The sequence below is a fragment of the Eulemur rufifrons genome, chromosome 19 (assembly GCF_041146395.1).
Source record: "Eulemur rufifrons isolate Redbay chromosome 19, OSU_ERuf_1, whole genome shotgun sequence".
NCBI classification, from domain to species: domain Eukaryota; kingdom Metazoa; phylum Chordata; class Mammalia; order Primates; family Lemuridae; genus Eulemur; species Eulemur rufifrons.
Window position 1 is genome coordinate 108,631,632 of NC_091001.1, and position 141,807 is coordinate 108,773,438.

Below are 141,807 nucleotides of genomic sequence, written 5' to 3' on the forward strand. Positions count from 1 at the left end.
GGGTTCCCATGTGGCCTGAAAGTGGCCTGACATCTTACAAGGTGATCAAGAGCTCCCCAGCTAACAAGGTGGAAGCTGCATTGCCTTTTTAGTTATTTATTTATTTATTTCGAGACAGAGTCTCGCTCTGTTGTTCCAGCTAGAGTACAGTGGCATCCCCATAGCTCACAGCAACCTCCGGCTCCTGGGCTCAGGTGATCTTCCTCCCAGGTAGCTGGGATTACAGAAGCACGCCACTATGCCCAGCTAATTTTTTATTTATTTTTTGTAGAGATGGGGTCTCTATGTCGCCCAAGCTGGTCTCGAACTCCTGGGCTCAAGCGATCTTGCCTCGGCCTCCCAAAGGTCTGAATAAATGTCCTTACCAGAACTCTCCTTGGGAAGTGGCCTACAAGGGGACAGAAGGAAGACTTTGACAGGCCTCTGGGGAGGGAGCTGAGCCTGCCCTGGCCTGCCACAGCTCTGCTGTTTCTCAGTGGAGGGATGGGGCTGGCCTCTGAAAGTGACACGCACAGGCCTGAGCCACTGCACCCAGCCTGCATTGCCTTTTATGATGTGGTCTCCAGTGACCTTTGCCACATTCTACAAACAAGTCACGAGCCTGCCCAGACTAGAGGAGAGACTTCACTTGACGGAGCCAGCCAGACACACTGTCGCAGCCACCTTTGCACAGCCCGGTTTGCCGCGTCTCTCTTCTCTCTCGCCCAGCTGGACCCGACTCCTTCAGTCTTCACTTCCCCCCAGGATCTTCCTGGCACCTCTCCAGACCCTGGCCTGTCACAGCCCTGTCAGGCAGCCCCAACCCAGGGAGCATTTTGGAGTGTGGACCCAGGGGAGGCCGCAGATAAGAGGAGACCTTTGATATGCATCCTGTCTGCTCAGTTTGGAAGACATTTACAAACAACTGTGCAGTGGCTACCTCCTGAGCTGCCAGAGAAAACATTTATTCAGACCTTGAAATTTCAGGCCTTTACATTTTCAAAGTGAACCCTTATCAAACTGATCCACTGAATGGTTTTGAACACTTCATCTCATCCCAGCAGTCGCCTCCCCAATGAAGGCGCTGCCTACGCTGCTCTGGCACCAGACAAGCAGCCTGGGTGGAGACCACCTGCCACATGGACACCTGCTCTGCCTAGGAGCGCAGGAGGGATGTGTGGGAAGCGTGTCCTGCCAGAGTGAGTGGCCCAGTGGGGAACAGCCATCGAGGGGACACAGGGGACTGTTTGCTGAGGAAGGGAGGGATCTAGTGATGGGAGTGAGCAGCTTCCAAGAGTTTCTCGGGCTGGAGACAGAGAAGAGGGTTTTTAGCGATGCACTGAAGAGCCCGCCTCCCAGGTTTGAGAAGGAAGCAAGAGAAGATGGGAATTTCTGTTTGGATGGACTTGTAACGTGACACCTCTCGGGACGGAGCTCTGTGGATCTCGGCCTGCTAAGCATCACGTGTGCTTCTACAGTGAGCCCCGCACGGACCGATCTCTGCTCCTCACAACCATCCGAGGAGTGCCGCGGGAAGCTCAGGGTCAGCCCCGTGTCACGTGTCCTGTGCCATGCCTCTCCTTTCTTCTGCCAGTTTTCCTGTGGTTTTGTGCAGTGTGTTGGCTTGCTAGGGCTGCGGTAACAAGGTCCCAAGGGGTGGATGGAAATCAGTTTGAGTCAACTGTGGAGGTCCCCTGGGAGAAGGCAAGGCCATACGACGTGATCGTCCCGCTGAGCCAGGAAAGGAAGTGTGCCGGGAAATGATTCCTTGGATAAAAATGGACACAGAGGAGGAGATGCCCTTTCCCTCTTCCCACGAGACTCTGTTATACCTGCAGATGACACCTGGTGCTGGGGCAGCCTTCTTGGAGCCATGAGGGAGCCGGGCCAGCACCAGGCATGGAAGTACAGAGAGATGGAAAGAGTCTGAGCCTTTGATGTTGTTCTTGAGGCTCTGGGGACATGAAACTGGAGCCTCCCTTCCCTGAGACTTCTTGTTACACGAGATGATTAATTCTCCTTGTTGCTTAAGCCAATATGAAATGTCACCCGGTGCTTACCAGAACTCTCGTTAGGAAGTGGCCTACAAGGGGACAGAAGGAAGACTTTGACAGGCCTCTGGGGAGGGAGCTGAGCCTGCCCTGGCCTGCCACAGCTCTGCTGTTTCTCAGTGGAGGGATGGGGCTGGCCTCTAAAAGTGCCACTCACCAGCTCTCTTGCCAGCAGGCTTTCTGCTGGGAGGCCTTGGTGGGACCTTGGAGGATGGGGGGAGAGCTGTCTCCTGTCCCTCCTCTGTCTCTCTCCCTCTCCCGCACAGTAGCCTCCCTGGCGCTGGCCGCTTCCCCTCGGTGCTTCCAGCTCCCTCCAGCCAGGGGCTCTCTGCTGTCCCGGTTCCTGCTGGACAGCCTCCAGGTGGCTGCCATGCTGCTGGGGACCCTCTCTCCCTTTTATCCCCAGTCCTATGGGTGGTAGTGGCTTCCCGCGGCTGTTAGACGTTCTGTTACCTCTGTAACTCTTAATAGTTCCCGTGCTAAATTCCTTCTACTGAACTGCCTGCTTTGGCCCTGAGGGGTGCAGGGCATGAAATGCCGAAGGGAAGCAGTTTGTACCCGCATGTGGCAGCCAACCTGCCTTCTGGCATTGCTGGCTCTGTCACCAGCAAGGATGTGGTTGGGCAGATGGGTCGAAGCCAGACTAAATCACCTGCACAACAAAGGAGGGGTCCTGGGGAGTATTTGCTCCCAGAGTGACCCCCTTCTGCTCCACCCCCACAGCCCTCAGTCCTCTCCCACAAGAAAACTGTGCTTGGGGACAGGTGCCTCTCTCTGTGCACACAGGTCTTACTCTTGCCCTGGGTACCCCCCAACCCCTCCCTGACTCATCCTACCTTGGACAAGCCTTTCTGAGCCCAGGTCCCTTTTCTCTGTGCCATTTCTAACTCCTCTGCTCTTGGGTCCCCATAGTGGTAGCTGATGTCACCACTGTCCTGGTGACCAGAACGTGTCAGAGCACAAGCCTGAGGGTGGGCCTCCCCTCTGGACCATGAGCTCCTTGAGGACAGGGACCTCCTTGGGCTCATCTTCTTGGCCCTGGCATATGGAAGGAAGAGGAAATGCTCACAGCTGTTTGAACGGTGAGCACCATCCTCAGACCACCCCGCCCCAGCAGCTGTTCTGTGCTGAGGGCCCCACGTGGCTCCATCCCCAGCAGACCCCTGGATGGTCCTGACTGTCACTTGGCAGGGACGGGGCACTTACACTCGCCCGGGCAGAGCACACACCTTCCAGGAGGCCTAAGTTGTGCAAGGTCCCTTCACACGCTGTTCCCTGCCACAGGAGGAAGAAATCTTGCAGGCTCTGGGGCTTCCCAGAGGTGGGGCCCTGCTAGGGTGGGGCTCTGGCAGAAATGGGACAGTGGCAAAACCCAGCAGAGGTGCTGTGACTTGTCAGGTCAGAGGGAGTCACCAGGAGCTTAGAAGAAAATAAAACAAAAGAGGCAGTTTTCCTGAAGTGTGGGGTAAAGGTGAGGCATCTTTGGGTTCTTATCAGTCTCCTGCTGGTCCCCAAGAACTCAGCCCATGGCTGCAGGGTCTCGAGGGTCTTACCTCGCCCCACACAACACTTGCATGTAGGAGGCACTCAGCAGACACGTATGGAAGGAATAAAATGGATGCATGACTTAAGGAAGACTATTGAGAATATTTTGTCCCTTTAATTTTAGACGGCACGTGGGGAGAAATACCCATGACCTTGTTACTGAAAGTTCGGCACTTGTCCCCCAGGCTGCATCAGAAGAACAAGGACAAGTGGTTTGAGGAGAAGGAAAGAGGAGTTTATTAATTTGCTGGAGAATGAGGAGGTTGGCAGACTCTCGTCTCAAAGTACCAATGTCCTGTTTCTAAACAGAAGTACAGAGCTTTTTTTTTTTTTTTTGAGACAGTCTTGCTCTGTCACCCTGGCTAGAGTGCAGTGGTGTCATCATAGCTCACAGCAACCTCAAGCTCCTGGGCTCAAGCCATCCTCCTGCCTCAGCCTCCCAAGTAGCTGGGACTACAGGTGCACACCACCACACCTGGCTAAGTTTTTCTATTTTTCAGTAGAGATGGGGTCTTACTCTTGCTAAGGCGATGCTCCTACCTCGGCCTGCCAGAGTGCTAGGATTACAGGCATGAGCCACTGCACCCGGCCAGAAGTATAGAGCTTTGGCTTCTGATTCATCCCATCATCAGCCAAGACAATCTCATGACCTCTGCCCAGACAACCAGACAATTCCCTTGAGCCATCTCCTGTGGCACAAAGAACAAAGAACACTCTCCTGCCCCTCCTGACCGCTGGCTGAGGCAGGAGTACATGTAGGTTTTAGTTCTCAAAAAACATGATGGGGTTTCAAAGAGACAGAAATCATTTTTACCTGTTTTCAGGCCATTTTCTCTGTTACAAGCTAATCACTCACAAAGCAACTACCAATGACAGATTTTTCAGGACAACCCCAGTTTCAACATGACAACACTGAGTGTACAAGGAACTGGGCAAGAAGATAAGAAAATCATGGTCCTGACTTGAAAAGGAGAGCGGTGGCGGTGAGGGCAAGGCAGGAAAACAAAGGTGCCCACAACGAGTGACTGATGCATGCTATGCTGGCAGGGGCAGGGCATGCAGGACATCAGTGGCCCAAGGGCCTGGAGTGGCAGGAGACAAGGATCGGAGGGTGGGCAGGGCAGGCCTCAGAGGGTCCTCGGTGCCAGGCTAAGGTGTTTGGTCTTTACTCTGTGGACCAAGGGCCTCCAGTGAAGGGTTTTAAAGAAACGAGGACTTGGCACAAACTTAGTAGGCCGCGGACTTCAGCCCAGGGAAAGAGACAGGGCCGTGGGAAGCAAGCATCACTGAACGTCACTTTCTCACTCAACCTCCGGACAGAGGCCACCTCTTCTCTGCAATGTACTCTGTGGCCACTCACCTGCCCCAGGGCCCTGCTGGGCTCCTGGACGCCCTGGCCCAGTTCCTGCCATTCGGCTCCTGTCCTGGCAACTTCCCAGTGAGCCACACCAGGGCTGGGGCAAGGCGGGGCTGTGATGCAACAACACTTTATAAAACAAACATCTGGGACTTCCACATGGGTGTCTTCTGCTTCCAACAGATACTTTTGGAGGAGTTCCACTTCTCTGATGACGCCACCATTGCTCAGAGTAAGGAGGGCCTCCCTGGAAGGTGCTTCCTCCGCCTCAGGCACATCATTTGGATTATCGGCAAAGGTGGCGCACTTCCAGCCTTGGAGGGTGGATTGGAATTTTGGAAACACCTGAAACAATTCGAGGGCAAGGCTAGAGTACTGGTGAGTGATTGAGCCGTGGAACACTATTTTTGGTGTGACTACAGTGTCCTGTGGCTGGTCCTCATTGCCCAGGTGTCCTGAGTTATGCACCTTGCTAACCTCCCACAGTCCTTGTGTGGCCAAATGTCATGAGCTTCAGTCTATAGTCAACTCTCCCTATTATTCTGGAAGAAAGTTGGTGAAGCAGAATGTGACCTTCAGAGAACCCAAACCCATTTTCCAGAAAGCTTTCAAAGCCAAATGTTCCAATATTGAGTAAATGGACATATAAATGCTTGCTGACTGCTGTCTTTTATGTTATTTAATTCTTTCCCATGAGAGTGACTCCTTAAATTTGTAATCACTATATACCTTTATAAGCTCTTTCATATAAATAAATTAACAATTAAGTAAAAGAAAGCCTCCTTCATCAGATGTGTCTTCATTTTTGGCTCAGAAAACTTGGTCAGTGGATTTATACAGAACTCTGTTTGTAAAAGAAGTCAGAGATTCTTTTATTTATTTATTTATTTTTTTTTTAGAGATAGGATCTCACTCTGTCACTCAGGCTGGAGTACAGTGGCCTAATCACCCTCCCACCTCCCACATAGCTAGGACTACAGGCACACAGCACCACACCCGGCTAATTTTCTTGGGGATCGGGGGGTAGAGACTGGGGCCTCCCTATGTTGCCCCGGCCGGTCTTGAACTCCTGGCCTTAAGCAATCCTCCCACCTAGGCCTCCCAAAGTGCTGAGCCATAACGCTCAGACTTGCTTTTCTCCTAAAGAAAAAAAAAAAAAGTAGTAAGGCAGAGGATGAAGGCCACTGAAAATACATTGAAAAACAAAAAAGTCATGCATTTTGAATAAGGCCAGGTTTAGTCACCACCAATTTAGCTTCTTGAATCCAGGTTAGTAGCTGGGCTTTATGACTCAGGGCCTCTGACTCCAGCCCCGCTGCCAAGGGGCCTCTCAGAGAGAGTCTGCCTGCAGCCCCTTCCGTCTCCCAGCAGGGTGGAGGGGCAAGGCCTCACCTCCCCAGGGGGAAGTGCAGCATGTGGGCAGGAGCCTGTGGGTTTGGGCTGGGTTGGCGGAGAGGCACAGTGTGCAGGTGACAGTCATGTGAGTGTCTTGTGGGTGCAACAGTTGGACAGACCACCTGGCTCCCTGAACCAAGAACTTACCTCTACATTCCAGTTAATGCTTCTAAAGATACCGGAGAGTCACAGCTGGGCCCCCTCCTTCCCTCCACGCCAGGCTGCTACACGGATGCCACAGGGGAGACACCACGGCTCCTTGGCCTGGGGGGCTGCAAGAGGGCTGCAGCGTTTGGAATGACTGATTGACGCACAGGCGGGGAGAGCTGGGCATCGCTGGCCCTGCAGGAGCTTTCCCCAGTGTGGGGAAAACGGTGTCATTGGGACAAAGTGTTTCTTCACAGAGAAAGGGACAAATACCTCATCACCACGGAATCAAAGATGTCCCATTTAGCTCTTAAGGCTATAATGTCCCTGATGGGTTCTAATGGTTAATGTCATCGCTTGGGGAAGAACTGAGCTTATTAAGGGTGGAACTAACTCCCCACTCACTCCCTCTAGTCCATGGTACTTGGCACCCGGTGGTTGCTCAAGGATTGTGTAAAAATAATGTTGATCAGGGAGCCCAAGAGAGGAGGGTGCAGCAGCCCTCATATCCTTTCACACATGAAGACACTTCTGCTTACGGCTCATGTTTGCACTGTCCTCCTTTCTGAGGAAGCCGAGTCTGCTCCAGGCAGAGCTGTATCATGCGCTCGTTAAACGAGTATTCACCGCTATACCCCAGACCTGGAGTGGGGTACCAAGGAAGTTCACCAAAACCTCACAGGACTTTGTGGCCATAAAGATCCTTGGGTTACTTGAGGCCCAGAGAAGAGCGGTGAGCTGTCCAAGATCACACAAGTTAAAGGAAGAGCTGGGCTAGAGCACCGAGCTCCTCCAGGATCCCCCTTCCCCGCAAAATCCCAAGAGCAGGACCCCACCGGCAGACCCCCGGCCGGCCAGCGTGGTGCGCGTGCGCGGACGAGCTCCGGGGCGGGGCGGGGCGAGGCTGGGGCGGGGCCGGGCGGGGCGGCCCGGCACGCGCGGGGCCGGCACTCGGCGGCGCTGACGTTTTACCGCCCGCGCCCCGCCCCCTCCTCCCCGGCCCGGGTTGGCCGCCGCCGAGCCCCCGCCCCTCCCCCCGGAGGCCTCCCGGACGGAACCGATCGCGGCTGGTTTGAGCTGGAGCGTCTCCTTGACGACACGGCGGCGCTATAAGTAGGGAGCGGCGCGCCGTGGGGCTTTGTCAGTCCCTGCAGCCGCCGCCGCCGGCCGCCCCTCTGCCAGCTGCTCCGGCGCCACCTCGGGCCGGCGTCTCCGGCGGGCGGGAGCCAGGCGCTGACGGGCGCGGCGGGGGCGGCCGAGCGCTCCAGCGGCTCCGGCTCTGCGCGGGCGGCGGCGTCCCGGCTTCTCCATGGGGCTGGCCCGCGGCGCCCGGACGCTCTGAGGTAAGGGCCCGGCCGAGGGAGGGCGGGCGGCGGGCGGGCGCGGGGCACGTGTCCGGCACGCCTGGGCGGCCTGCGGGCGGGCGACCGGCACCGACCCGCGCTGGGGCTGCCTGCCGGGGACACGTGGTCGCGGGGTGGACCGCGACCTGGGGGCGCCGCTCTCTCCGGGCCCGGAGTCCCGCTCTGGACTGGGGGTGCGGGCCCGCGTCCTGTCCCCGGCTCCCGGGCTGGAGGGTCCTGCGGAGACCCTCCTGGTCCCCGCGTCCGGCCTCTCCCCGACCACGTCAGCGGGGCTGAGCCAGGCGCCGGGCCGGAAGCCGTTGGGAAGGCCGCTGCGGTCCTTCAACCGCTATTTGCTTTCAAACCGGGCGGCAGGCCCGGAGCAGGTGCAGCAGAGCCTGGCGGCCGCTCGCGCTCGCTTTCGTGAGCACGAGCCGTCCCCTCTGCATTGTTGCCCTGCAATTTCCTCTTTCTTTTTCTTGTTTTTTAAGTTTTTAATTTTTGCTGTGTGTACGGGGCAAATGACAACGTTATAGGAGCCGGCGGGAGTTGCTAGAGCTGAGATAGCCTTACAGCAACTATGGTAATAAATACTCCCTTGGCCATGACTTGGAATGGTTTATTTAAGGACTCTTTGAATGACTTAGTGATTTCAGAAAAGCCAGGCTCAGGCGCACGTGGGAGCCAGCCCTAAGGTTTTCAAAACGGACTGATTGCATTGTATGAGGATCCTAAATAATGGATGAAAGTGTAGGGAGCTGAACCTCTCAGGAATGTCTGGGGAGGACAAAGAATGTGTTGGCTTACTTTATTCAAACCTAAAATTGAGCAGAATTGAAATTGACTTATGAAATTTTTTCGACGTTTTGTGTTTGAATTAGTCCATGTCTGCTAACGTTACCATCTTGTGTTAATTGATGCACCATTTTAAATAACTTAGCTGTACGGAAATACCAAAAGATGTTAAGTGAAATTTATTCAAATAAGCTCTTCAAATAAAACTTTAAAAGATACAGAAAATCAGAATACTAAATAGTGCTCTATTTCAAAGAAATTAAAACTTTCCAAGTTTAAGCTTGAACATTGCCTTAAAAATATTTAACAAGACCCTAAATTTACTCAGTCTGTTACTGATTGAGCCTATTTATCATCAGTCAATTATAAATGTTATTAAAACAAAAATGATTTTGCTGGTGCCTTTTACCTTCTCCTAGGGGTGATTTAGGCAACTCATGAGGTTGACAATGCCGAAAAGTTACGTTAGATGGAATCTTACAGAAAGTTCTACCATGCATGGGTTTGGATTTATGGCAGGCCTGTCCCCCTGGGCCTCTCATGGTGTCCCATGCCAGAGCAGACTGTGACCCCGAACCATTGCCTGGCCTGTGCCCGTAGGCTGCTGGCACTGAAGCGGGTTGCACAGAGGAAAAGAAGATCTTGCTTATTTCTGTTATTAATGGTTAGCCAAAAATTACTTCCGTATGGTTATTCATAGCTAAGCAAATATTAGAGTGCCTGTAAGGACGGTTGGCATTACCAGAATTGCTCATTCCATGGGCACCAATGGTTTAAGAATATTGAGTTCTGATCAGATAACAGCAACTATATAATACCGTGTATAAAGTGGATTTGAAGATTACAGTTTAACAAAATTGTGCTCAGCTAATATATCATGCAAATAAGCTCATAAAATTCTTAAGAAACTTACAAGCACTCAGCAAGTTGAGTGCCTTATAAACATGGCCATGGTACCTGTTGGTCACATAGAATGATTTCTAGACCAAAGATCATTCTATGTAAGACTTAGTGGAAGTAGGAAATAGCAAGCAAGATGGTTGTGTGGCTGTATATAATGGGTATAGTGCCATTTTAAGTTTCCAAAGAGTTGAAACAACTCTGAAATAAAGCAGACTGACCATTATAAAGCTTTTTCCAGATCAGTTAATTAAGTGCAGACAAGCTTCTGAGACCTGTATTCAACATTTTTTTTTTGGCATAAATATTTGAAATGCTTACATATATAGAATTTTAGTGTGCTGCTTAAAAAAAAAGACTAGTATTGAATCTGGTATCCTCAGATACTGCAGAAGTTTATGGAGTCATGTGACTTACACCTGGGAATAATTGGGATCACCACAACAGTGAGTGAGTGACATTGGGTGCGTCATTAGCCTGCTTCCTGTGTATGTCCGTCTTCAGTGCCCCATCTTTCAACTTGATGTGTTCCTTGTTCATCAGAACGTTTCCATTGTTGCTCCGAGGGCACACGATTCCTGGAGAATTGCCTTTGTGAGAAGCTGAAAATATTTCTTTAAATTCCATCTCTTAGTTTTCCAAGTAAGTATTCGGTTTACACTTGGGTTGTAGGTTAATCTTAAGATTCGTATTGTTAAAGCTTCTGAGTGACTTTCTCCGCCCTATTTGCAGTTTGTTGCATTTTAAAGGAACATCGAGAAACCATGAACAACTTTAGTAACGAAGAGTTTGACTGCCACTTCCTTGATGAAGGTTTTACTGCCAAGGACATTCTGGACCAAAAAATTAATGAAGTTTCTTCTTCTGTAAGTATGCAAGGCCCGTGTTGTCAGTGCACTGAGAATGTCGGGAGAATGGGAAACTTTGGCAGGGTCTTGAGGAAGTATAATGTCTTATTAGGGAACTTAGAAAGTTAATTGGCTGTGGCTTGTCCAGTGATAATGGTGATGTTTGTTCGTGTCAGTGACTAAACTCAAGGGTAGGGCTCATTGAGAATGCTGGGAAAGAGAAGGGAGGCTGGTGTTGGTGTGGTGTGTTGAGAGGCTGCCAATGGTTCACCTGTGACTGCTCTCATTTCAGGATGATAAGGATGCCTTCTATGTCGCAGACCTTGGAGACATTCTGAAGAAACACCGAAGGTGGCTAAAAGCTCTTCCTCGTGTCACCCCCTTTTATGCAGTCAAATGTAACGACAGCAGAGCCATTGTAAAGACCCTCGCTGCCATCGGGACAGGATTTGACTGTGCTAGCAAGGTAAGCACAAGCAGCAGGATTCGAAAACAGTTATATAAGATGGTCCTGGTGTTCCCATGAACAATGAAAGTTGTGTTTCTTGGGCCATAAATGCTAATGAAAGGGGAGGTGCATGACACCTTCCCATGCTTTTCTGTTTATTCCACTTATTAGCTATACATGTATAGCATAATACCGTTCTCCTTTTTTAGACCGAAATACAATTGGTGCAGAGTCTCGGGGTGCCTCCAGAGAGGATTATCTATGCAAATCCTTGTAAACAAGTGTCTCAAATTAAGTATGCTGCCAATAATGGAGTCCAGATGATGACTTTTGATAGTGAAGTTGAGTTGATGAAAGTTGCCAGAGCACATCCAAAGGCAAAGTAAGTTAATTTCCTCCATTTGAGGGCAAGGTTGGGGTATGGGATGCATAGATTCTTGTCAATAAACTTAAATTTCCAATTAGTAGGAAATAGTTTTAAATCCATTATTGATAAAACCTAATTATTAGACTCAAACCATAGAGTATCAGAGTCAATATTTAGAGCAGGATTCTTTTTATTTTAACCGTGGCTTTAGGTGATCTTCTATCATGAGACATTAGGTAACTTTTCTTGCTTCTAGGTTGGTTTTGCGGATTGCCACTGATGATTCCAAAGCAGTCTGTCGACTCAGTGTTAAATTTGGTGCCACGCTGAAAACTAGCAGGCTTCTTTTGGAACGGGCAAAAGAGCTAAATATCGATGTCATCGGTGTCAGGTGAGATCTTGGTGGCAAGCTAGAGGCTAAGACATTAAGCAGTGCAAGTTTCACGGGCTTTCTGCCACTGTTAATCATTTTAAGAAATAATAAGAAATGGCATCTCATCTTTTTTACTCCAGCTTCCACGTAGGAAGTGGCTGTACTGATCCTGAGACCTTCGTGCAGGCAATCTCTGATGCCCGCTGTGTCTTTGACATGGGAGTGAGTATACGTGACCTCATTGGTGAAGGGGGCAGGACTGGCAATGACTGGTCTGAATTTTAGAGTTGACCTTTTGTAGAGGACTGTCGCCTGTTACAGGGGCTTCAACCCATCTGCTGCGTACATTTTTGTTACTTGTTATAAATCTGAATGTTTGACTTCTTAATTTTCTTGACTCTAGGCTGAGGTTGGTTTCAGCATGTATCTGCTTGATATTGGTGGTGGCTTTCCTGGATCTGAGGATGTGAAGCTTAAATTTGAAGAGGTAATTTATAACAAAACTGTAATACACAGTGGCTATTTCAGCAAGTTTCTTTTTGGAATATTTCAAAACTTAGTGTAGTCTTGGTGTGATATTTTGAGTGACTTCTGTGCCTATCTAAAATTTAAATCAAACGTATTTACTACCATTTGGTTTTCTAAACTATGAATCAGCTTTCCCAGAAGTCTTGTATGATTGATTACATTAAGATATATCGCTGTGGAATTACTAAGACTATGCTGACTTCAGTGCATCATTACCTCAAATATGGTTTGTTAGACTTGTACTTCCTTCCCTTAAACATCTTAAATGTTTAGTCATTTAGGAAGTTACGCAATTATGAGTTTATAAAATAGATCTACATTCTTATTTGTTAAATGATGAGGTAAGCAGAGTAGAAGGATTTTTATCCTGTTGGTATGTGTTTGCTAAATAAAAATATTTTGGCATATTGATACCTCACTAGGTAGTAATTTGTTTTGTGCTATTTTTTGATAAAATCATATGTATAACCTCTTAAAAGGATAGTGTGTCCAGAGAGGACTCAAAATGAACAGCCGGAGATGTGCAAACTGGTTTTCAGGGAAATGTTTACTTTTTTGCTTCTGTTGCTTAGTGGTAACTCTGTCTGCGGATGCTGGCTCTCATCATGTCATTTACAAAGCCCTGTGATCTTTTTCCTCCATGTGAATTCCCCATGATGAATGGCTGCTCTTTTCTGTCTCTCTTAGATCACCAGTGTAATCAACCCAGCATTGGACAAGTATTTTCCGTCAGACTCTGGAGTGAGAATCATAGCTGAGCCAGGCAGATATTATGTTGCGTCAGCTTTCACGCTCGCAGTTAATATTATTGCCAAAAAAATCGTATTAAAGGAACAGATAGGCTCTGATGGTAGGTATAAAGGATGAATTATTGCATATGTAACTGAAAGTTGACACAAAAGGTGGTAATTAAGATTAATCTGCCTTTCTAGATGAAGATGAGTCCAATGAACAAACCTTTATGTATTACGTGAATGATGGAGTATATGGATCATTTAATTGCATCCTTTATGATCATGCGCACGTAAAGCCCCTTCTGCAAAAGGTAACTTCTGAACGTACTGTATAAAATAGTTGAGGTGATTGGTCCCAACAAATACAATGAAGTAGTACTTTCTCTCTCGCTTTTTGTGTAGAGACCTAAACCAGATGAGAAGTATTATTCATCCAGCATATGGGGACCAACATGTGATGGCCTTGACCGGATTGTTGAGCGCTGTGACCTGCCCGAGATGCATGTGGGTGACTGGATGCTCTTTGAAAACATGGGTGCTTACACTGTAGCTGCTGCTTCTACGTTCAATGGATTCCAGAGGCCCACTATCTACTATGTGATGTCAGGACCGACATGGTGAGTGGCACACGCATGTTCATAGTTCTGGCGAGAACAGGCACCTTCTCAGACCTGCGCTTGCTCTTGTCTAGTTGAATAAGAAATTGTTTTGCCTAGGATTGAATACAGACAAGCGGGAGGAAAATCCCTCCAGTAATGCTGACCTATATAATTTTTTTTTTAGATTTTTCTAAGAAAAGTTTTAGAAAATACTGATTAGGCTATTTCTATATAACTAGAATATTTGAGTCAGTGCACATGACTTGGGGTTTTCTTAGTACCAATAAAGTAATTCTGAAGAAATGTTTGTTTTAGAAATAGACTGAATTGCTTCCTGATGGGAAGTAAATACTCTCATGCCCATTTGTGGGTGACTCAGGGTTTTTAAATGTATATCCTACTTTCTGTCTCAGGCAACTCATGCAGCAAATCCAGAACCCCGACTTCCCACCCGAAGTAGAAGAGCAGGACGTCGGCACTCTGCCTGTGTCTTGTGCTTGGGAAAGTGGAATGAAACGACACCCAGCAACTTGTGCTTCAGCTAGTATTAATGTGTAGATATCATTCTTGTAGCTGTTAACTGCGAGTTTAGCTTGAATTAAGGGATTTGGGGGGACCATTTAACTTAATTACTGCTAGTTTTGACATGTAAGAGTAGGGTTGCACATATGCAGCAATATGGAAGACTAGGAGATGGGGTCACACTTATCTGTGTTCCTATGGAAACTATTTGAATATTTGTTTTATATGGATTTTTATTCACTTTTCAGACATGCTACAAAAGAGTGCCCCTCAGCTGCTGAGCAAGCATTTGTAGCTTGTACAATGGCTGAATGGGCCAAAAGCTTAGTGTTATGACCTGTTTTAAAAATAAAGTATCTTAAAATAATTGGGCATTGGGAAATTTTTATAGTGTGTGCATTCCAGACACTTCACAAGTCCTATATATAGTTTGCTGTGGGGTCTCACAGGGAATAGTGGATCTAGCCCACGCCTGCATAGCGGGGAAAGGAGCATGGAGGAGACCAAGGCTGCATCCTGTGGTGCGGAAGGTACACACCTGCCCAGCCCACCCCGAATGGCCATAGAGTTGGCTCTGAACTCGCCCTTTGCTGCAGGTGCCATCGTGCCTAACTGGCTTGCCCTGTCATGGCCAGTGCCCACTGTGTGTGAAAAGCAAAAACCGAAACCCGCCCAGTTGTGTGTGTGTACACACATACTTGCACATGCCCAGGACGTTTCTGCAAGAACTTACAAGGAACTGGTCCACAGTGGTTGCCTCTGGGCAGGAGAATCAGAGGCCTGCGGAGGAGAGTTGACACGTGTATGTATTACTGCTGTTAATGGGCTTCCCAGGTGGAGAAAGACAGGCCCAGACAAGTCACACACTGGCTGGCCACCTACTCCATTAGAGGGCTTTTATAGCTATCACCCCATACCTGCTGGGTCTGGGGCTTTCTTTGTGCCATCTCTGGGCCTAGCTGAGAATCGCCCCCTGAAGGTGACAGTCAACTCTTCCCAATCTGGGCTCTGCCGACCAGGGGTCCTGAGAAGCCTCGGGGTGCCTGGGCATGGGAGGGTAGCAAGGGGCTCTGCCTGCTCCTGCTTCACCCAGTTTCATACGTCGGGTTTCACGGTAGGATGTCACTGAAGAAAAGGCTTTGCTGAGTTTTCCCAGCCTCTTTTTTAGAGATGGGATGAAGCCCAGAGAGGCCAAGGTAAGTGAGCGAGTTAAAAGAAGGGCCCCGCTCTGCCCCGGGCTCTGCTCCTGGCCCCTCGTTGACAACGGTGACTAAAAGGAACCATCCTTCCTCCGCCCACCAAAGAGGCCGTGGCTTCTGTCTGTTCTGTCTCCCAGTCTCGTTCTCGCCCAGGTGGCAGCCCAGAGCACCTTTGGCTCCTGACACCGCAGGGGCTGGCACCTCGAGCTGCTTCCCTCTGTGGGCTTGAGCCTGGAGCTGGACAGACCCAGCTGAACCCGTGCCCACCCCTCACCAGCCACAGGGCCCCTCCACCTCGTCCTCCTCCAAAGCGGGAGGCCAGTGCCCACTGAGCAGGGTTGTTACAAAGGGTCAGTGAAGCCTGCAAGCACCAGAGTAATTCTTGCTGTCATTGTTGGGAGTAGGTGGGTTTTATCCGTCGTCGCTGCTGCCCCTAGGATGGGGAGGCCTGTGACCAGATGAGCTGCCTCTGGCCAGGGCTCACTGAGGTGGAGCCTAGTAGGGTGACCTTCCCAGGCCACCCGTCTTTGCAGGCAAGGGACGGAAGCAGGGGAGCTGGGGCTTCCCGGCCCAGGGCCCAGCTGAGGAGTGGCTTTGCCTGGGAGGAGGCCTAGGGGCCTGGGGCCAGGCTGGGCCAGGAGCAGAGTCTTTGGGTACAGGGTTCCACTGGGAGGGCCATGGGCCCAGCCCTGTGGGTGGCCTGAGAGAGGGGCCTGTCTCCTCCAGCTTCTAACCTGCTCCCAGGGCTGTGTAGGCTCAACTCCTGGGCTCGACAAATAGGGTTGCAAGATTTAGCAAATAAAAATAAAAGCTGTCGCATGGGACATAAGTAAACTGCAAACTTTGTTGGTGATCTGAAATTCAAATTTAACTGGGTGCCCTGTATTATGTCTGGCAACCGTATGGGCAACAACTCTTCCGAGTCCTGGGCACCAGGAGCCTGGCCTCAGCTCCTGTGTGCTGTCTGGCCCGCCACAAGTCAGGGGCTCCTCTGGGCCCCAGTGTCCTCTGTCAAATGCCACAGGTGGAAAGCTTACATCTAAAGCAGGTCGCTGCGGTTCCAGGGATCCACACACCCAAGTCCAGGATGGCTTTTCTTCTGTGGCCACCAGGGGGCAGCAGCACCCCACGTGGATGGCTCTGGAGGGGCAGGGGAGCCAACACAAAGTCAAGGAGCCGGACTCTGACGGGAGGCCCCTGGAGGGCCACAGGACTGTGGCACCAGAGTGTGGCCCAACCCAGAACTGCCAACTCAGCTACACCCCGGACCAGGCCGCTCCCCCCCAGCCCTGAAACTCTTCCAGAGGCCCCCGCCCCGGGGAAGCCCCCTGGCCTCCTTTGCAGAACCAGTCCAGGGAACAGCTGGTGGGGCCCCTGCCGCCTCTGTTCTTGCCATCCTCCCACCCGTCCCTGCAGTGGATAACACCCTCAGCCATCGCCTCCAAGGTGTCCCCAGTCCTGACCTGTGCTCCCCCAGCACCTGGTGACCCTGCCTGGCCCCCCTCACCACCCTGAGCGCAATTTGTGGCCTGCACTGCCCTGGCCCCCAGGGGCCGGCTGCGTGGCATTGAGAACAGATCGGCCCCTTGTGTCCCACCCCCGGTGGAGCAGTCCTGAAGACGGGGACCTGGTACTTGTTGCTGAACCAGAGGCAGAGCCCACCCAAGGCCACTGACGCTGCCCTCCCCATCTCAGCAGGTCTCGGCTCTTCCCACCAGGCCAGGTGCCTGACCTGAGCAGTGACAGAGGCTGCTCGGTGACCCCATTCCCTGTCTGCCCGGGAGCAGGCGCCCGCCTGGGACTGTGGGCACGGAGCGAGTGCTGCCAGGGGGTGAGTGCGAGCTGGGGGCTCATTGCCCGGGCCGGAGAGGTGGCCCCCTCCCTGGAACAGCCGGGGTTGGCCTGGGTCTGCCCTTGCATGACCCACACGTGGCCCCCATGCAGGTCCGAGCCCCAGGGAGGCCCACCCTTCCTGGTGCAGTCCCAGAAGCTGCTGGAAGGAGCCCAAGTTGAGGCTGGGGAGAGCCCCACTCTGCCCTCCAGGGGCCACCACCCCCTGCCCACTTGGCCTCAGCCTGCATCCCTTTCCCAGCCCTCCCCAGGACCCTGCCCCAGACAGACTGAGCCCCCATGGGCCCCTGGGCCCCTTGGGCAGTGCCCTGCTCGGCCAGGCCCCCAGCTGACCCTTGGGAGGCGTTTGCTGGATAAACACCTGCCCCAGGTCCCGGGTCCCCTCCGTCTCTCCAATGTCCACTCAGCTTTACCCCATCTCCTTGGTGAAGTCTCCCTAGGCCACAGTAGGGAAGGCCCAGCCCACCTCCTCACAGATCCCCAGTGCGCCCGGCTCTGCCCATAGCACCCAGACCCCTGACGTCCCTCCATCATGCCCCACTCTGGGCCTGGATCCATTGCTGCCAGCACTGAGCCGGAGCCAAAACCAGCGGGCACCAGGCCACTGGCTGTGAGGCGGAGTTGAGACCGGGACTGGGAGGATGGGGGGCTGGGGGGCTGGGACAGGCACAGGCCACTTGTCCCTCAGGCTGAGCCCGCCCCGTGGCCCACACAGCTCCATTTCCCCGGTCCTCTGAGGGCTCTCTGGCGTCCTGGACTACCCAGCTTCCCTGGTGAGCTTCTCAGGGCGCAGGGCAGCGGCTTGGGGGAAGGTCAGGCCAGGGACAGACTTGAGGCTGAACTCTCCTATTTTCCCAAATACCTTCCTGGGTCCACGATCTTCCTCTCAGAAGCCTGAAGTTCCCGGCGGGTTCTGTCTCCTCTCTGGGGGGCAGTGATCCTGGCTGGACCCCGTTTTGGTGGTCCCTGCTCAGGCCTGCCCCTGATCTCAGGAGACAGGCGGGGGAGGGGTCCATCCTGTGTCCAGGGCCTGGCCCTGGGAAAGGGCCCACTCAGGAGGCCCCCTGGGCAGTGTGGGGGGGAGACCCCTTTTCCACTATGGGAGTGACCTGGTGGGAGGCAAGGCCTGGGTGCCACCAATGCAGCGCCTCTGAGTCCATCCAGGGACCCATTGCCCTGTGTTTTCTCAGTCAGCATGGGACACCATGTAGGGGGTGCAGGGGGGGGGGCGTGTCACAATAGCTAGAAGGGTCCATGGAGCCACCAGAGCTATTTTCCTGAGATTCTGTTGAGTCCACACACTGTAAGCCCTGTTCAGGCACACTCATTTCCTCCCTGCTCTCTACATATGCAACGCCCAAGGACCTTCAACAACTACGGTGCCTGTGCAGCATGGCAGAAGGCCTGGGATCCCGTGGGGTAAGGAGAAGCCAGGGCAGACAGAAACTTGAAGGGCTGGCAGGCCCAGGGCCAGAATTGCAAATTCCCAGGAAGGGACAGGAGGAGGCATTTTCTAATGACCAGTCCTGGAAGAGCCTGATCCAAGATAGAGGAAGAGGCTGCCAGAGGATTCCTGCTGGGTAAGTGGCTTGGATGACAGTTCTGGGTTTTTCCTTTGATGAGCTGAGCATCTTGGCATGTGGACACCATCTTTGAGGGCCAGTTCCCCTCCCTCCCAGGCAGCAGTGGCTCATAGAACCATACTGGCTTCTGTGAGCTCCTGCTGGGGCAGGGTCCACTAGGGCCCCCAGATCTATATCTTTCACATTTGATTAGAAGCAGCTGTGATAGTTAACTTTATGCATCAACTTGACTGGGCCACAGGGTGCCCAGATGTTTGGTCAAACATTACTCTGGGTCTGTCTGTGAAGGTGTTTCTAGATAGATTAATATTTGAATTGACAGACTGAGTAAAGCAGTTGATCCTCTCCAGTGTGGGTGGGTCTCATCCAGTCTGTTGAAGGCTTGAATAAAACAAAAGGCTGAGCAAGAGAGAATTTGCTCCTGACAGCCCTTAGCTGGGACACCGGTCCCCTGTTACCTTCAGACTCAGACGGGAGCTACACTGTCAGCTCCCCTGGGTCTCCAGCTTGCTCACTGCAGATTTTAGGACATCTCAGCCTCCGTAAACATATATGCCAATTCCTTATGGTAAATCTGTCTATTTCTCTGTCTGCCCATTCGTCTATCTCTATATCCATCCATCCATCTCTATATTTGTATCTGTCTATCCATCTCTGTATCTGTCCATCCATCCATCATCCATCTCTGTATCTATCTCTATCCACCCCCATCCATCTCTATATCTCTACAGCTATCCATCCATCCATCTGTCCATCCCTCTATGTATGTATCTATTTATCTATCATCTTTCTCTATATCCATCCGTCCATCTCTATATTTATCCATCCATCCATCTGTCCATCCCTCTATGTATGTATCTATTTATCTATCATCTTTCTCTATATCCATCCGTCCATCTCTATATTTATTTCTATCTACCCACCCATCCATCTATCCTATATCTATTTATCCATCCATCTATCCATTCATCCATCTATACATCTATTTATCTATCCATCCACCATCCTTTTTTTTTTTTTTTTTTTTGATTGAGACAGAGTCTTGCTCTGTCACCCGGGCTAGAGTGCTGTGGTGTCAGCCTAGCTCACAGTGACCCCAAACTGCTGGGTTCAAGTGATCCTCCTGCCTCAGCCTCCCGAGTAGCTGGGACTACAGGCATGCGCCACCACATCTGGCTGATTTTTATATTTTTAGCAGAGACAGGGTCTCGCTCTTGCTCAGGCTGATCTCAAAACTCATGAGCCCAAGTAATCCTCTGCCTCAGCCTCCCAGAGTGCTAGGATTACAGGCATGAGCCACCACGCTCAGTCTCATGATCCATCTTTATCCATCTATCTCTATATCTATTGATCCATCCATCCATCTCTATATCCATCCACTTGTCCATCTATCCTTCTATGTACCTATGTATCTATCTACCCATCCATCTCTGTGTCCCTCCACCCCTCCTTCCTCTGGTTCTGTCCCTCTGGAGAATCCTAACGCTTTGGTCATTCCCATCTCTCTCCGCTGGACTCTGTTCCCGTCATACCTGCAGCTTCTCTTGATTTAACCTTTGCCAGTCCCAGTTACACTTTTTATAATATTCAAGCTCCTCACCGGTGGTTCCTCCAGGCCAGGCAGCGTTGCCACAGGCACAGTCTTGCCCCTTTGTTGAGGTTGAATCTACCTCCAGGCACCTGGCCTCACCCTCTGGCCCCCACCTGGCCCCCCCTCAAGGCTCGGCAGCTCTGGGAACGTGGGGGGTGCACTATGACACGGCCTCTGGCAGCCCCGCCGGTCGGAAGACACTTGGCAGGTGGACTCATCATTTCTACTGAGAGGCACGGATGGAGCCTTAAAAGATACAAAAATGACTAAAATCAACAAAACAGCTGCTGTCACTGAAGGCCGGCTGGGAGCCAGGCTCTGAGCCACGTGTCTGCACACGTGACCCTGAGCCGGCCAGCGGCCTGTGCCCCTGCAGTGAAGGCACCGAGGCACAGGGGAGCCCACGCCAGGGGGCCGGGTGGCAGATGCGGTCGGTGTCCGTCCTCGTGACAGCCTCAATTCTGCTCACCCTTCCCCAGCCCTGTGCCCTCTGGGGGAGGGGGTGTCTTCTCAGCCAAGGCGCCCGCGGTCAGCTCATGGTCATCTGGTGAACACGGGCCACAGATTTGGCTAATGAGCTAGGAGGCTGGTGGGAGAACCCTGGAACGTTTCCTCCCTCTGCGCGGCCGGACAGAGGACAGGGCCGCGTCTCTTCCTGCCTCTGAATGCTCCCTCGTCTGCTGTGCTGCCCAGAACCATGACACGGTTGTGGGGACCCCAAGGAGACAAGGCTGAGGACAAAAGCTTACTGTGTGAGGCTGGGGGCGGGTGGCAGGGAGGGTGGAAGGAGCCCGGGGTCCTCGGCGGTGCCGCCTTTGGCCATCTCGGCACACAAGACAAACATCCCATTGTGGCTGGGCTTTCAGCTGAGTTTCCCGCCGCTGGGACCACACGTGTGGACGCTGCAGAGAAGGCAGGACGGAACCAGGTCTGCTCAGCTCACGGCCCATGCCGCCGCCTCGGGTCCACGCCTGTCCTCTCTTGGAATGTGGCTTTCCTACCACCTTGCTGATTAAGCCATGGAGGGGGCAGGGAGGAAGGGAGGCGGAAGCGTGACAGTCAGATCTGCCAAGAATAGTCATCTTTTATTTCCATGAGTATTTCTTGGCATTTGGCAGATATTGAAGAACAGGCTGCGCAAGATTTATAGACACAGTGACGGCTGGAGGAACACAGGAGGGGCCGGGTTTACCAACAACAGCTGGACGCGGCCGAGTCCACCCTGCCTGGGGAGTGCGGACGCCACGCCAGCGGAACGGGGCCTCTCACGGGCAAACACGAAACTCAGAGAATGCCATTTATTTTATCATTTTAATACCGGAAATGCCAGACCAATCGACAGGGAGGAAAGACCGCACGCACACGCCTGCATTCACTGCACGGACGCTAGCATCGCCACGGCTCTGGGCGCGCATGCATTTCCTTTTGACACGGGCAGATGGAGAGTGCGGAACGACCACGAAACAACCGGGCTCGAGGGGTCACGGGCCACGAGGGGGACCACGCTTCAAAGGCAACCGGAGGCATTAAATACGGGACCTACACGTTACATTTCACGTCACCATACGTATAATTTATATATTCAAAGAAAGGAGACCACAGTATATGTACGTGCAAGCGGCTTTGGTCAGAGAAGATGAACAAAGGAGGTGCAGCCATGCACGGGAGGCGCCCGCCTGTCCACTCTCCCTCCGCCTCGTCCCCACAGAGTCACCTGGGATCACAAAATAAATTAGCTGGCTTCGGCGCCACCTTGGGAAGTCCTGCCTAGTATCCTCCTCGGTGTTGTTCTCTGGGCTCCCTGCGGGCCGGGAGGTGCCCCGGAGCCAGGAACGCACGAACCCTGCGTGTAATCGTCACCCTGGAAGGGACCAGGCCGGGCGCGGGGGGAGGAACGTCACACTGGTCAGGCGAGGAAGGCGGCGCCGCCGGCCGGGCCGGGCAGGTGCGACGTGCCGCCGGGCCCGGCCCGGGAGAGCAGGAGTGATTGCGGAGGCACCACTGTTGCAAGCAAAGCTGAGACGGCGAGACAAGCCTGTGTTTCTCTGCAACCGTCCGGAGGCCTGTTCCCTCAGAACTGGCTCGCGCTGCTGGGGTCGCACTGCAGCAACCGGACGATGGAGGGGTCGCTCTTGGCACCTTTGATGAATTCTTCCAGGGACAGTTTGCCTGTGGGGGGGAGCAGGAGAAACCGAGGTTAGTCAGTGCTCACCGTTCTCTGCACTTCCAAAGAGGGTGACAACTCTCAAGGCAGGGACGCCCCCTTAGGTCACTGTCTTGAGCCTTCTCGAAGCTGCAGTCCAAGCTCCACCCACTTCACAGGTGATTGGAATCTTTTCAGAAATCACCGCACGCTTTGCTCACTAAGAAGCGTGTGCCTTGTGCAGAAGGAACATGGCATTGGCCTCTGACCCACACGTAATTCAGGGCAGAGAAGCCACGCTGGGCGGGTGGCCCGAGCCTGGGCCCTGAGATCACGGCCGGGGGCACCCTGCCCGTCAGCTCGGCCCGCTGCTGGGCACAGTGGCGAGCTCTGTGCTACCTTCCCGGCGTGGCGGGGCAGGACTGGACAACGCGGACTGGCCACGGAAGGGATCGGCTGGGCCCCGCGCCCACGCTCCCGCCTTCGCCACAGACCTGCGTGTAAAGTCAGGAGGTAGGAAGTGGTTTCTAAAACTAGTGTCACAGAAATGTGAGTTCCACAGGAACCAGTGCTGGTGACACACACACCCTCTCCCAGGACATAGGCTCGGGTGACTTCACACGGGGCGGAGTGGCTTCCGGAGATTTGCGGGCCGAGCGGGGGTGGGCAGGTGTTCGGATCACCTGCTCCCTCTCCCATAATCACTGTTAATGCACCCAGGCTGTGGGCACCACAGCGCCTGTTCCGCTACTCCACATGCAGGACGCACACTGGAGTTTTGCCCATTCAGACGTGGCCCTGAGGGCGGGGAGAGGCGCCTCTGGAAGCCACATCCTAGTGACACTTCCGGGCCCTGCTTGCCCCAGCAGGTGGAGAAGGACCGAGGTTTAGGGTGCACTCTGCGCCCTGGCAGCCTGGGCCTCGGGGTGGCTACACCAGGCCCCTGTGCTGGGGGCCCTGCGGCCGTCGGAGGGACCGTGAGTGCACCCGCAGGCCGCAGGCCGCCGCCCAGACACGTGCAGCCAGGCCCGGCACGGAGGAGGGCGCAGGAGGGGCTTTGCCAACATGGAGGGCCGCTGACGTTACCGTGTCTCCGGATCTTCCTCTTGAAGGCGAGAAAACAGGAACACCCGTCTCAAAGGCTACCAGGAGGATGCATTTGAGGGGCTCAGCCCAGCGCCCGGGGGAGGGCTCATTTGGTCAGTGGCTCTGGCGAGGAATTCGGCCCCTCCCGCCCACTGCCAGTCAGGAACACCTGTCCTCGTGGGCTCTGGTGGGGGCTCCGGCAGCCTGGCCTCTTCCAGGGCATGAACTTGATGCCCCTAAGGCCTGGGCAACCCGCTGGCCTCACGGGAGACCAAACAACGCCAGGCAGACGGGCGGGCTGGGCGGGTGAGGGCAGCCAGCACCTCCGCAGAGAAGGTCCGGGGCCTCCGCTGCACAAGAGCGGCTGCCGGCCTCGCTGCCGGCCTTACAGCTGGCGAGGAATTTTGCAGGCCATGCCGACCCTCCACCTCGGGCCACTCGGGGCAGAGGCAGCAGGGGCACCCCCTGGGCCATGCGTGGGGCGTCAGAGTCTAAGACCCCTCACAGCCTCAACGCACCCCAGGCCCTCCAAGCCCAGGTCGACCTCCAGATGGGGCAGCTCCGAGCTGCCTGGGAGGGCTCTGACAGCTCCGCCCCCTGCTCGTGGCAGAGAGCAGGTGGCAAGGGGTTCGGGTGGGGGGTCCCTGAGCACAGGGTGTCCCACACGTGTGGCCTGGACAAGTTACCAGGAGAGGGTGGCTTTAGGATACTGGTGGCCTGGAGAAACCTGTCAGCCCAGTCCAGAGGCCAGGGGGAGCCACGTGTCTTCGGGGTGGCTGGGGAAGTGGGGACACGCTGTGGACACCATCACTCCTGAGCCGCCCCCTGCCCCTACTCTGACCCCGCCTGCGGCCCCACCTTCTCTGGTATCTCTCTTCCTGCTCTGCCCCAAGCTCTCTGGTATAGACGGCCCTGTGTGCTCACAGTAGGAGGCGCCCCGTCCCAGAGGGCACCCTGGCAAGGCGCCACCAAGTTCACAAGCAATCTGGGAAGGTGCCCTCCGAGGGGTGGGCCGGGTGACAGGGTCCTCTCACTTACCTGCGCAGGTTGCTCTAGACTTTACAAAGCACTTGCCTGTATATTAGCTGATTTTAAATCTCCAGCACAACCCAGGGAGTATTTTCTTTTCTTAATGTCGCATTTTTTTATTGTTCAGAAGCAAAGTCAGCCTGGTTCTGCGGCAGCCCTGACAAAGCCAGCCGGGAGAGCAGAGCCGTCGGGCTCCTCAGCCGCCTGCCCCTGCTGGGATCCTGCCACAGCCCCTCAGCTAATGCAGAGGGGAAACTCAGGGCTCAGCCTCCCCATCACTGTGCCACCCTCCTGCACCCTCCGGAGACCCGCACCTCCCCTGTAGCGTGGCCCTGGAGTCCTGCACAGCTGTTGTGGGCGGAGGAGGCAGCCGTGTGCGTCCAGGGTTCCCCTTGGGCCCCCGGGGCACAGGGAAGCCCCATATCTCAGCATGGTGGCAAGAGCGGCATGGCCAGCACCCCAGCACCCCAGCACCTGGGACCCTCGGACCCCATCCCCTCCAGGCCCAGGTGTCCTCAGCACATCTGCCTCCCCTCCCCCAAACACACTCCTGGGAATATCGGGACCCCCTGTTACCAGTGAGAAGGTTATGGCTCAGCAGGGCCAGGACGCAGCCATGGTGTCCCTGGCTCTGCACCCTGCCCTGCCCTCAGCACAGCCACCCCGGGCGGGCAGGGGAGGGGTGGGGGCTACAGGAGCCCCAGAAGCAGCAGGAGGTGGAGCTGTCCCACATACACCTTTGCCACCATGAGCGTTGTGCAGACACGCAGCCCCCGCCCCCACCCTGCCCCTACCGTCGTTGTTGGTGTCCATCTGCCTGAAGATCTTGTCCGTTCGCTTCTCCGGAGTGGACTCGTCCTCGGGCATTTTCATCACCGAGGACACCATTTTGTAAATGGCCTGCAAAGGACAGCACAGGGCGCGCTCAGAAACCTCCACGCTCCTGGGGTGACGGGCAAGGGTGGGAGCTTCCCAGCAGCTCACAGCAAGGCCCAAGGGCTCAGGATGCTCACGGTGGCCCTGGGACCCTTCCCAGCGGGAAGAACGTCCCCTGCCCCTGGAAGCCACACTGACAACCCTCACAGTTGGAATGCTGAGTGAGGGAAGCTGGCCACGTCCACGTGAAGTTTGGGAGCAAGCAGAACAGCTCCACGGTGATGGCAGTGACAGTGAGGGGACCTCTGCCTGGAAGGGCAGGGGGGTGGGGGGGAAGGTGCAGGGAGGCATCGAGGGGTCGTCAGGAGGGCTGGGAATGCTCTGAGTGAGGGTGGTGGTCCCACGGGCAGATACGTGTAAAATTCGCCACGCTGCCCACTGCCCACTTAGCTGTGTGGCTGTTACAACTTAGGTAACAAAAAATACTGGGCCCCTGAAAGTCATCGAGAGCCACACCACCAGCCTCTTCTCTGTCGGGCACTGCCGGCATGACTGCTGGCCTCTCTGTGTGTCTCTGCCCAAGTGGCCCAGCCCCGGGCAGGTGTCCCTGTGCTGGTGATGGGCGTATGTGTATGTGTGCGTTCGGGGGACAGTGATGAGACCGGTGATCGGCAGCTAATCAGAGCAACATGCCAGGGGCAGGGCAGTGCCACTGTGGGATTTTCTGAGTACTTCGTGTGCAAGTGGCTTGATGGATATATATGCTCATTCCTATAACAACAGGCCAAGAATGGCTCTTATATCTTAAAAGCAAAGCAATTGAGAAATAAGAATAATCCTAAGGCTTCTCATATGTATTGTACCCTCATCATCTCCATTTTTGGGGCAGGGCTGGCCAGGCCCGGCCCCAGCTCCCATCAGCCTCACACCGTGCGTGGCACGTGTTTCAGGACATCTTCCTGGGACTGGCCCATGCAGCTTGCCCAGGGACAGAGCCAAATGCAAAGCTGAGACCTCCCCAAGGTCTCCTGGTAGGCTTGGGAGTACTTGCCACACTAATCCATTTTGGGGAGGGTGTAGCAACCAGATATCCCATGAGAAGCACCAGCCAGCCAGCCAGGGAGCCACCAGACAGCACTGGGGAGACGCTTTCGGGCCCTGGGGACTTGGTCTGGGGGTCTAGAAGCCAGATCCCATCTGGATGAGAGCGGCTCCTCACTGCACCATGAGGTTCTACCAGTGCTTCCAAGTTTTGGCCAATCTGCCCATCCAGTGACAGGCACACCCATTCCCAAAGGGGAAGGGTTAACACGTGGGCTAGGATAAGAGATTCCCACAAAACAGAATTTTTACTTCCACCCTGCTTGCAGCAAAGAGCCAGAAGTGACGACTGAACCACAGGTCCCCAAGCCTGTGCTCATTTACTCTCACGGTGTAACAACCATCGATCTGGGAAATGGGTTGGTCACCCAACAGGCCAGCGCTGCTAGTGTAGGAGTTCACAGATTTAATACCCACTGCTGGGGGTTATCCCTGAAGTTCCCTACAAATGGGACTACCTCTCCTGAGAAGTTCTAGAATCCCCCCAGGCTCAGGGGGGAGCAGGGGGAGAGGCCAGGGAGGGGCGGCTCTGTGCACTCCACTCTGTGTGGCACACCTACGCCCTGGCCAAGTGATGAAACGTGGCTTCTTTCTGGAAGGCAGCCTCATCTGCTCGAGCTGCTGCCAGGCACGAAGGCGAGGAGAGGAGGCCTCCTAAAGTGGTGTCTTTCCTGTGCGCGGTGATCACTAACGCTCCAGTCTTACTTTACAGCCACACGTTCCTAGGGACGCGATGAGCTGTACGCTGCCTCCTCAAACACAGGGCTTTCCCAAGGTCTTGGCAGGTGCCTCCCGCAAGTGCCAAGGTTCCCAGCAATTATGCAATTCTCAGGAATTCACCTCTCTGAGCCTCATGTTGTGTGAAATGCAGGGAATGACCCGTATCATAGGGCTGAAGGATGAAAACCCATCAGAGTGCCCAGCTGGCCTGAGGTACAGCAAGCGATCAATAAACGTCACCTTTATCACTACTCTTTGCAAGAATCTGCTCAGTCAAGGGACACCTGCTCCTTTCCAAAAGCGCACCAGGTAGCAGCCTGGCCGGGAAGCCCTGAATGTCGCGTAGGGAACGTTCGGGCTGGGGGCGGGGGCGCGGCCGGCGGTACCTGCACGATCTCCAGCATCTCGCTGCGGCTGATGTAGCCGTTGCCGTCCAGGTCGTACATGCTGAAGGCCCACTTGAGCTTCTGCTCCAGCTTGCCCCGCGAGGTCACGCTCAGCGCGATGATGAACTCCCGGAAGTCGATGGTGCCGTCGCCGTTGGTGTCGAAGGTGCGGAAGACGTGCTCGGCGAACTTGGAGGCGTCGCCGTAGGGGAAGAAGTTGGCGTAGATCTTCTTGAACTCGTCCACGGTCAGGTGGCCGGTGGGGCAGTCCTTGAGGAAGCCCTTGTACCACTCCTGCAGCTCGTGGTCGGTGAACTCCGTGTTCTCCCGCAGGTCCTGCAGCACCTCGGGCCGCAGCTTGCTGTTCTGCTTGCCCATGGCGGCCGGTGGCGGCGACTACACCTGCAAGGCAGAGGGGTCAGCTGGGGACAGCGGGGGTCCCAGGGTCCTAAAGCCACTTAAGCCAAGGAGCAGGGCTGAGCAATGGCCCCTGTGTGTCCTGTGCCCAGGGCCGGAGAGACCACATCAACCCACCATGTGCAGGCGCCGGGCTCCAGCACATCTGAGAGCCCAGCCCTGAACACCCAGCCACGGGAGGCACCTCTCAGCTGCAGCTGGCATGTCCCCAAACGAGGACAAACATGGCCCCTGTTCCTCGGAGGGGCTGAGGGATCACAGTAGGCCTAGGACAAGGTACAGACAGGGGATCCCCCCTGCCGCCACCATCCAGCCCTCTGATCCACCTGGGACTTGGGGTAACCCTGACCTGCCAGCGTGTTCTGGAAGGCTTGAGAATCCCTGGTTTTAACATGTAGCTAATTTGCTTTGGAAACTCAATTAATAAGAGAAAATGCCCATAGAGATTTCTACATTAAAAAAACAAAGGGAAATATAAAAAATTGAAAATATTGCTACCACCATAATGTCTGACAGAAGAGGAAAAACAAGCACGATGCTGCCAGGATTTTTATCCTGTGGGCAGAGCCCTGGGCCAGGTGTGCACAGGTCCTCTCTCGACTCCGCTAGTCCTGCGATGGCTCCCCTCACTCAGATGAGCTCCAGGTCCTCCTGGTGTTGCCTTGGGGGACGGTGACAGCTCCATGTCCACAGGGCTGCCCTCAGGCGGGCAGGGCTGTGTCCCCCAGGACTGCACGGTGCCCAGGGCGCACCTCACTGGGACAGTTCTCTGTCCTCAGGCCCAGAAGTGTGGGTTGAATCGTGTGCCCCCAAAAGATGATGAAGTCCTGACTCCCAGGATCTGGGAGTGTGGCCTTATCTGGAAATTGGGTCTTTGCAGATCCAGTTAAGAGGAGGTCATTAGGGTGGCCCTAATCCAATATGACTGTGTCCTTATGAAAAGGGGGACTTGGGGCACAGGTGCAGACACACAGAGGGAAGACGGTGAGGAAACAGAGAAAACACAGCCACCTACAAGGCAGGGAACACCCAGAGCTGTGAGCGGCGACCCTCCCTCCCAGCCCTCAGAAGGAGCCAACCCCGCTGACCCCTTGATATCAAACTTGTTTTCCGCCACCTAGTTTGCAGGTCTTTGTCAACGCAGCCTGAGGAAAACAAAATACACTGCACAGAGACACACAGCTCTATTTAGAGCCAGGCACCCCCAGCCCCACAGCTGAAGCCCCTCATTCTAGGACTATGTGCTCCTCTCACCCTGCTTGTTGCCTTTTCCTCCTGGGCATGCAGCCAGACTACATTTCGCAGCCTCCCTTGCCACCAGGTGAGGCCACGTGACTGCCCTCTGGCCAGTGGGATGTGGACCAGTGATGTCCACCACTTCCGACCTGGCCCTCAACAAGCCCCAGGGCAGCTCCACCTCCACACTCTTTCCTGCCGGCCAGCTGGACACAGTGTCCAGGGGAGGACTCGGGGGCCCCAGGGGGTGCAGTCCAGGCTTCCTCATCTGAACCCCAGCCCAGCACACGACTGGCGTGCCCATTTCCTCAGCACACCTGGGGATGCTGCACAGCTGGTATCATTCTTTTTTTTTTTTTGAGACAGAGTCTCACTCTGTTGCCCAGGCTAGAGTGAGTGCCGTGGCGTCAGCCTAGCTCACAGCAACCTCAAACTCCTGGGCTCAAGCGATCCTCCTGTCTCAGCCTCCCGAGTAGCTGGGACTACAGGCATGCACCACCATGCCCGGCTAATTTTTTCTATATATATTTTTAGCTGTCCATATAATTTCTTTCTATTTTTAGAGGTGGGGTCTCGCTCTTGCTCAGGCTGGTCTCGAACTCCTGAGCTCAAACGATCCGCCCACCTCGGCCTCCCAGAGAGCTAGGATTACAGGCGTGAGCCACCGCGCCCGGCCTACAGCTGGTATCATTCTAGATGCCCAGGAGGAAAGTCACTCACTGCATGCCATGATGCCTCAGGGTGTTGGGACTTAATTCTTTCCCGGAACCCCAGTGGAGAGAGGCTGTGCAATGAGAGACCTGCTAAAAGGAGGACGCTTAAGTCCTTGAGTGACGGCATGGAGTAGAGTCCAAAGTCACATCCCACTGTAACACGATCAGGAGACACATCTTTATCGTGTCAGGTACTGAGATCAGGGCTGTTACAGCAGTCGGCCAACCCCGACCCAAACAGAGCCCTGTCCTTCCACCTGGCACAGCGGATGACCGTCCCTCCTTCCACCACCAAAGAAGAGGGGAAGACTTTTTTGTTCAGGGGAGTAACAGGCCCAGAGGAAGTTGGGTGAAGAAGCAACAGAAATAGGGCAAGTTCAGGGAAAGAGCTTTCTCCCAACCCACCTCCTCCGCCCCAAGCAAGCATGGAGCTGGCCAGGACCAACCCCCGCACAGGGGCCTGGGGGGTCGTTCCCCAGAGAAACTGAAACGCGGGCATGCCCTTGGGGCTGGGTGCCAGGCTAGGTGTGGGGTGGGTGCTCATCTATGCCAGTCCGCTGGGCCCTCCGAGTGCCAACCCCAGGCCAGGGCTGGAATGCAGGTCCCTGCTCTTTGGCTCCCCAGGCTGCTTACGGCACTGCACATCTCGGATGAGGCGTACAAAGGGACACAAAGTGGGCTCCAGGGAGGGGTCATTCATGCCAGGGGGAGCAGGCGTTTGCCTAGGAAGGCACTTGGATTCATGACTGAATGACAGAGGATTTTAAAGGCCACTGGAGGCTTGGTCCCCACAGGCCACATCTGAGGAAGACACAGCAGAGATTCCAGGACCTGAGAAGGGCCACACCTGGCTCAGCCGGAAGGAAGCAAAGTCATCTCCACTTTAGGGACACAGGACCGAGGCTGTGGAGGGGCAGGCTGTGGCCCCAGGGGGCTCCGCGTGGAGAGCCGGCCTCCTTCCCATTGTGCTGTTACTCCCCTGGGCCGGGATCCAGGAGCAACGGCGGAGGCCACCCAAGGTGCTCTCAGCTGGTGTCCATCGCCTCCCTGGCCGTTAAACTGACCGCCAGGACAGTTTCACAAGACGGCCTCCCCGCTGTAACTTTTATGAACCTACTAATGGAGCCCATGAATACCAAATAAAGCCGGCAGCCACACGCACGCTCCCAGTCAGTCACCAGGACAGCCTGCCTGTGCCTAACACAGGCCCAGATGAAATATTTAATACGAGGCCCTCGGTTCAGCTCTCTCCTGGAAGCCGTCGACCCGATGCAAGCCGCCCTGCAAGGAACGGGGGATGGGTGCAGCGCTGCACGTTAATTAAGCAAACGACCCAATCTTATTGACGCTTGGCTGTCTGGCAAGACAGCTGACAGGAAACAAGCCTTTCTGCAGAGACAGAAAGCCACCACTCACACTTCCCAGCAGAAATGGCCACCTGGCTCCGGTAATTAGGCAAACCCAGTCTTCATTATCAGACAGTCTTACTTTCATCTCCAAGGAGGGTGGTGGGGTGAGGAATTTGGGGTCCCAGCGGAGGGCGATCTATTGTAGGGCAGAGCCATCTCCTACTCAGCTGTAAAAGCTTCATATTCAAGCAGGCTCGGTCAGACTAGTAACAGCCTCTGAGAGCACCAGAGACGACATTTTAATTCACAGCAACAAACACATGGGGGAGGGATTTAATATAGCGCTTGTAACCATCTCTCTGGTTCTCAGTTACTCTGTTACTGTTCTTAATGTGCTAAATTGTAAAAAAAAAAAAAAAAAAAAAAAGAGAGAGAGAGAGAGAAAGGAAGAAGAAAGAAAAAAAGAAATGTAAGCATGTAGCTGGGGATCCCTATGAAAATATTTAACCCAAAGTCAGCATTGCTTGTAAATTGAAGCCTTTTTAAAGGCACGGTTCTAGCAGCTGCTCAGGGAGGCTCCCGGGGACCGAGTGCTCGGATGTCCCATTAATCCAGCTCAGTGCCGGCTGATGGCGCCTGGCATCTCACCCCATCGTTCCCAAATGCTTCCATCAGTCAGATCTCCAAAGCTTGCTGGGCCAACCAGACTCGGACATGCTCAGAGGGAAGGTGAGGGGAACGGTGGGGGACACCAGCTCCTTATAAGACCAAGGCGTTTGTTGTGAATTTCTACCTCAAGGGACCAGCCAGGGCTTGGCCCATTCGAGATGAGAGCTGGTTCTGTCTGGGGTGGGACAGGAAGGTGGGAGGCAGAAGCGGCAGGTGGAGAACAGATGGGTTCGTGCTCTTTCTTATCCAGCACCAGACCCAGTTATTTCTCCCAGTGACCCACAGACATACACTCCTCCTAGGGCTAAGCCCCTGTTCTGGGGCTGATTGTATTTTTCAAAACAACTCGGACCCGTGTCTTTCTTTCCACCACATAAGCAGGTGAGAGTCAAGTTTCCTGCAGCCTTGGCTTCCAGCGTAGTTCTCCAAGGAGGGGCCGGTCCTGTCCCGGGGAGCCTAGGGGCAGATACCCGAGGCTGTCCAGGCTGTAGTGTGGCTGGGCGGACGCTAGAGGGCGCAGCTGGGAGGCTCCCAGGGCCTGGGCTGAGACCCCGCCCCCGCCACACCTCCACCTCGCTTTGTTGCCACCCTCACAGGTGCCTCAGTTTCTCCACCTATAAGCTAGGGCTCTTGCCAGCCACATGTGGCTATTGAGCACTTAAAATGTGGCCAGTCCGAACTCACATATGTGCCTTTAGTGTAAAATACACACTGGATTTTGACGACTTAATATGGAAAAAATACTGTAAAAATCTCATTAATACTTTTTCTATCTTGATTACATGTGAAATGGTAACATTTGGGGATATAATGGGTTGAATCAAACAAGTTTTAATCTCACCTGTTTCTTTTCACTTTTTCAATGTGACTACAGGAAAAATTAAAATGACACATGCATGTGGCTCCCATCATATTTCTAGTGGCAGACGCTGGGTAGAGGTAGTGTCACATGGATGATACCAGGGACCCTGGATCTGCAGCTACCAAACTGGGACACCTTTGAAGCTCATTAGCACCTTGTGGTAGACTTTGTTTATTTCACTCCTTCCTGCCCTTGAATGAAAGATAATGGTGTTTGCATTTCACAACTACCTCTGAGTTTCTATGTCAGCAGGCAGGGCCTGAGAACTCGCTAGAGGCCAGCTCCAGGGGGACTCCGGGTCTGACCCCAGCGCAGTGAGGACCCCAGGTCTGACCCCAGCTGCAGTGAAGACCCCAGGTCTGACCCCAGCGCAGTGAGGACCCCAGGTCTGACCCCAGTGCAGTGAGGACCCCAGGTCTGACCCCAGTGCAGTGAGGACCCCAGGTCTGACCCCGGTGCAGTGAGGACCCCAGGTCTGACCCCGGTGCAGTGAAGACCCCAGGTCTGACCCCGCTGCAGTGAGGACCCCAGGTCTGACCCCGCTGCAGTGAGGACCCCAGGTCTGACTCCAGTAAGGCGGGGCCGAAGGGAAGAGGCTGCAGAAGGAGGCGTGTTCCTCCACCTCGGGAGCTGGAACAGCAACCCCGCTGCGGCAGGTCTGGGGAAAGAGGAGGCTGGTGACAGCGCTGGGGCAGACGGTGCCCACATCCACATTCAACCTACTGACCTCGAGCCTGTTTCTGGAGGTCTTCCTGAAACCTCTTGCGTCACAGTGCTTTATCCAAGGGATGGGCTCCAGGCCAGTGACCTGCTGTTGAGAAATCCAACCAGAGCCTGCCTGACTTCTGTACCCATCCCCACAGCTTAAAATCCCCACGGCTCCCCAAAGCCTTTAAAAAAACACAAGAGAGAAAGGGCGGCAGGCAGAGCCAGCAAGGCACAGAGTCCCCTCTGTGTCCTGACCAGCCCACGTTCCTCTCTCCCAAGGTGGAAATCCCCAAGAGAATGTTCTTTCTCTCACAGAAACTGCTACTAGAACAGGAAGGGGAAAGTGTGGGTGGCTCTCCCTGCACACCTCCAGCCTCTGCAAATGAGTTTATCCACGTGGCGTGCTCACCTCAGCCCCAGCGAACTCCTACTCATCCACCAAAGCCCAACGCACATATCACTCCCTGGGGATGCATTTCCAGCCCCCTGCAATTGCTGTTCCCTCTGCATTCCAATGGCGTTTTTCACTTATTTCTATTACGACCTCAAATTTTATTACATCATTTGCTAGTCTTTTTCCTTCATTAGACTGTGAGCTTCTCAAGGAAAGAGAATACCTCATTCATCAGTCCAAGAACCTAAGTATGTTCTAGCCTCAGGGCCTTTGCACTGGCAGTTCCCGATACCTCCCTGCTCTCCTTCCCCTCCATCTCCTTGGTATCTGTGCGACTCACTCCCACCGTGCTCATGTCTTTGCTCAACGGTCTTCCTGGCGAAGCTGCCCCTGAGGACCCACCTCAGTGACATCCACCCTCAGCACTTGTCCCTTACCTGCCTTTCCATAGCGTTTCCTACTACGGGGCACTATATTTATGCATTTATTGACGGACTGCCTCCTTTTGTTCACTGCTGTAACCCTACATGCCCAAAACAGGGCCTACAACACAATTCGTGTTCAATAAATATGTTTGAATTACTGGCTGTGTATTTAAGGGCCTAGCGCAGCACCTGAGCGAATGAACAAATGGATAAACAAAGGAGGATTTTCTTCTCGGATCCTTCTTGCTGTGACATTTGGAGACTCTTCCTGTATTAGGGAAGCAGGAAGGAAGGTGAGGGTGAGGATGGTAAAGTGCTCTCTGGCTCAGATTCGAAGGCACACGGAGACTTAGTGTTCTGGAAATCTCCATTGACCGGCGCGGGAGCAGCTGCAGCAGAGTAGAGGTTTTGGGGTGTGTCAGACTCGGGGGTCCACTCACCAAACTGCTACCAGTCTCCCTCTCCCTGGTAAACCTCAGCCATATGGTCCCCAGCCCGTGGGCTGGGGGACAGGACGGGGCCTTCTGGCCACTCTCCAGTGAGCTCATTCACTTGGCTGGTGCCGAGGCCTCATTTTAGAGCCAACTTCACTAGAACTTGAGCCTTTTCGGGAGGAGTCCCTTAAGCTGCTTCCCCAGCAGGGACAGGAAAAGAAAACGCCCAAGAGAACGATCCCTTCCCTTATAAAACCTGCTAACGCAACAGGAAAAGGAAACTCAAAAGCAGGACCCAAATCGAGACCATGGGACTTCTCTGAAGGCAAACACTGTGTGTACCCATTCTTCTGTGAGTTCCACACTTCTGCAGAGGTGGGGGGTGCCGGATGCCAGGCAAGGGGCTGCCACGCAGCACCTGTGCCAGGTGGGAGGCAGGTGTGCCATCCTGGCCACAGGCCTGGGGCTGCTCTGCCCCTGCCCAGAGCCTTGCTTTGAACACGGGGGGGGGGGGGGGGGGGGGTGGTTCTGGCGGATCCGGCAACACCAGGCTGGGGGGAGTGAAGGCTCTAGATTCGCTCCCTCACTCACACCTCGATGGTTTCCAAGTGCCTGCTCCATGCTGGGCATGGTGACACCTGTATGAACGAGACACAGAGGCTCTTTCTGGTGCCCCGTGAAGTGTCCCCGGCCCCATGTGCCCCCATGAGTCAGGGGTGATGCGCCTCAAGAGACTCAACACAGGCCCCAACGCAGGCCCCGGAGCTCCAGCACAGAGCGGTCGCTCAGCTGGGGTGAGACTGAGCCGGGACTTAAAGGTCCCGGGAGCTCTCCGCGTGGGGCGGACAAAGGGCACGGCGGGTGCCAGGCACAAAGAACGCTGTGTCCTGTAGTGCTCAAAACCCATGCAGCCAGGAGGGGACAGTGTCCCCACACCCACAGAGGCTGGATCGTCAGCACGGAGTGTGACTGTGGCAGGAGTGCGTGGTGGCAAGGAGCTGACCCCGGGAGAGAGAAGAGGCGGTGGGGGCTTGTGATGCCCGCGCCCTCCGCACGGAAGGGCCACGCTCCGTAGAAACACTCCGGATGACTTAACTAGCCGAGGGCTCAGGACCCCGCTACTGTTCAACCATACAATAAAAATTCAAAAGTTGAAGCAAATCAACATCTGAATCACTCAACTGCTTACCCTCAGGACCGGGATGGAGACCACAAGCTAACTGTTCTTTTGAAGGAAACTGAAGAGGCACAGCAGGCAGCAGGCGGCCGACTGAGCTCAGAGGCCCCCTCTCCATCCCCCTAGATGTGCCGCCGCGTGTGGTCAGCACTGGGTGGGACGGAGCCCAGAGTGGCAGGGCTGGTCCCCATCAGGGCCCCCCTGTACTCATGACGCAGTGGTGACTTGGCCCACCAGCCGCTAGGCGTCCTGGAGTGTGTCCCTCCCGCTTCCCCTGCCAGCTGCGAGTGACTCAAGGGCTGAACCATGGGGGCAGAGCCACACGTCAGATGGCAGAGTTAGCTCTGCAGTTCCACTGAGACACCCCGGGCTAGGGGGTGAGCAACAGCCCTTCCCCAGAGGACAACGTCTCACCCCAGCAGGAGCGGAACTGAGACTACAGGGACAGCTCTACCTGACCAGTGACTCAGCCTGCCCTGGCCAGTGGCCAGCATCCCCCGGAGGGGACATGGAGGGACGGGCAGCTCTCCAGGGGTGCTGAGCCGGGCCCTGGGTCAGGCAGGGCCATGCTAGAGTTCCTAGTTTCAATGCTCCAGACCAAGCCTCTGTCTGCTCCACTGTGAAATGGGGGCAGAACGCCAGCTTCGGGGGCCACAGTCAGCGTGGGGGTGTATCCGAGGGGCCAGGGCAGCGCAGGAATGTTACAGCCAGACCCCATGGCCTAACGGCCTCCTCCCAGCCTCCCCATCTAGTGTGGTCTTGGGCGTGGCTGTCTCCTAACTTCTCCGGGCCTCAGTTTCCCTAACTATAAAATGGGAATAATGGTTCCTGCCTTCTGGTTTCACAGTATAGCCACGAGGATAAAGGGAAACGAAAGCTGGGAAAGGACTTTGACCAAGTGAAGGCATCAGACAAACCTATGGCAGTATTGTCACAGCTGTTATGATAACGGAATGTCATCAAACCCTAAGAATTCAGACTAATTACTTGAAAGGTAGTTCAAATTTATAAAGTCTGAGTAAAAAAAAAAATACCTGAAAAATTGCCTCTGAGCTCTTTATCAGGTAAAGGGCGAGGCCTGGGCAGAGGGGGCATTCGCAATGAGCAGGTAAGAACTCTGCTATCAGCACATCTGCCATTTTCAACTTCAGGGTGGAGGTGGAGGACTGGGGGGTTGTGAGTAAGCCACGTGCCTCGAGAGCTCTTCCTTTCCTCGTCAGTAAGACATGGGTTTGGACACTGTGGTCCCCACGGCATGTTCTAGCTCTAAAAAACATCTTGGAGTCTGTCCCCAGAGGAAGCCTTTGAAGCGCCGTGGAGGTTTGCTCCCTGAACCGGGAATTCCTGCCCTCCTCCCTGGGATCTCGCCTGGCAGATCCGGCTCTTTCCCCAGGAGGTGGGAGAAAGCTAACTGTCTGCCAGGTGTCTGCCTAAGTCTACATTCTCATTTCACAGGACTCAAATGAACTACTGGCAAAATTTTGAATTTATGTGTCCCAGTGAATAAGGTTTGACCACAGTCTAATGTATCTTGGCATCTTCGAGAAGAAATACTACTAACATTAGCCTGGAGAGGTGTTTGCGAGACACACGTGCCCTCTCTGGGGTTCTGTGCACGCTGACATGCTCGGCCCGCAGGGCAAGGCCCCTCTGTGACTCGAGGCCCGTGGGGGACACCTCCAGCCAGACGCCTGCCTGGGACCCACTTGCGGCTCAGCGCACCCGTCCAAAAACTTCTTACTGTTTGTTTAAACTTGGAAGAAACCCCCAATGAATCATCTTATGTGCTATCTGATTCATGTTTAAGTCTCTGGGAAAAAATAAAAACAGTAAATCCTTCTCAATAAAACAGTATCGGCCCGCAGAGACGCTGCGCACAGGCATGGACGGCCGGCTGCCGCTGGTGGCCCCGGGGCTACGGTCTGGAGCGGTCGTTAGAGGGCGCGTTTATGATCAGGAGTGGGGACAGCTCATACAAGTAGGCCTTTGCCACCTTTACTCTTTAAATCACAACACCAGAAGCCACACGTTCTGCAGAGAGAGTTGGGGCAACGCACCCAGCCCACGTACACATTCACTGTTCTCAACACACTAACTGAGCACCTGCTAAGTGCAAACCACAGTGCTAAGTGTCGGGGAGACACAGATGTACAAGACACCCTCGAAGCGCTCATGGGCTGATGAGGAAGGCAGGGTCTCCCTTCTTTCCTTTTCCACCCCAACAGGGCCTACTGAGCCAGGCACGGAGCCTGGGTGCTGGTGGCAGAGGCAGGCGGCACTCAAGGACGAACGGACAGACTCGGGTCCTCGAGGTTCCAGGCTGGGCCCAGTCCTTTCCTGACCTCTTCCCCAAGGACACAGAGCTGGGTTCCATTTATGCAGGGTGCGGCTAGGAATAGTCCCATAACCAATTATTAACACGGCACCTGAAACACAGGAAGCGCACAATAATTGTCTGATGGGAGGAAGGAAGGAAGTCAGGGAGGGAGGGAGGGGGAGAGGAGGTCTAGCCACGCGGGGGCTCCTTCCAGACAACCTCCAAATCCTCCGCGGATCTCTGGCCCACGGAGCACTGTCCGCACGCTCTGAGAGCCGCCTTCCTGGCCCACACGTCTCTGAATTTTCCATCAGACGCTTTCAGATACTCTGACTTCTGTGAAAGCCAGTTTGCTGGGGACCCTCTGAGGGCCTGGGAACAGCCAACAGAGCAAATATTTGCTAAGATCTTCTATGATCTCAATGCTTACTTCTAAGCTAAAAATTTGCACATGGGGTCTGACAAGTCCAAGAAATGTTCAAGGGGTCAACAAGAGAGAAAATGTGAAAGTCCGGGCCAGGTGCCTGGGGTGGTGCTGGACCCCTCAGGAAAGGGAGGAAAGGAGGACAGTGTGGACTTCACCTGAAGAGGCCAGTGACGTGGGATGGGGGAGCCGGGGTGGACTCAGACCTGGCTCAGAGGCCCCCCGGACGCCAACCAGCAGCGAGGTCTGGACAGCATCATCGTGAAGCCTCCGTGTGGCACCGAGCAGAGACCCCTCAAGCCGCCCTTCCCTTTACCTCCGCCTGTCATCCCCCGACCAGGTGGGGGGCCCGGCTGGATCTTGCTCACGTGGGATCTGGACACAGCACCTCACACAGAACCAGACATGGAGCAGAGGCTCAGGAGTTGCCCGCAGCCCTGCCGCAGAGCCGGGACGACGGCCCAACCCTCCACTGGCTCCACAGTGGATGAGAACCCGGGCCGAGTCCTGCTTGCCCACAGCAGGAGTGTGTGTGTGTGTGTGTGTGAGCATGTACACATACGTGTACGTGGGATCTGCACCCCAGGGCTGAGGGCTGGAGGCGACGACCACAGGAAGTGACACTGCAAAGTTGTCTCAAGTCACCCTAAAAATAGCCCTCAACGTACAACACAGGAGGATCTTCCCTTCCTGGTGCCCTGTCCGTAACCTCAAGTGTGCACACAGGGGCCGTTTCAGCCAGTGTGGACGGCTCTCGGAGATGCCCACCTGGGACCTGCACACGCCTGGGCCGTGCTCTCCTGCCTCTTCTCTGCAGAACCCCAAATCTCCACGCCCTGTTAGTCTAACATCTTCCAGAAGAACTGTTGGCTAAACAAATCCCTAGGAACAACAATTATCTTCTGAACCTGTGAGGGGAGGTCACTATTAAAGGACCCAGAAGGTTGGCCGCACCATGGGATTCTGGCTACACTGAAAGGACGCAATTATCTGTTCTCCTCACTGGTCCGTGCTGCGCGTGTCAGGCCCCTCAGGGGTGACCTACGCTCCCCCCACCTGTCTGAGCAGCCTGGCTCGTCCCCTCCTCCTCACCCTCTCCCTGCTCACACCCTCCGGCCATATTGATCTTCCTGCTGCTCCTCAGGGCCACGGGTATGCTCCTGCCACAGGCCCTTTGCACTGCCTGCTCTTCAGACACAAACACGCTCACTCCCTCGCCTCCCTCAGTCTTTGCTCAAGTCACATCCTAGTGAGGCCTTCCCTGGCTTCTCTACCCCAAACTGAAGCCCTGACACACATTGTTTTACCCCCCTTTCTGGCTTGGTTTCTCCTCTAAGTTATATATTATTGGGTTCATCGTCTGTCTTCCCTCACCTAGAACACAAGGTCCTTGGGGTCAGGCTTTATTCTGGTTTGTTCGCCATTGAAGACCAGAGCCTGGAAGCTTGTCCAGCCACGGCAGTGCTCAGCAAATACACATCGAGTGACCAAATGCAGGATAGCTTGGGGACGGGGAGGGGGGAAGCTGGGGGAGGCTGGGACCACGGTCTTAGCACGCAGGTGCTGCTTCTCCATCGCCAAGCGGGGGGAGAGAGGAGGGTCCTCCCCCCGCCATCACCTGCCCCACCACATCCACGGCCACGATGCGCACGTGTCAGAAAGGCCCTCCTGACCCCAGAGTCCCTCCGGTCTCAGTGGCGGTGGAGGCCGTTCTGGAGCACCTGCTGTGTGTGCACTGAAACACTCGGGGCCCCAGGACGGGGACACACAGGACCTCCTCCCGCCCCCTCGCCAGCCCCTCCACAGGCCCAGCATCGTGGCACGGCTGCTGGCCTGGGCCAGCTGCCTCTGTGCTTGGTGCTGACTGCGCCTTGGGCTGGGACGCCTGTATGCAGGTGACGTCCCAGTAACACAGAGCAGAGGTCACCCCCCACCAGCAGGGCTGGGGGGAGGAGACCAAGTGAGTAAAAGCAGCACCTTCAACGCGCAGCTGTGTCTGTTTTCTTGGGGGGGAAGGAGCCAAAGACCCACTTGTGACCCTGCACCCCAAGGCACAGGCCCCTGCCTGGGTGTCTCCTCCCAACCCGCAGACCACTTTGGCAGGGTGAGCAAGGGACAAGGCGGTGGGAAACTGGCCTCCCTCAGGAAGACGGAGGCAGGAACACCGCCCCACCCACAGGATGCAGACTTCCCCGGGCCGAGGGCGAGGCAGGGCCAGCCAGCGGGCAGAGAGCACACTGTCCTGGAATGCCGTGTGCCCGCTGGTGCCTGGCGGGAGAGCCACCACAGCCGGGGCCTGCGGGGACCACACATGGAGCCAGCCACTGGCATCTGCCCTCTGCACCGGGTACACTGACCTCGGGGCGCTGGGCGGGCTGCCCCCACTCCCAGTCTTCCCGGCTCTTCCCACTGACCTGGTGCGGCCCCCACACACGGGCTGGACCCCACAGCGCAGCGGAAGCCGCCCCCTTCCCCCTCGGTCCTTACCCGCCTCGGGCCAGTCGGCCTCCAGGAGTCACTTACCCGAGACCGAGCGGAGGCCAAGACGGAGCGGGTCAGAACCTCCAGGGACTGGTTCCACGTCCTTGACCAGGCCACTAGACCATGCCCCTGGAAGAGAGGACCGACAGGTCATGGGGGATGCGGACACCCCTGGCCCAGAGCCCGTCGCGTTTCCCTCTTGTTGCTGCCGCTGTGCTTGTCGGGGGGACCACGGCTCTCGCAAGCTCCACACTAAATACCGAAAACACCCGGCCCCGGCCCCCATCCAGCCATTACGGGCAGTGGCACATCCTCCCGGAAGGAGGGACGTCCCCAGCAACACTGACAGGGAAGCCCCCAGAGGAGACGCTGGCCCCCTCAGGTGGGGTCGCCAGTTATCACAAAGCCAGCTCGGAAGCTGAGTGTGGCCATGGCCTCTGCGGTCTGCAAACCCGGTTTGAATCCGACAGCATCGCTCCTCAGCTGACAGCAGCTCTGCAGGCCGCCACAGACACAGCCTGTGCCTCCACCCAGCGCTCTGTGCCCGGCGGGCTACGGACGGGTTCGGTGGGATCGTGCACACCCAGCCCCGGCCCGGGCCGGCCCCTTCAGGGTCCCTCCAACCCCCACAGCGCCCTTGTTTCTTGGCAGGCGCCCCCAGGGTGGCCCCTCACCATCCCGGCCCCCTCCTGGCCCAGCGCAGGGCACGCGTTAGTGCTCAAAAAAGGTCAGAAGGCATCACCTGACATTCAGTCACAAAACCACACGGTCACTGAGAAGGGAAACGCGGGCTGTCGTGTCCCAGGTGCCCGACCACTCCCCACCTTCACGCCTCCCACCAGCTCCGACACAGGCGTTCCAAACGCCCTCCGCGTGGGGCAGACTCAGACCTCCCCCGTCTCTGCCCACCCCACGCACAGACTGGCGACCACCTCTCTGTGAACCCGCAGCCTCCAGTACATGTGTATAATAGTAGTACCGTGGCTAACATCGCCATACAGCCACGCACAGCTAACAGCTTTCCATGCACGTGTTTGCATAATCCAATTTCATCCTCACTACGCCCTAGGCATAATTATTATCCCCATTTTACAGACAGGGAAAAAACTGAGGCTTGGAGAAGCTAATGACTTGCTCAAGGTCATTGTTCTTCCAAGGAGCAAAGCCAGGATGGAACCAGAGCAGTCTCTCCCCCTGAGAGCGAGTTTCTCTTCCTCGTCTACAGCACACTCCCCGGTTATTTTCTCCTGACATGCAGTTCTCTTCCTCCATAGCAACGATCATGTTTACACACACGCACTGCTCCGGGAAGCTTGTCCACCTGGATCGTGCCAGCGGGGCTCCCCTCGCTCCTACAGAATGGGGGGCTGTGTCCCCCAGACCCAACCCCAGCTGACGTGAGCACCACAAGGTCAGGCATGAGTCCACTTCATTTCCGTGCATCTGGTGCCTAGACCAGGGCCTGTATACAGCAGGCACTCAATCAGTAATCAATGTCTGACAAATGAATGCCCCAAAATGCATCACATGGACATTATCGGAAGCAAGGTGTACCTTGCTCAGAGTTAAAGTTCTACCCTGTTTCCCTAATATAGAATTTTATAGGCCAACTATGGAATGCAAACCCACTGCTGGAATTCAAGACCTGGAGGAGAAAAGTCATGCATCTTCCCACCGAAACTCTCGGGGAAGACCACTGTGCTTTCAGATAGTATCATATAGATAGATGTCATTTATACACACACACACACACACACACACACACGTAACAGACTATTTTTTAGGGAAGTTTTAGGGTCACAACAAAATTGAGTGGGAAGTACAGAAAGTTCCCATATACTCCACCCCCCAGCTTCCTCCATTATCAACATCCCCCACAAGAGTGGGACATTTGCTACAACTGATGAAGCTACATTGACGCATCACTCTCCCCCAAGGCCCACAGTTTACACTGGGGTTCACTCGTGGTGGTGCACCTTCCATACACACCGTGCAGATGGGACACTGGCCCAGGTCACACCTGGCTAAGTGGGACGTTGGATGCCCAAAACACAAATCCCCAAACCCATGCTCCGTCCTTTCCAGCTGCTCTTGTTAATGAAAGGGGCCTTTAAGAGGCCATGCAAGGAGGTAAGCAGGTACCATCTCAGGTCAGGGGGCCTCTGTGTTCCCCACGCCAGAGCAGGTGAACACCCCGTCTGCTGGCCCTCTCGGCAGGAACGCCCTCCCGCCACACTGCACCATTAGCGCCACGGGGCCTCTCCTGGCTGCAGGTCCATCACTGCCCAGCTACAGAGGCCACAGCATCTCCAGCCTTGTGGGGCAGCCCTGCATGACCACCATGCTCAGTGACCAGCTCCACAAAGGCACCTTCTATCTGTCTGTCCCACCGGCAGGTGCGCCAGCCCGTGGGGAGAGCGCTGGGTGGCGGGGAAGGCAGAGGGGAAGTTCTGGTCCAGGCTTGCCTCTGATGCTGAGTGACCTTGGCACACCCTGTGACCTCTGCCATTCTCAGTTTCCCCATCTGTGACAAAGCAGGAGGGCTGGATCCCCGCAGAGGAGGCCAGGCCAGCTCTGACACCAGGCTTCCTAGCAGGAGGAGGGTCCGCTGTTCCAGAGACCTTGAAGACGCTGGCTCCCAGGCTGCTTGGGAACACTCCATTAACTTGAATTGCAAATTTCCTCCTGGCTCTATCTCTAAGCCACAGGGGCTCCCTGGCCACCAGCTTTCCAGTGACAGATAAAGATTATAGTCATTGCTCGAGACAGAATCAAGTAGCAGAAGTCATTATGCAGAAATAATTATGTTGAGTTATGTCTGGCTGCTCCTGATTTCTGTCTAGCGATTGTCTTACAAATTGTCATGCCTCTTCCTCTCTAGAAGAGCAAAATGCAGAGGCCTGGGTGCTTGGGAGACAGGAGGTGGAGAAGGCAAAAGCCCTGGGAGGGGCACACTCACAAGCTGCCCAGCTGGGCCCCACATGGGGGCCTCCTTCAAGGCCCCTTTCATACCTCACTTTCTCGTGGGGCCCTTCCTGGCACTCTGTCTCCCCCAGCACCTTGTTCACATCAGGCCTAAGACCTCTCCCTCTTTGGTTTGGGTTCTCTGGCAAGCAACTTAGGCCATGCAGGTCTGACCCATTCTTGTGCTGCAGCTCCTAGCAAGGAGCTGGCCCAGAGCAGGGCCTCGGGAGAGCTGCAGGGAGAGGGCGGCAGGTACAGAGGGCTGTGTGGCCGCACTGTCTGGGCTCAAGGCCCAGCTGGACTATTTCCTAGTTGTGCAACCTTGACCTGCTATTTAACTTCTCCCTGCTCCCATTCCCCCATTTGAAAAATGGAGATGATAAACATACCACCTAGCTCATCAAGTTTTGTAAAGATTAAATGAGCTAACGCACAAAAAGTGCTTGGTACATAGAAAGAATTCAATAAATGTCAACTATGACTGAAAGAGCAGGGAGAGAGAGGCCTGTAAGAATCTAAGCCAACCAGAAAGACAAAAACTACCAAAACTCACTCAAGAAATAGGCAATTTGAAAGACCTTTAACAAGTGAAGAGATTGAATTAGTATGCAAAACATAAGCAAAACACTAGCCACAAAGAAAAGCCAGGCCAAAAGCCTTCATTGCTGAATTCTACAACATTTAAAGAACACCAATTCTTTACAAACTCCTCCAGAAAATAGAAGAGGTGAGTATACTTCCCAACTCACTCTGAAAGGTCAGTATTACCATGATACCAAAACCAGAGAAAGACTTCATAAGAGAACAAAATGACAGACCAATATCCTTCATGAATGTGAACACAAAAATCCTCAACAAAATAGTAGCACATCAAATGCAGCAACACATAAAAAGGATTATATACCATGACCAACTAGGATTTATGCCATGAATGAAGGGTTGGTTAACTATCTGAAAATCAGTTAATGTAACATATTATCAAAAAAATTAAAAAACAAAAGTTTCAGCATTTCAATAGATGCTGAAAAACCATTTAACAATATCCAACACACTTACATGATAAAAACACTAAAAAACTAGAAGAGAATTTCCTCAATCTGATAAAGGCTATCTACAAAAAACTCACTGCCAACATCATATTTAATGGTGAAAGACTGGATACTTTCCTCCTAAGATCAGGAATGAGACAAGGAGGCTTACTCTTGCCACTTGTATTCAAAATTGTACCGAAGGTTCTAATCAGGGCAATTAGGCAAGAAAAAGACATAAAATCACCCAGATTGGAAAGGAAGAAGTAAAACTATCTCAATTTGCTGATGACATGATCTTATACATAGCAAATCCTAAGGAATCCATTAAAAAACTATTAGAACTAAAAAGTATGTTCAGCAAGGTTGCTGGATACAAGACCAATATACAAAAATCCATTGTATTTCTATATACTTGCAATTCAAAAATGAAATTTAAAAAACCAAAGAATTAAATACTTACAAACAAATTTAACAAAAGAAGTGAAAAACTCATACTCTGGAAACTACAAAATATTGTTGAAAGAAATTAAGGACGATCTAAATAATTGGAAAAATATCCCATGTTCATTAATCAGACGAATTAAAATTGTTAAGATGGCAATATTCTTCAAACTGATCTGCAGATTTGATGCAATCCCCATAAGAATCTTAGTTTACTTCTTTGTGGAAATTGAAAATTTGATTTTAAATTTCTTATGGAATTGCAAAGGACCCAGAATAGCCAAAACAATCCTGAAAATGCAGAACAAAATTCCAATCTCAAAACTTAGTACAAAGCAATAATAATCAAGACAATGTTGTACTGACACAAAAATAAACATATAGATCAATGAAATAGAATTGAGAGCCCAGAAATAAACCCATATATCGATGGTTAACTGATTTCCAACAAGGGTGCCAAGACCATCCAATGGGAAATATCTTTTCAACAAATGGTACCGGGACAGCTGAATAGCCACAAGCAAAAGAGTGGATTTGGATCCTACCTCAGATCATATACAAAAATGAACTCAAAATGGATCAGAGACCTAACTGTAAGAGTTAAAAATACAGAACTCTTAAAAGAAAACACAGGGGTAAATCTTCATGACTTTGGATTTGTCAAAGGATTCTTATAACACCAAAGCCCAAACAACCAAAGAAAAGATAGATAAATTGAACTTCATCAAAATTATTAATATATTACAACTCAACAACAGAAAAACAAATAACTCCATTAAAAAACAGGCAAAGGCAGGGCGTGGTGGCTCATGCCTGTAATCCTAGCTCTCTTGGGAGGCTGAAGCGGGCGGATCGTTGGAGCTCAGGAGTTCAAGACCAGTCTGAGCAAGACCGAGACCCCGTCTCTACTAAAAATAGAAAGAAATTAGCTGGACAATTAAAAATATATAGAAAAAAATTAGCTGGGCATGGTGGTGCATGCCTGTAGTCCCAGGTACTCTGGAGGCTGAGGGAGAAGGATCGCTTGAGCCCAGGAGTTTGAGGTTGCTGTGAGTGGGGCTGACGCCACAGCACTCACTCTAGCCTGGGCAACAAAGCGAGACTCTGTTTCAAAAAAAAAAAAAAAAAACAGGCAAAGGATCCAAATAGATAATTCTCCAAAGAAGATATACAAGGAGCTGACAACACATGAAAAGACTAGTTAGTTATTAGGGAAATGCAAATTGGAAGCACAGTGGGATACCACTTTACACCCACGAAGATTTCTAGAATAAAAAGTCAGATCAATACATGTATTGTCAAGGTTCTGGTGAAACAGAACCCTCATATATATACTATTGGTGGAATGTAAAATGGTGCATCCACTATAGAAAACAGTCCGGCAGTTCCTCAAATCATTAACCATCCAGTTATCATATAACCCAGCAATTCCACTCCTAGGTATGCACCCAAGGGAAATGAAAACACATGTCCACATGAAAACTTGTACACAAATGTGTGTAGCAGCATTATTCATAATAGCCAGAAGGTGGAAACAACCCAACTGTCTGTCAATGGACAAAAGGATAAACAAAATATGGTCTACCCATACAATGCAACATCATCCAGCCATAAAAAGTGGAGAAATACTGACATATGCTACAACACAGATGAACCTTGAAAACATCATGGTAAGTGAGAGAAGCCAGACACAAAAGGACAAATGTATGATTCCATCTATGTAAAATGTCCAGGACAAGAAACGTATAGAGACAGAAAGTATAATAGATCAGTGGTTTCTTAGGGCCGGGGGACAAGGGGGTAGTAGTTAAAGGGTACGAGGTTTCCTTTGGGGGTGATGAAAATTTTCCAAAACGGACTGTGGTGCTGCTTGCACGTATGCGTGAGTGTGTGCTAAAAACCACTGAAGTGTATACTTCACACTGTATACTTTAAATGGGTAAACTGTATGGCAAGTGAATTACGTCTCCATAAAGCTGTTTTAAAAAAAGGATCTAAGTCAATGTCCTCCTAACCCTCTATACCAGAGGACAGGAGGGCAAAGAGCAGAGTCACAGGAGCAAGGGAACAAATCATAGGGTTTGCAAGCCCTGGAGCCAGGGGACATACAGGTGTCAGCACTGGTCACCCCTTACAGATGGGGAGGGATAAGCAGGCATCAACTTAGCTGACCGTGAGAACCTGGCAGCCTCAAATCTGAGGCGTGGCTCCAGGAAAGTGCATGGACGGAGCTATAAAACTGCCTGGGAGAAACCCAGGCACACTCCACACCATGCTGGGCGCCCAACATGTGTGTCAGGTGCAGGGACACCGTCCCCACCTGCCCAGTGGGGTACACTCAGATGTGTACCAGATGTCAGTGGGCAGTCAGACACAAGCTCTTGGGATCCCCCTGCATTCGAGGTGGTGACCGGTCCTCTGGGCTTGGAGCGGGAGCCCAGTCCTTCAGGAGGTATTCACAGTCCGTAAGGAGGCGCCGTGGAAGGATCTCTCAGCTCAATTCCAGAAGCAGCCCAGACTGTCACCCTGGGCCCTGCAGGTCATAGCCTAAGCAAGCAATGGCTCTAGGGCCGTTTATGGGGCCAGTCCCTCCCTTGATGGCCCAGCCCTTGAGTGCCCATCTTCCTCTTTGGCCAGTCCTCGGGAAAGGCAGCTAGAAGACTATCTTCCTTCCAGCACCCGACCCACTTCTCTCCCAGGCACAGGCTTCCGCGCTGGCTCTGAGGTCCGGGGAACCGGGACTGGCTTCTCCCGCCTGCTCACACCCAGGAGGTTGTGTGCTCAAGAGATGACAAATTATTTTAATATATTCTGAAATCCAACTGAGAAGCAAAGTCCCTTAGAGAAAAAAATATATAATGGGGTGTGAAGTCAAAGATGGATGGTTTTTGGATTATGACTATTTCAGAGGTGACTATGGTTTTTAAATGACTACTTTGGTCCCCGGGTAATAAGCGCAGTTGCTCAAAGAATACTGTTGCACAGACATTTCGCACAACAGCTCTTTGTGGAGGCATTTTCTCCCATCGCTCCGTTCAAGGAACTGAAGGACAGAGGAGACTATGTGTTCTGCAGGTGCCACCAGGGTGGGCTGCGGTCTGGGAGCAGCCTCGGAGCACACAGTGGAAGCCAAGACGTCCGGATGAGACCAGCAAGCTTCGCAAAGGGGTGACGCACTGGACAGACCACCCCCACGCCGTGTGGCCATGACCAATGCCCGGCACCAGGCCGCAGGGACCCCTGAGTTCCAGAGAATGTCCCATGTCTCACTGCAGCTCCTGATCCCACGTCCACAGCCGGTGCATTTGAGCTCCTGCCACATAATACAAGACCTACCGTCTAGGACTACTTTGAAAACCTGTTGGCCTGTCGACTGAAGGTGATCACGCACATGGCCCATGAACCAGAAATGCAGCTCTTTTATGTCCGCCCGACAGAAAGAAGGGCATATGTCCACCAAAAGGTATGTGCAGGAACACTCACAGCTGCGTGACTGGTGCTAAGCCCAACTGCAAACTTTCCAAAGTGAGATGGGTAAACACACTGTAGCACATTCACACAACAGGTACTGTAAAGCCATGGTCCCCAACCCCCAGGCTGTGGCCCGGTTCCGTGGCCTGTTAGGGCCACATATCACCACCCGAGCTCTACCTCCCCCGGCCCCCCACTCCCACCCCACCCCCATCCGTGAAAAATTGTCTTCCATGAACCTGGTCCCTGGTGCCAAAAAGGTTGGCGTTGGGGATGTGGGGTGCAAACCCTGCTTCTGGGTCAGGGCTTGGGGTGGGGAAAGGGTTTACTTATTTTAAGCACAATTGTTGTAGAAGAACTTTGAAAACCAAAGAGTGCTGCAAAAGTATAATGCGAGGCTCCGGGGAAAGGGAAATAAGAGCCCTGGACCTGGGGCAGCCGAGAGGTGAGACCTTGAGACCTGCGGGGCCTCTCCCGGCGGTGCGGTGGGGGAGGGACGGGGGCTCCCCGCGTTTCCTTGAGGCCGAACACTCGTCTGTTCACTCGTGACCCTCCACAGGCAGGAAAGAAAATAAAACGGCTCGTTGCCTATTAACAGAATTCTTGGAACCTGCCAAGCCCCAGCCACCGCCACCTCCCACCACGGCTCCCCGGATCCACCAACCCCTGGACCAGGGGCCAGAAAAGCCTGCTCTGTTGTTCTTCTCAGGCTGAGCCTGAGGCGCCTCCTGTTCCGGAAGGAGGAAGATAAAAGGAACCTTTGCCAAGTCGGAACAATGAGGCAGCCATAGGGGAAACACCGGAGAGCCCTGGGGACCCAGGGAACAAAACATCCAAGCCCAGCCCAGCACTTTCCACCCTGGGCAGCCCTCTGCCCACAGACGAGCCTGCTGCCCGCTGTCCGTCCTGGCCCGGCAGCCAGCCTCAGACTCTGCAGGGCGCCTCAGAGCCGCAGGCCGGAAGCCCCCGACTGTCTCTGGGGGCCAAGGCTCCTGCGCAGTCCTGCGAGGATGGGGAGGAGAAGCAGCCAGGCAGGGCCACCACAGGTCCTCCACCCGCAGGGCCACCGCATCTGCTGTGCACACAGACCTCCCCCTGCGGTTTCACTTGAGAGGAAAAAGGTTCAACTGCAAAGAAGAAAAAAAGAAAAAGAAAAACTACCCATTTTATCCAATCCTTTCATTTTATGGTTGAACAAACAGAGGCCCCAGGAGGAAAGAGTCTTACCCAAGATCAGAGCCAGGTGTGGCCAGGCAATACTCCTGCCCGTTTGCTGGGCAGACGTGCAAAGATTCAGGCAACTGAATAAGTGCCCCTTCCAGGTGCTCAGGCCACATGTCACTGTCACCTGTTATTTACCTGTCACATGAGCTGGGGCCACAGGCGTCCCTGAGCACCACTGTTAAACACTGTAAAAGTTTCATTCAGAATGACAGTGGAAGAGAGAGGGACCAGCAGGTACGCAGCCTGGAAAGCGCCATCAGTATTGCCTGCCCGCAGTACATTGCCAGCTGTCCCTGCCAAGGCTGTTCCCGGGCCCACCCTGGACGTGTCAGGGGCAGTAGGTGCTCAGAGCACAGCAGTGGTGTGTGGGGTCAGGGGTGTGACCCAAGCACTCGGCCAACGTGGAAGTGCACAGAGCACGTTGGGTCTGTTCTCTGATGTGTGGCCGCGTGGCCCCTGGCCCAGTCACCTCTCTTCTGGGACTGCTCCCTCCTCTGACAATGGGAATCCAACCCCTCCTCCGTGGGGCGGTGAGGACCCCGAGGGGATGCAGTCCCAGGGACGTGCACTCTGTAGGCTCACGGGCCTTAGCTCGAAATCTGAAGGTGGCATTAAGGATGCGCCCCCCCCCCCCCCCGCCGGGCACATTCACACACGTGCTCTCCCTCCGGCTCCTCACAGGCCCCCAGCAGGCGCTGACCGTCCCCCCATCTACAGATGAGAAACGGAGGTCAGAGACGCTGAGCCCCTTGTCCCAGGCCACACAGCCAGCCAGCTGCGAGCCAGGAGCTAGACCCGAGCCCACCTGGCCTGCGAGCCCTGCTCCTCCCCCCCCCACCCCTCCCACCAGCTGCCCACTGGCACCATGCCCTGCCCCGTGGGGATGCCAGACAGAAACCTTGCCCTCAGGAGCAATAAAGGAGTGAGGAAACCGGTACTAATTAAATATTTAAGTGTAATTAAGTGACGAAGTGCAAGGCAGTGCAACGGGTGGGCCTAGCGCACAAGGCAGGGTCTGTGGGGAGGTGGCAGGGGGCAGGTGGTGGGCAGAGGGGCCCGGCCAGGCTGTCCGCAGCATGGTCTCCTCATGCCAGGCTCCAGGTGCGCACCGTGACTGAAGCCTCTCGGAGTGCCCTTGGCCTGCAGACCCTTGCAGTTTGGCATTCGAGGTCCGGGACACCCACCTGAGGTCTCAGTCTCACCAAGTGGAGCAAATTAAAGATGCCGAAAATTCTGAGACTCTCCCACGCTCCCTTCCCCCATTCCCAGGGCCCCAAGGCACCTGTGAGGGCTGCCAATAACCTGTCTGGCTGAGCACTCAGGGTGGGGTCTTGTTCCCTGTGTCTCGAAGCCCCTGCATAGCACTGAGAGTAGCACAGACTCAATAAACATGAGACAAATGCACCAGTGAGCAGGCAGCTCGGGGCAGAGCCATGTTAGATGGGCTGGGGAGGAAGGACTGGGCCCATCTATGGAGGGCTTTGAATACTGGAGTTCAGGCCGCATTTGGCAATAGGGAGCCATGGTGGATTCTTGAGCAATGGTCTGAGAGGAGGATCAGCTTAGCAGCCTGGGCGGGATGGACGGCATGTGTCAAGATGTATGTCAGGGAGACCAGTGAGGTGGCAGGTGAGCAACCTAGGCTGAGGTGAAGCTGGCACATGTGAAAAACTGAGATTTTTCAAGGGTAACTGTGACCATATGCGGGTTTCAGCTTGTCACACACCAAAACTGGAAACAAGGGGTGCCTGTGAGGCAGACCTCCGCTGCGCTGTTGGTATTGAAATCCTAACTGCCAGTCGGCCCTGGAACCCAGGGCCAGCCCGTGCCCTGGGACCGTGCCTCCTGAGCAGGCCGAGGAGCGGGAAAGCAGTTTCCCCACCCAGAGTGGAGAAGCTCAGACCCCTGACACGCAGCCCACAAAGTGCGGCCTGGAAACAGGCGTCCAGGGCAGTGGGGGACGAAGCCAAGTTCTCCCAAAGCCACTTAATCAGCAGCTACAGAACGCGCGGCAGCCGGGCTGCAGGATCTGTGATGCAGGAATAAGTCATCTGAAAACAGAAATAAATTATTCATCCCCCACAAATGAGCAGCCCCTGGGTTCCCACAGCAGCCGCCGCACCACAAACACCCAAAAGGCTCTCAGAATCGCATTAGTGACACCGCTCGGCCACGCAGACACCAGATTCTGCCATGGCGCAAGTAGACAGCTCACCGTGCTCTGCCCACACGGCTTTCCATTCTGCATCCGCGAGTGAAATCGGCCTCGTACATCAAATGGAAAATCACAGCCCAGCCTGGCCTCCGAGAGACGTGGGCTCTTGTGCGGAAAGTGCTTGTACCAAGGAACTCGATTCACCCACAGCCGCCCAAGCACTCCTGCCTCCCTGCCGGGGAACCAAGCCTGCAGCCGGTCTTGCGACGATGCAGATTCCTGCGCGCTGCCGCACACCCCTGGGTGTCAGCCTGGGACGCCCCAATCCTCACAAGTCCCTGGAGCGCTCGGGCCAGGGGCCCCCTCCCCGGGTGCAATCAAACCTGGCCGGCCCCAGCCTGGTACCACTGGGCGGCCCTAGGTCAGGTTCTCAGCCCAGGGGCTCAGACAGGCTATTGTGACGATGACAGGCACCCTTGCCAAGGAGTGTACACACACACACACAAACACACACACACACACTCACACACGAGCACTCAGCAAAGGCCACTCACAGCAGAGGCGTCCCGTCACCTCTGTCTCTGTTACATTTTTGATTCCAGTCTGCCCAGCTCATTTCACAATTGGAAAGAAAGGTCTTGAGGCTCTTTCCAAGTGCCAAGCTCTGGCCACCATCACGCTATTTCCCCTGCTGGGACAATCCCTAACTCCCCAGTGACCTGCTCTTCCCTCAGACCCCGATCAGGGTCCCTTCCCAGAGAAGCCCCCAAACTCCCGCCGCTGGCTTTTACGCTGCTGTGCGGCTCCCTTCACGGCGCTCTGACTGCATTTCATAGCGTCTCTGGGACTTGCTGGTTACTGTCTGTGACCCCACAGGGCAGGGACCGTGAGGGGAAGGCGCTGTGCCCCCGTGCCCGGCACACCACCTGGCACCCAGCAAGCACCACTGTGGAGGGAAGTGGTGAGCGTTTGAGGGACAGGCCACCCGCAGAGGGGCCGGGCTGCCCCAGCTCCCCCGGGCTGGGTGTCGGAAATCCTCTCCGTACACTCTCCCACGTGGATGACGAGGGGCTTTTGTCCCTCGGTCCTGTGCTTCCATGAGGGGTCTTTTACAAGAACAACACAGGCAGCCTCCCATCCCATGCCCTATGGGGGGAGTGGCTTATCCCGCACGACTGAAGAAGGAAATGACCATCCAGCTGGGTCCCCTCCTCCCTCGCCCTGCCCTTGGGGACAGAGGTCTGTGGCGGTCCTGCTGCCAGCCAGGATTGGAAGCTTAGTTTAAAGGGTGACGGCAAGTACCAAGAAGCTGGCTCTGGCCCTAGAGCAGGTGTGCCAACCCAGAGCTACCAGCAGAAGGCGTGCATATACGTATGTGCACACACATGTGTACACAGACACATGCATGTAATCTAGTGGCTCCCAACTGGAGCGACTTGGCCTCCTTGGAGACATCTAGCAATGTCTGGACACATTTTTGGTTATTACAACTGGGAGTGGGGGGGCATGTCTATTGGCCTCTAATGGGTAGAGGCCAAGGATGCTGCTGAACGCCCTGCAGTGCACAGGGCACTGCCAGGGCTAGGACACCCCGACATAAATACATTCCCCTGTTGCTCACCTCTTGGATTGACTTTTCAACCAGCTACAGTGGCAAAGGGCGCGCGGACGGAACATGCCTGGTCCCCAGAGGAAGGCCCCGAGGTGCTGCTGGCCGTGCAGTGCTGCCCTGCACATTGTTGCCCTCGAAAGTCTTGAGCAAGCAAGCCACCACTCCCCTGCTTCTCTTAAACAGGAAGGGGCTCTAGGAAACGCAGCTTTGAGTGCTCAGGAAAAGGGCTAAGTGCCCCGTGGTGTGGCCGGGCAGAAACAGGAAGATGTGCAGCCTCCGTGGCCGTTTGTTGTGGAGACCACACTCGGCAGCTGCAGCCAGGCACACACAGGAGCAGGGAGGGGCGACACATGTGGCTTCTTGTCCAGAACCGGAAAAGGTCGTTTTATTCCAGGCTGTAATCTAGCTGACATGTTGCAGGATGCATGCCCCTCCATGCGGCATTTTGCATGTGGCCATTTCCTTTTTTTTTTTTTTTCTTAATTCATGAACTTCATTTTTTTAGAGCAGTTTTGGTTCATAGCAAAATTGAGTGGAAAGTACAGAGAATTTCCACACACCTCCCTCCTGCCCTCCCCACTGTCAAAACTCAGCGCCAGAGGGGTGTGTTTGTGACACTGGATGAACCTACAAGGGCACATCACTATCACCCGGAGTCCAGAGTTTACATCGGGGGCACTGTTGGTGCTGGACGCTGTGGGGTTTGACAATGTGCGATGCCATGTGTCCAGCGCCATGGTACCACACAGGGTAGTTTCCCTGCCCTAAAAACCCCTGTGCTCCGCCTGTTCACTCATCATCCACACATCCATGTGTATCATTTTCAGACTGGCTTCTTCCGCTAAGTATAAGCCTTTAAGTTTCCTCCATGTCTTCCCATGTTAACTGTTAAACTGGCTTCCAAAGTGTCTGTGCCATCCTGTATTCCCACCAGCAATGGATGGGAGCTCCTGTTGCTCACATCCTCACCGGCACTTGGTGTGGTCGGTGTTCTGGGTCTTGGCCATTCCAATAGGTGTGTAGTGGGGTCTCATTGTGTTTCAATCTGCAATTCCCAGTTGGCAATTGCTTTAAAGCCATATTTACTATAAAATCACACAGGACCAGTCCCTATTGTAGACCAAAGCCTCAAAATGCTCCATCAGGGAACCCTAAAGACATTATGTTTTGGTGGCACCGAGAACCTGGGCAGGAATTGATACAAAGGGTGTCAAGACACCCCCAAGTTGTCCAGAGGAAAGACAGGCTGACAAGTTCAGTCCCTTCAGTCCTGCCTGACACAGCAAAGCAGCCTCCATCCGAGCCCCAGCCACGGGGAGGTGAGCATCTCTATGCGGGGCACTCTACAGTCTAGGAGTGTCACATCGCTTGGTCATTTAATGTCTCCCCGTGGAAGCCCAGGCCTGAGAAGGTAGGAGACTTGCTGAGGTCACACAGTGGGAGACCCACGGTCCCTGTGAGGACTTCTGCTGGGGTCAGCAGACCCGTGTCTCTACTGTGCAAAGCACAACATTGAGTCCTCACAGAATCCTCTAAGGGGCTTAGGTGGCTCCTTGCTTGGATGAAGGGATGCAGGCACCTCCTGGCTGGTACCCACCCCAGGGGCACCTGGACACCTCAGACAGGGCCAGTAGGCCACCTACCTGGGGCCCTGTTCTGCCCACTAGTCCCATGAGAACATGGGGGCTGCCTCTGTCCTGCACAAGCACTGATCCAGGGGACCTGGGCCCACCAAACACTCAGTGGTTCCCACATTTGAACTTTCTCACTGGGGAGGTGGGCTACTCTCTGAGCTGGAATTGGAGGTTCATTTGTACATTCTTTCACTCATTCAAAACATTTTAAATTGAACTCCTGCTCTGTGCCAGCCATCGTCCTAAGTGTCACAGATACAGCAGAGAGCAAGAGCGATGCCTGCTTTCAAGGAGCTCACAGTGTGATAAGTGTCCCAAGTGGCACGTGCCATAGGCAAGACTGCAGGATTCTAGGGGAGCCCAGGGAGGGGCCTCCTGCCTGACCTGGGATCTGGGAAGGCTTCTCGGAGGAAGTGACATCTAAACAGAGACTTGAAGGATGACTAAGAGTTAGCCATGCAGAGAGTGGAGCGGGGGCAATGGGGACAGGTGGGCTATAGGGAGTAGCTCTGCCAGGGGCCTTAAGAGAACCTTCTACACCCAGACTGGAGGCAGCTCAGCCCTCCAGGGAGGCGAGCCCTCTGTTGATATACCATAGAGGATGGTGGGTGGCGGTGGCCAGCACCCCAGCCCCCTGGGCCTGAACAGATCCCTGCTGGGGAGGCCTTTGGCCCAGTGCCTGAAGACTTGTTCCTGCAGGCTGTCCCGGCTGCAAAAATCCCAGGGGCCAGTCAGTTAAAATAGCCAAGAGCAAACACCCCCACACCTCCTGCTGCAGCAGGCCCCTGTGTAAACACTCTCCAGATTTCACGGGTCCAGGTGTGCCCAATAAGGTGTGGGCTGAGCCCAGGCGACACACACGTGGCTTTTCCCCAGACCTGCCCACACTCCTCCACCCCAGAGCGCATGAGCTGGTATCTCCAGACCAAGCAAACCTTACCCACTCCTGACTGAGAGCTGGATTTGTTTTTTTCTTTAATTGCAAATTTACTGTGGCAAAGGGAAGAGCTGCCCAACAGTTGCACAACCAGTACACTAAACAGCTCTTCAGGGCTGTAGGCACTTGTGCAATTTAAATTGTGCAGAGCTTTTCCGAAGTGATTATAATTCCTGTCTGGACTCGGGTCAGGAGTCCACCTCCCTAACGAGGGCACACCTAGCTCCGGGAGAGCCTCGTGCAAAGTACCCACGCCAGGCCCTCCCGATCCCAGCTCAGGGGCTGCAGCACGGCCTGCGTCCACCAACTGGGGAGGAGCCGCTGTGTGTGCTCTGAGCCTTTCCAATCTTATTTTTTCTCAAACCTGTACTCTCATGAATGAACGACTCTATACTTAAACCAAAGTGTAAGGCCTGCCTTTAACCCTGTTAAATTTCATCTTGTTTCAGCTCATCTTTTCCACCTACCACAGCTTCTGGAATTTGAATCGCTCTCCAGTTTTGCACCCTCAGACAATCTGTCATACATGCCACGTCTACACAGCAGCAGAAGCAGCTGCTGACATGGTCACGGCACAGCCATATGGCACCTATTGAGAGACGGTCATCCCATTACTCGAGGCCTTTGCGGTCGGGCCACCCGCCTACCCACGAGGCCACGCAACTGACCACTGCTCAGCTCTCATCCCAGAAGGGTCGGCCGTGGCCCTGCGGAATTTGCAGTGTTTGGTCCACAGCTCTGGCCCACAGCCCAGCCTGCCCAGAAAGGGGGCAGATCTGCGCACACTCCGGGTGGCCACCCTCACACCTGCCTCCTGGCGCCACGGAAGGTGCATCGAAAACACCTTCCCTCTAAAGTAACCTCCACGAGCAACACCTCGCTCATCTTTACAATTTTTCTGAGAAACAAGTAGTGAGGGACATTTACAAACACAGAGGGCGGCACAGGTTTTCGGAAAGCAGCAGGGCTGGACTGCAGATCTAATCTGCGAGTCACTCGCTGGCCCGAGCGCCGCAGACCCAGAGGCACCTCCCGCCGGCGGAGGCAGCGTGGTCGCGAGGGGAGAGCGCAGGGCAGCGTCTAGTCCCAACTCCCCGCTCTGCCCTGGCGTCTCTGGGAGGGTGTGGCCTTCTGTGGAATGAGGAGGCTGGAGTGAATCACGTCCAAGTCCAAAAACTCCTAGGACTTGTCGTCAAAAGTTATGTTTACAAATAATTTTGAGTGACACAGGAAATGGAACAATACGGTACTAAACGGAAAAAGCAGGACCCGAAACGACCTCGCAGTCTGGCGTCAGTGACGGCACGGTTCCACGTCTCATCGCCTCGCTGTAAACGAACGATGAGAAATGGCCCCCGACGTCTGCTGTGCTCATCTCTGAACTGCAGGACTGTGGACTGTGGTCGCTGTTTCCTACCACGCGCGTCCGTCCCAGTCCGTCCGCCCTGGACCCTGCAGCGCGGTCAGGGACGGAATGGCTGTGCTCCCAGCCCAAGCCTGCCTGTGACATCCTAACCCCAACATGACAGTGCTAGCAGGTGGGGCCTTTGGGAGGTGGTTAGGTTTCGATGGGGCCATGAGGGTGGGTTCCCATGATGGGACCAGTGCCCTTCTAGGAAGAAGAGGCCAGAGCCCACTCCAGTCCACGCGAGAACACAGCACGGAAACGGCCGTCTGCAAGCCAGGACGCGCCCTCCCCAGAGCCTGACCGAGCGCACACCCTGATCCGGACTCCAGCCCCCAGAACTGTGGGAATAAGCGTCCGCCGTCTGCGCTGGGTACTCTGTTACAGCGGCCAGAGCAGGCTGAGAAAAGCGCCCTCCTTTGTGAGGACAGGAGGTAAAACTAACACTGCAACTAAATCGCTCTCGCCGACTGGCCTTGGAAACACTAACTGTTCCTGCAAATGAGTCCCACTCCTCCTTTCAAAGCAGCTTTCAAAAAAAACCCCAAAGCACGAAACTAGACCTTTCTCTACTTTGCCTTGGCCAAGCTAGCTGCAGAGTCTTGAACCTGGGAAGTGTCAGAGAATTCAGACAGCTGACGCCACCCTCAGGATCCTGCCATGTCACCAGTCCCATCTCGAGCCCTGAATCTAGACAAGTTACTCCAAAATGGCCAGTGTAATCCTGTCCTCCAACATCCAGGCTGTCTCGAGGTCACAGGCCTAGAAGTTGCCACTTTGCTCAGTCAAGGTATTTGGCCCAGAGATAAGATCCGCCTTCAGCGTCTTCTCCCTCCGCCCCGCCCCCTCTCCCCACATACCTGGAATGCCCTCCCGGGGTGCCGTGCCTGCAGCCTCCCCCGCTCCCCAGAAGCTCCTGCTCCTGGGACCCTGCGGATGCTCATTTATGTTTCACGTTCCCTTTTCACACTGGCCTGACAGCTCCTCAGGACAGAGCATCCCAATGACCATTTTGTGCCCCAGAGCCACACAGTGACAGGCAGCTGGGGGCCAGGCAGGCCGCCCGGGGCAGGTGTGGCTGTGAGGAACCCCTGCCCTCAGGGCTGATGCTCTGCCCGGGGCTGCTGGGGAAGCAGGTGGGAGCAGACAGGACGAAGGGACACTGCGAGCAGAGGGGAGGAGGAGAAACCGCAGGGGTGGCTCGGCGGTGGGTGGGGTCCTGCGCACAGAGGGCGGGTGGCACTGCACGGGGGCCTGTGCGTGTACAAGGGCACGGCAGAGGTCTATGAGGCCACGACGCTGCGATGCCAGCAGGTAAGGCCTGTTAACTGTACCAGGGAGTCCACAAAGTTGGGAAGCCAGCAGTATGCTCCTTATGTTTTCAGGTCCATGTACCTTTCCAGGTGAAGCACCTCTAAATGTAAAGCAACAGGGAAAGTACAATAAACACAGTGCCCCAAAGGTCTGGTGCCACGAGGTAAGGGCACAGTTGCTGCGCTCAGCTCGGCCCCTTCCACCGTCGTCCAGTGCCCGTCGTTGGTGCCAGCGCGGCCGCTGTGGCCGGCCTCCTCACACCCCTCAGCAGCACTTCCTAGAAGGCGCAGCCTCAGCGCTGAACAGCAGGGCTTTAAATAAATTAGTGCACACCCAGGAACGGAATACTGCCAGAGCCCTCAAAATTGGGCCACAAAGGATGATTTTAATAAAACAGGAAAAACATCTTTGATCATGGATCATGTTGAACAAGTTACAATGCAGTACGTAAAAAATACAGTCTGGTTACGGTAAGCAAGTAAGATATGTATTTTGTGATATTCAAGCAATGTAAGACCCTGTGATCAGGACTGCCCTTCCTGGCAGGAGTGTTTATTTCTCGTCCGGACTCCGCAGGTGCTCCAGGGTGCTGTCCTTGCACCCCCTGCGCCCGCCAGGCCCCTCCCACCCTGGGCCTTGCACCGGCTCTGCTGGACCCCCTCCCGGGCAGCGGTCCCCACACTGTGCTCAAATATCTCCTGCTTCATGAGGCCTGCCACAACTGACTAGTCTGAAATTGCAAGACCCTCCCTCTAACACGCCCCTGACTCCCACTGTCGGCCCTATTTCTTCCCATGCCGTGTGTCCCCTGTTTATTATGTGTGTCACTGGTCTCCTTCTACTCAATGTGAGGCTTGTTTTATTTTTCAGGTGTACCCCCAGAACCTAAAACAGTGCCTGGTATGCAGTGGGCACTCAGTAATTACCGGTTGAATGTGTGGATTCACGTGTTCAACTGCTGTAACAAGGGAGAAAACAACGAGAAAATATTTAAATGTCATTTTTTTTTCTTCATCCAAGTCAGGCACGTTTTCCCTCAATATTAGGCCTGGGTATTTTGATCTGCTTTGTTGACATTAAGAATGGGAGTTTTTGGGTAAAGTCAAGTTTATTAAGGTATACTTTAATACAATAAAGTATACAATAAAATTAACCCTTTTTAGGTGTACAGTTCAGTGAGCTTTGACAAATGTATACAGTTGCGTAACCACCAACATAACAATTTCAGCACAAGACTGAAATATTTTAAAATTATATGTTAGTAAGTGGTTATGGCTAATATGAACGTATTGTCTTTCCAACTCCTCTCCTGAATTATTTTATTAACTGTTTTCCAATTGATTCTTTCGTTTTTTCCCAGACTCGAGAGCAGCCACACCTGCCGAGCACCCACTCTGCGCAGGGTGCCCAGCAGAGGCTGTGTTTGGTTTCACTTTCTCCTCCAACCCTCAGAGGAAGGTGCTGTCCCCCTGTCCCTCGTGTAATGAGGAAACTAACGTCTGCAAGCTACGCAACCTGCCCAAGGGCCCACAGCTGCTGCGAGGAAGATCTGGGGCTCAAATCCAGGTTGATTCAGACTTCACAGTTTATGTTGGTCCCCATGTGCCACACGACAACTGGTGGCATCACTGTTGTAATTTGTGTCCTCGGCTGACTGCTTTGCCTCAAGGCTCCCGAACGACATGGAGTAGGAGTGGTGGTCGGACCACCCTCTGCCCACCACAGCTCTGACACCCTGATGGCTCCTGCTCCTCCACCCGGGCCCAGGAAAGCCCTGAGCCCCGCAAGCCCCAGGAGGAGCCAACCACCAAGCGTCCAGGCGGGAGAGGCTCCCTCGTCAGCCCCGTCCTGCCTGGTGAATTCTAGGGAAGAACAAAGTGTTGCTAAGTGGGAAAAACACCAAACAGGTTTGAAAACAGTAGCTAAGGAATGATCTCATGAAATTGCATCTAGCCTGGCAGGGCACCCTCGGGTGAGACACGCTGTACACCAGAGTGCCACCGCCCCTGCTGGGGTCGCGGGTAGGAAGTCTTTCCTCTCCTCCCCCACCTCTTTTCTCTTGTATGACTTTCTAGTACTTCTGCCCTAAAGACATCCAGCTAGGGAGGGCTTAGATTCTCCTCTAGGCTCAGCTGCCTGCCAAAGACCACCTTTCTGCGGCCAGCCCACGGCATCCTTCCCTACACAGCCACCTGCCACTCTCTCTCCTCCTCCCTCTGTCCATCCAGTATCTACGGCATCAGCTTTGCGTGGTGAATGAGGCCAAAAAGTCCCAACCCCGTGGAATGCCCACTCTACAACAATCACAAATAAACAAGATGCCACCAACATGGTGATTAGGCGCCTGCTCTGAGCCGTGGGGTGGAAATGTCTGCAGGCCCCACTCCAAGTCCTCCCCGGCTGACACCCAGCCCAGGCCCTTTCCAAGAAAGTACTCAGAATGATGGTCACAATGTTTTGTATTTGTATTTGAATTAAACACACCTGTGTCTGTCCCCTGTGCTCCTGGAGGGCAGGGTCTGGTTCAATCCCACCCCGCACCTGGGCGCTGGGGCAGGCTGCCTCCCTGCTCCTCCGTCCCAGCCTCCCAGCTGCATGGTCAGCCCTGGAGCAGGTTCTGTCTCTGCATCCTGAAGAGAAACAACTCCTGCTGCAACCCTTAAAGACGCCAGCAAGGAAACACCCAGCCTTGTAATGCAAGTGTCAATACAGCAAGGAAAGCAAACAAAGACCAGAAGGGAACACACGCGTGAAAGCCTATATTGGAAGGTGACTATCAGTGACTTTCTTCTTTGCCCTGTATTTTGCCAATTTTCTGATATGTTGTTACGTAACTCCTATAATTAAAATAAGTGTTTCATGCAGCCCGATGTCCCTGGGGCTCTGGCGTTCTGCCCCACTGACCTCCAGGACTCAGATGAGGCTCCGGGGAGGATCTGGGACACCCTCAGGGAAGGAGGGAGCCGACAGCATTTGAAGCCCATCTGGGGCCCAGCAGGTGAGCAGAAGCCACAGGCCCAGCCAGGTCACCTGAGCTCAAGGGACAGCCAGTCATGAGACTAGGGGAACGAGGACTTGCCAGGCTGCATACTCCTAGAGGCCCAGTGGGAAAAACCAGATCTCTTGGCCCACGGCCCAAAATACATTACAGAGTCGACCCCACAGGAGCCCCAGTGGGGGGACGAGGGGGTGTCCTAGAAGCTCCCAAGGGCCCTGGGTTCCAAAGATTAGACCTAGATAAGATCCTTGGGAGGTGGGGAGGTCCCAGGCTTGGGGGCTGAGCCTAAGTCTCTGGGGCTGCTGGTGGGCCAGGCCAGGGCCACCTGGGAGGCCTTTCTGGTTCTGGAAGGCCGGTGGCCAGGGGAGAGGGGCTGCTTCTCAGGGCTGGCCGGAGAAGACTGAGGGGCCCCCAGCGCTCCAGGAATACAGAAGCCTTTTGTCCTTGGCTGAGAATTCTGAAACATTATATATATATAAACACTCCAGGGGATTTTGTGTCTTATATCGTCTGTACTGAGATCCGAGCGGCACCCAATCTCCGGTTTCTAGGAACATTTCTGTCACTCGTCACTTTAGATCACTTTAAATTTTAATTTTTCTATTATCAAGGCAGATAATGATGATACTTCAAGGCCCTCCATCCCCCTCATGTCTTATTCATGGAGAAGCAGCATGGAGAAGCAGCACAGAGAACCTGGGGGGGGCCCAGGCCCTGTGCTGTCCCTTCCTCCACTCCAAGCCTCAGTTTCCTCGTCTGCCTCTCATTCCAGCCAGAGAATCTTGCGCGCCTCCCGTGGGCCTGGCCCCACCCGCCTGCACATGGCCCCAGGCATGTGCATGATTCTCCTTCCCCAAGCATCCTCTTCCTCTTCTCACCCATCCACAACAGGCTGGGAAGCCCCACATCCAGCCTGCTGCGCCAGGAGGCTCCTGGCCGGTCACAGCTCTTGGGCCTGCTGCCCTCACCCATCTGGCCCCAGCTGTGTCACTCTAGCCTCATACGCTGACCCTGTTCAGGGTTCACGTCAGCCTGGAGGAGAGCGAGGCGGCGCCTGTGCCTGACACTCCCTCTCTCAGGTCCCCGGTAGAGCTGATCCCTCCCTCTGAGGGTCACTGAAGTGACAGAAGCCAGGAGAGGGGCTTCAGAGGCAGCAGGAGGCTAAGGTGGGGAAGGCAGCAGCAGCCTTGGGACCCAGAAACTGGCCCCCTTCTCCAGACTTGGCCACAGTTCCTGGGCCAGGGAGCTGTGACAGCTGGCTCTCATACACCCCACAGGCTCCTGGTCCTGTCCTTGGGGCAGGGAGCAGGAGCAGCTGGCACTGTCTCTACAGGTGACAGCCCTTCTGAGGAGCAACACAGGTGTGCTCCGGCAGTGGCTGACAGCAGAGATAGCGACGGGCCTGCCCGGCGCCACCCTCCTGGCAGGTGGGGAGGAAGAGCTCCCCAGGCCCATCTCACCTGGCCCCCGAAGGCTGCAGCTGGGCGGGGGTGGGTAGGGGGAGCGACTGGGCGAGCGTGGGTCCCCCGCTGCTGTGCCCTCCCACGGTGACATTGCTTGTCCCACTGCGTCTTAACCACACACCCACAAGTCTGCCCCCCACCAACGGGGAGCTCCTGGGTGGGTCAGCCTTACCCATCGCTGCTGCGTCCAGTGTGGTGGTCATAGCATCTGGGACATAATAGGTGCTTAATAGTTGACAGAAGGCATGCAGTAGGTGCTCCACATGCTCCAGGGGATTCTGCCCACCTCAGTCTGCACAGCCCAGGGTGCCACCAGAATCCCTGCACGGCTCATGCCGTGGAAATGGGACTTTTCTGATCTTCAGCCCCAGCTGAGCACTGATCAGACACAGAGCTAGAGCACAACTAAACTCAGCCCGGATGGCACAAGAAGACTAGACCGGACACCCAACATTTAGGCAACACAGTTCTCAGGCTTTTGTATAAGATAAAGATAACCATTGTGTGTATTTCTTCTGCTGCAAAAATAACAACGGCAGAAAAAAGGGAGACTATGAAACAGCCTCCTAAGAATGAGCGAAGCCTGCAAAGCAGCGCCAGCCCGGAGCAGGCGGCTGGCCTGTCATTCCGTCTCCTGCACCATCACAGAGCCACACCCTGACGCGGAGCCGGGGAGCAGCAGAGGAACCTCCCGGACAGAGCCAGACCCACCGAGTGCCCGCACCCCTGCCTGTCCTCCAAGGCACGCTGCCACCTGGGGTGGGACCTTCCCAGGCAGGCCCGGGTCAGCAGTCCTGCCGTTGCCCAGGCGGTGTCCTCTAGGAGGTGAACGGGAAAGCTCAGCAGGAAACAGGAGTGTGGAATGCAGAGGCAGGGGGAAGGCTGCCCTGGGAAACACGGGGCACTGGGGGAATGGAGTTGGTGGGGGAGAAGGACACAGTTTCTCCAAATCACCCACTCTCCCCACCGAGCAATAGGACACAAGGCTCTGCAGGACCCCAGGCTGGGGCTGAGGGCCACAGGCGGAGCTGCAGCCTGGGGCTTCCTTCTCACGTGGGGCTATCGGCCGGAGAACGCTCCCTGCCTGCACCAGAACCAAAGGAGCCACCTGGGGCCCCAAAGCCCAGGTGAAACTCTACGTTCAGAGCATGCAGAGAACACAGAGCGAACAAGGTGGACGATTTGCTAAGAAAAGCTCTTCTCAGAGGAGAATAGGAAAATGGGTCAAAGACACGGGGCAGATGTGGACACAGCCAGGCTTGTCCACTCGGCTACCTCGAAGGAGCCTATGTATATATATATTCAGACTGGCGTCCCTCCAACTGAGCAGCCAGCCAGACTCACACCCCCCAAGCTGCAAACAGCAGGGCCACACGAGCCAGAGGCCACCGCCTGGACCTGCCCCGCCTATGGCCTCTCCGCCCCGGGCCTGGTGTTGCCTACCCCGCCCACTGGGCCCCCCTGCCTGCCGGCTCCCGACCCGGCCCTCGCTGGGAGGTGCCAACTCGGCCTGGGCTCCCACCAGCAAAGGGGGCAGCCCCATAGCACGTCCAATTCTGTGCCAACCTTAGAGGGGCCCTTCTACCTTACAGATGAGGAAACTGAGGCCCACAGGAATGCATGCCAGCCCGAAGCCAGAGGCAAAGTCGGAATTTGAACCTAGTCCTCCCACTACTCTGTTGCTGCCTGAGAGCCCCACAAGAACCCCAGGAGCAGGGCACCCCTCAACAAAGGAACACATCCTTGGGAACTCCCAACAGCTGGTACAGCTTACGGGTGCCCCTCACCCCAAATCATACCCCTGGCAGGCTCCTGTGTCCTGCAAAAGGCCAGTGCTAGCAGTCACCTTGTGGTCCGGAGCCTACCCTAAGCGTCCAGGCGCCAAGGGCCAGCTCACAGTGACCACTCAGTTCCCACATGCTGGATCCTGCTCTGGGGACAGACAAAACGCTACTCCCCCTAAGCCAGCACCTCCTCTGCCCCTGGCAGCCTCTTCCTACCAGCACCCAGCCAAGCATTCCTTGGAGAGACCGTCGGTTCTGCACAGGAGGATTCAGGGCTTGTACCGTGGCAGTGCAACAGGCCAGTGTCAAGCAGGCTGGAAATCCCAACCCCAGAGTCTCCTCCAACTCCCAAGTTCCACGCATGCACCTGCAGGCACGCGTGTGCGGACACAGGCTGTGTTTCTGTCCCCCCTACACCCCCCCCTCCCCGAACAAGTGTCCCACCTGCTCCAGGACTGATGGGAATTCGATTGAAAGAAGACAAAACCAGAGGCGATTTGGGAATGGGAAGGTAGTCACTGCGGAGGGGAAGGAGACATTAGTCAGGCAGCTCCAACGGGCTCTCAGAAGAACATGTGGGCTCCACTTGGGCAGAAGGCCAAATGCGCTCTCTGCGTCCCCGGCACCCCCGGGGCCTAGCCCAGCACATTTCTTGAAGATAAGTGGGCCAGGTAGGCGCCTGCACGCTGAGATAAGGGCTAAGTATAGAAAGAGAAAGTTGTTTTCTCAAAAACGTCAAGAAGCACATTTCAAGGAATAAGGAGGTCTCAAGGACACGCTGGGGGGAGCCTAATGAGGACAGAGCCCTTTCCTTTTTCAAAATCATAAGTTGAACTTCTTAAAGTGTAACTAATTCAGGTCTGGTTGAATCTATGCCTTCTTTGAGATCACTTTCAGCTCTCCCTAGTGGACCCAAACACGGCATATTCATTATTATTTGATTAATAGGGAATTAGTGACAATGAACAACTTTGGCTGGCTTAACTGCCACCTCCTCCAAGAAGGCCTTAGGGATTCCTTCCCAGTTCTCCCACTACAGCTGGGCTGCCAAGGAACCCTATCTGAACCCACCGTGTGAACACCTCCCTCTGCTACGAGTCCTTGCTGCTCTTGAACTTGCTCCTGCATGGGGCAGGTGCTTGCGAACACTCTCAGATGGGTCTGAGCTATGAAGCAGCAGGAAGCCAGGGCCTCAGCTCAGCCCCACCAAGTGTGTGCATTCACCTCGCCCTGCCCCCCAGGCCTGCAGCCGTACGGACCCTGCAGGGCCTAGAAGGGCGTCTGAGCCTCTTGCAGATTCTACGACACCGTAATGCCAGGAAAATCCAGAGAGAATCCCTCAAGGGATCAAGGAAAGAGCAACTAGCCATGACAGCTGCCGAGGCTCGAGGGACAAGGGACGAGTGAGCCCCAAGGCCAACAACCCCTGTGAGGCAGGGTGGGGGCACAGAAATCAGGCCACGGGCATCACGTGACTCCACATGGCAGAACTACAAGGCTCCCACCACAGACCGGAGGGAGGATCCTTTCACGGCTGCAGGTGCCTCATGCACGACATTTTCAGTCTTAGTGGCTCGTCTGTGTGACGGGCAGGTTCCACCTGAATGTCACAGGCAGGTGACACTGGCCCAGCCTGGAGCCAGCAATGGGACCCTGAGCTCTCCCCCATCCAGTAAAGAGCCATCGCCGCTGCCGCCAGCTTGAGAGATGTGCTTTTGGGGAAATCGAGCAATTACGGCATTCTCCTGCTGTCTCGCCCCACTCGGTTTAGACGTTGGCGAAGAAAACGAAGCCGGTTGTGGCAATGACTTCCAACAGATATAATCAAATAAACTATTCCTGGATTCTGCAAGTACTGAAATGTCGGTAATTCAATTCCTGAAATGTCATTTCGGAGCTGCGGGTGCAGGCTGTGGAGGAAGCTCAGTAAACACACTCATCAGTTCAAGCCCACACCCGCTGACCTTGAGCCCGGTGCCCGGCACTGGGCTGGAGGCTGGCTGGCTCCCCGAGGACGGCCACCGCCAGGCACGCCCAAGGAGCCAGTCCAGGAGGGAGGCAGCGACAACCACAGACAAATATTGACAAGGCCACGGGAGGCGTGCCGCTGGGAAAGCGCCCGAACTGCACTGGGCGAGGAAGGAGAACGCCACACGTCAAGGGGCGTCAGGGGGCCCCCAAAGGAGGCTCCCGGGGTCCGTCAGTGCTCCACCTGCTCTGAGAGTAAAAGCCAGGCTGGAGCTGGGTGCCAGGGACACAGAGCTGGGAACTGCCCTGCCCTCAGGGAGCACCAGTCTAGTGAACACAGATGCACGTGTGCAGGGGCGTGTGTGCACATACACATGTACCAACACGTATGCACACACACATACACACACGCACACGCACACAGTCCCAGGGCAGGCGGGGTAAGGATCACACGAGAAAAAAGACCCCACGCAGCACAGGGAGCCAGGGCCAGGGGTCCCCAGCCCCCCCAGGGGCCTGCTCATCCACTAAAGCTGTGTCCACCCTCCAGCACAGGCTCCACTGTGACATCAGCCCGAGGTTTTCTCTGAAGCGAGAGTCAGGGCACAGGGGTATGGAACTAGGTCTTTTCTGGCACTTTTGACAAATTTTTGCTAGAAAGCCTAAAATTTACATCTAAACCAACATGTGGGATTACGGTGATTGCTGTTATTATTTTGCTTTACATGTTTACTTCCTGAAATTTATGGATTTTCCACCATAAGGGTATTAAAATTTTAGTTTAAAAAAATGCCGACAAAATCCTCCCTCAAAACACCACCACCATCTGCCCACCATCCCTACGTTATGTATCTAACTAGAGGACGTCTCTGCATATTTGGAGACAAAGTTACCCTCAAGTCCTGAGCAGATGACCATAAACTACAGAAACAATTGGAAATGTCAGGATAACAATCCCATCTGACGCAGGGGCTTCCCCCTAGAGCCTGGGCTGGAGGAGGGGTGAGTCCTTCTGTGAACAAACTTGCATTTGATACAGGCTCAGCGCCTGCCCTCCCTTCTCTCCCCAAGCAGCGGAAACGGGATCCCGTATCTGCAGATCAGCAGTCTGGGACTGATACGTCCCTGGTGGGCTGCCGAACGACAGAACATTCCAACAGAACATTGCGAAGGCCTCCTCCCCCGCAGGCTCACCTTTTCTTTCCTGAAGGATGAAAACTCATCTAAATGAGGAAGTCAAGGGCGCGGCAGGAATGCTCCTTCCCCGCTCTCTCCTCCCCCTGCCCGGCCTGGTCCTTCACATTCCCCGGGCGTCTGTCCACAGAAGCAGCACACCGAGGAACTGGGGACCAGGACTCACAGGCATTTGAGACTCTGCTCGCTGCCACACTGCCCTCTCTACAGCCACTGTCCCCCTCCGCCCAGCACCCCTCCACATACCTGGCCCCACATACCTGGCCCCTCTCTCCCCAGGCACTATCAAGCACTGACTGCTACTGTCAACTCGCTCTTGACATCTGGGTTCCAAAGCTCCATTTGCCTCCACCATACTGGCCTACAGCAAGTGCTCAATAGAGACTCATTAGTTGGGTCAGATTCAATGGCAGCAGAGTCAAGGTGAACCAGCTCCGAGGCCCCCTCCCACCACTTACTGTAACAGCTGTGTGATCTTGGGCACACTACTTAACCTGAGTCTCAAGTTTCCTCATTTTAAAAGAGAGGTGGGCGTGGTGGCTCCCACCTATAATCCCAGCACTTGGGAGGCCAAGGAGGGAGGATCACTTGAGGCCAGGAGTTTGAGGCCAGCCTGAGTAACATAGCAAGACCTCATCCCTATAAAAATATTTAAAAAATTAGCTGAGTGTGATGGCGTGTGCCTGTAGTCCTGGCAACTCGGGAGGCTGAGGCAGGAGGATGACTTCAGCCCAGGAGTTGGAGGCTTCGGTGAGCCTCGGTGGTGCCGCTGTCCTCCAGCCTGAGCAGCAGAGCAAGACCCTGTCTCTACAAGAATAAAAAATAAATTAAATAAAATAAAAGAGAGATGAAAATCCCCATTCATAGGGCTATTGTGAGAATCAAATTAGCTAATGTATATGCAAGCCTTTGGCAAGCATTCAAGAGCTATGGAAACATTATTAATGTTATTATCAAAAGATAATGGTCACCACATGGGAAATCCAAACCTCTAATGTAATAGTCATTTTCACAACATAAAAAGGGCTTTAGGCATATGTTAAGCATTATGTACATGGCTGAGAAAGTAAGTTTAAAATAATTAATAAATCCATCATCTCCCGTCTCCCAAACCTGACGGTTTCACAATGAGGAGAGGACTCAACTCGGACAGCCGGGGCTTGTCAGACCCTGCGGTTAGGACTTCTCTCTTCCCACACTCAGGGCAACAAGGGCAACTGATGGAGATTGCAGAGACTGGGCAAACCGTGATTTATTTGCACAACTTCCTCGCTAGAAGATGGGCCAAAAGTGAAGACCAGTTCGTTTCCTCTCTCAGACCCACCCGTCCCCATCTGCCCCTGCACGACCACTGACTGCTCTCCCCAGGAGCCCGCGGCCAGCCTGGGCGACTGTGCCCCGAGGACGAGGCTGGAGCGGCCAGGCACCCCGGCTCTCCAGGGCGTCGCCGTCCGGATCTAGTCCTAGAGAAGTAGAGTCCCCCAGCCACGAGGCTGGACGCTGAGCTCCACAAGAGCAGGGCCACATCCAGCCACGTCGCTCCCACGGATCCCAGCGCCTGGCAAACGCGCAGCACGCGGCAGACACGGGGAGGTGTCCACCGACGGAGGACTGTGGGTAGGTGACAAGGTGCAGCTGGGCAAGTCCAGGGGTGTGTGGAGGGGCGGGGGGAAGACAGAGAGAGGAGGAGGGAGGGAGGGAAATGGAAGGAAGGAAAAAGGGAAGAGAGAAAGGTGGGAAGGGGTGGGGGGAGGGGGAGAGGATCCAGGCAACTATTCTGGGATGTCCACAGGGCTCGGGCCTCACACTAGGAAGACGGCTGGTTTCCTGCCACATCTATTTGTTTTCCAAGTGAAGGTCTGATAAGATTCAGTTTTATTTTGTTCCTGTTTTCCATTTTTCGATATTTCCTACCAGGCTGCTCGTTACCTCTGTGAAGTCCCTCCTAGAACAGGGTGGCCAGGGACTCTCTCAGGGCCTTTGGCTCAGCGTCCTGGGCTCTCCAGAACTTCTCGTTCTCTGGGGAGGCTCCCCGTGCCTCTGCCTGGAACTAGTTCCTTTCCCTGCAGGCGCACGCCGCCTTGGTGGCACCAGGAGGCAGCAGCACAGTCACCGGGACACCCTCCACCCCAGGGGACCGAGGGTCTGGCCCCCTTGGCCCTGCACCTCCTCTGGTGCAATTCTCCTCGGGGGCCCCAGAGCCCCTGCTGGGAGAGTCCGACCCCCCGGCACAGCGTCTGGCGCCCGCGGGTGGAGAATGAACACGGGAACCAACAGCGGAGCTGCTCTGCCCCCTGCCCAGCCTGGTGGGCAACGGGAAGGGAGGTAAGAAGCAAATTCGGAGTCTGGCAGCTAAGGAAAGACGACAGAGCCTGCTCTGAGAAGGGATATCCGTGCGCACGTATGCACCTACAACATGTGAATGAAATCATCACTGCTGCCAGGGAGCGCTGGACCCCAGGCAAGGGGGCCCTCCCCAGAGTGACGATGGGCTGGCCTGGCCTTGCCGCCACCCCTCAGGGAGCTGCAGTCTGCCACCAAGAGGGCCTGGAAGGACGCCGGAGCTTGGTCAAGGTGACCTTAGAGACGTCACGCCTTCCCTCTGGGCCCAGGGTTCTAACAGAGGCCAAGGCCCCAACTTCATCCTCCCCAAGGGGCAGAGGGTGGAAGAAATGTTCTCCCCATGCCAACTCTCTGCTTTTAACGTCATTGCTGTCATATAGGCCTCAAGGACTGGGCCCAAAGGGACTTTCCTCCGGGAACAAAGATGGCTCATTTCAACTCTTAAACTTTGCTTCGGAATCTCTTGCCTGCAGGGACTAGAAGGGAAAGCAGGTGAGAGGAACCCGGTGACTAGGAGCCCCCTGACTCCTGCCAGCATGGGGTCCAGAGAGTCTTCCAGGCTCACCCCCACCACATCTGGCTGGCCTGTGCATCCACCACCCAGTGGCCACTGTCATCGTCACCAGGAGCGCTGAGGGCAGCAGGAAAATGCTGCTCAGGCTGTGACACTACTGATGTACTGCTTCCCTCCTCGTACCTCCCATCGACAGTAGGGCTTGCCCGGCTGTCTCGACAACCTGCTGCCACTGCGCATCTGCCCTCTGTTCATCAAAGGGGGACCAGGATCACTGAGCTTTCAGGGCCATGTTTTCGGCCAGAAGCTGGAGCCGAACTGTCTCCTTCCAGCGCGGCTCCTTGTGGTACAGGAGAAAAGCGCCTTCCATCAGGGCTGCATGGACGGCCGGTGGCTGCAAGGTGTGGCTGTGCTGGGAAGGTGAAAGGAAGCCTTCGGGCAGGCCTGGGGTCTCAGCCCTTGAGCAGGTGCCAGGCTAAGGTCACAGCTGTGGTCTTCCGTGCGGCATCCTGGGGGAGGGTGGACCCGGGAGGGAGGCTGGGCGTGGTCCCCCCTCCCCTCCCAGCTACTCCCACTTTCCTGGCACAACACACGTTTTTCTTGCCTAAAGAAGTTGCTGCTATTTCATAACAGGAAGACAGTTTTGTTTATTACTGTTGGGGATGGGATTATGTAGGGAGGAAAAGCATGCTTTCTTGATCTTCTTCTCTAAACCGCAGGTGGGGACAACCACGGGAGTAAATAACAGTGTTCTGCAAACACCTCGCGGGGAGGAAAGGTTGTGATATTTAAAAGAACATCCCGGCCTTATGTTGGATCTCAATTTAGGGTGATCTAATAAAGATGCAAGAGGCATTTCTGCTCTAACACGCTCCTCAGGGGAAATGCCACCACAAGCAACGGTCTGAAACCAATCAGGGCAGCATTCTGCTGACGCCACAGCCCACAGGGTCCACTCCGCCAGCGGCCACCCGGGACGGACAGCTCACAGGCACCTGTCACAGCTTCCCCGGCAAACACTGGCACCGCAGAAGGCACAGAGCTCACGCTGCAGACGAGTAAGATAAGGAAACAGAACGTTAAGGACAATGCACGTCGGAGAAAGAACAAACCCTGAAACAGCTGACAGCCTGGGTTGTGAACTTTGCCACGTGGCCGTCACCCACTGGCTGGCCTGGCCTCGTGTGTACCGCACACCTCTCCCTTCGCACCTCGGGCTGCTTCCGGGATGGACGGCGTAGGCACTCAGGAGGCGCAGGGGGGCCCCGTGCCATAGGTGGGGAGCACCTCTATCCCAAAGCGCTTTACAGATGCGGGTATACAGCTGGGGTGTGGGGGACGGGTGGCCAGTGAGGGTTCCGCCCCCAGTGCGGTCACACAGGCCGGAGTCTGTCTGTAGGGAGACAGCACTGAGCCCAGGGCAGGAGCGGGACGGGGGGAGGAGGGTGGGCTGGGCCGGAGGGGACGCAGGGGTGGGGCTGGGTGAGCCCAGGAGGCCACACAGGCCAGGGCTCCTCAGTGCCTGTGCCTCTCTGCCTGCCTCCCACCGTGCTGCAGGATGCCATTTCTTGTCACCAAGCTCCAGGGGGGCGTGGTCTGTGGGGCACAGGCCTTTATACCACGGACCAGTCACTTAACCTTCCTGGGCTTCAGGGTCCTCACCCGGAATTCAGGGAAATACGGATGGAAGGGGGCCAGGGTGTGCCCCCTCCCCAGGGCACCTGGCACAGGGCAGCCTTCGCCAGCACACCCCCACCCCAGCCTGACTCCCACTGTCCTGGCCCACACTTCCTGCCCCAGCTGTCACCCCAGCCTGGCCTTCAAGGCCCAGGTAGAAGCCACCTCCCCCATCCCTCAGGCAAAAGGGGTCTCCACCACGGGCTCGCTGGCACGAAGAGGCCGAGCTCCTTGTGGCCCTCAACACTCTCACACAGGGATCGCGATTCACTGCGGACTCGGCCCATCTCCCTTCCAGGAGGACACGCGGTTTAGTGACTTAGGGGCTGGGTGTCCTTAGGCGCACTGCCAAACCTCGTTGTCTAAAACAGAGATAAACCTGTCTCCCAGGGTGGTTGCTGAATCAGAAGGCCGAATAAATGAATGGATTAATGAACAAATTTTGTAAAAGGCCTGGCACAGAGTGAGCACTTTATAGGCACTGGCGATTATTAGTATTGAGCCCGTTACCGGTTGGTTGGCACCCTGGTGTCCGCGTGTCCACTGAGCGGGAGCGCAATGTGTTTTCTTCCACAGAGGACGGAGAGCGGGAATATTCACTACACGATCTAACAAACGCTGCCCGAGAGCAGAAGCCAGACTTCCAAGTCCCGCAGAACCTAGAGTGTCAGCGCTGAGACGCCCACGGTCTCTGTCCTGGCATTTTTCAGACCCCAGCGGCCCCGTAGGGCCCTGGAGTCCCGTGCAGGACTCTGTACCTGAGCAGAGAGGAGGCGGCGAGGGCGCCCTGACTCTTCCCCAGATAGAAAAGGGGGGGCTTCCCCAGCTAAAGCGATCACCAGGCACTCGGGATCCCAGCCCAGCCGGCCGACCGGAAACTGCTGCTTCCCAAGGACAGAGAAGGGCAGCGCGTGAGTGGCTCTCCCAGTGCCACGGGCCTCCTCTGTCTGTCTGTCCCCTGATCTCCCTCCCCTCCAGTCTGGTGTGTCTGTCTCCTCTCTCTGTGCCCCCGTCTCTGTGCCCCCGTCTCTGTGGCCACCCTCTCTCTGCACGTCTCTCCCTCGCTCCATCTCCCCCGACCACGGTATCTGGGGAGCAGAGCAGAGTCTGGTCTGTGGCCACGCTGTCAAGCTTTGCACGGAATGTCTTCAGGCCACTTCCCTCGCCAGTTAAGACAAGTGTGTTTTGCAAAAAGGCCCACAAATCAATACCATCCCACTCTCTCTGTGCAGCCCTTGGGGTGAATTACTGTGCCGTGACTAATGTTCCCAGGGAAGAGAACACACTCTCCAAGACTGAGCCCAGGGCTGTCACTAGAACACGTCCTCCGCCAGGGGCCCCATCTCCAAATAAGAGGAAAATAGGAGCTAGTTTCTGAGACCCTCATGGCAGTGCTCGCCCTGTGGGCCCCTACAGGGAGCCAGAGAAATCTTAATAAGGTCATTCTTTATCTATTTAGAAAAAATCTGTACATCTCCACGGAGTTTAATCTTCAAATGCCTTTGCAAACTAGCGACACACCCTCCCCGAGCCCTGGGCAGTCAGACAGTAGCTGATTTCCCAGCCATGCCGAGGCTGTCACTGCAGAAGCCAACAACGTTGCAGGAGAAGATCCAGGAAGAGCTGCCCACCTACTTTTTAGGAGCAGCCGAGTGTGCAGCTGTCCTGGCAAACGCCTATCTATGCACCCTTCAAAGCTCAATTCACATGTCCTCTCTCCTCGCCACTGCCACCAGCACCAAGAGCCCGCCCACTGTTCCTGCAGGCCTCTAAAGACAGGGTGCACATGCCCGTGTTGCTTCCTGTCCTTCCGCTAGTCTGTCAGCTCCCTGGACATAGGACATCACCTCCCTCATCTTCATCTCCGAAGCACCTAATGCAGTGCCTGGTGCATGGTACATGCTGGGGGTGGGGGGTGTTGAATGGAAGTATTGATGAAGCACGGTGGCAGTTTGCAAAGCAAAAGTTGTGCCACAAGTTCTAGCATAGGCTGGCCCACAGGCTGTGTATTTAGGATCAGATGTTCTTGGAAAACCTGCGGCACTTGGGCAATAAGCCCCCATCCATATTCTTCATTCTTAAAGCCTATGCAAGAACTCCAGAAAGAAGCAAAAAGTAGTTTTTGAGTAGTTAAAACCCTTGTCCTTGCCCTGCAATGCAGGACAATGGAAAGAATGTGAGATTCGTAGCCAGGAGAACTGCGTTGAGTCCTGATGCCTTGGTCTCGGCTGTGCAATGAGCCCCGGGGAGCCTTGGTTTACCCCTCTGTAAAATGGGAGCAATGACCCCTTCAGGACACCTGGCAGGTAAACTTGGAAGGTGGCTGACCCCGACCATGGCCTTCACTTGGCCAGGTCGGCCTTGGCTTCTGCCCAGAATTCCCCCAGAAGAGGTTGGGGATGCTGCTCAAGTGAATGGGAGCAAAGTGCCCCGTTACAGTTCGGGGAGAAAGCAGGCCCTGGGAGGCTCCCAGGAGGCGGGAGGCACTCAGAAAGCACTTGTGGGATGAAGAAAGCAGGGGCGGGGCACCTGTGGCCACAATAGCCTTTAAAAAGGATATTAAAAATCCTTTTTGATAAAAGGATCTGTTCTGTAAAATTTGGATTCAGTCAAAAGGCCACACTTAAGAATCAAGAAGGCCACGCGTGGCCTTAAGGCCCCCGGTTTCCCACCCCTGGTAGAGGATCGCAGGGCTGTGCCTGGGGAGGAGGGAGTGGACTTCCGCTGGGCCTGAGAAAAGGAAGATGAGTGAGCTGAGGCTTCAGGAAGAACTAGCTAAGAAAGGACTAAGCAGTGGAACTACACGATTCTATTGTTGGAAAGCACTGCTGCTGGGGAGTGAGCGCCCTGTCGCTGGGGGAATGCAAGCCCAGAACAGATGAGCAATCGCTTCACAAAACTATATTAATAAAATGGATCCAAGTGTGGATGCTCAGAATATAAACTCTCTCAAAAAGTCCCTCTAGATAGGGATCCAGCGCTCCACATTCCAGACTCTTCAACTCCGCCTGTTGCACAAGAGCAGCCATAGACAACGGCACAATGGCGAATGAATGCAGCTGTTCCAATAAAACTTTATTTGCGATAACAGGCAGTGAGCTGGACTTGGTCCACGGGCCTGTGGTGTCAGCCCAGGGAAGCTGTGGGTCACGTGACAGTGTTGGCTCTGCCCTCCGTTCTGAGTTGTCCGGCAGATCCTCCACTGAAACCATCCCAGGCTGCTCCCTGGTTTCTTTAAACTTCTACCATTCATTTGACTATTCTACCTGTGTTTGTGTATGTTTGAAATTTTCTTTACTAAAAAGTTGAAAAAAGAAACCTTCCCACAGGCTGGCCCTCCTTGGAAAGCTGGTCACTTCAGTGCTGCCCCCTCCAAAAGACACAGCAGCCTCGCCAGGAGCCACGGGGCCCTGAACTAGCTTCCCCTCACCGGCCTGCAGTGCCCTCCCGACAGCACTGGCCGTGGGACCAGTGTCCGGAGTTTCTCCACCATTGGAGGTATTCGTTCAGAGGACTGACTTTTCTTCTGAGATTGCACTCTTTCTTGTTCTTGCTGGTGTTAAAATGTGTTTGGTATCATAAGAGTAATGGTAGGTCCTGTGCTCGGCACAGTTGCACAGGCCTTTGCTGGTTCTCAGACAAACCTCTGACCAGAAGGACAGAAATACACCCATTTAACAGATGAGGAAACCGAGGTGCAGGCAGGCAAAGGGGCCTTTCCAAAGTCCCCCAGCAAATGAACAGCAAAGATGAGAACTGCATCCTCACGGAGTGCCAGCCAGCTCAGGCACTGGGGATTGGTTCTGCCCTCATCTTTACCTGGTCAGCCAAAAATCCAACCACCCGTTCTCTGCAAAACTAACAAAGCACACTTTTCATCAACGGTCTTCTTTTTCAGTGATCGGTGCTTATCAAAAAGTATCAAGTACGCAACCTGCTCTGAAGTTTTTGCAATGTCAGGAATGGTATTCGCCTTTAAAGAGCTCACAAGTTGGCCAGAAAAACTAGAAGATTCTTTTCATCCTGCTACAGAGAGTGCAGAGGGCTGGAATGATCTACATGTGGTCTGAAGGCATAGGCGGAGCTGAGGAAGACTCCAAATGTCCCTCCTACTGGGGTTGGGGGGACACTGGGCCTGGAGCTCCCTCCCTGGCCCTCCCTGGGGGGTCCTGAGCTGGTTGCTGCAACTCTCCTGACCCCCTGGGTTGAGACACCCACAAGGACCAGAGGTAAGCATGGCCCAACCAAGGAACCAGAGCCCAGATGTCCCCAGAGGGCTGCAGAGGAAGGGACGGGCCTGGGTCCTGCCCCAGCATGCATGGCCTCTGCTGATGTAACAGCCGATGGAGGGTGAAGTCAACCGTTTCCAGAAGGATTAATTTAGATCCAGACACAAACCCTCCTGGGAAATCAGCCCATTAAGAAAGAGAAAGAGATTAAGCTGAAAATGGAAAAGTTCTAGCAGCATGTGGGTGGGAATCAAGGTATCTTCCACACCCTGAGAAGGGGCTCCAGGGATGGGGAGGGGAGAGGAAGGGCCCAGCGGGCTGAGAGGGACGCAGTGGAGAAAGCCTGCGAGGGGGCCAAGAGGGAGGAAGGGGCACACAGACAGGCGGCAGTGCTCCTGGTGTTTAAGGGCTTTTGTAAAATAACAACTTCATCGAGATGCAGTTCGCCTACCGTACAATTCATGTACTCAAAGTATATAACTCAAAGCTTGCACAGAATTGTACAACCATCACCACCATCCATTTCAGAACATTTTTATCTCCCCAGAAGAAATCCTATAACCATCGTAGTCACGCCCCGTTTCCCCCCGCGCCCAGCCCCGGGCAACCACTCTTCTATTTGCAGTCTCTGTAGGTTTGCCTGCTCTGGACGTGTCACACAAACGGAATCATATTATACAATGTGTGGCCTTCTGTGACTCACTTCATTCACTCAGCGTATCCTTTTCAAGGCTGATCCGTGCTGTGGCATGAATCTGCGCCTCACTCCTGTCACTGCGAAATGATATTCCATCGTGTGGATACAGCACGTCTTGTCTGTCCACCCATCAGTCCGCCATCGCTGGACATTTCAGTCCTGTCATTTTTGGCTGTCTTAAGTAACGCTGCCATAAACATTTACCTGCAAGTTTTCATGCGGACATGCGTTTTCATTTCTCTTGGGTATATGCCTAGGAGTGGAATTGCTGGGTCACGTGGTAACTCTATATGTCAACTTTCAGGAACTTCCAGACTGGTTTCCGAAGCGGCTGCACCACTTTCATCCCGCCAACAGTGTGTAGGGTTCCAACTTCTCCACATCCTTGCTCACACTTGTATTTATCTGACTTTTCAATTCGAGCAATCTTCATGGGTGTGAAGTGGTGTCTCACTGTGGTATGGGTTTACATGTCTTTTCTTTTCTTTGGAGAAATGTCTATTCAAGTCCTTTGCCCATTTTTTAATTGGGTTGCCTTTTATTATTGAGTTGTAAGAATTCTTTTTTTTTTTTTTTTTTTGCTGACCTTTCTGATTTTATTGAGACAATAAAAACAATCAAAATAGAATTTTCTCATTGTTTCACTACTTAATCTACCAACCTTACTATATCTGCATCCATATACTCTGCCTTCCCTTTTATTTATTTTTTTTTTTTTCTGGTTTCTTCTGTAGCCTTTTTTTTTTTTTTTCAATTTAATTTTACAGAATCAAAGAGTCTAACAGTATATCTTGTTAGATACAGTATGTCCTCATAATGTATACATTATTTCTTGTACAATGATATGAAATAATATGGGAAATATTCATGATAAATTATTAAGTGAACAGTGCAAGTTAAAAACAATAGTTTCATATTTTTTTCCCCACCCCCCCTTTCCCGAGTCAGCACCTTCAAGTGTTACCACTCCCCAAACGGTGCGCAATGCACTCATTGTGTAGGCATACCCCCATCCCCTCCCCCACCCCCACCTCAGTCTGATGTCCAATTGGTGTTGTGTAAGAATTCTTTATACATTCTAGATGCAAGTCTAGAATATATATGATTTGCAAATATTTTCTCCTATTCTAGGGATTTTCTTTTCACTTTTTTGATGGGGTCCTTTGAATCACAAAAGTTTTAAATTTTTGATGAAGTCCAATTTATCTATTTTTTATTTGCTTGTGCTTTTGGTGTCATATTTAAGTAACTGTTGCCTAATTCAAGGTCTAATTCAAAGAAGACTTATATACCTATTTTCTTCTGTGAGTTCTATAGTTTTAGGTGTTACATTTAGGTTTTTGATCCACTTTGAGTTAATTTTTTATATGGTGTGAGGTAGGGGCCCAACTTCATTCTTTTATATGTAGCTATCTAGTTGTCCCAACACCATTTGTTGTAAAGACAATTCTTTCCCTATCAAATTATTTGCTACCTTTGAAAATCAATTGACTATAAATGTGAAGATCTTTTTCTGGATTCTCAATTCTGTTTCACCGATCTGTATATATATCCTTGCCCCAGTATTGTACTGTCTCAATTACTGTTGCTCTGTAATAAATTTTGAAATCAGGAAGTGTGAGTTCTCCTACTTGGTTCTTCTTTTTTAAGAGTGTTCTGGCTATTCTAGGTTCTTTGAGTTTCCACATGAATTTTAGAATCAGTTTGTCAATTTCTGCAAAAATGTCAGCTGGAATTTTCATAGAGGTTATGTTGAATCTGTAGATTAATCTGGGAGCAATGCCATCTTAATAATATTAAGTCCTCCAATCCAGGAACATGAGAGGTCTTTCCATTTACTTACATCTTCTTTAATTTCTTTCAAAAACATTTTGTAGTTTTCGGAATAAAAATCTTGCAGTTCTTTTGTTAAACGTATCCCTAAGCACTTTATTCTTTTCAATGCTAGTGTAAACGGAATTAATTTCTTAATTTCACTTCTGCTCATGGCAAGTGTATAGAAATGCAATTCATTTTTATAAAGTGGTCTTATATCCCACAAACTTTGCTGAACTCATTTACGAGTTCTAATAGCTTTTTTAGTAGACTCATTAGGATTTTCTACACACAAAACCATGTCATCTGCAAACAGAGATAGTTTTACTTCTTACTTCCCAATACAGATGTCTTTTATTTCTTTTTCTTGCTTAATTGCTCTGGCTGGAATCTCCAGTACAATATTGAATAAAAGTGGCACAAGTGGACACCTTTGTCTTGTTCCCGATCTTAGGAAGAAAGCTTTCTGTCTTTCACCATCAAGTGTGATAGTATGATGTTCACTGTTGCATGTTGTTTAGAGACAGGGTCTCACTCTCTCACCCGGGCTGGAGTGCAGTGGCATGATCACAGCTCACTGTAACCTCAAACTCCTGGGCTCAAGTGATCCTCCTGCCTTGGCCTCCCCAGTAGCTGGGACTACAGGCACACGCCACCATGCCCAGTCTTTGTCTTCTTCTTACCATATAGTATTTTCAAGATGTTCTAATGAGTTTGGATTACTTTCATGGTAGAGAAAAAGTATGCAAAATTTCTTTTTGAAGATGTAGATTCCGTTACTGCCCGGTAACGACGGGAGGGAATTACGAATGTAGACGTGCTGCACCGCTGTGGCCGGTGTTGATACTAGAGCCAAGACAGCGCCCCAGTGCCACAAAGGTAAACAAGCAGGAAAGGTGCAAAGGGAACCACATAAAGCTATAAAACGATCAGGACTAACGCAGATGGCTACTTTAATCGCAAGCAAATAAAACATTGAAATAGATGCCTACCTGTGCTGAACTTCAAGTGGGCACCTGTGCTGAGCACCGCGGTTCAGCTCCGGGTGCTCCGACAGGCAGACGGGGGAACCACACTGGACTAGTCTGGGTTTCCTGGGAGAAGGCCAGAGTATTTTTAAAGAAACACAATGTTACTGCTCTGGTGTGGACAAAATAAGTGGATTAAAAGGCCTGTTTCACGGCCTCCAAGTCCCTGCTACGCTGAACTCGATCTCGCTTTTACATCCGCGGCGCCACACTAGGCTTACAGCAGGTGTCTAATAACTGAACAAAAGCATGAGTGACACTGGTCCTTCTCCTATAAACCAAGCTTCAGGAAGTGGGCCTTCCACTGCACCCCTCCATTCCCCATCTCGTAACTATTAATACATTTTCTTATGTTTGAAACAGAATTCTCTGAACCCAAGTGCATCTGAATGCGAGGACTCGGAAATGAAGGGTTTGAGAAGCAGAACATTAAATCGATCCGGCCGTGCTCTGTGCCAGGCACCACGATGCATGCCAGTGAGACAAAGGAGGCCTCAGACAAGCCCCAGCCTCCACCAGACCAGAATAAAAAGCCACGGTGCCCCTGGAGAGAGGTGCTAGTTGAGGTGTGTTTAAACCTGCAGGGGGGCAGGGAACAGCCCCAGACAGCCCGAGTAGGGGCTGAAAGAAGAGCAGGTGGTTGTTTGGGGCTGACAGGGCTGCAGGCTGGGTTGTTTGGGTTGCCTGGGGCCGCAGCACCCAGAAGAAACGTCCAAAGGCGGGGCAGTAGGTGTAGCCATTTTACACCGGTCTTCCTCCCTGCCCCACCTTGGCCCCACCTTAGTCCACGCCTTAGCTAGACCTTGGGGACAATGACCATTATCAGGCATTGGGAGGCACATTTTATACCATCAAGGAATCGTGATCCAACCAGCCAGCAGCTCCAGAGGAAGCTTTTCCGGAATGTCCCACCCACCGCCCACCGCCCGCCGCCCGCCGCCCGCCACGGATTCTGAGACAGGCTCTGCCTGGCTTGGGGGACGCGCTCAGCAGAGGAGGGCAGGGGGGTGCCTGGGTGGTGGAATGACCAAACCAATGACCGAATGAGCAAGTCATTCTAAAGAACAGACACCTCTCAAGGTCCAGGGGCCCAGGGAGGCAGACATGTTCCCTCTCGTTGAGGCTGACCTGCCCGTCAGGCTGAACTCACAGAAACAGCTTCCACCTGGGCCAGCACCTGGGGCGGGGCCGTGGGGGTGTTCTAGGGACTTCTGAAAGTGAATACCAGTAATGCCATACTGAGGCTTATCTACGAGCATTCTGTTCCCTCGAGGATGAAAACAGTTTGCACCACTCTGCAAGCAAATATAAATCCCTTAGAAACTAGTTTGGGCGGGTGGGTGGGGTGGTAGGGAGGGTGAGAAGAACAAATGTTTAAAATCTAACGTCCTCCAGAGCGGTCCTGGCCCCAGTCAGAGAGAGGGGCGGGGGAGGCGGTGCCTGTTGTGTTGGGGGGTGCGTTGGAGGACCCCACCAGACACGCAGAAGGAAGGGGAGGAAGGGGGAGAAAAGCGAGAAACACATTCTCATTTTTATACTACGCTGCTGAAAATACCGTACGTTCAGTTCTGCTTGATGATGTCAGCGCCTGACACTCTAAGCACCCTCCCTGCGCTTAATCACTATCAATAAAAACCATAATAAATACAGTCCCAGGGTCTGTGCTTCTCAGCTTGGTCACAGTCATCTCACCTGGGCAGACACCTTAGCAGATCATTTACACTCTGCCAGCGGAGACACCGACACCCTGGATGTCTCTGTGAGACAGAACTGCCTCCCAACTCAAGGAGGAAAAGTGTCACAAAGGGGTGGGGATGGGGGCGGGCAGACAGAGTTACTATCTGAGGGTCTCTCCTCTGAGACTCTCCAAAGCCCAGCCCTAAATGAGGCTCTGGGCTGTGCTGGGGTCGATGGAAAGTCGCCTCCCTCTTCACCCACCTCTCAAAGGGGATGGATGCAGCCAGGCTAGTACCCTGTCTGGAAGCCACCGCCCTGCTCTGACACGGGAGGTGGGAGGCCCCCCAGGCATGGCACATACGTGTATACACACACACACACACACACACACACATGCACACAGGCCCCGGCTTGCTCTCTCACACACTCTCGGACACAGGGCATCACACGAATGTGCACACATGCACCCACATACCTTGGCTTTCTCTCTCGCATGTACAGACACGCAGACGCACCCCAGAGCACACACCCGTGCACACATTCAGACTGCCCACGATGCAAACTCCCATTTATTTCCACAATTATCCTTCACGGTTTGGAAAAAAACAGGCCATCTGTGTGCTCATGCTACTTAAGAAATCTCCCAAAATTTGCCAAATGTCCTCAGTGGTTGCCCCGTTTGGTGAGGGGGGAGGGGGTGATAAATTAAGAATTGTTTTCTACTTTCTGCACATTTTCTAAATATTCTATGGAGAACATGCATGGCCACATTTATGTTCAGGAAAAGTTAAAGTATACAATTTTTAAAAGTTTTTCTAAGACAAATCAATAGCATCACGGTAGGACACATTCGCATATCGACCTCCTCCGGGTGTGCACACAGCGCTGTGAGGTATCGAACGTTCTCTCCATCCTACAAGTGAATAAGCCACGACGCAGAGCGTAAGAGTGCTGCCCACGGTCACCAGCCAGTAAGTGGCAAAAACTGAGAGTACAGTGTCTTCACTCCTGGGAAAAGGCATCTCTGGTGCTTCCCAAAGACAGACAGGAGGAGAGAGAAGGGAGGGAAGGGAAGAGGGGAGCTGATATGTGTGAGGCCTGAGAAGCCCATCTTACTCATTTGATTATAAAATATTTCTGAGCCACCAGATGGTATAATAGTGGCTGCAGATGCCCAATAGCTTTTCTTAATTTCTTTGCACAGGGCTCCATTTCAGGGCCTGAAGAGTGATATCCAAGAAGCTACTCTGGAGTTCCATAAAGACAGTAACTGTCCAATTTCAGGAACGCCGCTCAATGCATCCGCTTGGCAGATGTGCACTCGCTCTTGCTTCCTGGATAAACAGGCCTTATGCTAACCCGAAGGCACCTGGTGGCACTTTGGGGCCCCCTTGCTGGCATGGCCTGACCAGGCAGGGCCTAGGATCTGGGCTTATTACATAATTAATCCTTGGCTCAGGGCCACCGCACACCCTGCACAGACGGACGGTCACAGTGATGGCAGTGCGGAGAGAGAACATCAAACACCATGTCCCCAGCGTCCTCCGAGCAGGAGCTGCTGCGCCTCCAAGATCAAAGCTGCAGGGTTGATGAGTTCACTGTGGCACTCAATTGTCTGCTTGGCCTGCTCTGCCTTTTTCGTGTTTTGTTTGGTTTTTAATAAGGGAGACTTCATCCCGGCTCCTTGGACAGCTCAGCAACCTGGTTAGGAAGCAGCAGGCGCAGAGCTTTGTGCAGGGCCCACCTCTCTGCTGGGCCTGAAGCCGCCCTGCAAGGCGGGCAGCTCACCAACGCTCTCCATGGCCCCCGGGGAGGCACGGGGCCCAGAGCCTCGCTCCGAAATTGCTCACCTGGGAAGAGCGGGCCGTCGGCTGGTGTCCGGCCCTGCAGACTGACCCCTCTGCCCTTTCTGCCCTAGCCTCTCCTCTCCACCTACACCCTCAGCCGCCCCCACCCCAAGAGAATGGCAGAAAGACTTTAGGCGTCACCCGTCACCAACCTAACAATCTTCTCAAGGAAGGGTTTTGTCTCTGGTCTTCAAATTTAGTTCAGTTCCAAATCAGTCACTTAGACTTGGCATTGGCCACACTCAACCCAGCATCTGCAGAGGCGCCACCCGAAGCCATGCCCACCTTGAGAATACCACAGACTTCCAGAAACCTCCAAGTTCAGAATCAGAGGAAAGGAAGACCCTGGGGACAGCAGGAATAGCTTACATGGAAGCGTGTGGGCAGATTAGGCTGGCCCACCTGCCCACCTGGTGGCCTACCATGCAAACTCCCCCTTCCCACCCAGGATTCTTGGGGGGAGATATTAAACTATCAGTCCTTCACACGATAGTGAGAACTGCCATTATCTTGCCCCTAGAAGAGAGCCCCTATTCCAAAGATGGGCCTTCTTAGCAAAAAGGCTGGGGAGAAGGGGTCAGTAATTCCAGTGTGGTGCATTTTAGGGGGATGGGGCTGGCCTCCATGGGGTGCTAGAGTGGGTGCCTGGGGGAGAGCCAAGTCTTGGGCAGGATGGGCATACAAGGAGGAAGAGGTGCAAAGAAGAATGAAAGGAGCAAATGTTGCCTTTGCCTTATAACTCTGCACCCACAGCCCGACCTCCGTTAGGGGAAAGGAAATCGCTCTTCCTCCTGCCCTCTCCCGTGGACGCGAGTCCCTGCTCTGGGGCAGAGCCAGCCTCACATCATCTCTGGGTGACGCAGCGGTGTCTGGTCCCACGCCCCAGAGGGGAATTCCTGTGGAGTCAGGCGCCCAGTTCCAACGTGACTTTAGCTGAAGCTCCCTGGTTTCACCTGCAGGGAAGTCTGTGTCCCACCTTCTGGAAGCCAGCCCATTTTCAAACTGGGGCTCCCCACACAGCCGTTGTGCACCTCAGCAGCCTGACAGCTCACAGGTACACAAGATTTTTTAAACTGTAGGAGACAAAGCAGAAGTCCCCTCTGTGCGTGCCCAGAGCGCTGCCAGGACGGGGGTGGGAGAGGACACATGGGGCCTGCACGTGGTGCGATGACGATTTGTGACTTGACCCAGAGGGTCACTCACAATATTTAACAACCCGCATGGCCCAGGTGCCGGCTTTCTGAATTACCCTGATCATGGGGAGGCCTGGAGTCCCGGGAGAGGGGGCATGGGGTGGTTTACCAACCAGCCCGGAAGTTATTTAATACTGTGACAACGAACTCCATGCCAGGCCACACCCACTGGACATCAGCACTGCAGGCCCCACTAGGGCCTGTGGTCGGAGCTGCCTCTACAGCAGAGAGAGCAGCTGCAGCCACAGAGCCCGGGAGGAAGCAGACGCCAGCACACGCGTCCACGGGCACTTCAGGTTTGATCCTTGCCACAGCCGGCCAGGGGACGCGGACATCCCACACACAGACACACGCCTGAGCTCAGGCCACACGTCAAACCCAGGGACAGCCATCTCCAAAGCCTGCGCTTCTGCCGCGGGGCTCAGCCAGGCCCCAGAGAGAGTCAGCCTGGCCACAAATGGGTCAGAGGACTGGCAGGGAGGGACGTAAACAGCCACTCACAGGATGCAGCCTGAGTTCCAGCCACGGGACAGAGAGACAAACAGAATCCTCAAAGGCCGGCCAGATCGCCCTGAATGGCTTCTGGAGGGCAGCCGCCCCACCCAGGAACAGATTGTGCGTCTCTCTGCCCAGAAGTCGGGCTGGATGAAAACACAAAACTCAACTAGAGAGAGAACAGGAGCCACAGGAAGGAGCCTAGCACCCGGCTTAAGACTTCTGGCTCTCTGCAACCAGGCACCTTTGCACACGCTGTTCCATACGCCTGGGATGCACTCACCCCCGTTTCCTCCCGTGCTGAAAGTCTGGCATCCTGTAAAGCCCAGCACAAGCTCACCTCCCTGGGCCGGGTTAGCCAGTTGGTCCCCCTGCCCCGGAGCTATTATTCATGTACGGAGCTATTATTCATGCACGTCCTCCCCCATCATGGCTGGGTCCCAGGACCCTGGACGGGCTGGCCTCGCACAGAAGGCAGGGCGGCCGCACCCAGAGCACCTTCGCAGAGAACGTGATGTGCCCCTGGAGGTGTGTGAGGTGGGGCCGCCCGGCCTGTTGTTCATTCAATGCCAAATTGATGATTGTTCCCCAGCAATGAGAAATCTGACTCCAATCTTGCAAACTCCTCATCTAAATGAAACAGGCAGCAAAACTTACAATAAAGGACCCCTTAAACTCCAAACCTGTGGATGTTTTCAAAACATTTGAATTTTCCCAGGTAATCAGGATGTCACAGACAGTCACATCCTTTGGGAAGCACGAGGCCCAGCCAAGGCCTGCTCCTGCCCCCCCCCCCCACCCTCTCCCGGGCAGTCTTACAACACGACCAGAGCAGAGAGAGAATCTTTTCCCATTTTAGAAGAGCCAACAGCTCCAATTTAGGTTTCTGAAGTCCCTTGGCAGCTTGCAGGTGTTGAGGAGAGAGCTTTTGTTTAAAGACCCCAGGCTCTTCCCCCAAAGGCCCCACCCGGAGGTCACCGTGAGCCTGACCACAGAGAGGGCCCAGCAGCTCCTTTGGGGTGACGTTTGTGCCACCATTTCTATTATAAATCTAGACCCTTGGGTAGCCAACCTAGGTTTTAAGAAAAATTGCCCAGAACAGCCAAGTTAAAGCATAACTCCACCGAAAACCTGCCTGCAGATATGCACGAAACGGAGCTCAGCGTAGGGGCCATCACACGCAATTTACTCTCAATTTATTACCCAGCCAGTGCAGTATCTAGAGTTTATAACAGATGTTCTGTGAGGGAAGGAAAAAAGCAGACTGATTTAACCCAGAGAAGCAAAGTCCGGAGGGTTAATTTAATGGAAATGGCCTGATTGTAAGAGCTCTGTCGCTCCCGGAGGGCAGTGACAGGACGGGGACTCCGGAACAGGGAGGGGCTCGGGCAGGACCACGGGAGCGGGCCCTGCGGCCTGGAGACCTGCCCCTAAACAGCCCTTAGAGACAAGGCTCATCTGAGACCCTGACGCGACTGCCTGCAAGCAAAGCTTTGAGAGCAGCGAGCTTGGGTTGGATCCCAGCTCCGCGGCTTGCAGACTGTGGCCCCGCAGGTTCGGTCCACTGAGGCTACATCTCCTCGGTGCCAACGGGGGTGCCACCCCCCTGCCCCTGGATGATGCTGTGCCCTTCTACAGGGGACCTCAAAAAGTCACCTCTTCTACTACTGTGAGGGATATTCTGAGTCATCCAACATTAAAGGCACATTAATAACCAGAACATTCCTCTGCCAATCCCTAGAAAACATGTTTATCAAGATTGTGGCGCAGTTTTTAGCAAGAGGCCCTGCAATATCACAGCTCCGCCTTCCGTGGTCAGAGCAGCCAGAGCCCACACTGCAAGGAGCTCTGGCAATCGATGCAGGAGGCATTGAGGGCCCTCCTGTGCCGGCGAGGAGCTGGGCTCGCACAGCTGGCGAGGGATGGCACCCTCGGGTCCACGTCTCACCTCTGCTCTACTGTGGGGAGGAGAAGCAGAGACCAGGGAGAAGGCAGCACAGGTGCCCCCCTCATTTGACTCCCAAGTTTTGAAGGGTCGCAGTGTGAGAAACAGGTGATGTCTGTCACAGGGCCACAGACTTTACCAGGTCAACATAAGCAAGAGAAAGAGCTTCACCCCAATGTCTGAGGCCAGAATCCCCCACACCCTCACACACACAGCTGGGAAGCCCAGGCCTCCTGGGACAGGACAAGAGGGAGAGTGGCAGGCACGGCTGGGTGCACGGAGGAGCCTTGGGACTCAGCAGTCTGGCCATAGAAAGATCCAGCACCCAAGAAAGCCCAGGAGACCCTCAAGCCCAGGACCGCTGTCTCGCCAGCCCTGCTGCCAGGCCCAGCCACCCCTGAGAGCGTGGCGAGCTATCTCCCAGTCTTACTGCATAACTTTGCATGCTCTGTGCTCCCATTTCCCCATCTGTAAAACATGGATAAGAGCACCTACCTCGTAGGGTTGTTAGTTTTTAAGCTTTTTATTGCAAAAATTTTCAAATGTATACAAACGAGAGATACAGGTATAATGAATGACAGACACCCAACCCCTAGCTGCCGGCAGCCGCGTCCTGGCACACCTGGGTTTGTCCATGCCCTCACTCACCGCCCCACCCTGGTGCTTCCTGGCAAACACATCCCAGACACACACCCTTCCATCTCGAGCTGTTTCAGTATGCTACAGGGTTGCTTTGAGCATTAAATGAGATAATACAAGCAAAGCACTTAGATACAGGATCTGGCAAGTAGTAAGAACTCAATCAACATTAGCCTGTGCTCCTCGCTATGATTAAATTACTGACCGGACACCACCACTGTACCACTGCTGCCATGCTCCCGGCTGCCTCTGTTGCTACATGTCACTGTCATCTCCTCCATCACATGGAGACAAGGCCACCCACCTTAGCCACTGCTTGGATGTGCTTCCAAACTCTACAAGTTCCATGGGGCTGAGCTCTATGAAAACCACCCTCCAAGCACGTGGCACCAAGGGGTCTTGCCGAGTTGATGCCAGGTGCATAGGGGGTCTGCCCCACAGGAGAAGACCAGGCCTCACCTTCCTCACACACACCTGGGAGCCAGCACGGTGCCGAGCACAGAGAAGGCAGGTGAACAACCCCAGCTCCCACGCCATGCACACCCGCCCGTGCCGAGCGACACACAGGCGTCATCTCATTGAGTTTCCGACCCCACGAAGCAAGAATGATCTCCACTTTGCAGATGCAGAGACTAAGGCTCACAGAGATTAAGCAATCTATGTTTTTTTTAAAAAAATCACACAACTGATATCCAGGCCTGCCTGATTCCAAAATTCACATTGCATTCTCTCATGTTGCCTCCCAATAATCTGTCAAAATATTGTCCATTTATATTTGCTTGTGAGATTTTAAAGTGTACAGTTCAGTGGTTATTAGTTTATTCACAGGTTGTACAACCATTACCACTAATTCTAGAACATTTTCGTCACCCCCAAAAGCAATCCGTATCCTTTAGAAGTTACTTCCATCCCTTCTCCCCACTCCCTGCTATCACAAATCTATTTTCTGTCTTTAAGATTTGCCTATTTTGGACATTTCACATAAATGGAATGATACAATATATGATCTTCTAAATGCATCACTTCTAAAAAAGTCACCCTCCTTAATAAATAACCACATCTCTTCAGTCCTGTTGACTAACGGGATTTGTGGTGCTCCCCTGGCTTTCTCTAAAAATAGTAAATCCCCTCCCCAAATCCAATGATGTCAGCGATACCTTAATACAGGTTAAGCTGATGCAGCCATGGGCAACTCATCCTCCGAGGGCAGGCTCTGAGATGCTGCCAGGAACCCCACCAGAGGCCCTTCCTAACGACCAGCCGGCACTCGGTGCTTCTCAGAGGACCCTGACACCAGCCACTGAACACGTTTAAAAATAGGGCCTGAGGCCGGGCACAGTGGCTCACACCTGTAATCCCAGCACTTTTGCAGGCCGAGGCAGGAGGATCGCTAGAGGCCAGGAGTTTGAGACCAGCCTGGACAACACAGTGAGATTCTATCTCTACAAAAATGTGGTGGCATGCACCTGTAGTCCCATCTACTTGGGAGACTGAGGCAAAAGGATCCCTTGAGCCCAGGAGTTCGAGGCTACAGTGAGCTATGATTGTGCCACGGCACTCCAGCCTGGGCAGCAGAGCGGGATCCCATCTAGCTATAATGGCACAGAGCAGAGCCACAGCCAACAGGTGATAGTCGTGTCACTCGAGGGAGAAAGAAACCTTTGTTGTTGCAAACCATTAACAGGGACATTAGTTGTCAGACCATAACTCAGCTGACTGACACACAGCCATGCGCCACTAATACAGAACCGCAAACAACCTGCATGTCCAGCTAAATAAATAAACTATACCTCTGCACAATGGACTGCCAATGAACTGAGGAATGCACCGGCACAGACGAACATTCTCAATACGCTGTTCACTGAAAAAAGCAAAATATAAAATAGCACTACTGACAAAACATTAGTCTCTAGCATAAAAAATCACAACAACAAAAGTAAAAAAAAAAAAAAAAACACTATAAATCAGTAAGAAAAAGATAATCTACCCAAAAAGAAACTGGGCAAAGGAAATGAGCACGCAACTGGTTTATGGCAGAAGACATCAGAAAGGATAATATACTAAAAAGATGTCCAACCTCACTAGAACTCAGGAAAGAACAAATTCAAGCAACCATGAGATACTATTTTATACCCATCAAAGAGTTCGAATGTTAAAGTCTGACAATGCAAGTGCTAGAGAGGTGTGGGGAAAAGGAGCTCACTCATCCTTGTAGAGGGGAGTGAAACTGCCATAAACACCTTGCAGATCAATTTAGTAGCAAAGAGTACTATTGAGTATGAGCACCCTGCGGGCTCCAACAATTCTGCTGCTAGATGTTTTAGATATCTGCAGGAATTCTCACATGTGCTCGTATTAATTATCTACTGCTGCATAAAAAATTATCCCCCAAAACTTAGCAGCTTGAAATAACAAACATTTATTATCTTACAGTTTCTTTGGGTCAGGAATGTAAGCGCAAGGTAGCTGTGTGCTTCTGGCTTAAGGTCCCTCATGAGGTTCCAGCTGGGCTGTTGTCCAGGGCTGCAGTCTCATCTGAAGGCTCAGCTGGGAACGGGGAGGGTGGAGATCTGCTTCCAGGCTCACTCACAAGGTTACTGGCAGGCCTCAGTCCCACGCCATGTGGGCCTCTCCACGGGCTGCCTCACGACATGGCATGCGGCTTCCTCCAGGGCAAGCGATCCAGGAGAGAGCAAAAAACCACACCCAAGATGGAAGCCATGGTCTTTCTATAATGCCAGCAGCGAACGCCCATTTCTTCTGCGGTGTTCTGTTTACTAGAATCAAGTCTGTAAGTCCAGTCCACGCCCCGGGGGGAAGGGATTACCCAGGGGTGTGAACACCAGGATGCAGGAGCACTGGGGCCATCTGAGAGGCTGCCTTCCACAGGGCTCACATTCTTTGTAATGGTGAAAAAATGGCAATGACCTAACTGTATACAGCTACAGAAATGGAGAAACGACGGCCTATTGAGACAATGGAACTCTATATAGCAGTTAACAAAAAGGAAGAAAAAGAAGGCCATGAACAACATCTATGTGTCAACATGGATATAGTTTACAGAGTGATATGAATAAGTATACCATTTATGAGAATTTCTAACACACAAAAACTAATGTTTTGTTTAGGCTCTGCACATGTGTAGTACAAGCACACAGCATGCACGGACACACTCCCTGCCTCCCTCGGCGGAGGGGCCCCTGGGGAAGGAGAGGGCAGAGAGGAGGAGGGTGAGCTTGGGCTGGATCTGTGAGGTTTACTGCTCTTATAGTACAATCAATGAAAATAAAACAAAAATGTGATCTTATTTTTGCTAAGACATGTACACATTTCTGTTATCTGTATCTACAAGGTGTCTATAAAGGCTGAACACAGAAGACATTATTTTATTTCTTTACAGATTGAAGATGCCTTTGATGACACAGGGTCTCTTTGCCTATGTTCTCAGACTTTAGGGACACCTTTATAGAGACAGAAATGAGTCTGGAAGGGTATACTTAAGAATGCTGATAAGAGTTATATTGGGGGGGGTATTTATAGGAGTTCTTTTTTTCTCTTTGCCCTTCTTTGTTTTCCAGTCTTACTGAAGTGACACTGAATTTTTGTATAAAAAAAAAAATAAATATTTCTTCCAAAATCAAGTCAAGCTCAAAATAAAAATGGCCACAGTTGAATACCAAACACATCAGCTTGGAGAGCACAAAGGAATTCCAGGTTGAAGGAGAAGGACTGGGGTGGAGGGAGGAAAGTAGCCGCCTACTTGGGAAGGGACCAGGCAAGTCCCAGACTTGATGTGAGGCCAGGTGGAGGCCAAGGCCAGGCAGGCGACTGCACCTGACCCCGGCACCCTGGGGAGGCACCTGGGAGGCTGCAGCCAACCCAGCCCTGGACCCCAGGAGGGAGTGGCTTCCTGCCTTTGCCTTGGCCAAGGGAGGAAGCTGCTGAAGCCGGGCTGCTGCTGCTGGGCCTTGAGTACAGGCTGAACTTCCCCGGGTTCAGAGAGCAGGGGTCGGAAAGAGAAACGCTAGACCAATGCCCCAGCGCATGCGCAAGTGCCTGCAATTACTAATACTTACGACCACCTGATCTGTGCTCCTGTGGACGTCCCGTCTCCACACGTCACTCCTGCCATAGGGGAGTCAATGAACCTTAAACAGAGAATTATCTCTGCAGAATTCACAGTGCCCAAGAGGCTGATTAGAGACCAAGCTCAGAGATGGTCAGCAGCACAGGGCTGGCTGTGCCCCAGATCCAGGTGACAACCTCCCCTTTGCCAAACGTCATTCAGGCTCCTCTGAGCCCCTGCTGGACCAGGCCTCAACCTCGGCCCTCCTGTCTTCGGCCTGCCCAGCCCAGCCTTAGTGAGAATCCTGCTAAGGCAGTTTGGCGAGACCCCACCCTCAGGTCTGACCTCCCTTGACGTCTGATCAGGTTCCTCATCCTCCACTTTGGTGTTGAAGTCCTCGACCTGCCTTCAGCAAACGTCCCCGTCCCCCTCCCCAGACGTCTCCTCTCAGTCACTTCCCCTCGCGGACCCCCGACTCTGCTCCTTGGCCACAAGGCCCTGTTCGTGGTCCTGCTGTACCGGGCTGAGCCCACCCCTCTCGCCTGTTGTAACGGGCTGACGCTGCTGTAATTGTCTCGCATAAAGCCTTCCTCACCGTTTGAACAAGCGTCAGACCATTTCTTTTCTTTAAAGCCACAGCCTGGCTGGGGAGTACAGGGGCCAGCTTCACCCCTCCCTGCACGCTGCCCCACCCCCACCCACCTGAGCAGAAGTGGCTACAGAAGGCGTGTGGGGGGTCAAATAGGGGAGGGGCCTCCTGAGAGCTGCTGGGAGGGGGTAGACCAATGGCTGGAGTGGAAGGAGGACAGTTCCAAAGAAAATGGAAACCTGTTGGGTGGACGGGACTTTTAGAAAGAGCCAGAGACATCACGACGCTATTCCAATGAAGCTTAAATGGGAGGAAACAGTAAATGCTCAGGAGATCAGAGAGAAAGAGCAGGAAACAGAAGCCAGCTGGGTGTCGGGCGGGGAAAGATGTCAGGGACAGGCGCCAGGCCCAGCTCTGCCTCTGGTGTGTGACCTCAGCCAAGCCACTTCCCCCTGGGACCACAGGCTGGTTTCTCCCCCAGAAGTAGGAAGGGAAGGGGAGGAGATAAGCAAAATGAGTGTAAATGACAACAGGTGACAGGCAAGGAGCACTCCCTCCTGAAACAACAGGTGACAAGGAGAGCTCCCACATGAAGGGACAACAGGTGACAAGGAGCGCTCCCTCACAAGCCCCGCCAAGGGCGCTTCGCCAGCACAGTGGTGAGCCAGCCAGGGGCCACCACAGGTGTGGCCAACATGACCAAGCAGTCAGTGGTGGCTTACTTATGTCCACACCCACAGAAGACCACAAAGGCCACGTCAGAGGAGGAGGAGGGAGAACAGGGGACAACACAGAGCCTTGGCCAGGGAAGGGACCGGTGAACTCCAGAAAGCCAGGGCGTCCAGCGAGGCGCCGACAGTCTCCACACAGCTTTGCCACTGGCCGAGCCACAGCCATCAAAAAGTTCCCGAGAGTTGGCTCCTACCTTGGAAAATTAACCCCACTGTTGCATCCATGTGACCAACAAAGATTTCCTGTGCGTCCCAGGTTCAGAAATGGGGTCCCACGTGAGAAGAACATAAAGGAGGGACCCAGCCCTGTGCCAGCGAACTCAGAGCCCCGCTGGGAGACGGGAAGAAACACAGGGGGAAGGGTGACACATAGGCAGCGAGGTGAGGACGGAGAGGGCACTCAGGTGACAAGAAGGGCACATGTGTGCGGGCTCAGGAGGTGGGAAAGACTGTGCATGTTCAGCAGCACAGCAGGGGAGGCCAGCAGGAGCCGGGCAGCACAGGCCCAGGCCCAGGCTGTCCCCAGGGCCTGTGCTGCACTCTGCAGACCCATGGCAAGTCCCCGAGATGCAGAGCAGGAGGAGGGCGCAGTCCCATGCCTGGCTTAGAGAAATCGCTCCTGCGGCTGGAAGGAGAGATGAGCAGATCGCAAGCAATGACATGGACAGACGGGATGAGGAATGAGCCAAGATGACACGACAGCAGAGGACAGGGGACTGGCGGGAGCTGCTCCAGGGCACAGTCAACAGGCCTTGAGCCCTGGGCCTCAAAGCGGGTGTGCTTGGAGCACTTGTTTAAAATGCAAAGTTTTAAGGTGCCACCCAGCAGCTTCTGACTCAACTAACCTGGCGTGGGCCCAGCAGCCTGCATTCTCAGGTAGATGGTCAGCGTCCCCGCTTGGAGAAACACCGGCTTACAGAGCGAGTGGTGTGGGCACTAAGTGAGTTAATGTGTAGCAAGAACTAGACCTGGCATGTAAAAGGTGCTCAAGCCAGGCACACAGGTTCACACCTGTAATCTCAGCGCTTTGGGAGGTGGGAGGATTGCTGGAGGCCAGGAGTTCAAGGCCAGCCTGGGCAACACAGCAAGATCCCATCTTTACAAAAAATTTTTTTTAAATGAGCTGGGTGTGGTGGCGCACACCTATAGTTCCAGCTACTTGGGAGGCAGAGGCAGGAGGACTGCTTGAGCCCAGGAGCCAGAGGCTGCAGTGAGCTATGATGGCACCACTGCACTCCAGCCTAAGCAACAGAGCAAGACTCTGTCTCTAAATAAATTAAATTCAATTTTTTTAAAAAGCCATTCACGTTTCCTTCTTCATAGTGCTGGCTACTGATTCTTGAGTGTGCTAAGCACATAATTCCCTCATCATTTACATTAATCCTCTTAGCAACCCTATTAGGTGGACACCACCATTCCCAGTATTATGGGCTGACTTTTGTCCCCCCAAAATCCAGATGCTGAAGCTCTAATCCCGACTGCCTTGAACTGTGACTGCATTTGGACATAGGTTCTTTAATAAAGAGGTAATTAAGGGGAAATGAAGTCATTAGGGTGGCCCTAATCCAATATGACAGGTGTCTTTATAAAAAGAGGAGATTAGGACACAGACACTCACAGCAGACCGACCACGTGAGGACACGGGCAGAAGGCGGCCGTCCACCAGACAAGGAGAGGGGCCTGCGGTGAAACCACCCCGGTTGGCACCTTGATCTTGAAATTCCAGCCTCCGGGACTGTGAGAAAGTAAGTTCCTGCTGTTTCAGGAACCCCGTCTGCGGCACGTTATTACGGAGCTGACTAGTCCCCGTGTCACTGGGGAGGTTAAGGAACTCGCCCCACAGGAGTTCGGGGACCGGGCGGGGGGCAGCTGCCTTTGCAGCTGAGTCCCTCACTCCAACACTGATGCTCTCAGCCACTGTCCTTAAAGGACTAAATGAGGAGCAGCATTCTGTAAATTGTAAAAATCCACAAACGTTCAAGACTTATCTCTCCTCTTCATCAGAGGAGTCTAAACTGGGCCCCTCCAAGCAAGACCCGCCGGCCCCACTCCCTGGGGCGCCCCCCAATGCGATCCCGCAACACACACAGAAAACGCCTCTAGTCTGCCACACAAATTGCACAAAGTCTCTAGTTTAAAAAAAAAAAATCAAAAGGACCAAGATTAAAATAACAGGAAGTGTTTTGAGGGCTGAAGACCATTTGTGCAGGTGTCACGAGTTCCCTCCGTGTGGCCTGCCCAATCCTAAAGCTTCGCGCCTCACCCTGCACAGCACGGCTGGGCTGGGCTGGGCCTCCAAGAAGATCAGTGAGTCGGGCTGTCACTTCATTTAGGGAAAAGGCGCAAACCTGGGCTGGCTGATGAGCCTGGCGTCACCGCAGACGCACTGTGTTAGCGGAAACGTTCCGCTCTGCATGCCCGTGGCGGGAAGCCACACGGCCCAGGCCCCCCTGGAGCCCAGGAACCTGGGCCTGGGCAGGGCTGGGACCCACGGGCCAGGAGGGGAGGGGACATGCTGGAAGGAAAGTCTAGAGCCACGGTGAAGACACGGGTGTCACTGCTCTAACAAACTACTGCCAGCTTACTGGCTGAAACGCCACGGGCATATTTTCATACAGTTCTGTCAGTCGGAAGTCCCACCGGGTCTCACTGGGATGGAGGTGTCGGCAGGGCTGGCTCCTCCCGGAGGCTCTGGCGGAGAATCTGTTTCCTTGCCTTTTCCAGCTTCCACAGCCGCCCCCAGCGCTTGGCTCGAGGCCCTTCCTGGTCTGCAGAGCCAGCGGGCTGCAGCTCAGCTCATCCCCACAGCCACGGCTCCCTCAGGCCCACTGCAGCCGGGACTGGTTGTCACCGATCCTCGATAATCCAGGACACTGCCCGTCTCCAGGTCCCCGATCTTCGTCACATCGCAAAGCCCTTTACCATGTAAGACAACAGCCACAGGCTCCAGGGATCAGGGTGTGAACATCTGGATGCAGCGTTCCCTGTCTACCACAGACCACTCAGGAGAAAGAGTCAATGAAGCTTAGAGCAGTGGGTGTCTAACTGCTGGGTGCACAAGCACCCCCAGGGCAGCTTACAGGCATTCTGAGGCTCACTTGGAGGTGGGGCCCAGGAATCTGCATTTTAAATAGCTTCCCCAACAACGCCCCACAAGCCCAAACATCTGGGGCAGAGAATGTTCAGGCGGGCAGTGACCCAGTCTTGGTAGGGTTCTCCAGAGAAACAGCCAATAACATACGTAGGAAGAGACTAATAAATGAGCGCTTGGCTCACATTATTATAGAGGCCGACAGGCCCACGGTCTGCCGTCTGCGAGCGCGAGACTCGGGCGGCATAGTTCCAGTCTACGCCCCAGGCCGAGAACCACGAACCCCAATGTCTAAGCGCAAGAGCAGGTGCACATCCCAGCGTAAGCAGAGAGAGCAAATCCATCCTTCCTCCACACTCCTGCTCTGCTCGGGTCCTCCATGGACTAGAGGACGCCCACCTGCATCAGGGAGGGCGACCTTTACTCAGCCCACAGGGTCAAATGCTCACCTCTTCCAGAAACGCCCTCCCAGACACACCCAGAAGAAAGTTTTACCAGCTACCTGGGCAGCCCTTAACTCTGTCCAGCTGACATGCAAAATTAACCGTTTGTTGACCAGTAATATTTGGACGACAAATATTACTGAGCACCTGCTGTGTGCCCCAGACACACCCAGTGCAGAGGCCCAGTGCAGATTCTGTCGCCTACGTGCTGTTAACCCTTGAACAAGTCACTTGACCTCTCTGGGCCTCAGCGTCCTCTGTAAAATGGGGTCCTGGCCGTCACCTGCCTGCCGTGGAGAGTTCCCAGGAGACAACGGAGATGATACACAGAGCCAAGTGCCACATTCACGTGGCGCTGTCCCCCTTGGCTGTCCCTCCACATCACACAGGGCCAGGTCACTCTCGCAGCTGTCCTACTCCAGGACCTCATGAACAGCTCACGGACAGAAATGACCCAACCTGTCTTTCACACTTACTAAATCTAATGGGTCATTATAAATGAAGTTTCTGATACATCAGTCAGGAAATGAAAAGTTATGGGTCTAAAAGTTATGGTGCTAACCATAAGTCACCCCCTTATCAATACACACGTAGTAAGTTATCAGAGGTAACACCACCTGCAGAAAATGCTGCCCAGAGAATTAAGTCCCCTACAGTTTGGCTCTAAATAACTCTACACTCCACTAGAATAAGCCAAGGCTAGTCGACAAAATTAAGCCCTGGCCGAAGGTAACGGTACTTACACCCACAGATGACTGTGTGGTGAGCTGGTTCCTGTCCTACTCTCAAAAATGAAGCATAAAAAAAAAAAAATCAATTGATCCTTGATGTTAATAAAATAAAGGAACCAACATGAGTACAACACTTTAATATAAATCCTCACGACTGCCTTACCAGGTCAGTATGATTGACATGTCAGGAAACCGAGGCTCACAGAATTTAGGTGACTTGCTTGGGGCTCACAGAGCCAAGAAGCGAAGAACCAGGGTCTAAACCCCCACACTAGCCCCTGTGTGCGGCTCAAGAGAAGTAACTGGCATGGTCCTTCCCGTGGGTCACCCACATAGCTACAGGGGAGTTCCCGTACACATTCTGGGGCGACAGAACTACTGCCCACAAAATGCATGTTTTGAAACTTTAAAGGATCTGGAGCACTGCAAAGTATCTCCAAGTCTTAGCCCTGGCTGCAAATCCCAGGAAGGGAGGGGAGGGTGAAGCTGGATTCCAGGTGGAGTCAGGTAGCAGACCTGGAAGATGAGACCCGGCTCAAACCCCGGCAGGGCCGGCTCGTCTCCCTGGGTGATGCTGCAGCGAGAAGCATTAGAGCTACCTCCCTCTAAGACGGAGGATCCACGGGTGAAAGTCGGTCAGCCCACCGTGCTGCGTGAAGAAGGGCTTCCCAGAGGAGCCCAAGGGACAGGCAAGACAATGAGCCGGGGACTGGGACGAGAGCCGAGGCACACAGGGCAGCTGGATCGCAGGGTGGGCACAGAGGTGTGGAGCAATGGCCAGCCGCCAGGCGGGATCCCCAGCATCTGTTAGGAAGCGCCAGCCAGTTTCAAAATGCAGAGGGAGGGAGAAGCAGGGACACTGCCCGGACTCTGCCCGAAGGCAGAACTCCCACATGTATCGTGCACTTGTCAGTGCTGCTGGGGAGAAAGAAGGTAAGTACCAGGGACTCCGGACAAGCCCCCTGCGTGCACGGGGCACAGCAGGTCTCCAGCCGGCTTAACGCATCCTCTCCTCCGAGTCCCACCTTAACCCAGTGCGGGGCAGGGACGGGGGCCTTACCAACTGCACAGGGCACGGGGGTGGCAGGCAGGCAGGCTAGCGCACACGCCAGGTGCGAACTCCCAGCCCATTTCCAGCCCACACTGCCTGTCCCCAGCCCCACCTCCAAGGAGTGGCCAGTCAGGGCTCTGCAAGCAGGCCCAGCCCCGGGCTCCTGCCATCTGCCTTCAGAGCCCGCAGTGACTGCCACCTCCTTCAACACACATGCTGACACCACCTCCCACCCGACCCCCCGCTGAGGCTGGCCGGGCAGCATTCGCACACAGCCCCTTGGCCAGTGGCCCCGTGACGCAGGGAGACCCCCTTTGCACTTATTTTGAGAAGAAGAACCTCCAAGAGAATACGGCTCAGTTACCTAACCTTTACCCTCTGCCCCCAAGCGAGACTGAAAACAAATCTGTCCTCCCATGCAGCCTGCTGCCCTCTGGGTTTATCCTGTCCAGCTGACAGGTTCCCTGAGAAGGAGTCTCGCCACCATGGCCCTGTGCATCCCCCAGGGCCTCACTGCGGGCAAACGCTCCAAGACTGCTCAGTGGGTGAAATGTTGGTGTGACAACCTATTGCCTACACAGAGTTTCAAAAATCCCCAACTGCTTCTTCATCTCCCAGCTGCCCCTCACAGAATGGAAAAAGACCAGTCCCGTTGGCTTCCATGCAACAAGGAAATGGACCCGCAGCCCAACGGTGGCACTAATTAGCCCCAACTGAGCCTGGGAAAACAGGACCACGGGGTAAACACCTGAGGAAGCCAGGCAGCCCCTGAGGCAGGTGACCTGGCCCAGCCAGGAGAGCAGGTGTTTACTATGCACTTACAGCTGCGGTTCGTGATGTCTTAAAATCATGCATTGTGTTAGGAGGCCTCCCTGCAGGGACACTCTGAAAGAAACATCAAGGCAGCTCTGGGCTTGGCACCGGGGACTGAGGAGAGCAACCTGCAAGGCCTGGTCTGCCGGACGCTGGCAAAGGAGGTGGCTGGAGACATGCTCTGAGCGGGCCTCAGCGGAAGCAGGTGCCAAGGAAAGGCTGAGGAACACGGAGGGAAGAGCCCAGCACTCGGGACCCCGCAAACCCTGGCACTGCCGCCTTGGACCCAAGACCGGGACACGTCACTCTCAGAACCCTCTGTCCTTGTCTATAAAATAATGATGGCCTCAGATGCTGGGGCTGAAAAATCAGCAAGCTAACAGGACGATGTGGGGGAGCATCTCGTGAATTGCAAACCCCATGAAAATGGCATTACAATGGCCAGTGCGTTAAGAGCACCCCCAAACAAAACACACAAACACCAGGCAGGGATTCCCTGGCCATTAGCCCAGATGATGAAAGAGGTCTCATTCTCACCAAGGCCAGGTAGGACAGGCAAGGCACCCGGGCCAGTTTCCTCCCCTTCCCTGTCTCTGCCATTCACATTCCCCCAAAATGCGGGCTGAAAACCTGTGGGCAGATCGAGAATCCCCAAAATTAACCAGCAATTTTTGAGAAGTGCTGGATGCCACATTATACTCACAGCTGTAGAGTGGCTGTCCCTAAATTGAGGAAACCGAGGCAGAAGGGGAAGTGACTTTCTAGTTCTGGCTGAACCTGGGGCTTTAGGTCACCAGGTCTCCTGGCCCCAAACCTGACTCCAGAAAGCTCCACTCCCTCCCTTAAGAAATAAAGTCACTACATTAGCCTGACCCAAGGAAGAATTTCTGAATAACAGACCACTTACACTATAGTGCTGTTGTCATGGTAACCAAGTCTTAGCAACTTTGGCAATTCCACAACCTCTGATTGATCCAGTTCTCAAAATTAACATTACAATGAAATAGTATTTGCATTTAATTTATTTTAATTGGCTTTTACACAACGAAATGTCTGGGTTTCACCCTTAATAACAACAAGGTGATGAGTTCTTAATGGCGGGACCCTGAAAAACAGGCAAGATGAAAGCTAATCATTTTACATTTTCTTAACTGGAAAAATTCTTAACTGACTTTCTTAAAGTACATTTTACTTAATCCTCTTTCTGAGACAAGTCCTTTTGTAAGTTGAAATTCATCCTTTTAGACTCCGTTCCTGTATCACATTTTAAAATGAAAGATGAGAAAGATTAGAATGTTGCAGGTGTTTCCATGAGGCAGCCACAATGGAAGTGTGTATGTAAGTTCAAGGGGACAGGGACTTTCACTTGTCTTTGTGTTTTCCCATTGAGGTCTCCCCAGACCTGGCAGAACCCCTGGCGTACAGGAGGCACGCCACGATGTCTGCTGAGGGAATGGATGTGGGCTAATTCGCATCACTCAGATTCACGTGTATGAAGCACTAAGACAGTGCCGGTCACTGGAGCTTTTGTTTTTTTCATTATAAATGGGACGTGGTTCGTGCCCAGCTAAAGGAGTCCACTGCTGGGCCCCAAAGGAGATGGGGCCAGCCCCAGGGTAAGGGGTAAGGTTGGGGCCCTCACCTGGGGCCAACACCAGTAACAGTCTCAGCCACCCACCACCCTCAGCAGTTCCACTTAACATGCACCTGCTGCCAGGGCCAGGTACAGGCCCGAGGCAAGAACACCACAGGATGGAGATGAAAGGGATGTGTTTGCTCTCTGCTCTCCAGGGGACTCTGTCCAGCTGCTGGAAAGACAGACTTTTTTTTTAAGTGCCATTCCCCCAGAGAGGGGCTCTAACGCTGAAAGTATGGAACAGGTGCACAGGTGACACCTGCAGAAAAGGACTCGCTGGCATGAGAAGCCTGCTTGCTTCTTGAAGGGTGAGTGGTACTGGCCAGGTGTGGGTGGGAGAGGGGAGGAGACACGGTCCCCAGCAGGAGGAACAGCAAGTGCAGAGGCCTCGAGGGGGAAGCCTAACAAGGAACCGGCAATATGCACAATGCAAGTTGGCACCCCGGGATGGAGGGGACTAGGTGGAGGACAAGGGAGCAGGCTGCATCCTGGAGGGCATCTCACACTGTGCTTGGCGCTGGCGCCTGGTTCTGCAGGCAAGGTCTGGGAACGGGGAGCAGTAGGACCCACACACATTCATGCCGGGACAGTGTGGGGAACGGGCGTGGGGAGCCAGGGGAGGCTGGGGCCAAGAGACCTGCTAAAACCAGACAGCAACGCAGGCAAGTGGTGGTGAGGGCACTTCAGCAAGGTAGAGTGGAAGACCCTGGGGTCCACTGGGAGACCTTAACCCTGATAACCAACTGGGAGAGCAGCTAGGATGGAGGGGAAGGAAAGCGAAGAAGGGGCCAGAACGTCCCCCAGGCTTGCATGGTGTCTGAGCAGGCAGGGCTCTGTCCGGGGACTGGGGGATGACGTGAATGTCTGTGTTGGACATTCCGTCAACAACGAATGCATCTGGCTGCAAACACCATAAACCTGGCAAACGGTGGCTTACACAAGAAAGAGTTTCCTTTGTGTCACAGAACAAAACTATGCAGGCAGGAGTCCAGCACTTCGAGAATGCCACCGAGGCCCCAGTCCCTTTCTGTGTCCTTAGCACATGGATTTCAGCCTCAGGATGCTGCCCTACTTCCAGAAATTACATCTGCTTTCCAGGCATGAAAACGAAGGGTGGGCCAAGAGCCTCAGTCTCGGGACTTTGGCTCTTTATTCGTAAAGAGAACCCCTCCCCAGCAGGCTGAAACTAACCTCTCACAGCCCAAACTCACTGGGCCCCACGGCGGGGGGCGGCTGGGGAGGTCCAGCCTTTCCTTCCCAGCCTCCTGGTGGAGGGGCCCCGTCACACCGGCTGTGCCTGTCGTCCTGCCATCCTCATCTCCTCCCAGCCTTTGCCCAGATGTCACCTTCTCATGAGGCCTTCTCTGACCACCCTATTTAAAATTGCATCCCTCTATATACTAAGAGAAATGAAAACATATGTCCATGCAAAAACTTGCACACAAATATTTCTAGCAGCATTGTTCATAATAGCCCAAAGTGAAAACAGCACAAATGTTCACCAGCAGATGAACAGATTTTAAAAATGTGGTTTACCCATGCCATGGGATATAATTCGGCCATCTACAGGCATGACGTGCGGATACACACGGCCACATGCTCAGGAAAGGGGGCCAGACACAGGCCACGCAGTGTATGATTCTGTTTATATATAATGTTCAAAAGAGGCAAATCCACAGAGACCGAAGGTAAATTACTGGTTTCCAGGGTCTAGGGCAAGAGGAGATTGAGGAGTGACTGCTAATGGCTGTGGGAGTTCTTTTTTGGGTCATGAAAACGTTCTGAAATTAGATGGTAGCGACTGGTACTCAACTTTGCCATTATACTAAAACCAACTGAATTGTACATTTTTAAATGGTGACTTTCATGGTATGTAAATTATATCTTAATTAAAAAATACTTTCCCCCAAAATAAAAAATTGCATCACTCACTCAGCCCTTATTCAATACCACCACCTGCGTCACTAGTTTATTTTTTCCTCCAGTCTAATCACCTGCTAAGTATTATGACATTATACTGCACACTCTGCTTATTTAGTTTACTGTCTGTTGCTCGTGGCTAAAAACATAAGCCCCAAGAGGGCAGGCCTTCCGCCTGGATCTTTCTCTTTGCAGAGTCTGGCACATAGTAGGCACAATGTGAATGAATGAATGGGCGCTCCCCAAGGGGCCAGAGTGGGGCCCACTGATGGGAGGGCACCTTTCCCTAGTGGGGGATTCTCTCTCCAGGCCTGGTCGCTGCTTAAACGGAGACTCCCGAACACACGGTCCCTGCCCTTACAGAGACCCCAGCCAGGCAGAAAGATGCCACTCGTGTTTGGGAGGCGACAGGCCCTGCCGCGCAGGCCAAGCAGCGGTGCCCAGGGAAGGCAAGGTACCTGAGCTGGCCCAGGACGCTTCTTGGAGGAGGTGGTCCCCAAGCATGGCTGGGAAAGGGGAGGGGGACTTGGGAGGCTGCTGGAGCAAGAGGGCCCCCGAGGTACCCGGGCTGGCAGGCAGTAAATGCTTCCCTCCTCAAATGGCGGTGCTGAGCATGAGATAAGCAGCAGGGAGTGCCCTGCAGCCCAGGACCAGCTCCGCCTCGCAAGGCATAATCGGATGGGAAACAAGGCGGAAACGAGGCCCTGCGAATTTCAAACTGCAAGTGCCCCACCCCGCACCCCTCGGCCCATCATTCCAACAAAGGTAATCACACAGTTAGCTGCTTGGGGGGAGCTGCTTGCTAAATATACGCTCTGATTTGAGCCAGGCCTGATTGTCTGTGTTTGAACAAGTGTTTTTCATCCGAGCATTCAGTTCCCAGGCTGCCCCGTACATAACAGCAAATTGCTCCCCTGCCCACCAGCCAGAAAGACGGAGAAGATCGCTGCTCCAGAGCAGGCGGGGAGAGAGGATGCTAACCTCTTCCCATTTCCTCTGCGAGGCTCCGGACATCACGGGTGACCACAGACCATGGGAAGAAAAGAGCAGAGGACTCAGAACCCAAATTTCCAGAAGGGGAGCCACAGGGACCCAGCAAGAAAACCTGCATTTCAGACAACCTGTGTCAGGGCCGCAGGAGGCGAATACAGACAGATCGGTGCTGATGACAACAATGATGGCCCTTACATCGACACTGCACTTTAGAGTTCATAAGACGTTTAATGGCAACTATGACAACAATCCTGCAAGGGAGGTTGTGTTCCCATTTCACAGATGAGGAAACAGAGGCAGTGCCCATCAAAAGGACGAGCGTGGTCCCAGCACACACAGGGATGGCAGAGAGAAGGCAAATTCCTCACAGATATAAAGAAGGTAAATTTCCAACAGATACAGCAAGCACTGTCTGAGGGATGGGCATGCTTGTAGCTGTGACCCGGGTGGTGTAAAGGCAATTTATGTAACCAAAGCATTTGTACCCCTGTAATACTCAATAAATAAATAAATAATAAATAAATAAATAAATGCCACTGAAAGGCAGAAAAATTTTTTAAAAAATGGGCTGTCCGGCTCTGGGGCCACAGTAGACCCTTGCAGGCCACAAACCCACAGAAGAAAGGAAAAGTGGCTGCTGCCTTTTCTCATGAAATGACTGCAGAGAAGTCACTTCTGCAGGAGTGGGTCAGATACCCACCTCGGGCCTCCAGCGGCTGATGTTGTGGGACGCTCTGTTTCGGTGGCTTTGCAGATGCTAAAGGCAAACTAGATGAAAGGAGAAAGGAAACTGCCAATATTTGACAAGACCCAGGAAGTGCAAAGAGCTTTCCACAGCCAACTGTCACGTGACTGCCTTTAGAAACTATTCAACCAGGGCTGGGCGTGGCGGCTCCTGTAGTCCCAGCTACTCAGGAGGCTGAGGCAGGAGGACTGCTTGAGCCCAGGAGTCCGAAGCTGCAGTAAGCTATGATGAAGCTACTGCACTCCAGCCTGGGCAACAGAACAAGACTCTATCTCTAAAAAACAAATTTAAAAAAAAAAAAAAACTAATCAATAGGGAGGGACCCAAGAATATGCACGAAGAGCATTTTTTTAGCGTATAAAATTATCAGAAGCAGACTGATAAAGCACTGTTCTACACTCTGAAGAATGCCGACAAGTAACAACAGATCAAACAAAACAGTTGACACATCATCCATCTAACAAGGCACGTGCCCGCTCATCCCACAGGGACAGTGAGAGAGGCTGTGTGCCCCGCGGCTTGGCGGTGGCTGAAGGCTACCATGAGCCAGGGGCGGATCGGCCCAGGGCCCCTCCCTGGCTTCACGTGGTCTGGGATCACGACCATAATACAGGCTCCACGGGGCAGGGCCTCCAACAGCCCTGCTCCACACGCCATCCCCAGGGCCCCGGCCAGGGCTTGGCACACAACATGTGACTGTCGAGTTAATTCACTCAATTTTAAGAGGTAATCATCGCTCACACCAAAGCAAGCATCCCCCAGCTTTATGGAAAGATGATGATGTTGTTGTTGTCTTGGATAGTGGTCTTGATGCATTTAAGTGTTTCTGGCAGGAAAAGGCAGGGATAAAGCAGCAATCATAATTAAGCAAAGAAAACTGAGGGCAAAATTATGTCAGAAACCCCACACAATGTAAGTCAACTAAAAACCTCTGACCTTTGTTTAGAAAAACTTAATTCACACACACTATTTCAGAAATATCACATAAAGTGAGCCAATTCCTTTTCCAGGACAACTGGGATACCCAGGAAACAACAGGGAACACCTGGTCTCCATGGCAACCTACCTGTCTCCTGTGATGGGCAAGCAGGCTTCCTGCCTGTGTCAAATCCTGTAATAACCTGAGGACCCAGCACTTGAAAAGAGCAATTTCTGAACAATGGAGCCAGGCTAATTTTTTTGTTTAATTTGGTATCTGTATGGACAGGAAGATCCTGAAATTATTTACCAGGCATGATGGAATTTTGATGACAATTATATTTGCTTTCTCCAGATCATAAATACAGATAGTGGGCTGTAAAGATGTGATTCTTTAAATATCTAACCCAAGAAACTGCAAGCAGGTGCTGAGCACGTAGCAGAGGCAACCTCTGGCTCCCCAGATCTCAGGGGGATGTTATTTGCCTGGGGAGACAGCCCGGGCCCGGCATCTCTTTCCTTCATTCCCCCTAGAATTAATCTTTCATATGAGCCAATTTCTCTGATGGCTGGCCTCGTCTTCATAACTTTCCACTGCTGATTCAATATCCTGGACTCAGACAGATGGAACCCCTGAAAAATGATGAGGGTGATAGCCTAAGCAGCCTTTGGAGGGACGCCACCAAAAGTCAGGCAAGGCCCTGACAAGGGCTGAGGTGGCCCTGCCTACCAGCCAGCAAAGAAATACAGTCAACAGACATCTGAGTTACAGGGACAAGAGGAAGAGTCGCCATCAGGAGTACCCTAATTTACAGGGGCTGGAGAGCAGCAGGTCCATCCTCTGTGGTCATAAAAGAAGGGCAGGGATGGGAACAGAAAAGTTATTTTCAAAAAGGGAGCTGAAACAGTCTGCCTGACAGCAAGCAGCAGGGAGCTTACTCCGGAAAAGCAGGGGCCGTCGGTGTCAGGACATGAAACCACTTCAGTAAATACCCAAGGTTAAACAGCAGGAGCCACCAAGCCTCCTTCCAGGTCAAGAATCAAAGCAAACGCCCAAATTCAAGCAAATGATAAAGGAGAAACACATTCTAGATCATAAACAAACTCTACGCTCTGCCACACTGAAATGGTGAATTTCTTAAGAGACCTTTCTTTATATCCCAGTTAATAGATTTACTCAGTATTGAATTTAGATGCAATTAACAAATTCTAATAAGGTATTACGATAAATTTCCATTATTTAAATAATCACAAGTTTGAAAATTAAGGGCTCCAGCCAGTCTGACTATTAACAAGAAAGTTTGCTAGGCAAATCAGGAGGGAAAACAAGGAACGGGAGTTTAGAGTTCCTTTTAAAACCTTTTTTATTTCTAATTGCAAAAATAATACATGCCCATTGGTGAAAATTTAGAATATAGAGAAATAGGAAAAAAGCAGGAAAGAGAAATCACTCACGATCCGACCAGATTCAACCACGGTCAACAGTGGTATATTTCCTTCCCACCTGATTTCTCTGACTTTTTCCCTTCCAAACAGAATTGAAATGAAACTGTCTGTATAGTTCTATATTTTTCCTCCCAGCCCCACATTTGGGAGAAATGTTTAAACAGCTGATTTTCAGCCCCCTTAGCAAATACCTACTATGCTACTACCACTACTGTGCTCATCTCCCATAATTCTTAGCAATTCATTAAAAAGACCAATCTGAGGCAAAACCTGGTCGGTACTGTGCATTACTGCGTCCATTGTGTCTGAAAACAATACAATTACTTGTTCTCTGCAGTACTCTCTATTTCTGACTTTTCTCTGTTCACAATTAGTCCAAATAAGAAGTTCAGCCGACCAGTTTCTTAAATGATCAGTGGTGTCACCTCCCAGGAAGAACGTGAATACATCATTATAATGAGACGGCAGCATCCCCAGCGGTGGCTCTTCTCGCCAGCACATCCTCTTACGGGGACAGTGAAGCAGCTTCTATTAATAAATAAGGCACCGACCTGGGGCCCACGAACCCAGCCCACTGCCAGCCTTCTGTGTTCCCACGGCGGTAACCCACTGCACTTACTCACCTCTCAGCCTGTCTCCTCCTTCACACCACAAGCCCTGGTCTTCTTAATCTCAGCCTCCTTAACACAGGAAGTAACAGAAAAGGTTGGTTGAATGGTGAGCTGGGTGACAAAACCAACCCACAGAGCTCACCGCCCTAACTCCCAGCTTCAGGGCCCTCCAGCCCCTACCGCTCCTTCTAATCTACGCTCCACAATCTGCTGCTCAATAATATCAGTTTCTTCTGAATTATAATGCTGCCTATTATCATGGCAGTTGCTAAGGTGTCTGTATTTTCTAAGAGGTTCATCTTTTTGCAGTCATTTTAGCTACGAAATCTCTCTCTATGCTCTGTGTTGGATGCATCCTACAATGCAAGTTTATATTTTTAAACCTTTTCCCTGAATTGTAGAGCTGACAGAGGATTTAGCGGTTATCCAGCCCTAAACCCCATTTGACAAATGAGGGAACCGAGATGTGGAGAGGAAACATCCCACGTGCTAAGTCAGAAGCCAGACATGAATAATAGGATTGGGTCACTCCGCCAACCCATAAAGCTTCAGTGGCTTCCAGACCACTGTCCTGCAATTTTAACAAACGCATAAAACATTTTTTCACCAATCAAAAACGAGCACAGAAAACGTGACCAGTGCACTAACTTGGCCATTCAGGCCTGCAAAGCAAGCCCTTCAGGCAAGGCGTTAAGATTTTAAGTAATTTAATGCACCACGATCCTACTGTTAAGGAACTGGGGGGTAGTTCAGGCACACATCTGGGCATTGGTTTTGTTCCAGGATCTGTGCCAGGAATTGGGGTGGGGTGTCACCGAGGAGAAACCCACAGGGTCCTACCTAAAGGGGCCCACCGCCCTGGGCGAGGCGGGCAAGCATGATACCCAACCAGTAAGGTCGGGCTCAAGGGAGAACAATCTGTCCTCCCTGGGGGCACAAAGGACAATGCCACAGAGCAGGTAATACTGCCTTACTCCTGCGCCTGAAAGAACGCGTGCGATTCTCCCAGAATCTTCCAGATCAGCGATTCTCATGGAGTCACTTTCAGAATCAGACCAGCATCCATCCACTTGGTGCTCTAGACCTGCAATCATCCCGTCCTTGCTCCCCTCATCACCACCCTCCCCGACAGCTGGACGCCACAACAAACAGCCAATTCGGCAGGAATGGGCTACGTGACACAGTGACCCAAAGGTTGTGAAATAATGCAGAGACTAGATGAGGATGGTGACAGTGACAGTGCTGGTGCTGGTCATGACAGTGATCATGATAGTGATGGTGATGATGGTGATGGTGAGGATGATGATGGTGATGATGATGATGGTAATGATGGTGGTGACAATAGTGACGGTGATAGTGATTGTGATGATTTTGGTGATGGTGATGGTGGTGACAGTGACAATGTGGTTCTGGAAAGCCAGCAACTGGCCCAAGACAAGCCACAAGGGAAGGAGCTATGGGCCACACCGTGGGGGTCCTTGGCTGAGAGAACCTGGATTTCCTCACCTGTGCTATACTTCCCCTCCCCCGACTCCCACCAACGCTGGTGACGCTAATTCCCAAAAAGCTTTCCTCTTACGGCACGCTCTGGGAATGACCAGCCAGGCCACACTGGTTGGGGTCAGGCAATAGCACCATCATCAAGAACACATGCTAATAAAAGCAGCAATCTCTATCCCTGTCTTCAGAGAGAACAGGGAAAAGCAGAAAACAAGAATGGATTGTACGGGCCAAAGTTACAGCATGAAGGAAAGAAGGGCCTTAGCACCTGCCAGAGGTGTGTTTCTACCTCTATTTACTGGGAAGGAGAAAGGCACATGGACGCCAAAGCAGCCACCGTGTTTCCTGCTCCACCTGGAGGCTAAGCCCCCGCAGACTGTCCAGGCTGCAGCGCCGAGCACGGTATCTGCACCTCGAGGCTGAAGGGCTTTCAGTAAGGACACCCCTGCCACTGCCACACCAGGCTGGGGCGAGGGGTGGGGGGTGGGGAGGCCACCAGTCCTGCCGTCCCTGACCCTGCCTCAGCCCCTGAGGTTGGGGGCTTTTCTGGAAATCTCACATCCCATGTTCACTATGCCAGGAGCGTCTCTCCAGCCATAGGCAGAAAATACAGAAAATTGCATGATGTTGAAAATGATTTTTTTTTAAACATAGGTGATTGATTTTGAGAGATCCTCACTTACCTCCAAAAATTGATTACAAGGCCACAAACAGAAAGGATGGGGGTGACAGGGAAAGGTGGGGGCTGTCATCAATCCTCTTTTCTGGAAATGTCTGTCAAATGCCCAGAAAGAGGGCAGCAAGCTGAGCATTTTGCTGCTAGAGGAAAGAGAGTGCTGTGATCCATACACTCTGCTGCAGAGAATCATGATCCGCCAGTGTGCCCGGCGTCCTTCCTCAGCCTGAGAGCACAAACACGTCCGAACTTGACAGATGCTTTCCGAGCACTCAGAGGGAGAGCGGACCAAGAGGCCCTGGCCTCCTTATGTCTGAGAACCTGGATTTCCTAGCCCACAGATCTCTTTGCACAGCCTCCCAAGTTCAGGGTCACCACAGGTGCATCAAGGACCCTGAGAGACTCTTCGCAGAAGGCGTGAGGCTGGGACAACCCAAAATGGCAGGTCCCCAAACTCCATGCCGTGACCAGCACTGGCTCCCCTCTGGAAGTCTCCACATACACAACTCCCACAGGCTCGAACATCAAATGCCTCACTACTGCAGTCTGGCTTGAAATACACCTAATAAACTTGAACTTGAAAAGGAATGCTACACTTAGGAGCAGAGGTGGCACTATATCCCAGAATGTTTAAATAGCGAAGGCAGCCACCACCACTTACTGCACACACTCGACCAGCCAAAGACTCACCTGGGTCCTCACATCCGTGTCCCCTTTGATTGTCCGAGCTGGTCCTGGAACCCGCTTGTGCATATGAGCAAACTCAGACTCAGAGAGCATCTCCCAGCCAATAAACGACACAGCAAAGACCACCACTCCAACTCAGGTTTGCCTGACCCCAATGTCCCGATCTTTCCTCAACGGTATTTTGCAAATGAGAGTCTAACAGTCCTGATCATTCAGAAAAGAACAAGATGTTCTTACTGTCCATCGTGAGAGTTCTCGCATCGGTGGGAGCGAGAGACCATGTGAGACCCAGATCCACCTGGCATATAGTGGGTATACAATTTCTGTGTCTCAGTTTGGGCATCTGTCAAATGGGATCTCCTCCTCTGCTACCTTCCTGAAAGAATAAAAATGATGCAAGGAGAGAAATTCTTCTGAAATACACAAACCATCAAAGTACACAGCACTCAACTCCTCCCTCCCCCAGTCTATTCAACCTCTCTGCACACACACATGTATTGAACCACTCTACCTGTTCAGTTGTGGACCAGGTACTGGGGCAAATGGGACGTGTCATGCAGCACTCCTGCCCTAGAAGGAACTGCCACGGCTTGGGAAGGGATGACAAGACTCGTACAGGAAAAACTGAACACCAGCCCAAGCAAGGCCAAAAAAGGGCATATGATTACCACCAAATTGGGGGCAGAAAAGAAAATGACCTAGTTTAATTTTTGATCCTTCAACTTTCTGCTGATGGCCTTGGGCTACGTATTTGCTCAAGGCCTCCTCAGTTTTTCCATTTAAAAGAAGGGTTTGATGCCATTTGCCTCACATGTTCTTGCTCAAACAAGATAGTGTAGACAGCTGCCCCACCTCACCCGGCACATCACACTCCCTGTGTTTGATTAATAAATTCCAACACTCAGGAGCTAGACAAAAGAAATGTGAGGAAAGCAACTTCAGTCCGTCCAGCCAATGCGCCTTGGGTATGCTGCAGGTGCCAGCGCTGTGCTGGGCACGGGCATGAGAGGCCAGCGACAGAGCTCACCGTCCGGCAGGAGATGGCCAAGCACCCGCCTCACTTCCTCAGCGCTGGGAGAAAAATCAGTTCTGATGTGAAGACCCCAGGAAGGCCGCATGGAAGAGGCGCTTGAGCCAAACCTACAGCGGACAGGCAGGAAAAAAAGGTAATCTAGACAGACAGAGGGTCTGTCAGTGGCTGCTTGCAGGTGGGGACGGGGAGTGACTGCAAATAGGCTGGAGGGACCTTTCTGGGGCAATGGATGTGTTCTAAAACTGGATTGTGGTGACAGCTGCCAACTCTGTAAATTTACTGAAAATCATTAAACTGTACACTTAAAATGGGTACACTTTATGGTATATGAATTATATCTTGATAAAGCTATCAATTTAAAAAAAAAGATGAGTAGTTTAGCAGATAAAGAAGTCTGGGTGGGAGAGAAGAAAGAAAGCCACCAAATGATCCAGCCCCTCCCCTGCCCCCACCTCCCATCCCCAGTGTCAGCTTAGAAGGGGGTTCTCCACAGAGCCCCCCAGCCTGGAGTAGGAGCTCCCCTCCACAGCACTTCAAGACCCACAGGCTTGTCTGATGGTCTCCCAGCCCAAGACCTTAAACTCCACACAGGCAGAGAGGACGCCCGGGCTTTCCCAGAGCCCAGCTTGGAACAGGTACACAGTAAGGGCAGACAACACTCACTGAGTAAGAGAACCAAGCTGGGTGGGGAGCAGAGTGGAGGCGGAAGGGAGTAAGATGATGAAATGTGTGTTTGAAACAGAGAATGGCTGACAGCGTGGCAGAGGTAGAGGAACTGGAAGCCAGGCTGGGCTGGCAGGGCTCCGCTGTGCTGGAGGAGGCGTGAGGTCAGGGAGCAGAGCCAGGGCCACAGAGAGGGCTGGCCACTGGATGGGTGGAGCGAAGAGGGCGCAAGAGCTCCCAAGCACTCCTGAGATTCCCAGCAATGAGCAGACGACACTCACTGGCCACAGTGGTAGAAGACACAGCTCCAGCGAGGGAGAAGAGTTCCTGGCTCTGTTCTGATGTGTAGTAGCTGGGAGCCCGCCCCATCCTGGAAGACAGCGTGGGGTCTGCAGCTGCAGGTGGGGTGGGGCAGGGGGGGTAGCTCAGGTGTGCATCACCTGCCAGTGCACAGATGCGAGCACAGGTGAGCTCGGCCAGGGGACCTGGGCAGGTGGAAGGAGACTGTGCCAAGAGATGCACGCAGCATAGCGCCTGCCTGAGCCGGCACCTTGCTTGCCAAAGGGGATGCAGAGCAAGGAAAGATTTCAGCGGCAATGGGGTATTGAGGCAAAATTGGAAACGACTTCTGAGAGGAGGACCACACACAACTTGAAAGCCTTCTTCCTTTCTTCAGGATCCTGGCAACCTTAACCATAGAATAAGTACGTAACAATCTTGAGTTTTCTTAGCCAAGGGTCAGAGACCCAGCACTTGGTCCTCGACAAGACTGCTCATCTGAGGCAGGTGGAGCTGACCCGGCACCTCCACCCCAAGGATCCTGGCTTCCTGCCAACTTGGGTTGAACCTCAAGCACAAAAAAGAAACAAATACCCAGAAAATACAGCTGCTGGATTAGCTAGCATTGAAGATGCACTTGGCTAATTAAGGAAAAGGAAAACAGCCCCAAGAAGTCATCTTTCCTGCTCTGCTGCTGGCAGAGGAAGGTGGCAACAGGAAGAGAGCGAGGTCTCTGGGAAGGATGTCTTTAGTTAGTCATGCCTCATAAATGCAGAGATTTGAAGCTTTGCCTCTGAGATTCAATTTCACTTGAAACGACATGGCCAAGGTAGGGCTCTCAAAAGGATTTACTGTGCTTTTCAGATGATAGGAAAAAAAAATTCTTTAGACTTGTACCTTGCTCATCAGCGCCTAAGAAATGTTCCAAATGTCAAACTGTATTGATTACCTAAAGTTATATTACAACCTGCACCACCAGATTCCAACCAATTTTTTTGGTGGAAAGTGATTTGAAAGCAACCTTTTTTCCATAGGGCAAGTGGCACTGAAAGAGCCCTAAGCCCACTCGGTATCTCCATATACAATCACCCTCTGTCATCACCAGATTAGAAACTCACCCCAAGGGGAATAGGGGAAGAGCTACATGAGATCACAGATGCACAGCCTTACGTGTGGATGTGAACACAACGGAGAAACCCACTGAGACAATGAGGGAATGGGGAGCCCCAATGTAGAGCATGATTAAAATCTCCAAGTGTCAGCTCATCCTAACTCCAAATGTGCCTTCCTTCCCCAACCACAATGACAGCAGGTGCTGACAAACTAGCAAAATAATCCCCCAGCAATCAGGGCTGGCAACTCATAAATTGAACGCATTATCCCACAACAAACAAGCATGGTTAGGGCTTGCTGGAATGCAGGGTTTTAATACAAACCTGACCCAAATCTAGATAAAAAATTCAGCTGCCAACTAGCTTAATCTTCGGTGCCAAATAAACACCGGGGCTCCCTGATAGAAGCCCGGATTATCACTGGTTCATGAGTGTGCGTGGGACTTTATTTACCACTTATGAGTAGCAACACGACAAGGTCTCAGAATAAGTTTGGGGGAAGGACATATTGAGTAACAGGGAGACAGAACGACCCTGACACGCACCCAACATGGTATTGCATGTGTGTGGGAACCCTTGGAAGTGTGTTTGCAGAGCCCCAAGGCAAGGCGTGCGGGCACCACCGCTTCCAGGGTGAAACTACGGCAGCTCCAGGCCAAAATGGTGCTGGGTGAGTGCGAGGACCCGGGCTGGGGGGAGTCGCCACAGGGAGCCCACTCTTTGTCCTGCCACAGTGTATCTTTCTAATTCTGAACAGCCCTGTGGCCAGAAAGGGGGACTGAGGTAAATTCTGAAGCAATTTCTCCAAGTTCTTTTATTTCTCGTAGCATCTCTCCCCAGCAGGCCTTGCTGGAAATTAAATGGGTCCCTGGCTGGAGTTGGAGCAAATCCTTGTTTTCCTGGGGTTTTGACTTGTTCTGGTTTCCCCACAGGTCGAGTGTCCTGGCATCTGACTCCCAGGGCCGAGTCTCCCAAATGGTTACCACCCATTGACATCTATGTCCCACCTTAAAAATGGCATAAAAGTAGAATCCAAAGGGAGAAGACCAGGCCGGAACGTGGCACCGCACCCACCACCAGGGAGACAGTGCCCCGGGCCTTTCCCCAGGCACATTATCCAATAAAACCTCAAGAGCGCAGTAATTACAGGCGCTTTCAAAAGTGAAACAGAAATAGATCTAGGGCCAAAACACTGGCTTGCTTGAGACAAAGGGCTGGCTTTGACTGAGGGGGGAAAAAAACAGCTTTTTGGTCTGTCTTCTGAGCAGAGAAAGCCAGGCTGATTTTTTTTTTTTTTTTTTTAATATTACAGAATCTCATTAGAGGGAAAGAGTAGGATTCAGATCAAAAGCCCTTTTCTCCTCTAGGATATAAAATCATTTGATGAAATGGAAAACAGATTGCATTCTAAGTGTGCCCCTGTCACCAAACCAGGATGAAAAATTAGCTTATTCCATCCCCCTGGCCTGCACAGCTGCTGAGATCTCAGGGCTTCGGTCCTCCTGGAAGATGAACCAAACGATCACACCAGAGGTTTCTGCTCCTGTGTCAGAAATGCCTGCAGAGCGTGCGGCTTCTCCCAGCACAGCGGCGGGGCGCGCACTTGGGGAAAGCATCCCACGCCAGAGGCAGGCCAGCAGGCTCCCCTAGCCCATCCCATGCCAGCTCCATCTTGGGAGCCTCAAGCACCGCAGGGTCTGTCGCTCCTTTGGTTAAAGGCGGTTTTCCGACCGCGAGGGTCCTGAAAGGAAGAGCCCAGGTGACGGAGCGAAGGCATCACTCGTTCTGGCACAAGCGGCGGGTGCCCCGCAGCCCCGGACAGCCGGCCCTGCCGGGTCTGAGCAACGCCGAGGTGCGGTCGCTGGACAATCCCGAGGGCGAATCGTGGAAAGAGCTCGGTGTGCACATCCACTGCGGTTCAAATTTACCAGTAGTAGGTTTCAAAACTAAGTATTTTTTAAATTAAGATGTGGGACTAGGAGGAAGGGTCCCAGCGGTTCCCAGGCTCCCGCATGAGGCTGACAGCCAGGGAGCGGGGGCGGGAGGTGGGGGTAGGGCCGAAGGGTGTCCAGCGCCCAGGACTCGGCGTCTTGGCAAACACCCTCCTCTGGGTGGAATCGGCATCGGCCGGGAAGAACGGGGGTGGCGCTCAGCGAGACCAGGCCCGGCCGGGATGCCCGCGAACCCCAGATCTGCTCTGCGGGGAGCGCCACTTTCGCACCGCGGCTCTCGGCTCCATGAGCGGCATCTCCCCCGGGACCAGGCACTTGTTGAACAAAAGGGCTCCCGACTCCGCAGTGGCTGCCTTCCGGGCAGGAGAGGGATCAAGCTCCCGCGCCCCGCGCTGCGCGCTCCGGCACCCTAAGGTGGCCGCGCGGGAGGTGCGGCGAGGAGGCAGTGCACCCAGCAGCCTAAACTTTCTCCCACCTGGGCGCGTCGCCGTGAAGTTGGGGCCTGAGACAGGCACGAAACACGCGCAGGGGGAATGTAAGAGTCCCCACACACACACACACACACACGATAAAGGGAAAATAAAGATTAAAAACAGGAGATGCTACTCCAGTTAACACAGCACCTACTACGTGCCAGCACTGGGCCAAGAGCTATCTTTAGTGAGTTCTCATTTTACCTGTCACGACAGCCCCCAAGAGACAAGCTGCCCCCACTTGAAAGAGAAGCAAATTGCAACGCGGGACGCGGCGTGTCCCGCCCAAGTAGCAGTGCGGGTCCGAGCGAGAGCAGGGCTCCGTTCGTCCCCCCACCGGCCTGGGAGGAGGGAGCAGATCGCCTCCGCGTGGGCCCCCACCCTTGGCCGAAGCTCACGGGCGACCCACGTGGGCCGTGCAGACCTGCCCCCTGCGCTGCTAGCCCGGGCTGCCCGCGAGGCCCGCGCTTGCCCCGTCGGGTCCCAGCTGTACCTGAGGCCCTTAAGCTCCGCACTGCGCCGACCGACTGGGACAGGAGGCCGGACCGCCCACGCCCACCCCGCCACCCCCGCTCCACGCACAGCTGCTCACACACGACACCCGCCCAGCACCGGTTCCCACCAGCAACTGCGCCCCAACACACAATTCCACAAACGCAGTCCAAAATGTGCACACCCTACTGCACACACGGGTCCCCACGAGTACACGCCATTCTAAAGCCACACGACCGTCCGCGGTCATCCCCAACTCCACTGCGCAGAGAAACACCGGTACCCGCCCCCGACACACACACACACACACACACACACACGCTCGAGCGCTAAGAAACCGACTGCAGCGCACGCCGTTGCACACGCCCGCAGCCCCGCGGCCCCGCAGCCCGCCCCTTCCCTACCGGCTCCGGCGCAGGACTTGGTCCGCCGGCTTCCCGAGCCCAAGTTCGGCGCAGGCGGCAGCTGCGGCGGACGCGGGCCGCCGCCCGGGACGAGCGCGCCGAGGCCGGGAGGAGTGGCTAGGAGCGCGGGCCTCCGTGTGCCCGCAGCCGCCGCGCCGGCCCTGCGCTCATCGCCGCCCGAAAGGACAAAGAGAAGCCGGCAGCCAGGGAGAGAACGAGGTGGAGGCGCCGCCGGTCCGCCCGTCTGCCGCCTGCCGCCGCTGCGGCCCGCCTGCCAGCTCCGGGAAGGAAGGGACGCGAAGGCGGGACCCGGAGGCGGGGGCCGGGGCGGGGCACGCGGCCGGAGGCAGGCGCTCAAGTTTCCTGCGGACCCGCCCCCGCCCGAGCCCCGCCCCCGGCCTCCGGTCTGGTCCCGCCCCAGCCCCAGCCACGCCCCCCTGGACGCTCGGCGCCCGGCCCGCCCTCGCCCTCCCCGCGGCTCGCCTTCCCCCAGCTCTGCGCCCACCGGACGCCCGGCCGGCCCCCAGCCCCGCGCGGATTTCGGGGCAGGGGCGGAGCGGAGCACCGGTTCCACCTCCCTAACCCTTGGCCTCTGGCCTGCGGGTGTGAGGGAGCCCGGGAGGCGGCGCCCGGGAGGGGCCGGCCTTGTCCCCGCGCCCCGTCCCCCGCGTCCTCTGCAGGAAGTGCGCTCCGGGTGGCCCGAGAGGGAGAGAGGCCGGAGTGGCCCCAGGCCTCCAGCCCCTCCACCCCCGTCCCGTGTGCAGCTGCCACCCACCTTTCTGCGCCTGGGTCGGGGAAGGGGCTGGGGGCCTGGAGGAGAGGGACCTGGTTCCAGTTTTAGTTCCCTTTGGCAACTCGTTAAGCCGTTCTGGCAAGTCCCTTCGGCCTCGATTCCTATAAAACGGACGGGGAGGAGGAGGCTTCTTAGGGTTTCCCCACCCCCGACGTGCTATGGGTCTCCAGTCTCCATGCTGGAGAGGGGCTCCGCGACGTCTCTGCCCGGAGCCCCCAGCCTCCCGGGTCTAAGGGGCAGCTTCCTGCGCCCCCTGAGATGCCACCTGCTCTAAAAAGGCAGGAATGAGAGGCCGCACTTCCCAGAGGCCCGTTCCCCAGCAGCTCCTGAAAAACTGGGCCTCAGAAGAGCAAATCGATACACACCTCCACCCCACCCAGCCCACACCCGCCCCGCACATCCCTGAAGACAGGCAACCACAGAAACAGCCATAAATGTGGAGCTGGGCGATCGTGTTAGGCTGAGACAAAACTGTCTTTCTTGCGTCTCTAGGGGAAAACTCAAATCCCTCCTTCAAATCCTCCTCCACAGAAAGCGGGGTGAGTGCACTCCTACTACGCAGGAGGCTGCGAGGGAAACGTGCAAGAGCAGCTTCCAGGGGGGAGTTGGAGGGGCTGCCGGGGAAAGTGGTCCCAGTGCTGACCCCTCTCTCTTTCTCCCTGGGCTCGGCAGGCAGGATGGCAACACCACACCTAGAGGAAGTCTGTCTCCTCGTGGGCCCTGCGGCGAGGATTAAATGAAATAATGACTGAGAGTCAGTGAACGATGTGATGGAGACGGCTCCGGGCCCCCCGGGGGCATCATGCCTTCCTTCCTAGCCGAGAGCAGCAGCAAGGTCCCGTGTAACATACCTATGCAGAGGGGTGGTGGAGTTACAGGTGAGAAGCCCTCAGTCAGATGCCCAGATCCAGCCCATCAGCCGGGTGACTGCAGCAGAGGCTGTTTGGGTTGGGTTAGACAGAGCGGGTTATGTGGTGCTGTGGTCAGATTACAGTTCAACCTGAGTGGGGAGCCCCGCTTCTTCCACCTAGCGGTTCCCCTATCCCCTTCAGGGCTTCCATGGCCTGTATTAGTTCCTCTCTTCCAACAGGAGAAGAGAGAGCTAGCTGGGGTCCAAGGGGATGGTCTGGGAACCAGGCCTGAAGGTAGCACAAATCACTTCTGGGGGCATTCATGGACCAGAATTAGTCGCACAGCCCCCCCTGGGTGCAAGCGGTCTGGGGTGGTCTTCCCAGGTGCCCAGGAGAAAACTAAGCGGGTTGGGTGAACCCATGGCAACATCCCTGCCACAGAAACTGAGCATACTTTCCCCAAGCAAGTCGCAGGCCAAGAGAAGTCCACGTCAGCATAGGAGGGGCAGAGCAGGGTGGCCACAAGCAAGAGGCAGGGCAGGGGATGAGAAAGTTCAGGGAAAGCTCAAAAGCAGATGTTCCTGAAACTGGCTGGCTCGCTTGTCCCTCCACACTTTGCCCAGCGCTTCCTCTCCCCCGTATGACTTCACCACTTCTCCCCACCAGTCTGTGACCTGCCCATTCTTCAAAGCTCAGGTCGCTCTCAACTGGCCCTCCAGCATCTCTGATCTTCTAAAGAAACAGCCTTAATCACAAACCTCTTACTCCAGGTGTCTATTTCTCTCAGATGAGCTAGAAATTGGTCTCTTCCTTTTTGCCCCTACTGTTCCTTCAGGACAAGGACAGTATACCCATTACAGAGCTGAGTGGAGGGAGAGTACACAGTAGTTATTCACTAAGTGCTTTTGAATTTAATCAACTAGAGCAAGGAAGAAAGTGAATTCACGGTAAGGTGTTGTATGGTTTCCTGGGGCAGCTGTCACAAAGTACCGCAAACTAGGTGACTTAAACCACAGAAGTTTATTGTTTCACAGCTCTGGAGGCCAGAAGTCCAAGATCAAAGTGCTGGCAGGGTTAGCTGAGGGATGTGAGGGAGAGTCTGTTTCATGCCTCCCCGCTAGCTTCTGGTAACCCCATGCCTTCCTTCACTTATAGATGGCCATTTTCTCCCAGTGAATTCACATCATCTTCTCTCCCTACGTGTCTGCCTCTGTGTCTAAATTTCCCTCTTTTTATAAGGACACAGTCATTATTGGATTAGGGCACACCCTACTGACCTCAGCTTCACTGGATCATCTGCAAAGACCCACTTTCCAAATAAGGTAGCATTCGTAGGTACCAAGGGACAGGATGTTAGAATGTTTGGGGGTGGGGGCAAAATTCAGTTCATAAAAAACATCATGCTGTATATGCAATTTGTCTTCCATATGATGACTGTAAGCACTTAAGACAGAAATAACTGTTCCTAATAATATCTTAGTTTTATGACTATTTCTTCTAATTTTCTTATTGTGTTAAAATATACCTAACAGGCCAACTAAAATATATATAGAAAAAATTAGCCGGGCATGGTGGCGCATGCCTGTAGTCCCAGCTACTCGGGAGGCTGAGGCGGTAGGATCGCTTAAGCCCAGGAGTTTGAGGTTGCTGTGAGCTAGGCTGACGCCACGGCACTCACTCTAGCCTGGGTAACAAAGCGAGACTCTGTCTCAAAAAAAAAAAAAAAGAAAAAATATACCTAACAGAAAATTTATCTTCTTAATCCTTTTTAAGTAAACAGTTCAGTGGTACTAAATACCTCAATGATGTTGTGCAACCATGACCACCATTCAGGTCCAGCAAAACTAAAACCGTATACCCATTAAACAATTATGACTGCTCTAATATCTCATATAAGTGAAATCACACAGTGTGTGTATTTTATTTCACTTAGCGTAATGTCCTCAAGATTCCTCCATATTGTAGTTATATGGCAGAATTTCTTCCTTCTTAAGACTGGCCAGTATTCCATCATATGTGTGGGCCACATCTGCTTATCCATTCACCTGTCACTAGATGCTTGGTCAGCTGTCGTGAATGATGCTGCTGTGAACATGGGTGTACAACTATCTCTTCGAGATCACGTTTTCAATTCTTTTGGGTACATACCCAGACATGGAATTGCTATGTCACATGATAATTCTATTTTTAACTTTTGAGGAACCACCATAATATTTTCCACAGTGGCTGTACCATTTTACATTCCCACCCAACTATGCACAAGAATTCCAGTTTCTCCACATTCTCACCAACACTTGCTTATGTTTCTTTTTGAGAGGCACCATCCTAATGGATGTGAGGTGGTATTTTATTGTAGTTTTGATTTACATTTCCCTAACGATTAGTGACGTTGAACATCTTTTCATGTACTTGTTGGCCATTTGATATCTTCTTTGCAGAAATGTCTATTCAAATTGTTTGTCCATTTTTTAATCAGGTCATTTGTTGGTGACTTTTAGGAGTTCTCTCTATACTCTGGATATAAATCTCTTATCAAATATATGATTTGAAAATATTAATACTTTCTCCCATTATATAGGTTGGCTTTTTACACTGTTGATTTTGTCTTTTTTTTTTTTTTTTTTTTTTTTTTTTGAGACAGGGTCTCACTCTGTCACCCAGGCTGGAGTGCAGTGGTGCCATCAGAGCTCACTGCAGCCTGGAACTTCTAGGCTCTAGTGATCCTCCTGGGCCTCAGTCTACCAAGTAGCTGTAGCTGAGACTACAGGCAGGTACCATCACACTCGGTTAATTTTTCTTATTTTTGTAGAGATGGGTTCTTGCTGTGTTGCCCAGGCTGGTCTTGAACTCCTGGCCTCAAGCAATCCTCCCACTTCTGCCTCTCAAAGTGCTGGGGCTACAGGCATGAGCCACCATGCCCAGCCTGATTTTGTCTTTTGATGTATAAAAATTTTTTTATTTTTATGAAATCCAATTTGTCTATTTTTTCTCTTATTGTCTGTACAATAAGAGATGTCATATCCATATCTGATGTCATATCGAAGAAATCACTGCCAAATCCAATGTTGTGAATTTTTTGCTTTACGTTTTCTTCTAAAAGTTGTATAGTTTTAGGTCTTACATTTAGGCCTTTGATCCATTTTGAGTTAATTTTTGTGTATGGTGTTAGGTAAGGGTCCAACTTCATTCTTTTCCACATGGATATCCTGTTTTCCCAGCACCATTGTTGAAAAAGCTATCTATCATTTCACCATTGAATAGTCATGCCGCCCTTACCGAAAGTCACTTGACCATATATGCGAGGGTTTATTTCTGGGTCTCTATTCTATTCCATTGGTCCATATCTCAGTCTTTATTCCAGCACCACGTTGTCTTGATTACTGAAGCTTTGTAGTAAGTTTTGAAATTGGGAAGTGTGAGTCTTCCAGCTTTGTTCTTCTTTTTCAAGATTATTTTAGCTATTTGGGGTCTGTTGAAATTCCATATGAATTTTAGCATGGGTTTTTCTATTTCTGCAACAACAACAACAAAAAGTCATTGAGATTGTGACTGTATTGTTTTTGAAGTACTTTTGCATATGCTGTCTCCAGCATTCTCGAGATTATTTCCGTATTTTACAGTTGAGGAAAGCTACGCTTACAGAAATGACATGTCCAAGGTCACATATTAGAATCAGTAAAAGCCAGGTCTAAAAGCCAGACTCAGTGTCATTGTGCTGGGCCCACACAGGCTCTGGAAGAAATACTGTTTCTTGAAAAAATTGCTTGTAGCACTTTAATAAACTTGAGTGTGTATTCTACTAGGCAGAATCTTTCAAATAAACATGCTCACAAACTCCTGCTCCCAACAGTTTGAGGAAGCGGAGGCTGGCTTGTTTCTAGGTCCTCTTTTGAGTCTGTCACCCAGTTTCATTTGTGATTACAGAGTGGAGACATGTGGCTGCCAGGAACAGAGCGGGGATGCTCATTTAGGCCAGCGGCAGCACCTCTGGCCGGCTGCCCTTCCCCTGACCCCAGGAGCTTGCAGGCAGAGGAAATGGCCTGAGAACTCCAGGCACCACTGGCAGCAAGAGAGCAAAGAGGTGCCTGAAAAGGGGAACGTTAGAGATTTGCCCTGATCTGTCAGCCAGCAGAACCACGGGCTCCTGCCTTGAGTCAGGAGATGGGTCAGAGCCGGGGAAATCGGATCATTCGGTCATCCTGTTTATCCCGGAGGCACCGCTCCTGAAGCGGATCTGTGACCCGAGGCTCGCCAGGGACTGTGACTCAGAGGAAGGTTCTGATGGACCCCCTTCTCCCCTTCGTACTTGCAAGCTCAAGATAAATGAAAGTGTCCCCTCTTGTAGATCAGCTGCTCTGCTGTGGACTGAATTGTGTCCCCAGCCCTCAAATTTATGTGTTGGCAGCCTAATCCCTAATGTGGCTGTGTTTGGAGATAGGGCTTTCAGGAGGTAATTAAGGTTAAATGATCCATAAGATTATGGTCCCCGTCCAACAGGATTGGTGGTCTCAGAAGAAGAAGAGAAAGAAAGGTCATGGGAGTAAAAAGGTGGCTGTCCACAAGCCAGGAAGGGGGGCCTCACCGGAAACTGAATCAGCCGGCACCTTGGTCTTGGGCTTCCAGCCTTCAGAACTCTGAGAAATGAATTCTGTGGTTTAAGCCCCCAGTGTTGTGTAATAGTTCATCATGGCAGCCTGAGCGTAAGGCGTGGGCATACCCTGTGTAGCCTTCCTTCTTCTAGTTCCCACCCTGTCTGCCCTGCTACCCCTCTCTAACCTCAGGGCTAGGGTCTGGGGACCCTGCCCTCCAGGACCAGGGGCTTTAATAACGCGGTTTTGTTCCTTGAGCGGTTCTTCACCCTCTTGCCTCCTTGACCCATCTGCCCAACCTCACTGCGAGGGAGCAGGTGGGGAGTGGGCGGGAGTGCGGCTGCCAGGTATGGCTCGTAGCGGGGGTCGGCTCTCACTGCCATCACCGAAGGTGCAGTCTGAAGTGTGTGGCCCTTGGAGATGCGGGGCAAAGGGAACAGGACTCCAAGTCAGACAGGCCTGGCCTCCAGCCTCCCCCGTAAAGCATGGAGTGCTGAGAGGCTTCACTGAACTAAAAAATGTAGTCCCCTCCCCACATTACTTCTCCGTTTAGCAAACTTAAAACATTCTCTTTAGCAGCCTTGATTGGGCCCCAATCCAGGGTTCCAATTTTCTAGTTCATAAAAGGTAAGTATTAGTGTCTCCCTTGGATCAAAAGAGGCAATGTATGCAAAGGGCCTATGGCGTGGTAAGTGACCAGTGTGTCAATAAATGACCAGTGTGTCCTTCCATCACTGTCATCATCAGGGGCTGAATGACCACTCAGCACACATGTGTTAAGAAAGCTGTCCCAATGACCGACAGGAGACGTGGTGTTGATCCCAGCTCCAGCGTGTTCAGCTGTTTCGCCAGAACAAGACACCTACCCTCTCTGAGCACGTTTCCTCACATGCGCTCTGCCCTGGGATGATTGAGGGAGGTTGGACACAATGAGCAACAGTAAACGGCTTTGCACTCTGTGAAGTGCAGTCCAGGGACCGCAAACAGTTGAAGCAGTTGGGTTGGACTCATGTGCTCTTGCTGGTTTACACAGCAGGGTGGAGGAGGGCACCAGGCCAGGGCTCCTGGTTGCCCAGTGTGGGAGGGGCCCACATTGGCAGCCTGCAGCCCCCACATAAGGCCTGGGGCCCTGCACAACTCGCCAGGCGTATTTTCCATGCAGTGAAAAGTGAGGGAGCAGCCCAGAGTCCGTTTGGCTGCAGAACACTTATGCTAAAGCAGGAAACCCAAAGCCAAACACAAACAGTGGTTTTGACCGCTGCGTCAAACCAGTTTGCACCGGAAAAGGCTGCTTGCCTTTCCAGCCCTGCTCCCAGTGGCTCCTCTTCTGGGAAACAGAGCTTGTGGTGCATGTGCCAGGCACAGGACGACAGGTGCGTTGCTCCCTGAACACAGCCCCGGGACTAATGTGGGGCGGATGTGGCGACCCTGCAGGCCTGTTTGCCCCTCTTTTAATCTCCTGGTCCAATGCTGTCCAAATTCCAACAGAGAGAAAATGCAACCCATTTGCTTTTAAATTTTCTGATAGGCACATTTTTAAAGGTAAAAAGATACAGGTGAAATTAATTTTAATGATGTATTCAATCATATATGTACATATAAATATAACATGTAATCAAACTAAAAAAATATAAATGAGATACTTTGTATTCCTTTTTTAAGACTGTCTTTGAAATTCAGTTGTGTTCTATACTTATAGCCCAACTCAATTTGGACCAGCTGCAATTCAAGTGCTCGTCGCATGCGGCCAGTGGTTATCATACTGACAGCACAGATATAGACCAGCGGATCCCAGCCTCTAGTGCACATCAGAATGCCAGGGAGGGCTTGTTAAAAGATTCATTGCTGGGCCCCATCCCCAGAGTTTCTGATCCAGCGAGCCTAGAGTATTGCTTGAGAATTTACATTTCTGACACGTTGCCAGATAATGCTGTTGCCGCTGGCCCACGGACAACACTTTGTGAACCACTTGCCTAGACAGTCCTCGGAGGCAAGCAGGAGATGTGTTTTCTGGTTGACATCCGGGGAAACTATCATTTCTACAAACCACGGTCATCGAGACAGTGTGGAACTGGCATAAGGCACACAGATGAATGGGATAAAATTGGAAATCCAGAACTAAACCCTCACATTTATTGTCAGGTGATTTTTGACAAGGGTGCCAAGACAATTCAATGGGAGAAAGAATCGTCTTTTCAACAAATGGTACTGAGAGACCTGGGTGGCCAAATATAAAAGCATGAAGTTGGGTCCCTCTCTCACACCATGTACAAAAATCAACTCAAAAATAGGAGACATAAATGTAAGAGCTAAAACTATAAAACTGTTAGAAGAAAACATAAGTGTAAATCTTCGTGACCTTGGATTGGGCGATGGTTTCTTAGGTGTGACTTCAAAAGCACAAGCAACCAAAGAAAAACTTGGTCAGTTGGACTTCATCAAAATAAAAAACTTTTGGCCGGGCGAGGTGGCTCATGCCTGTAATCATAGCACTCAGGGAGGCCGAGGCGGGCAGATCATTTGAGCTCAGGAGTTCGAGATCAGCCTGAGCAAGAGCGAGACCCCGTCTCTACTAAAAAATAGAAAGAAATTAGCTGGACAACTAAAACTATATAGAAAAAATTAGCCGGGCATGGTGGCACATGCCTGTGGTCCCAGCTGCTTGGGAGACTGAGGCAGTAGGATTGTTTGAGCCCAGGAGTTTGAGATTGCTGTGAAGTAGGCTGATGCCACGGCCCTCTAGCCTGGGCAACAGAGTGAGACTCTGTCTCCAAAAATAAATAAATAAATAAATAACTTTTGTGCTTCAGAAAAGTGAAAAGAAAGCCCACAGAATGGGAGAAAATATTTGTAAATCATATATATGATAAGAGACTTGCATCTAGAATGTATACAGAACTCTTACAACTCAACAATAAAATGTCAAATAACTCAATCTTTAAAATAAGAAAGGATTTGAGTAAACATTTCTCTAAGGAAGATATAAATGACCAATAAGCACATGAAAAGAAGTTCAACATCCTCAGTCACCGAGGAAATTTAAATCAGAACTCATGAGATACCACTTCACCCTCTCTAGGATGGCTAGAATCAAAAGGACAGACAATAACAAGTGCTGGTGAGGATGTGGAGAAATCGGAACCCACACGCATTGCTGGTGAAAATCCAAAATGGTGTGTTGGCTGTGGAAAACCCTTTGGCAGCCCTTCAAAAAGTTAAACATAGAATTATAATATGACCCAGCAATTCCACTCATAGGCATGTACCCAAGAAAATTCAAAATGTATGTCCACACAAAAAATTATGCACGAACTTTGATCTCAGCACTATCCGTAATACCTACAAAGTAGAAACAACCCCAAAGTTCATCAACTAATGAATGCATAAACAAAATGTGGCATATCCATATCATGGAACATTATCCAGCCATAAAAAGAAATGAAGTATTTCTACATGCTGCAACATGTTGAACCTCGAAAACAGCACGCTAAGTGAAAGAAGCCAGACACAAAGGCCACGTGCTGTGTGAGCCTAACTGTATGAGGTGTCCAGTGCAGGCAAGTCCATAGAGACTGACCTGGACGCGTGGCTTCCAGGGGTTGCAGTGGGGGGAGGGGACCGCTACCGGGGGCAGGGTTTCTTCTTGGAATGAGATAGTGGTGATGGTTGCACAGCTTTGTGAATATACTAAAAACCTGAACTATATGCTTTAAAAATAAGTAAATTAACCAAAAAAAAAAAAAGGGGAAAAACCCACAGAGGAAAGACATTTACCTCAAACCAGGTATTGTCAGGTAAATCAAGACATTTACCTGACAATAAATGTCAGGTGGGAGCTAGATCCTGGAGGACAGATGCCCAGATGCTAATGTGCGCTTTCCCGCCCATGCCTCTCCTGGTCTGTGCGCTACACCTTCTACGTACTGCAAGAACATGACAGGAAAGGAAAGCTGAAGGACGAAACCCTTTTATAAAGTGAAGAAGGAATTCCACAGAAGGAAAAATCCAAATGGCCAATAAACATAAGAAAGATGTTCAACCTCGTCCAGGACCAGGAAAGGCAAAATAAAGCGACAGCAAGATACCCTTTCCCACTCCCGGGACCAGGGAGGGAGCAGGATGCTGGAGAAGGGGGACTCCCCACACACTGTGGGCCAGGGAGTGTAAATTGGGACAATCATTTTGGAAAGCAATTTGGCAATATCTAGGAAAGTTGAAGAGCCGAATACCCTTCAGCCCAGCAATCACTCTCTCAGGTTACAGACTCTAAGAAAACTTCTGTGCAGAAGCCAAAAAGCCATGTGCAAAAGGATGTCATTGCAACATTGTAGGAGTGGAAATTGAAAACAGCCCCAATGTCCAGCAATTGGCGTAAGAGTGAACAAAGCGGTTATATCCTTGCCATGAATTACCAGAAACAGCAGTTAAAGCCAACTAGCTAGACAAATGTGAACCAGTGTGGATGGGTCTCCAAAACAGCCATGACAAAAAGGCAAGGAATGGAAATTGTATAGTATGTTACTGTTTGTGTGCATTTGAAACATAACACAATACACTGTATATTTGTATAGATACAAATGTGGTAAAAGTATCAAAACAGAAAGAGACGACCACACACCCCATTAGTGAAGGCTCTGGGACCCCAACAGTGGGAAAGGGACTGGGCTGACAGACACAACGGAGACTTCAACTGCACCTGACGTGTATTATCTCCAAAAATATGGAGAAGACTTAGCCAAATATTAAATCTTCATCATGGATACATACATGTCTGATATATTATTCTCCATACTCCTCTGTAGTTCAAAATATTTTCTTTGAAAAATTAGCATGAATAATTTCCCTTGCCCCTTATTTTATCTGTTGTTCGGTCTGGATTCTGATCTGAGGCAACGTCCAGCTCTTCTAGAAGTTAAAGTTCCGGGAAGCCCGCCCTTTGGGAGGATAGCATCCGGCCAAGTAGAGGGGAGAGCTCCCGCTGTGGGGGGAGGGCATGGTGGGTGCAAAGCCAGCGTACTCAATTCCGAAGAAGCCCCAGGCAGAGTGGGTAAGAAAAGGCAGAACATTAGAAGCAGTGGGATGTTCCTAGGGCAGAAGAATTCGAGTAGCTCAGAAGGATGTTAAATCTCAGGTCTTTCAAGGAAGGTCAGTGAAGTCACCATCAAGTTTAGAATAACGAAGGGCCAGGACAGAAGCATTGCCAAAGTCACATACGTGGAAAGACGTCAGGAGCAACAGCCGGAGACACTCAGCCTCAACAAGGCTCAAGACAGATGAGAGGTGTCTGAAACTCCAGCCTCCAGGCGTGGGGGCGATGTGGGAGGGGTCCAGGAGGAGCCCCAGGTGGCTCTGAGGAGGCTGCGCTGGCAGCTGGGGGCGGGGCCAGGGGGAGTGGCGCTCTTCTCACAACTCATGGCCATGCCCCGAGGACAGGCCTCCACTGCCCGGAGCTTTGGGACACACTGAGTCCCACGCATCTCTCATGTAACCTCATGCGTCCCTTGGTCTGTAGATGGGCATTTTCTCCCTGTGAATTTGCATCACCTTCTCTCTGTATGTGTCTGTATCTGTGTCTTCCCCTTCTTATAGGTAGTAGGAGTATGAACTGGTGAGTCCCTAGAGACAGACAGCAGGAGATGCCTGGTTACCGGGGCCTGGGGTTGGAGGAGAATGGAGAGTGGCTGCTGGTGGGGACAGGGTAGGTGCAAGCAGCACCCACACATCTAAGTAGCCCCTGAGGACACCACCCGGCACACGCGGTATCATGGCTGCTGTGATGCACCTCCCAGGTTCCCCATCACAGCAAGACATCCACCCCCTCCGCTGCTGGCAGCTCATGGCTGAGTCACTCCCTGGGTATTGCCCTCAAGTGGAAAGAGTGCTCAGCCCCAGGGCCGGCCCACGTCTGATGACTGGGTTGGTTTGGGGGTACAGCATCTCAGGCCCCTGCCCAGGACATCTCTGAGGGTCCACCCCAGCCTCAGAGCCCCCTGGGGGGTTGGCTGAGGCTCTGTTGTGGCTGCACCATCCTGTGTCCCTGTTCTTACTATACAGGTGTGTCCCTGAGGGCACTTCCTAATAAACCTCCCGCCTGCAAATCTCATCTCCAAATCTGTTTCCCAGGGAACCGATCTAAAGCACAGAGTAACAATGGTCTGGAGTTATCAAGGAAATATTGCACTGTGTTTAGGAGCCTCTATTTGAGGCTGTGTGTGATATATCTATATTGAGTTTTGCATTAGAATCAGCTGCAAAGAATAGAGGCCTGAAAAATATTGGCTTTAGCAAGATAAATGTTTTAGTTCTTTCTCGTGTAAAAGGAGCCCAGGGGAAAACGAATCTACAGGAGAGAAAGCAGACAGGTGGTTACCTGGGGCAGGTGTACTGGGGGCAGGGTGATTGACTGCAAAGGGGTACAGGAAGCTTTTGCGAGTGATGGGTGTGTTTGTATCTTGACTGAGGTGGTAGTTGCATGGGAATACACATTTGTCAAGACTCATTCAACTATACACTTAAAATGTGTACATTTTGTTTTCTGTAAATTACAACTCAGTAAAGTTAATTTAAAGTGTTTAAAAAAAAAAAAAAAAAGTAGCCCAGAGGCAGGAGGTCTGGAAATAAAATGGCAGCTCCAGGTGACAGGACCCAATCTCCTTCTCTCATTTCTTTGCTAAGCTTGCCTGGTCTGTATTCCCAAGGACACAGCATGGCCCAGAATGGCTGAAAATTTTACGTCTTTATTCCAGGTATAAGGAAAAAGGAGAAGGAAAAAGGCCATTTCTACACTTCTAAAGAGATGGTAGAGCAAGGTGCGCCTGTATCTCCCAGCTACCCAGGAGGCTGAATTGCAAAGATTACTTGAGCCCAGGAGTAGTCCAGCCTGAGCAATGTATCAAGACCCAGTATCTTAGAATGAGAGAGAGAGAGACAGAAAGAGAGAGAGAGAGAGCACGCGCCACACAGCACTTCGGCTCGCATCTCATTGGCCAGAACATAGTCACATGGCTGCAAGCCTCCTGCCATGATGTGTAGCCATGTGACTTCCCTCCCTATAAGCAAGTCTGGGAAATGCCCTTTAACTGGGATCTTGCCGTTCATAAAATTGAGCTCCTGCTATGAAGGAACAGGAGGACAATGACTGTTGGACAGTCCTCACAATATCCTAGAAAAATTTCCCTGAAAAAGTGGTTGAAATAAAATAGTGTGTGCGCTTAAAAGGGAAAACACCTGGGAGTGGCCTCGTGCAGACCCCAGGGCTGTCTCGGTGAGGAGCAGGCTCCCCGTGCTGGGGCACATGTGTGCCAACACTGTTGAGCCAGGTCTCGGGTCTGCAAGGCCCGCCATCCAGTGTAAAAATCGTTTCTTTTTCTTAGTAGATTCATGGTTTCCCGGGGCTGGGGGCGGGGAGCAGGCTAGATTTGGAGGGAAATGGGGTAGTGACACTGAAGTGTGTGGGTTTCTTTTTGAGGTGATGAAAATGTTCTAAGACTTATGGTTTGTACAACTCTGTGAATATGCTGACAACCATTGAAATGTGCTTTTTAAATGAGTGAATTGTACGGTATGTGAATTATATGTCAATAAAGCTGTTAATTTTTTTTTTTCATTTTTCTGTATTCATTTGGTGGGTCACCTGAATGGAATTCCTGCCTGCAGGCCTTTTGCATGCATTGCAAGAAACACTTCGCCAAGTGTTGCAAGAACCGCTTCTGCAAGTGTCTTCTTCAAGCAACACTCTCCCTCCCACCTGGAAACCCATTGAGATGCCTTTCCGAAGGTGGGTGCCACGTTGAGCCACACAGCACAGAGCCTCAGCCTGGGGGAAACTTGTGCCCACCCCTCTAGACACTTAGCAAAACACCCCCCATGTTCAAATCAAGTGGAAAAAATGATGGAAGCTCTACAGTCAAAAGCCGTGGCTACGCAGAGAGCCCTGAATTGCCCAATCTGTTCACATGCCATTGTCAAACCTCCGTGTCATCGTCAAATCTGTCCAGGGGGCTCGATGGCCACGTGGCCAGGAACCACGGGCTGATGGGAAACACTTGTTCACATTGCACAATAACAGGGTTATACAACAAATAGCCTTGTCTCCATTTACAATTTTGATATTTTGTTCATCACAAATTTTTATATTAACTTTGAGTTTTAAAAACATTACATTAAAGTAATGTTTTTCGTGATGACTGAGTTTTGGTGCCTTTTACATGTGGTGCAAGAGGTGAGAACCTCATGCACCTCGCCCTGCCCGTGGCCCTGCTGAAGGCCCCCTCCGTGCTTGCATGTGCTTCTGGAATAATCTGCCCCCACTGTCTGTTATAAGCTGAGTATCTGCCATCTCCAAGAACGTGATCTCACCAAAATGTGAGCTCCCTGGGGGCAGGGACTTGTCTTCTTTATTTATCTCTGTACCCAAAGCCTGGGAGGCTGCAACAAGGAGCGTGCCCTACCGTCACTGGCTGAATTGCGCACTGGTCCCCCCTGCGGTTATTAGCTTTTTCTCCCGTTGATGCTAGAGAACAGAGCCCAAGGATGCAGTGTCGCCGCCTACCCTCCTCCCCTTCTAGAGAGTAAAACAGAGAAGGGGACATTCTAAATGACATTTTCTTCCTCAGGTAAAGCTGTTTGGGGCCTGAGAGGCCTGGCAGGCCTGGGTTTATCATCAGGGCTAACCCGGGTGGTCTGGGCAGCATCCTGTTCTGATGAGGGAGAAAATGGCCCCTTCTGTGCCCCTGTCCTTGGAGTTCAGACTGGTGGCGTAACAGATCCTCCAGCTCTGAGGTGTTACCCCCAACCTCTCAGGCACCATGGCTTAGAGCTGCGGTCCCCAACCCCTGGGCCATGGACTGGTACCAGTCCATGGCTTGTTAGGAACTTGGCCGCATGGCAGGAGGTGAGCGGCAGGCAATGGAGTGAGGGAAGCTTCATCTGCATTTACAGCCACTCCCCATCACTCGCATCACTGCCTGAGCTCCGCCTCCTGTCAGATCAGGGCAGCATTAGATTCTCATAGGAGCATGAACCCTACTGTAAACTGCACGTGCGAAGGATCTAGGTTGCAGCTCCTTATGGGAATCTAATGCCTGATGATCTGAGGTGGAGCTGAGGCCGTGGTGGTAGCGCTGGGGATCGGCTACAAATACAGATTATCATTAGCGGAGAGGTTTGACTGCACAATAAATGTAATGCACTTGAATAAACCCCAAACCACCCCTCCCCCATCCCAGTGCACAATAAATGTAATGCACTTGAATAAACCCCAAACCATCCCTCCTCCATCCCCCATGGAAGAAAAATTTTCTTCCATGAAACCAGTCCCTGGTGCTAAAAAGGTTGGGGACCACCGGCTTAGAGGGTCACAGGAGGCTCCAGGGGACTAGGGTCTGAAACATCCCATGCATGACAGGTACTGGTGGAGGGAGGTAAGAATGTTCCTGGACCACACTGTGAGCCCTGGGCAGAAGCTGTCCCCATCACTGCCTTCCGGTGGGGGTGGACAGGTCACCAGTGAGACAAGGAACCTGAGAGCGCTCTGCAGGCCGTCAGGCACCTGCTTGTTCCTCGCTTTGCGTTGCTGCAGACCGCAAGCATGTGCTGGGCTAAGGTGCAGGGGTGTTTGGCTCCCATTTGGGAGAAGGGACTACTTGATGGTTTGGATTCCAGAGCTGCTGCCAGTTCCACCTTCCCAGGAGGCCCTGGCTGTCCTCTCTGAAGTCCCAGAGACAGCATCAGCTCAGAGGCACCAGGGCTGTGTGCCCAGGAGCCAGGAGCAATTGGATTAGAACCACAGCCTTGGCCAGGCACAGTGGCTCACGCCTGTAATCCTAGCACTCTGGGAGGCTGAGGTGGGAGGATCACTTGAGCTCAGGTGTTCAAGACCAGCTTGAGCAAGAGCAAGACTCTATCTCTACAAAAAGTAGAAAACTTAGCCAGGCATGGTGGCACACGCCTGCAGTCCCAGCTAGTCAGGAGGCTGAGGCAGGAGGATCGCTGGAACCCAGGAGTTTGAGGTGGTGGTGAGCTATGATGATGCCACTGCACTCTAGCCAGGGTGACAGAGCAAGACCCTGTCTCCCCTCCCCCCAAAAAAGAACCACAGTCTCCCTATGATGTTTTGGTGGAGTCTCCATCCATGAGGGCCCATCCTTTCTGTCCCCTGTCATCTCAGGGCTGATGCCTGGTCTGACAGTAGCAGTATAGAGGCCGAATGAGCAGCACAGGGAGGAGAGTCTGCAGCAGGGGCCAGGCTGCCCGGAAGCGGCCCTGGGAGTGGCTGCCCTGGCCAAGGCCACGGGCAAGTGATGGCCTCGCGGAGGCCAGGCCTGCCCATGGGAGCCAGGCGGAGCCAGCCCCTTCCTGCTGGGCCAGGGCCCTGCCCCCACCTGTCAGCTCCCAGGCTCGCCCCTTCCCCAGCAAGGCTGCTCAGAGCTCTGCAGGGGCCTCCGCAGAGTTTGCATCCAGGGTCTCTGTCTTCTGACCTCAGTGAGGACATGAGGGCCCTTCCAACATTCTCCGCCGCCGGCTGCTCCGGAAGCAGGAGCCTGCCCCCACCTCGCCAGCCCCCCTGCCCTGCGCTGTCCCAGACCTTGTCAGGGGGGCTGCAGGGGGAGAAGGGCCCCTATAGCTCAGCAGGCCACCAGCAGCTGGAGCAGCAGCCGAGGCAGCCCTCACTCTGCACTGCTCGCCACTCTGCACCCGCCACCCCAGCCTCCTCCGTGGCCTCACCTGCCTGCCTGTGCCTAGGTGCTCGCTCCTGCTGGGACGGCCCTTCCAGCTTTCTCCATTTTCAAAACCTTTCATCCTGCAAAATGCAAACATCAGGCCTCCTCTGGGCACCTCTCTGCAGCCAGCCCAGGGCACCCCCCCAAATCCTGCAGCCCTGTGCTTGGGTTCTCACATTCCTCCCTCACAGCACTTGTCACCAGGCTTTGAGCTGATGGGCTTCTTGCCTGCACCCCACACTTACCATGAGGGCATGTCCAGGGCAGGGGTCTGCCAAGGCCTTGGGGGGACCCAGCCCAGTGACTTGCAGTGGGAGAGGCGCAGGGGTGGGGGAGGGACGGTGGCCTCACCAGGCTCTGGCGGGCAGCATGTTGGCTCGTACGCAGCTGGACAGGACCCAGGGGCTGCAGGGGCCTGGGGAGCAAAGGTCTGAGCCGTTGCTGCAGGCCAGCAGCCGCCTTCCCCCTGCCCATGCCAGCCAGGGCCAGAGTGACTCAGCACTGGAGACAGGCCTCCGCTGACAGTGGCTCATGTGACTTCTCAGGGTCTGGGCCCTGCATTTCTGAGATGCCATCCCCGGACCACTGTCATGACCTTCCTGCTTTAGCGCCCAGCACACCATTCGAAGCTGTGTGGCCTTGGCCACGTGGCACAACCTTTCTGAATCTGGGCTTCCTCGTCTCTGAGGAGGGACTGGAACTCAGCGTTCCTCCCAAAGCTGATTCCACAGTTAAATAAAGCGAACTCATCCCTTGAACTCCTGGTCCCCCATCTGCGAGAACACTCTCTCTGGCACCCCTGCAGAGTCACGACTGCTGTCACTCTGCCAGGCAGCCCTTCCTGCTCCAGCACTGGGGGACACCTCCTTCCCATGTCTGCAGGGGGCCTTGGTCCCGCAGCACTTCGCACCCCCCCTGCGCTAGAAACCCTGCCTCTGCAGGGCGACCTGGGCAGACCGCTCTCGCCTGAGTGTCTGTTTCCGGCGTCATTCACGCGGGTGCTGTGGGGGCTCACAGAGCCTGCGGGGGGACTCCCCACAACGCCCGCATGAATGACGCCTTTCCTGCGCAGAAGGGCTGTGGACAGAAAGATGGGAGCTCAGGAAGATCCGTGCAGCTGGGGCAGGATAATCATGAAGGTGCCGGGCAGCCTGTTCCCTGCAGACCTCCTGGGGCGTAAGCTGGCATGTATCCTGTGGCCCTATTTTCCAAACCCCAAGTGAGGATGCCCAGTCTGACCACGAGAGGAAGTTTTGTCCTTGGGGTTGTCCTGGAGAATCTGGGTCCCAAGGCTGCTGTGCAAGAGGTGTCTGCCAGGTATGCAGGTGGCAGGTGGGGAGGGGAGCTCAGATCTCGGGGGCTGTGAGCCCCTCATGGAGCCTGCAGAGGCAGCATCACGTGCAGGTCCCCTTAGAGCTGAACTGGTTTTCGACTGGCTGTGGGGTCCACTGGCGCCTGCCAGAGAACACAGCGTGGCTTTGTGCTCAGCCTGGCATCTGCGCCAGGCTCTGACAAAGCAAATCTGTCCGCAGGCCTCAGCTCCCCACACCCAAATGGCTGAGGGGCCTGGGATATCAGGAAGGGGGTGGGCTCGGATTCAGGCCCCTCCCCCATGTCTCAGCTCCAGAGCTGTGGCAGCCCAGGGTCTTCCTGAAGGAGGCTTAGTGGCATCTTAATGCCTCCAAGCCCCCTCCTCCCTTAGTACTGAAGCAGCCCCCAACTTCCCCCTGCCTGCCAAGGAGGCTCCACTCTGGAGGGGTGAGTAGGGATGGGGAGCTGCTTGGGAGGGGCTCTGAGGGGCCTGGAGAAGGACCACTCAGGCGGCAGAATTGGAAAGTGCAGCAGTCGGCCGTGGAGTCGGCCTGGCTGAACAGGTCTTTCCCTACAGGCTGGCACTCAGGGTGGCCACCCACAATGCCCAGATACCAGCTGGCCAAAGGGGCCTGCCAGGCTGGCAGTAGTGGCCCCACCAAAAGTGAGTTGGGGGCACAGAGAAGGGGACGAGGTGGCCCTCAAGGTGCAGACTGTGGCCACATTTGCTGCAAGCTTGTGTCGTTGGTGCCAGCTCCTCCACCAGACCCGCTCCCAGGCCTCTGAGGAGCTCCCCCAGCCGGGCGTGCTGGCTGGGAACCCGTGGAGGGAAAGGAGGCCACAGCCAGGCCCTCGCAGGCGCAGATGGCCAGCCCTGCGCATGGCTGCTCCGTCCTGCGGGAGGTGCCTGAGCCTGGCGCTCAAGCTCGTCCCCACAGGGAACCCTGACACTGCAAGCTGTGGGCCAGGTGCCCACCAGGCTGTTTGCTGGCCTCGCTGGACCCCCACTCCGACAGCTGTCATCTCTGTTCCCCACACGGCCACTTCCCGGCACTCCTGGAGTCCACGTCTACACTGTCAACCACACTCTTGAATCCTCTCTTGAACCAGCCTGCAACCTCCACATCCTTCACTATTCTACTCACTTCCCCATCCCTTTTTCTTAACAAAGTCTTAATGTCATCTCGACTTTATGAAATTCTCTGACCCGTTCTGCAGTTGAACTCCACATGCGCACGGAAGTCAAACTCCCGACTCTCTTGGCGACATGCCGGCCGCCGGTCAGGTGGAGAGCGCTGTAACTCCTAGGCTGGCTCTGCAAACCTGAGCCCGTCCTCCACAGCGGGGAGCTGGGCCCTCCCCCTGTGCCTGGGCAGCCCCCTCCCCAGCTCCACCTTCTCAGGGATCAGAAACCAAAACCCATCTTCCTTTCTCTACAACTTTGGCATTTGTCGTTAATATTTGTGCACGATGGGCAGAGGCTGCCCATGGCCCACCAGTTCCCTCCTGCTCTTCCTCCTGGGCAGTTGGTGGGGCCGTGTGAGCTGGATCTGGCCTGTGGGGCACAAGTGGAAGGGGACGGGACAGTGGGCAGGAGGGCAGGGCGGGTGTCTGGTGATGGAGACACCCCACCTTGGGCCTTTCTAACTGGACGGCTGGCCTCGCGGCCAAACCCAACCAAACAGACCCTGCACTTCACCATCAGCTCTTCCCGAATCCCATGCTCTTCTTCGCGGCCTTCCCTGTCTTCTCCTTTTCTGACTATCTTATTTGAAAAGGCTCAGGTCTGCACTCGTTCACCTCCGTCTGTCCCTGGTCCACTGGTGTCAGCCTCCCTCCCACGACCACAGCTGCTCCCAGGCCCCAGGCCTGTGCTCCCCACCCACGCCCTCCCCACCCACCCTGGCCCTCCCTGGGTCCGCACCTCACTGGTCCTCAGCGCTCTTTCCCTGCTGCCCTGGGTCTGGGGGTCTTGCTGAGCCCCTTTGCCGGCGGGTTTCTCAGGGCTCAGCCTAAAGTCCTCCCTTCCCAGTCCTCGCCCTCTCTCGCTGCTGCTCAAACTCCAGGGTGCAGCAAAATCACTGCCTGTGGCCTACTAAACACAGGGTCCTGCCCTGGCTTCCAGGGAGCAGGACTCAGCAGGCGAGGGTCCTCGTGGCAGCCCCACCAGCCTCGGCTCCGGAGACCTCTTGCGGGCGGGCAGCTTCCTCTCTCCCTCCCTGGCTTGCTGCTCTTCTAGACTCCACGTCTCCGTCTCCGCTTGGCCACAGGGTCTCAAGCTGAGCGCCCCAACTCCAGACTAAGTCAATTCTCTTCCTCCCCGGGCCTGTGCCCCTGCATTCCCTGTCTTGGGAACGGGTGGCCCCGTGCCTGGAGTCAGGATCATCTGCTGCCGCCTACTCTCAGCCCTTTCCAGTTCGTGAAAACGTAAAGGAAGAAACACGCCGTTCTTTTCAAACACACGTCTGAGCCAGGGAGCAGCTGGGGACGGCAGCGGCAACACCCCTGGCAGGAAGGTCTGATTCCTGGTCTCGGCTACGGAAGGTGCAAGTGTGCCCTGTCAAGCCACTTTAGGCCCTGCACCTAGAGAGGTCAGGGGACTCACCACGGGGCCCTCCTTGTGAAGCTGCCCGATTAACTGCATATTTAAAGTAACACTCAAATGTCTTAAAATCTGGTTGACATAGCAACCTTTCAGGTCACCACAGAAAGGGACGTCCACTGGAATTCATAGAATCTCACAGAAACACTCTTTCCCCAAACGTTCGGACTGGTGGTGGTTTCATTTAGAGTGAGAAATTATTTTTAAAAAATATTCAAACATACCTTTAAAATTTTTATTTTTAACCTAAAACTTACAAAATGCACTCATCAGGACATCTGTGATGTAGGCGCACGTCCTTCCCCGGGCACGGCTCGAGCCCGTGTGCGCTGACTCGCGCGCTCTCCTGACTCCGAGTTTCTGCTTCTTTAACACGTAGCAGGAGCGTCAGACATCTGGCAACAACGTGGCGCAGACTCCACCGAGAATCGTTCTGTGGTCCTTTCTCCGAGGTCCCGCCTGCGTGCTAGCTATCTCTTGCTGCATCACGAACGACGCCAGCACTTGGTGCTTAAGCAACAATCATTGATCCCTCACTCCCACAGCGTCTGTGGTCAGGAATTTGGGAGCAGCTGGGCTGCACAGCTGGCCTGCTCAGGTCGCTCTGAGGCTGCAGCCAGGTGTCAGCCAGGGCCACCCTCATGAGGACGGGCTGAGGCTGACGGTGCCAGCTCTCCAGGCTGGTGCCAGCTGTTGGCGGGAGGTCTCAGCCCCTCTCCACCTGGCCCCTCCAAAGAGCTGTCCTCGGGGTGTTACAACTTCTTCCAGAGCGAGCGAGCAGCCCAAGAGAAGTAGGCAGAGACTGTGAAGCCTTTTATGACCTAGCCTTGGAAGACACAGGGTCACTTCCGTTGCAGTCTGTCAGCCTCACAGATGAGCCTTAACTCACTGTGGAGAGAACCGCACAACGGTGTGGACACCAAGAGACAAGGATCTTTAGGGGCCATCTCAGACGTGGCTGTCATGCCAAACTTAATTCAACAGCAATTGTTTTTAAAGCAATTCACCTTTAACGAGTCTTTTTCATTTAATCGAGTGTTCATAGAAATAACTCTCTTTCGTATTCATATTTTATCATTTTATGTATATTCAATTACACAATGCCACTATGATGACAAGTATGACTAACATAGTGGATCTGGGGACATAATCGACTGACAAGTGAACACACCACCAGCTGCGGCAGCCCCAGCACTATGGCCAGCACGGCTGGTCATCAGTTAGACGGAGCCTATGTGCCCTCAGGTGTCCCTGGAACCTGGAGCAGGTGGAAGAGTCAGTGACCCAGGCCAACTATTTATCTCTTTGCTGCACCTAGGAGCTGCACACGGTATGCGTGTTTGGGCCAAGGAAAGTTTCGTTATTTTGGTAAATGTCTCCTGCACACCTGCAGAGCCAGGCGTTGAAGGTGTCCACGTAAATTCCTCTCCAGGGTAGTTACCGGTGGAGGAGCAACGTCTGGAGAACCTCCCAGCCTGGTGCTGAGGGGTGGAGGGAGCCCTGGAGGTGCAAGAGCACGGTGTGCGTTTAGTCAGCATAAGTGCTGCAGGCTGGGCGGTTTAAACAATGGGTGTTTATTTTCTCACAGTTCTGGAGGCTGAAAGTCCAAGGTCAGGGTGTCAGTGGGGTTGGTTTCTCCTGAGGCCTCTCTGACTTGTAGATGGCTGTGTTGTGGCTGTGTCCTGGCATGGTTGTCCCTGGGTGCAGGTCTGTGTCCTAATCTCTTCTTATCAGGCCACCAGTCCTATTGGGTTAGGGTCCACCTGTATGACCTCATTTTACCTTAATTACCTCTTTAAAGGCCTGATCTCCAAACACAGTCACATTCTGAGTACTGGGGTTAGGGCTTCAATGTATGAATTTGGCAGGGACACAGTTCACCCCTTAACAGTGAGGGAGGGAGATGAGCATCCACTCCAACCCGGGAGATCCCAGTGGCCTTCCAGGAGTAGACGGTGTGGAGTCCTGCCGGGTGAATAGGAGTTTTCCTGGCCAGGCAGGGGCGGGGGGGGATGGGCTCTGCAGGTCTGAGGGAGGAGGGGTGTCCAGCCATTCGGCATGGCAGGATGTGGGCCAGGCAGGAGAAGCACTCTCTGGTTTAGCAGCAGTCCCCAGGTCCCCTCTCCTCCCCAGTGCCTCCCTCAGGTCCCACCTCGGCAAGGAGACGCAAAGCCACCCAGGGCCACTCACCGAGGCCTGAGGCACGGGACTCTTGTCACCAGTGACTCACAGGGAGTGCCTTGTGTGTAATTTGGCCTTGAGCATGGAAAGTTGCATCAGCTGGAAAGAGTAAAAGGAAGTTGGAGGAGAATGTTTAGCCCGGCCACAGGCACAGGAGTGAGAGAGGGGTGGGGAGGCCACTCAGCCCTCCGGAAAATATGAACTGCCCAGGGAGCCTGGAGGGAAAAGGAAAAAGCAGGGCCCAGTGGGTCCCTGTCCCACCTGAGTGTGAGGCCTCCGGGGTGGGGGTGGGGGGTTGGGGGAGCCACCTTCCCGGAGTTCATCAGCCCAACGTGCGTGAGGGTCTGTCCCTGTGTGACAATGTCCTCATGAAAGCTTTGCCATGAGTGCTGGACTCCAGTGTGTGGAAAGACAGCGGCAGGGTACCATGGGACCCCTCTCCTGCACCGTGCCATGCCCGGCAGTGCCCCCAGGATGTGGGGAGGGTGGCACCTTCACAGCCAGCAGTGAGCCCGCGGCACCCAGCACCAAGAGGATGGGGCTCATAGCCCTGAGGACCTGGGCCAGGCTGCTCTCATTTGTGTATTTGCCGTGCCTGGGTCTCCTGCTTCTGAAGGGGCAGGACATGTGACCACCACACAGCACCCAGGCTCACAACTACCCCTCGAGGCCTGTCCCCCAGGGCCCCCTGGGCTGGGAGCGGCTGACAGAGGGCAGGACTTGGGGGACAGCCAGGACACAGCCAGGCGTGGGCTGGTAGTGGCATATTGGGCTCAGGGCTCCTAACAGGCAGGGCCTCTGAAGGGCACCAGCCTCCCTAGGGGCGTGGGGGGACCTGCTGGGGCGTGGGGGGACAATCTACCGCAAGAAAATACCACAACTCGTCTCCGTGATCTGATCTCATCCCC

General features: G+C 53.3%; 2 protein-coding genes and 1 non-coding gene across 4 annotated transcripts; 2 read left to right on the forward strand and 1 right to left on the reverse strand.

The window, feature by feature from the left end:
* The first annotated feature begins 7,612 nt into the window (after positions 1 to 7,612).
* Positions 7,613 to 14,285, forward strand: ODC1 (ornithine decarboxylase 1). 2 transcript variants are annotated; one of them, XM_069494136.1, is made up of 12 exons: positions 7,613 to 7,817; positions 10,056 to 10,154; positions 10,245 to 10,378; positions 10,653 to 10,826; positions 11,018 to 11,190; positions 11,432 to 11,566; positions 11,689 to 11,770; positions 11,952 to 12,035; positions 12,764 to 12,926; positions 13,009 to 13,121; positions 13,213 to 13,427; positions 13,823 to 14,285. In XM_069494136.1, exons 3-12 carry the CDS (start codon positions 10,277 to 10,279, stop codon positions 13,965 to 13,967), a joined length of 1,386 nt encoding a protein of 461 aa, XP_069350237.1. In that variant the 5' UTR covers positions 7,613 to 7,817; positions 10,056 to 10,154; positions 10,245 to 10,276; the 3' UTR covers positions 13,968 to 14,285. The 2 variants fall into 2 exon arrangements, with proteins under 2 accessions (XP_069350237.1, XP_069350238.1); XM_069494137.1 differs by lacking the exon at positions 7,613 to 7,817 and adding an exon at positions 9,949 to 9,958.
* On the forward strand, positions 9,109 to 9,242 carry LOC138400441 (small nucleolar RNA SNORA42/SNORA80 family). Its single transcript, XR_011236324.1, has one exon. It is a non-coding gene; the product is annotated as a small nucleolar RNA SNORA42/SNORA80 family (small nucleolar RNA).
* A 7,010-nt stretch (positions 14,286 to 21,295) lies between the features above and the next one.
* HPCAL1 (hippocalcin like 1) lies at positions 21,296 to 118,124 on the reverse strand. The gene is made up of 5 exons (XM_069494457.1): positions 117,852 to 118,124; positions 41,145 to 41,231; positions 27,497 to 27,898; positions 25,208 to 25,313; positions 21,296 to 22,324 (listed from the first exon to the last, which is right to left on the reverse strand). Exons 3-5 carry the CDS (start codon positions 27,872 to 27,874, stop codon positions 22,227 to 22,229), a joined length of 582 nt encoding a protein of 193 aa, XP_069350558.1. The 5' UTR covers positions 27,875 to 27,898; positions 41,145 to 41,231; positions 117,852 to 118,124; the 3' UTR covers positions 21,296 to 22,226.
* Positions 118,125 to 141,807: the final 23,683 nt, after the last annotated feature.

Excerpts from the sequence above, each read along its gene's own strand:
- ODC1 (XM_069494136.1), top strand. The coding sequence starts at position 10,277 with ATGAACAACTTTAGTAACGAAGAGTTTGACTGCCACTTCCTTGATGAA. Across the intron at positions 10,379-10,652 it reads TTAATGAAGTTTCTTCTTCT|GATGATAAGGATGCCTTCTA; the intron begins GTAAGTATGCAA and ends CTCTCATTTCAG. Across the intron at positions 11,567-11,688 it reads ATCGATGTCATCGGTGTCAG|CTTCCACGTAGGAAGTGGCT; the intron begins GTGAGATCTTGG and ends TTTTTACTCCAG.
- HPCAL1 (XM_069494457.1), bottom strand. The coding sequence starts at position 27,874 with ATGGGCAAGCAGAACAGCAAGCTGCGGCCCGAGGTGCTGCAGGACCTG. Across the intron at positions 25,314-27,496 it reads AGATGCTGGAGATCGTGCAG|GCCATTTACAAAATGGTGTC; the intron begins GTACCGCCGGCC and ends TGTCCTTTGCAG. Across the intron at positions 22,325-25,207 it reads GATGGACACCAACAACGACG|GCAAACTGTCCCTGGAAGAA; the intron begins GTAGGGGCAGGG and ends TCCCCCCCACAG.